This window comes from Dermochelys coriacea, chromosome 8 (assembly GCF_009764565.3).
Source record: "Dermochelys coriacea isolate rDerCor1 chromosome 8, rDerCor1.pri.v4, whole genome shotgun sequence".
Taxonomy (NCBI): domain Eukaryota; kingdom Metazoa; phylum Chordata; order Testudines; family Dermochelyidae; genus Dermochelys; species Dermochelys coriacea.
In genome coordinates, this window is record NC_050075.1 from 21,733,238 (window position 1) to 21,877,416 (window position 144,179).

General features: G+C 44.9%; 1 protein-coding gene across 2 annotated transcripts; it reads left to right on the top strand.

Annotated features, from left to right (window-relative positions):
- Positions 1 to 25,939: 25,939 nt before the first annotated feature.
- Positions 25,940 to 90,865, top strand: ADRB2 (adrenoceptor beta 2). Of its 2 annotated transcripts, XM_043490643.1 has the most exons (3): positions 26,030 to 26,266; positions 26,372 to 28,418; positions 87,134 to 90,865. In XM_043490643.1, exons 2-3 carry the CDS (start codon positions 27,233 to 27,235, stop codon positions 87,166 to 87,168), a joined length of 1,221 nt encoding a protein of 406 aa, XP_043346578.1. In that variant the 5' UTR covers positions 26,030 to 26,266; positions 26,372 to 27,232; the 3' UTR covers positions 87,169 to 90,865. The 2 variants fall into 2 exon arrangements, with proteins under 2 accessions (XP_043346577.1, XP_043346578.1); XM_043490642.1 differs by lacking the exon at positions 87,134 to 90,865 and having other exon boundaries at positions 25,940 to 26,266; positions 26,372 to 31,047.
- The last annotated feature ends 53,314 nt before the right edge of the window (positions 90,866 to 144,179 follow it).

Genomic DNA, 144,179 nt, shown 5'->3' on the forward strand with positions numbered 1-144,179 from the left:
ATGAAGTGAGCTGTAGCTCACGAAAGCTTATGCTCTAATAAATTTGTTAGTCTCTAAGGTGCCACAAGTACTCCTTTTCTTTTTGCGAATACAGACTAACACGGCTGCTACTCTGAAATCATGACCTAAGACACTTGCATAGATTTTTACCACAGTTACAGGAAGAGGTTTTTTTTATTTTAAATCCAACTGCATGATGTCCTGCTATTATAGTCCTAGGCCCCTTCCACCTCAGTCTTGACCTGCAACATTGCTGACTCTTCCAGTTCTGAGCCCACAGACACCTCTGCAAAGTAGCGCATTTCTCGCCTCCAAAACCCCCTTCGTGACCTGAGGCACTTCCAGAGACTCGTAGCCATGGTCAATATTGTGGTGTGGACAAATGTGACGCAGGTGGGAAGATAAAAGAACACACAACTCATTAGGCTGTAAGGTAGGATTTGAACCCACTTCCTAGAGCTGAAAGGCTGATGCCCTAACCTATGACATCACCCTAGTCATCCAAGTTTGTCAGGTGTCTAGCTGATTTTCATCTTCCTTCTTGCTCACTCCAAAAAAACAGCACTTGCTGCAAGTTCAGGGAAAGCAGAGGGCTCCCAAGGGAACCCCTTTCCAATAAGTCAGCTTGTGAAACTATAAAGATTTTACCTGTTCCTCTACTGCATAATTTATTACACTCATGACTTTCTACTTCACTCCTAATTTCTGCACCTGCTACATGGCTATTTTTATGTTTCAGCTGTTAGAATATCAGATAATATTTGCTTTGAAATCATCATCTCATGTCACACCAGTGGGAAGATGGGGATTAACTGAAAACATGTCTTGTAAAGGGGATAATCAGTTATGAGTTGTAAATCTGATCTGATGTCTCTGCAGTACAGCAGCAGAAGTCACTGCAGGCAAAGCCTAGAATTGCTGATGAGGCCTTTCCTCTGTTGTAACTGAAATGGTTCTCAGCACTGTTACCATACTTTCACTTTTCTGAGAATCCATGGCAAGGTCTTCTTAGAATAACTATGAAGAAATGGGGTGGTCTGGGTATGGAGGCTTATTACTGGGCCACAGATAAATTGGTGGATTTTGGCTTTCAACCTGTACCTGTGGAAACCTATGGTCCTTTCCCTCCCCCTCACCACCTATTGTGTATTCACTGCCTGAGTTATAAGGACTGTAAGGTTTCAGAGTAGCAGTCGTGTTAGTCTATATCCGCAAAAAGAAAAGGAGTATTTGTGGCACCTTAGAGACTAACAAATTTATTTGAGCATAAGCTTTTGTGAGCTACAGCTCACTTCATCGGATGTATTCCTGTCAAGGTTCCTTCCCCACTCTGAACTCTAGGGTACAGATGTGGGGACCTGCATGAAAGACCCCCTAAGCTTATTTTTACCAGCTTAGGTTAAAACTTCCCCAAGGTACAAACTTTTACCTTTTGTCCTTGGACCTTATGCTGCCACCACCAAAGTGTTACACAAAGAACAGGGAAAGAGCCCACTTGGAAACGTCTTTCCCCCCAAAATATCCCCCCAAGCCCTACACCCCCTTTCCTGGGGAAGGACTGTAAGGTTACTAGAGCTTGGTAGAGGTGGTATCAGAAGCAGAGTTAGTTCTACGGGCCTCCAGATACCACCCCTGCATGCTCTGATCTGGTATGAAAAGTCCTATATTCTTCTTAGCCTCTCCTCTCTGCAGCAAGCCCTGCAGTGTGCTCAGACTATCCTGCGGAGACAGGAGAACAGTTCCCTTTGCACACACGTGACTTGGCAACCAGCAGTGATGGGAGCGGAAGAGCAGATCAAACGGTGATAGCTGGAGGTGAGGGGGGTTAAGGATTTGGTAAAATCATCTGTATTTTAATATGGTCCTGAGTCTGAAAGTCATGGTAAAGCCAGGGTCCACTCCATGGAAAGGATTAAGGGCCAGTCCTGCAAGAGGCCAAGCACCTTCAACTCCCATTGAAGTCAATCCTACTCCCATTGAAACCAATAGGACATTTGCCATTGGCTTCAAAGGAAGCAGGATCAGACCCAAAAGGAAATGAGAGTGCACCACCCATTGCCTACTTACTGGACCAAGTATGAATCCCTCAAACACTGCAGACTTCCCTAGAGATTCCCACATGTAGAACTTTGTTTGAATCCTGACCACCCGCATCACCTCATTTTCCAGTCCGTGGCTCCTCCACACAAGCTCTGTCAACTCACCTCAGTCCTTCCCAGTACACTGACATTCCCGTCCTGCACACCTGACTGCTTCATCAACACACCTCAGTATTACCTTGCAGAATCCTGTCTCACAGCCCCATACAGCTTTGTTAATACACGTGCTATGACCTGTCCCAACCCCAGTTATTTAAGTCCTGTGACACACACAGTTCTTTCAGTGTATCTCATGGAGTCATAGAATCATAGAATCATAGAATATCAGGGTTGGAAGGGACCTCAGGAGATCATCTAGTCCAACCCCCTGCTCAAAGCAGTACCAATCCCCAATTTTTGCCCCAGATCCCTAAATGGCCCCCTCAAGGATTGAAGTCACAACCCCGGGTTTAGCAGGCCAATGCTCAAACCACTGAGCTATCCCTCCCCCAATCATTTTGATGTTGCATTCCTTCTTGAGTTTTCTTCATTTAAGGTCATTCAGAATACCTTTTCCATCAATCCTCTATGTGACGGTCATCAGTCAACACCATATCAGTTTCATCTTTGATTAACCTCACTTCCTCCATATCTTTGGAACTTCTGTCCCATGGTTTCACCACTGTGTATACTTCTTTTCCCCATTCTTTTTGTTCAAAGTCTTAAGTAAAGTTCTTTGAAGATCTTTGGCTTTCATTTTTGCATCTATATTCTTGGCCAATTTCTTGTATCCCTCCAGGACTCATTTGCTTCAGTACCTAGCACCTATTTACTTCCCATCATTCAATTTATGGTTTTGAGTGGTGATCTTTTCAGTTTTTTAATAAGCTTGTGTGAATGACTGTTCACTTCATGGAAGGAGTGAGTTCTGAAAGATGAGCAGGGTATATTCCTCAGCAAGGTGCCTGCAGGCCTCCCTAAATGCTGCTAGGGATTTGAACTTGTGGTTCTAGAATGCAGCAGATCCTTGTCTGTTGCATGTTTTGCTGAACTGTGACCTTACTTTGGGGGGCAACACCTGAATTAATGGTTCAGGGAAGATCACCTCAGAGCCAGGGGATCCAGTATAGGGAGGGGTACATTAGCCCTACCCACTTCTTGCTGTCAGCACAGAGGTAAGTGTGGTCAGAATGCAAATCTGGTACACCAGCCCAAAGACTGGTGGCTATTGGAGGCTGACCTAATTTAGGTCATATGATTTTAAGACCAGTATGATGACCTAGTCTGACCACCTGCAGAACATAGGCCATTCAGTAATTTCTGCAGCAAGGCCCAGATCCTCAAAGATATTTAGGTGCAAAATTCCCACTGATTTCAATTGGACTTTGAACCAAAATACTTTTTCAGGATCTGGCCCCAAGCCCGTAACTTCTGTTTGAGCTATAGACTTAATCTTTTAGAAAGATTTAAAGAAGACTTAAAGACTTCAGGTGCTGGTGCACCTACTATTATTCAGAGGTAAATTGTTCCAGTGGTTTATTACCTTCATTTAATGCAGCCCTCAGGCCAGTATACTGTAGAGTGGTGGCAGAAGTCATGCACATGAGTGCAGTGCAAATGGGAGTCTTATGCCCAACTTTGCACAGCATGGAATTTTTGGCTTATCCCAGGATGTGGCCCCATCTACCTCATGCTTAGCTCATTAACCATTTCCCTGTGGTTAGCAGCTGGCCCCAAGCTCCTGCCAAATATTCCATTTTTGGGTCCCTAGCCAGCTTTGACAATATACTTCATTTTTGACCTGCAGCACCCTTGGCCTTTCCAGTTCAGTGACTAGCTTTGGCTGCACCTGCAAATTTTGCAATGAGCTGCAAAAATGTATACTATAATAAAATCCACCAGCCTTTTTTCACTTCCAATCTAAGCAGCATTTTGTACTCATGTCTCCCACAATAAAAAAAAAAATAGTGCAAAAAGTCACTGCACCACCCTCTCCCCAGTGATCAGCACTACAACCACCCTTTAGTCTCCTGATTTTAATATAGCACTGAACTAATGTACCAATCTTCTTGTAATGTGCACAATAGGCACCAACTTCCTCGTTACCTGGGGGGTGCTCAACCTCCCTCGGCCCCTGACCCCACCCTCACTCCACCCCTCCCCCAAAGCCCTACCCCATCTCTTCCTGTCCCACTCCACCTCTTTCCACCCCCTCCCCTGAGCGTGCCCCGTCCCAGATCTTTCCCCTCCCTCCCAGCGCCTCCTGCATGCCATGGAACAACTGTTCCGCGGTGTGCAGGAGGCACTGGGAGGAAGGGGGAGGAGTTGATCAGCGGGGCCACCGACGGGGGGGAGGCGTTGCTGGGAGGTCGGGAGGAAGAGGAGCTTGGTTGCCAGTGGGTGCTAAGTACCTGCTAACTTTTTTATTAGAGTCGGCGCATCCAACCCCCATTTTATCAACCCATGTTGATGTACATGGGCCAATCTGTTCTTTGGAGGGTTGAGATATTTAATTTCGAAAAACTATTTACATAATAAATAACCAAGCATCCAGCATGATTTTGGCTTTGACATGTAGAAATGAGGCCAAACCTAAACACTTGATGTGTATTTTTTATTCTGTTGGGTAAGTATTTCCATAGTAAGTAAGTCAGTGAAATGAGGATTTAGAATACAGAAGACATTTCCTACAGGGCTACAATTCTTTGAAGGTGCTGTGGCTCAAACGTTGGAGTTACACTACTTGAATGACAAATTCTAAGGACATTGGTATAAAGCACAACTTGAAACAATGCTGGCTAAGAAAATCAAATCTCACTAGAGGGTACTATCATGATATTGATCATGAACAATGTGTTTTAGTTCAATTTAATGACAAATGGAAAAGTGAGAAAGGTAGATGGTACAGGCTGGAAAGAGACACAGATAGTAGACTCAGTTTTCAAACTTGATCCCCCAACCTCATGATTGGGCTTTTACATGGCCCTTTAATGCCTTAAATATGAGGCACCTAAGTTCTAACCACAGCCCACTAATGCAGCATTTTGTGCACATAGCTTCACAGCCAGCTTTGAGAGGTGGCTTCCCAGATTCAGGGGAACAATAAAGCTTTATTTAAAAATCCTTGAAAAAGAATAAGATATCTAAGTTCTAATCATTAGACAGCTAACCTAACCAGCCAAATTCTACAATGGCGACAAAGACATTATTCAGGTAAAACTCTCATTGATGTCACTGGCAGTTCTGCCTGCAGATCCTGCCTGCCTGCAGGATCTGGCCATGATGTTTTGGGGACCACCTAGACCAGTCAGGGGTTCAGTCACCACCTGTCATTTAGCTTCTGGGTCTCTTGGTGCCGTGTGGCTATGGTTCAGATCCCTGACACCAGTACCACCCCACAAATATAAGGCCTCACCCTGGCTCTCACCAGCCTTGTTACTCTTTGACACCAATAACCCCTCCAGTCCTGAGTCTCCCCAAATCCATTCTTCCCAAGTTCTTAAGTACCAGACACTTGGACCATTCCCCTCTGGTTTGTCATCCCCTGATGACATGGAACCAGCTCCCCAGTTATCAGTTAATTTTGGCACACACTGCACCCAGTTTGCACACCAGAGACCTGATTGGGGTAAAAATAAACAAAAAGTTTATTTAATAGAAAAACCACAGATTCAAAGACGAAGTAGTGAGGGAAAGCAAACATAGACAAGTTACACAGAAAACAAACCTCAAGAGCAACTGTAGGCTTTACACTCTCATACTAGATAAACCCTGGTTTTTAATACAAGTTGCCTATTGCCTTTGCACAGATTCCCGGAGTACCACCTCGCCAAAGAGGAGATCCAGCTATTCCTAGACAGCTTGCCACCTACAGACTGCCTCTCAGTTTCTGGATGGTCGTCAGTTCAAACCTCTTCAATTTTAAAAGGGTTTGCAGGTTTTTTTTCCCCTTCAGTCACTAGATACTCAAAGTGGGGGAAACTCCCTAATTTCTTGTTTTCTGAAGACTGGGATTTGCTTTTCAGTTTCAAGTTGTTTCAATGATTTCCCATTAATTCTGATTGTCTTCCTTTGTCTTTACCAGGGCTGGACAATGGATACTTGTAGGTGGTTTCATGTAAACAACTTGGGTAAGTCACCATCTAACCCTTCTTTTTGCCCATTTGTTTGTGAGGATTAATTAGTTAACTTGTGTAAATTGCATTAGTATTTATTATTATCAGGTCATCAGCTTTTGTGGGAGAAACAAAGAACCCTGATTCATTAGGGTGTCAAAGTAAGTGCAGAAGAAAGTATATTTGAGTCCAGCCCTGCAAGATACTGAGTGCTCTCAACTCCCACTGTTGTTAATGTGAGTAGCCAGAGGAAGGTGTTTGGCAGCGTTCAAGAGGTGCTCACCATCTCACAAGACTGGCCCTCTATTTTCTATTTTGAGTGCTCTCAAAGCTGATGACCTGATAATAATAAATACTAATGCAATTTACACAAGTTGACTAATTAATCCTCAGAAACTCTTGCTTATGGACAAAAAGAAGGGTTAGATGGTGACTTACCAAAATAAATCAACAGCTGAGCCAGAACGACAATTCAGGACTTCCTAGGATCATGCTCAGTTCAGTGAACAATGCTGCCTCCCTTGCCATAATAAGCACTAGAAGCCACTTTCTGTATTCTTTGGGCTGCTTTAGCTTCTTGGATAAACCATCCTAATCAACCCATGCTGGGGAAGCATAGACCTCTGAACTCAGGTCCTGGCAGATAAATGATAGAAGTGCTGATTTTTTAAAGGTGGTTGAATCATTTTATAATGCCAAATTTGTCATGCTGTTTATTTTGGATCTTATGATTTTAATTTAAAAAAAACCCACACACTAAAGCTTTGTTGTTCTCCCTTAACTAATGCAATAAGAATGAGCTATGGATTTGCAAGGAAAGGGAATAAATACCTTCCTAAAAATTGTGTATCTCCTACTAGCGTTTATAGACCAGGAAAAGCCTTATGTCTAAATGTGGAAAGGAACAAGGTTCATTTTTTTTTTTTAACATATAGCAATGGTGGGGAACTGTGTCTTCTATATGCTTCACAATACAGTTTTAGATAGTGTCTGTAATAGCAGACATAACTAAATAACTGATCTTCTCCACATCTCTGTCTTGCCTATGAAATTATCTAGGATATTTTAAGTTTAGACAGCCTAGTAGGAAAAAAGAAAAGGAGTACTTGTGGCACCTTAGCGACTAACAAATTTATTTGAGCATAAGCTTTCATGAGCTACAGCTCACTTCATTGGGTGCATTTGGTGGAAAATACAGAGGGGAGATTGATATACACACACAGAGAACATGAAACAATGGGTTTTATCATACACACTGTAAGGAGAGTGATCACTTAAGATAAGCCATCACCAGCAGCGGGGGTGGGGGAAAGGAGGAAAACCTTTCATGGTGACTTTCATGGTGACAAGTAAGGTAGGCTATTTCCAGCAGTTAACAAGAATATCTGATAGGTTTCAGAGTAGCAGCCGTGTTAGTCTGTATTCGCAAAAAGAAAAGGAGTACTTGTGGCACCTTAGAGACTAACAAATTTATTAGAGCATAAGCTTTCGTGAGCTACAGCTCACTTCATCGGATGCATCGATGCATCGGTGGCGTTCTGTTATTCACCTCCTGAAGTGAAGAAACAGATTGACAAAGCCGGAAGAGTACCCAGAAGTCACCTACTACAGGACAGGCCCAACAAAGAAAATAACAGAACGCCACTAGCCATCACCTTCAGCCTCCAACTAAAACCTTTCCAACACATCATCAAGGATCTACAACCTATCCTGAAGGACGACCCATCACTCTCACAGATCTTGGGAGACAGGACAGTCCTTGCTTACAGACAGCCCCTGAATCTGAAGCAAATACTCACCAGCAACCACACACCACACAACAGAACCACTAACCCAGGAACCTATCCTTGCAACAAAGCCCGTTGCCAACTCTGTCCACATATCTATTCAGGGGACACCATCATAGGGCCTAATCACATCAGCCACACTATCAGAGGCTCGTTCACCTGCGCATCTACCAATGTGATATATGCCATCATGTGCCAGCAATGCCCCTCTGCCATGTACATTGGTCAAACTGGACAGTCTCTATGTAAAAGAATAAATGGACACAAATCAGACATCAAGAATTATAACATTCAAAAAACAGTTGGAGAACACTTCAGTCTCTCCGGTCACTCGATTACAGACCTGAGGGTGGCTATCCTTCAACAAAAAAACTTCAAAAACAGACTCCAACGAGAGACTGCTGAATTGGAATTAATTTGCAAACTGGATACAATTAACTTAGGCTTGAATAGAGACTGGGAATGGATGAGTCATTACACAAAGTAAAACTATTTCCCCATGTTATGTCTCCCCCCCACCCCACCCCCCACTGTTCCTCAGATATTCTTGTTAACTGCTGGAAATAGACTACCTTGCTTGTCACCATGAAAGGTTTTCCTCCTTTCCCCCCCTGCTGCTGGTGATGGCTTATCTTAAGTGATCACCCTCCTTACAGTGTGTATGATAAACCCATTGTTTCATGTTCTCTGTGTGTGTATATCAGTCTCCCCTCTGTATTTTCCACCAAATGCATCGGATGAAGTGAGCTGTAGCTCACGAAAGCTTATGCTCAAATAAATTTGTTAGTCTCTAAGGTGCCACAAGTACTCCTTTTCTTTTTGTGAATACAGACTAACAAGGCTGCTACTCTGAAACCTAGTAGGAAATATATCCAAGTAGCCATGATGATGCTAAAAAGATTGAGTTGCATTTGATAGGTGACAAGTCCTTCACCTAAATCACTGATCATGCCCATATAGTAGGAAAACGCCACATGTCAAACTAAGTATCAGAGCGATAGCTGTGTTAGCCTGTCTCCATGAAAATGAGGTGTCCAGTGGCACCTTAAAGACTAACAGATGTATTTGGGCATAAGCTTTCGTGGGTTAAAAACCTACTTCTTCAGATATAGCCATCCTTCAACAAAAAAACTTCAAAAACAGACTTAAAAGAGAAACTGCAGAGCTACAATTCATTTGCAAACTTGGCACCATTAATTTGGACTTGAATAGGGACTGAGAGTAGCTGGCTCTCTACAAAAGCAATTTTCCCTCTCTTGGTATTGACACCTCCTCATCAATTACTGGGAGTGAACTACATCCTCCCTGACTGAACTGGCCTTGTCAACACTGGTTCTCCACTTGTAAGGTAACTCCCTTCTGTTCATGTGCTAGTCTATGTATGCTTGTATCTGTAATTTTCACTCCATGCATCAGAAGAAGTGGGTTTTTTACCCACAAAAGCTTATGCCCAAATAAATCTGTTAGTCTTTAAAGTGCCACTGGACTCCTCATTGTTTACATCAAACTAAGTTACATGTGGACCTAACGTATGAAAAAGCCACCAGGGCTGAGAATTTCAAAGCCATCTAGGAGATCTGGACAATTCTGATGGGAATTGGGTGTTCAAGTCCCTTAGACAGCTTTGAAAGCATCACCCATTCCTTTTAGCTATACGAAATAGTGTGGTATGAATGTAACACTCATGAAACTGAGGATCTGTATAGTAGTTCTGGCCAGCATTAAGCACTATTACTGAAATTAAATACCCGTTGCTGGCCCATGTCAGCTGATTCAGGCTCGCAGGGCTCAGGCTATGGGGCTGTTTAATTGTTGTGTAGATGTTCAAGCTCGGTTGGAGCCCGAGCTCTGGGACCCCACCAGAGAGAAGGGTCTCAGAGCCCATACTCCAGCACAAGCCTGAATATCTACATCCCAATCAAACAGCCCCGTAACCCAAACCCCACGAGCCTGAGTTAGCTGACATGGGCCAGCCCCTGGTGTTTAATTGCAGTGTAGACATACCATATGTGGGCAGGAACTGTGCAAAATTAATATCATGCATGACTTAATGCAATACACCTTAATTCTGATCAGCCGCATTCCTTGTGTGAGCAGTTTCAGAACCCTGGCACAGTTCTGCCAGTCTTGACAAGCAACAACCCCTGCCATGCCAGTCATAGGACACCCGCCCTTTCACACGTGCCTAGATACAAATACACAGTGCTGTGGTTACCCACATCAACCCTGACCTGCTACATTTCTTGCTAATGCTGGGCTGAGAATGGCAGTCATTGGAAACATATATAATGTGTGCACATGTATCTATGGTGTTCATATTACAGCCAGCAGGTCATTTGTGGTTACATTATGAATGAGGTAATGATGACTATTAACTCACAAATGGCACCAGGGCACTGGAAGGGGGGTATGTGTGTGTGAAGATTATATGTGAGTCATGAAGATAAAAAATGTAGCTGCCCTTCAAACCTACACAAAAACATATTTATTCCTCTCCCTATAAGACTCTCCAAATGGTGGGGATGGGAACAGGACAGCAAATGAAGGTGAGATTGTAGCACAGGTAAGCATACCTGATCTAGCTTTAATCTAGTTAACTTGGGTAGCAATCATAGTGAAGACATGCTAACCTGGACTTCAGCGCATGCTAGCAACCTGACTACAACACCTCCAGGGATCCTGGGTACATAAGCAGGTTGCTAGCCCCTGTGCTGCCACATCTCTTACCTGCACTATCTCAATTAAAGCTAGCCTGGATATGCCCACCTGTGCTACAGTCACACCTTCATTTGCTGAGTAGACATGCCCACAGTATGGGCTGATGTATTCACTCTCACCTGGAAATGCTCTGCACAGAAGAACCAATGCTGAGAGCCCTCTGGCTGCTTAGTCCTAGAGATGGTTTTAGCTGAATTGTGTACTTGATTCCTTTGATGTAAGCCATGTTTGTAGTTTCCCATCAAAGTTTATGTGAGAATTTTATGCTTGTGACACTGTATACATGGCCCCTCTTTATCCAGGGAATTGGCACTGCATACAGTTCAGCCTTCCAACAGTGGTGATTTTCTTCCTCATCCATCTGCGTCAAATCCAGATTCAACTGGAAGCAGCGTGAGAGGTGAGACAGGAACTCAATCTCCACCACCCGTTCAGTCTTTGGCCTCTCCACTCAGACTGCATAAAAAAGGGCTGTTTATGGGGACTGGCTATAAAACAGCACCATACTAGGGTGGTATTGTGCTGAGCCATCCAATCTCCCAGTTTCTTACCACTCCTAGCCCTCGTAGGTGACATATTCTCAGGATTTCTCTTGGCTGTTTTGGAAATGTGGGATCACTCTCACTGCTTCACCTGTCTCTCCAGGTTCCCACTCTCTGCCTTTCACTCCTGTTAAGTGGCTACATCAACTATTTTGAAACCAAGTGACTTTGACCTTTGAAGTGGGAAGTGAAGGGCTGAGGCGGGATCAATTCACTGTGGTATTATTTACAAGCATTCAAGTGTCATTGTATTTCTTTATTGAACTTGTTGGGGCATGGCAAGGAGCCAGCCCATGATATGCCCAATTCATATGTTAAACTTTGCTGTGCCTCCCAGTTTACGGCCCATAGCCCTTACTCCTGCTCCCAATAATACCCCAGCAGTCTTGCTGAACTGGATGTAACTGAAAGAAGAATTTGGCCCCATGTATCTAATATAGGAAACCTGTGTGAAGAAACTTACTGTGGTAGGAGCCCAGTGACTGAAGGGATCCCATAAAGACTCAGTGCAACTGCATGACTGGGTCCCAGGGAAAGAGGCAGAGGACCCTGCAGAGAAATGCTGCATTTTGTGCAAGTTACCATGGCAGGATCTCACTTACGGTTTATCTCCACTGCTGAGTTAGCCTAGGTGACTGGCACCTGGTCTGAGTGCCCAGGTTAGCCTGGCCTAGGTGTGAACAGCCACACTACAAAGTATAAAGCCCTACCTGAGTTACTGCGTCCTCACTGTGCGTATGTCCCCAGGACGTACAACACCCTCTGGTTCTTTGTGCTACAGTAAGCTGAGTTGCTGCATGATTCTTTCCCAGTGAATTGTGGGAGAACTTGTCTGTCCTGTGCATATGGAGGGAATTGTGGGAAGGCACTGGAGGACTAATACTCAGATGATTTAGCTTGTGTCCTAACTGAAGAGCAGGCGAGTTCCCAGACAGTGAGAACAGAACCAAAGTTCTGGCCCGCAACCCCAACCAGACCAGCTAGCCTGGGTTGAAAGCACACCCAAATTCAGGTTAGAGGCCTGTGGACAGAAGTCATTTGGGTCTACATCTGAGTAAGAGTCCAGGTTTCTCTGTAGTGAAGATACACCTTTACATTAGTTCCCTTCCCTGAGGAACAGGAGCTATAAAACCATCAGTTAGAGAGAAAAATCAATCCATTACCACACAATAGGATATAAAAACACCAGCCAGAGATTTAATTGCATGGGCTATTAACATACAATAACAGCACAAAACACCACTTATTGATACCATCACACAAATGAATGCCACACACAATAGTAAATCTAAAAGCAATTACATGCATTGTTTAAGAAATTACACACAACATTTGTTTTGACTTGACACCAGAGGCCTGGGTGGATAAGGGGATTAGGTGGTCATGGGATACGATGCCTTTCGCTTGCAGGCGACTAGCTTGAATTTGGCTCTGGTTGTTAATAAGCAGAAAAAGCTGATAGTATCCGACAGGTGGATGGCCTGTGCAAGGTGAATTGTGGATAGGGAGAGATCTGAGTCCTGTTCTTAGTGAACAGATACCACATCACCAAACACACCACCACAGTTGGCCTTAACAAACTCCAGAGAAAGATCCAGGATGAATGAGCTGTGGAGGTTGAATTATTCTACTTAGATACCATGGCAATAGGCACAGTCTGAGAAGAACCTATTAACCTAATGTCCTTCTCACATCTAAAGGTTATCCCAGATCAGAGTTGAGGCCCATTGGCCACAGATGGTGAGTTAGGAGTTATGTTGTCTCTGCCCATGTTGTACCTGTTCTAGAGACTTTAGTCTCCAGGGCTGTCAGTCAGACACCTTCCACCAGCCTTACATTCACTTGTAAAGACTGCCTCCCACAAAACTATCGACATAAAGAGTGCTTGTGCCCTCATGCAACAGGGATAGATGTGTTGCTAAAAAAGAAAATGCTCCATCACCCAACCAGCCTGTGAATGTCTAACAGAACTGGCATAAACTGACCATGTGCCCCTACTTGGACTCTTACAACCAGATTCCATTTTTAACAACAAACACGTAACTGGAAGAGTGGCTTGTAGATCATGCTTTATGGAGTGCAAAGAATATAAGCTGCATGGACAATTATCAATGAGATGATTGCTCTTGGTTTGAGAGTCATTATTATTTGTTTGATCATAGTGTCTAGGAGCCACAGGCAGCCATAGACCAGGACCCCATTCTGCTAAGTACTGTATATGCATGGAACAAAAAGATGCTCCCTGCCCCCAAAGAGCTTACAATAGAAATATAAAAGAAGAGATAACAGATGGATCCAAACAGACAGTCAGGGAAATCAGGACACAGCGAGACAGTGTCATAGTCGTGAGCTTAGAATACTTTATTCTTACCCTAGCCAACTCCCTCCCTTTCTGTGAAAGAACCAACCAGGAGAGCAGACAGAGACGGACAGGAAAAAGGCAGGTCCATATCTGAGACAACCAGACTAGGAGCCAAGAGAACAACCTTCTTCCAGAATGATGCTGTGGATTGTACAGCAGGGAACGATTAACCACCAGTCACTGTCTATGTAGCTCTTGCCAATGAACACCTCACAAACACTAATGAATGTGTCCTCCAGACACTTCTGAGAGGTAAAGAAGTGTTATTCCCACTTTACAGAGTGGCAGCCGAGGCACTCAAAGATCAAGAATAACATTTTCAAAAGCACCTGAGTGATATAGGAGTCTAAATCCCATTGATCACAGCCCTTCTTTATAACTTTCAATGGGAATTTAGATTTCTAAGTCACTTAGGTCACTTTTGAAAATGTTAGCCTAGGTGACTTGCTCAAGGTCACACAAGACACCTGTGGCAGAGGCGGGAACTGAACACAGCTCTCCTGAGAGCCAATCTAGTGCTTTAACCACAAAACTACCCTTCTTCACTTTTCATCCTTTCCTTACACTTTCCTTTTTTCACACTTTGTCAGTGGTTGGATTGTGTTCCCTCATTAGGTTCTGACTGTATCAGCCAGTGAGGAGATTGGATTCTCACTATCTTGAGTGAGAAACTGAAAGTAGTTCTTCCCCTCCTCCACAGCTGATCCTCTTGTTCAGGAGAGAACACTTGCTGGCCCTTCCCTATGGAGAGAAACTGGAGGAAGGAGAGATATGACAGTGTTTTTTATATCAGGAACAGAGGGGCAATACTTCACTTCCACTTCTTCATACCCTGTTGCTCTTTCACCCCCATGACTCTTCTTGGCTCTATCTTCCTTCCATCAACCCTTGGAATGATCCCATAGAACTGAAAGAAAAATCTCTCTGACCAGCAGCCACACAAGTTATTTTGGGTTTGATATGCAGCAGATTTGATAAGAAAGCTTTCAGGAAAAAACTAATTTCCTCTTGGACTAAATAGAGCTGGGCACATACTGCAGCACATAGAGTTCCCTTTCCTATAATCTCATTAAGTAGCCTTTCTAAAATTGGACCCATAGAAGTCAATGACAAAACTCCTATTGACTTAAGTGGGGCCAGGATTTCACTCTCAGCCCATTTCTATTCCACATCCGTGGCCCTATGCATTCTTTATGCTTTCTACCATGTTGCTCCTTCTTGTTGTTCAAATCCCCACAGGTTTAGTAGCATCAATTGTCTGACATTAGAAATCTGTAAACTCTCTATGGTTCGAGTCCTGTCTAGTGATAATAATGATACACAGCATTTTTATTTGGCTTTTCCTCTGAGGATCTGAGAGTGGATTACAAAGGTGATTAAGTATAATTATCATCATTTTACAGATGGGGAAACTGACGCACATGCAGGGGAAGTGATTTCCAACAGCCACAGCATGATTCAGTAGCAGAGTCATGAACAGAACCTAGAGCTCCTGACTCCCAACTCTAGTGCTACCCATCAGACTACACAGCCCATGTGGGAGACTTGGCTTTCTTGACGCCTTGGTGACCACCTCTAAAAGGGCTGGAATCAGCTGAGGTGCCCATGCTGACACTGCCTTATTTAAAAGTCTTGTGTCCTGACACCGCCATATGTAAAAGTCTTAGGTCAGGATGTTTTATCTGAAGGATCCTTGACTTGGGAGACCATTCCTCAAGCTTTTCCATCAGAGCCTGAATTTGAGGGCACGCTACAAGGCCCAAGATACCAGCTTTTGCCTGAGCAGAATATGGGGGAGGATTACGGTTCAATTATTTTTATGCATGTACTCTCCAAATGCAGGAACATAGGCAGTGGGCTCTTTATTAGTATTTACCATTTCTCTTTATCAGAGCTGACTTTCATGTAGTAAACCTGATGTAGTTACTTCCTGTGGTACAAATTCGTCCTTGGTGTGTAACTCCATTCACAGGGGATGATTTGGGGCCATTGTGTCTGAGAGGAGAGGGCTTGCTCTAGACAGGAACATTACAAATAACATTATGTGTTACCAGCAACTGAAAAACCATGGAATGACAATTAAGAAAAGATTGAACTTTTTACTGCTGGACACTTGGGTATCTACCCTTAGCTGTGCATATATAATCCAAGTTGATTTCAGCGAGAGTCTTGTCCATATATGAGAATTTGGCTCAGAATTAGGTTACAAGTGAAAACTAGTTATAGGGCTTTCAATCCAGTCTTCAAAACATCATAAAATCCCTGCACTATTCATCATAACAGTCAGTCTCTGCTCCAGAGAGGCCCAGGGACAGTAAGGGGTTTGCAGCTCAGGACATGAGGTGCCATCCCAGAGCTTTGGGGAGGACAGGGAAGCAATAGAAGGGGATGTTTGCAGGACAGGATCGAAGTCCATTGCCAGAGCTCTGGGGGGGAGGCACAGCCAGCATTATGCTTGGTGATAGCTCATGCTATCTGTCACCTACATTTATGAGCACAAAATTCACCCACCATCCCTAATAATAATAGAAGCTTCTTCAAAAACACATTTATCTTTAACTATTATTTTGGAGCTTTCTTTATTTCCTCTTTTGCCTTCACATTGTGTCATTTTATAACCTCTATTCAGCATTGTTATTGATTTATACCGGAACAATTTAGCACTTGTTCTGAAGACTATAAATTCCCAGTGTTCAGCTGTTGTATCCAATATCATATTTCATATTAAGCAGATCAAATATACTGGGGTGATTACTCATCTTTACCAGCTTCCTGTTCCCTTGGTCCTGTATGAAAGGCAGTTCTGATTATCCTAATCTCCAGCACACTCCACAGAAGGCAGAAAGGAGATCAGAGGCTGTTGTTTAGCCTGCTGTAAAATAAAATACCCCTGGCGCAATGCTCCTGTGGACCGCCCACACCGTCCCCACATAGGGCCTGTTCATGTAAGGAGTTGAGAGCACATTCAACGTCTGTTGACTAGGCTGGGCAGTGGAAATACTTCCCTCCTGACCTGGAAAAAAATCTCTGCAACTCATTCAGCTCTTGACTATCAAGTGCCCTAAATTCAGACAGTGCCACTGTGACGTAGAGACCTGTCCACTGGAATGAGACCCACCAGGCTGATTTCACACCGCTGGTAATTATGGAAGATTGGGCAGATTTCTGAGTCACACCATGAACTGGTTTTGTGTTGTCTGCTTCCGTTTGGAGTGTGATCTTCTTCTGGTCTCTTTGCACCCTCGTTTGTGAATTACAGTTTCAACCTTTTTTCATTTGCGGTCCTCTAAAAATTTTGTATGGAGGTGCAGACCCCTTTGGAAATTCAACCTGTGGTCCGTGGACAGCTGCCATAGAAGCCTTAAGACTGAAAACTGACTGAACAGAGTTCAACTACAAATGTTGCATGTGCTCGGCACAGCATTTGACACAGTGTGAGAAAGGGCGCTAAACCATGGGCTTCTAGGGTAACGACAACGCTTCTGGGTTTCGACCTGTGGGCAGAGATATTCATATACTTTTGATTGATCAGAAAAATGGACTGCCTTTTCTGGGATCTGAAACTTTATTCTCATGGTCACCTTTCGCAGACCCCTTAGACATAGTTTGCAGAGCCCCAGGTGTCCACAAACCACAGGGTGAAAACTACTGTATTAGAGCATCCATTTTGTAATGGGGACTTGACACTTCAGGGGAAGGCTATGTCTGAGAAGCTGTGAGAGGCCACCAACATTAAATGACTCTCCTGTACTGGAACAATGGGTGTTCTACTGGTAGGGCCATTGCCTTTGCATGTCTGTCTGCGCAGAAACATCCGATGAAGTGAGCTGTAGCTCACGAAAGTTTATGCTCTAATAAATTTGTTAGTCTCTAAGGTGCCACAAGTACTGCTTTTCTTTTTGCGGAGAAACAGAAAGGGGAATTGAAATATGGAAGTCTCTTGGCTGAAGCACATGGGGAAATAGGAGAGACTGTCTTAGAAGAAGGGTGCTTTTCTAAGCAAGAGGTCAGAGCTCCACCACAGGCAAGAACACCAGACTAAGGAGAAAGAAACCGGAAGCTGACAAACCCCAGAACTCGCAGGAGGGGTGAGATCAGACTATGTGGTGTATGTTCAGGATTTTGTTGGCTATAACTCTCTAGTGTGCTTTATTAAGAATAAAGTATCTTTGGTTAAGAAATTCCTCTGCTAAGCCTGTGTTCCCTGCTTTCCTGCCACATTGTCCCAGCAGAGCTTATCTAGAAACTACAGCTCCCACAGTCAAGTGCACTCTGGGGAAATACGTCTAAGCAACTGTTGGCTTGGGAAGGCTGCAGCACTGGTTTCAGGAGATAAGGCAGCTGGATTCCTGGGTCCTAGTGCCCAAGAAGGGTGTCAGACAAAGGGTCTGCACCTGGGAGTGTGTCTGAAAGACCCAGAGCTAGGAACTGTTATCAGTCACTACCCAGACTGGTGGGGTTTGGAAGTATGTCGGGCCCAGGACTTGGGTCCAGGAGAGAAAACTGGGCAGGTTGTAACAGCAACGCCTTCCAATCACTACTGACCTGGATTTGGATTGGTGACTTAGAGATGAAAGAAACAGTAGCCCACGGCCAATATGCCGAGCCATCCAGTAGCCCAACGTCACTCCTTAAACAAGAGGAAGGATCATCACTGAATGAAGCAAGAAGTTTTTCTTTGTCATCTGCCACCTAAGGTGTCCTTCCATTACCTACAGCTCCCGCCAGCCTGATGACTGAGCCCCGGCCATTAGCCTAGATCTAACGTAAATGTCTTCTCATTATATAGGGGAGCTTATTTTCCTGGAACTCAGAGGAGGCACATTCTCCTGCTGTGGGAAAGGAAAAGAAAGGGAGCGCTGCATCTTTATCCCATGGTAAACCAAGCCCTCTGGCAGAAGTGTTGACAGATTCTGAAGGGAGATCCCATCTAGTTCCTTTTTGGTAGTAGGAATGGCAGCTTCAGAGTGGGGCCTCACAAGTGAGGGTATAAAAGGTAGGAAGGGGGGTCCTCAGGACTTTCATAGGGAAATGGAGGAAACCCTTAGAGGAAAAACTCAGGTTCATGTTTCAGAGTAGCAGCCGTGTTAGTCTGTATTCGCAAAAAGAAAAGGAGTACTTGTGGCACCTTAAAGACTAACAAATTTATTTGAGCATAAGCTTTTGTGAGCTACAGCTCACTTCATCGGATGCATTCAGTGCATTCATGTGTCACTTCAGTGTTAATTTCAAATCAGACTAAGGCAACCAGGCTGTGGCTCAAAACAAATATAAACACGTTCCTTCTCTACTGATTCATGGTGCCAGGTTAATCTCAAGTTGCCCCACCTTACAATTTAAAAAGAGAAAAAAAAGAGAAATAAAGAACCACCAGGCCAGATTATTTTGTTACCACAACAATCCCCTCATAAAAGCTACATGCCTCCTGCCAGGCTCTTTTGTTTGAAGTTTGGACAAATCCCGCATCAGCTGTGAACCCACCCATTGAAGTTTCCCTTTCTCTGTTTTTTTAATTCTCCATCACAACAGTCATACCTGCCACAGATGTTGCTGTGGGGACTGCATTTGATCTCTGCTGCTGGACTCCAGAGCAGCAGCCACACAGCAATGGTCTGAGTGCATATAGCCTTTCCAGAGTGTTAGAGTCAAACTGAGGCCAGGTCTACACTGGAAAATTAGATTGTTTTAACTATGTTGGCTAAGGGTGTAAAAAATCCACACTCCCGAGCAGCATAGTTAAGATGATCTAAGTCCCAGTGTAGACAGTGCTAGGTCAACAAAAGAGCTACTGCCTGGTGGATACCTACACAGATGGGAGAATCCCTTCTATCAGTTTAGGCAGTGTCTACACTGAAGTGCTGCAGTGGTGTAGTTGTACTGTGTTAAGTGTAGACAAGCCCCAGGAGAGACAAGGTGGGTGAGGTAATATCTTTTATTGGGCCAACTTCTGTTGATGAGAGACACAAGTTTTCAAGCTTACACAGAACTCTTCTTCAGGTCTGAGAAATGTACTCAGAGGCTCACAGCCTCTGGTGGAACCGATTGTTTAGCATAAGTAGTTAACTCATATTTCAAGGGACCACTGAAGGTTAAGTGGCCCGTTAACACTTCTTCATATGTTGTGAATGATAGGCATATGTAGGACCCTTGGATCTTGAAAGATGTGTTGTGAGGGGTGTTGATCATTGTAGCAGTGGAGGTATGGCTACAAGTTTTGCATCTGTTGTTCTGGCAGGATCTGGTTCTGCTTTGAGTTTGTGTGTCCTGGCCTGTGGGGGAACTTGCTTGGTGAGGTTCTGGCCTTGTTTGAAGGCCAGAAGAGTGGGTTCAGAAAAGAGTTATTTCAGGATGGGGTCCCCTTTGAGTAGGGATTGTAATTGTTTGATGATACCCTTATGGATTCCAGTATGGGATGGCAGGTGACAAGTAGAGGTGTGAGGTTGGAGAAGGTTTTCTTTCTTTCCTGAATCAGATTCTCTCAGGGTATTCATGGAACAATCAATTATATACATACAAAATGGGAAAAGACTGCCTAGGAAGGAGTGCTGTGGAAAGGGATCTGGGGGTCATAGTAGATCACAAGTTAAATATGAGTCAATAGTGTAACACTGTTGCAAAAAAAGATCCTCCTCCTCCTGGAATGTATTAGCAGGAGTGTTGTTAGCAAGACACAAGAAATAATTCTTCTGCTCTACTCCTCCCTGATATGGCCTCAGCTGGAGAATTGTGTCCAGTTTTGGGCATCAGGAAAGGTGTGGACAAATTAGAAAAAGTCCAGAGGAGAGCAACAAAAATGATTAAAGATCTAGAAAACATGACCTATGAGAAAAGATTGAAAATATTGGGTTTGTTTAGTTTGGAGAAGAGAAGAGTGGGGTGGGGGAGGTGGGGGGACATGGTAACAGTTTTAAAGTACATAAAAGGTTGTTACAAGGAGGGAGAAAAATTGTTCTTGTTAACCTCTGAGAATAGGGCAATCTTACTTCTGCCCCTTGTAGCTATGCCCAGAGCAGATCAAAAATCTACACTATTTGTCCATCCATAACAAAGTCTGGTTTTATTCAGTGACCATAAAAACTAGAATGGGTCGATGTTATTTGAATAGTGGTATTACGGCTTTGCAATCTTCTTTACACAGAAAGGGTTGCAGAAACATGTCCCAGAGTTTGCAGCATCCATTATGATGTGCATGTGGTATCTTGTGAATGTTTTAGAATGTTACTAGAGCTCCAATTTTACAGTTTAAAGCCCCAGAGACCTCTGAAGGCTTCACTCTGACAAGATGTCAGTGGTGCAATCCTGGTACCATTGAAGTCAATAGGAATTTGGCAATTGGCTTCACCAGAGCCAGCATTTCACACAGAGTATTTTCCCATACCCCCATGATTCTTCACTATATCTGATTCAGAGCTGCCTGGCCTTGGTGCAAGTTAGAGTAGGAGAGATCCTGCTCTAACTCATGCCACTGGCACTGCTGGCATAAGGGTCCTTCAACCAGCAGAGGATTGGTGAAGTGGACCTCAGCCCCATCACCTACTCAACATGTCTCCTCCTCCCCATCACATCTAGGTAGGGAGAATTCTCTACTGGTAATCTTTGGCTGGTATAATGGCCTTAGTGGACCAAAGAACCTGCCCCCTTACTTCTTAACAATACAATCAACTCTTGAAAACATTGTGTTGGAGATAACAAACGGAGATCTTCATTTTCAGAGCAGCAGAACAGAATATATTGAGTTAATAAAGTGGACAAGGTCCAGACAAATCAGTCAATGGACCATCTTCATACAAAAACTCAATGGAATGTCTGTAAAGAGACAAGTCTCACCATTTGGCCAACAGGTGCCTGAGTCAGTGGAAACCTTCCTTCCCCGACTTCCCCACCATACCCTGCTAACCAGGCAGTGGTTCATGGAGTCTGTAAATCAGCAAAGAATTAAAGTGGGCTGAGTGGCTCTCTCCACCCAAAATGATAGAGAGCTCTAGAGTTCTGAGACCAGTTGTGACGGGAGCAAATGGGCCAGTTGCTAGAGGTAGATAGGGGTGTGTGGGTGTAAGAGAGAGAGAGTGAGAACAGCAAGGCCTCATGCAGCACTTTTGGACTTGCAAACAGATAATTCAGCATTTTCTATCCCCCAGGTATTTTCAGTAAGTTTCCTCCTCTTTTCAAGATATGATGCTTTTTTGAAATGATGCAAACAGGCATATACTGTTTATGTGTGTATAAGGAATGTTTAGGGATATGGAGATTTTATGCATTGCAGGTTAGAAATAAATGTCATGAGATTGTCATATGCTTTTTGAACTCTTGGAGCAGATGTTTAAATACAATCAATAAATAATATCATATGCCACAAAGTACAGCGAAGTGAACTTCCTACTTTATTCACAAAAACATTTGTTGATCATTTTCTGATTTATTTGATCAGCTCTTAAGACAGGACAAAAAGCCAGTGGGTTTGGTGTTGTGACAAACCCAGACCCACAAAGGTAGTTAGGTGCCTAAAGTCCCAAGTGCATCCTACCTTCCCTTCTCTACTCTGTTTGCCCATTATCTTCTCTCAGATATTGCTCTCCTAATACCCCACATGCTCTCCCAATTATTTTCTTCAGTGTACCCACTGCAAAGCATGTACCACTAGCGTTGGTGCAGAGCTGGGTTGAATGCATGTGCCAAAGAGAAAGCTATTAAATGGTCTCAAAGCAAGTGGGACTACATTAAACAATTATGGACTAGATCTTCAGCTGCTATCAACTGGTTGTAATTCAATTTAACTCAATGGAGCTAGGCTGATTTATACCTGTTGGGGATCTGGCCCTATAACTAAGGATAGAGATGTATTTAGAGTATAACCCCGTTTACACAATCTCCAGTTAACTGAAACTCCTGTTTTATCAAAGGTCATTTATGTTCCCTAGTGTAATATTCTGCATGCTTTGTTTATCCAAAGCTTATTCTTTCCAGAGGCTTTGGATATTTCCAGTGGAAACAGGTGGAGTATAGACAATCAGTTTTATTTTTTAAATACTGTCCATTTTAGTCATGTTAAAGGCCCTGTGTGCAAGGGTGGCTTTTAACTACGAAATGTGGGGGTAGGGTCAGAAAATGCTTGCAGTACTGTGGCTGATACTTCTTAAGAGAAACTTCTGCAACACATAGCAAAAACCTCACAGCTTATTTCTTGCATCTAGCACCTCACTAACCCTTCTTTTATAAAACCGCAAAACATTATATAAACTTCCTATATACAATGTAGCGCTCTAACAATAGCAGCTCTGGGATGAAAAAATACATCCCCTAAGAGCAGCATTTGCATGACATGGGACATCTAGTAGTGGCTTTGAAGCAGTAGGTTCTGAGCAGTTTCCTCATACCACAAGGCATGAGAAGTGATGGGTGCAATGAGAGAAGCAGAGAAACTGTAGGCAGGTTTACTCAGCAGAACTTAACATCTAGGGTTTTATTACTTTTATATTTAATTTTATATTAGCAATAGAAAAATGAAGCAGAATCCTGAAACCCTATGCATGTTTAATGTCTTAATAACTTTAAAGTGTGATTCAACATTACTAATCCTTCAGAAATCAGAAGATTAATTTGCCTCTACTTCAAACCCATTCAATTAAGAATAGTATTTGCATTTGAATAGTACCTTTCATCCCAAAGAACTTTGCAAACTGTGGGCCACGTTCTCCAAACACTTGCATACATAAGCAGCATGGTAGCTCTGCTGAAATCAATGGGATTACTCTTGTGAGTAAGGCCTGCTTCTGTGAATAAGGGTGTGTGTGTATATATATCACCACTGAAATGCAGAAATACAGCTATCTCTTGTGGGGAGGGCAGCAGTTACCAGGTGCACAGCACACTGCACAACAATGGATGGAGGTGTATTTTTAGCCAAAGACACCACTGCAATCCTTAATCTTAAATGCTAGGAGATCTTTAAGTCCATGCAAATCACAGCCCACAGGACCTCAGGTTTTAAAGTCATGTCCAAAAGACTTCACACACTGCATGGAATGCAATTTATCTTGGAAACAAGAAGGGCTGAGTCAATATGGTTTAATTATAATAAACAAGCAGATATTAAACATAAAAGGCAAAATTATCTTCATTTAGATGAAAAGGAGCTTGTGGTAGCCTTTATTCCCTAACATAGCAAACTGTTTGCTTTTGGGGAAAATGCTTTTACACTCAGACCACCAGGTTAACCATATCTGGCTTCAACATCACCAAGTGGAATGCACTGAAGTTACATGGTCAGCTCAGGCATATTTCTAAGAGTATTTCTCAAATGTTTGGGAAATAACTGAGTACATTTGTTCAGAACCATGGTTTTACTGGAGATGGGTCACAGCTGTGATTACAAGCAGATAGAAAAGGAGTACTTGTGGCACCTTAGAGACTAACAAATTTATTTGAGCATAAGCTTTCGTGAGCTACATCAGAATGCATCTGATGAAGTGAGCTGTAGCTCACGAAAGCTTATGCTCAAATAAATTTGTTAGTCTCTAAGGTGCCACAAGTACTCCTTTTCTTTTTGCCAATACAGACTAACACGGCTGCTACTCTGAAACCTGTCATACAAGCAGATGTGCATTAAGGAGAAACCTTTAGAGCTGTTGAGAGAAAGGGCACTCACTCACCCCATGCATGTGCCACAAATAATTTCAATTAAAAGTTATTAACCTTTAATTTGAAAAGATTATCTTTTGAGTGTACAGCCAGATAAAATAGGTACAATCTGTAATAACAATTCCAATGTAAGGTAGAGGGGGAAAAAACTAAGACAAAGCTATTATGTAAGAAAAGCACATAAAAAATTCCTTCTTCTCCTTGTATATTGCTTTTCTCCAGTCAAAAGATATCTCTCTACTTACCAAGAAATCAGGAAACTGTAAATTGCAGCACAATCCAAGGAAGAATAAGGTCTTTCTATTAGTGTTAAGGACCTCAGGATGAGCTAAACTGACTATAAAAAAGACTATATTGGTCTTTAATTGTATATGGCCTCAGAGAGCACAGATGTAGCTCAAACAATGTGTCTGAGATTGGGGCCTAGACTCTTCCAGATTTCTTGAACTCCACTTCCCCTGCCATCTTCCAACTCAGTCCAAGACACATGGTCTCCCTCCATCCTCTTTTTTTCTCTTGGATTATCCAATTGATAGCTCCCGGGCAGAGAGATAGACAGATAGTATCTGGATGGAAACTAACAATGAGAAATCTGTACTGTTGTATCCTCAACACCTCTCATTAGGATCAGACCTGGGGAAGCTTCCCTCCGTTCCAGTTTTGCGCAGTCCGTTGTTTACATGACTTCCCCACGCAATGGCATACTGTGCCTGCTTTTTAAAACAAACATTGAAAAATAGTAAAGAGCCCAATTCTGCCACCCTTACTCCTGTTGAGTCCTATTTTGCTGTGCGAGTGGTCTCGCTGAATGGGTCTAGCTCTAGCACGAATAATTGGAGGGGGAGGCAGATTCGGATCCTGTCTCAAAGTGACTGTATCTAGTCAATAAAAAGAAAAGGAGTACTTGTGGCACCTTAAAGACTAACAAATTTATTAGCGCATAAGCTTTCGTGAGCTACAGCTCACTTCATCGGATGCATTTGGTGGAAATGCATTTGATGCATTCTTTTTGCGAATACAGACTAACACGGCTGCTACTCTGAAACCTATCTAGTCAATGGATCACTGTTCTTTTGGTTTCTAACTCTTTGCTTTCTCCAGATTAAATGATGCGTTGTATTTTCTTCTACCCCTCCATAACCAGGAAGGCAGTTTTCTTTACACTGATTAAATGACTTGGTTTCAGAGATCAAGTGCTAAGTTTAGACATGCGTTTAAAAGAAGGATGTTGCAAGATAAATACTGTAATTAGAGAAACGAAGTCTATTTCGAAGCCTAATTCAGCAAACAAAGCAGTTGCACTTACTGCTCAAAAACTTTAATTTCGATCATATCTACACATACCGATCTATATCCGATGTAAATTGACTAAACGTTTAAAGTAGTTAGATAGATGGGTAGCTATCTCAGTGATTCTAACGAACTGCATGTCAGGATACTGGCGGTTTGGCAGGGAGACTAGAAAATGTACCATTCCCAGCGCAACGAGGTGATTTTAATTAAAGCTGAAGAAGAGAAACTTCAGTTCTAAGAAAAGAAAAGGAGTACGTGTGGCACCTTAGAGACTGCCACAAGTACTCCCTTTCTTTTTGAGAATACAGACTAACACGGCTGCTACTCTGAAATTCAGTTCTAAGTAGTAACAGGCTGTTGGCAAACTGCCTTTGGGAGCTATACAGCGGCAGGTCCCCAGGGGATTAGGTGGCGAGGTATGCAGAGAAAGTATTCCTCTTTTACAGTGAGCATCTGTAACTTTTCACTGTACCGCTCCACAGGTGGTTTCCGGGCCAATCCACTTCCACAGGACGCTGCGGCAGTTGTGCGTCTGAAAACACACAAGGATCTAGCACGCACTTACTAGCGAGAGGAAGTTACCTTGCTGGCGCACGCAAACCAACCTCGCTGGCAATGCGCAAGTGAGGCGGGAGGGTGAATGCAGACAGCTGTGCAAAATGCCCCACGGTCGCAGAATCGAAACCTTCGCTGCAAAAGGGCCGAAGTGTCAGCAGTGAAACCAAAGCGCCAGGTGCATCCGAAGAAGTGAGCTGTAGCTCACGAAAGCTTATGCGCAAATAAATGTGTTAGTCTCTAAGGTGCCACAAGTCCTCCTGTTCTTTTTGCAAAGCGCCAGAGAAGGCGCGTCGGCCTCTGTCAGCAAAAGCGCCTGGAGCCAGGGCTCAACCTGTGGGCTGTGTGCCCAGGGAGCGTCCTGCTTCGAGAGGCAGACGCGACCGGGGCAAGCAGCGATGCGGGCTGACTGCGAGCTCTGCCAGAAGCACCCGTGGCCGCGGCTGGGGAGTGAGGAGAGAGGGACGTCAGCAGGCTGCCGCGGATCAAAGTGGAGGCTCCCCAGTCAACTAGGGCACCGGGAGAGACCGGGACTGGGGCTGCGAGAACCACTCTAGGGGACAGACCGCAAGCAGCACCGGCTCCATTGTCAGCCGTGTGTGTGTGTGTGTGTGTGTCCTGCTAGCAGCCCATTGGCTGGGGGCTGCCTGATGTCACGGCTGGGTGTTCCTATAAGCTCCCCAACACATAACGGGCTCAGGACACTCGTAGACAGGACTCCCGGCAGGGCCGGAGCTGCCCAGGCTGTAGCTGCAGAAGGGGAGGGAGCAGGCTAAAAGGGGAACAAACAAATGCAAATCCCAAGCCACCAAACAATCTGTCAACAAGTCTGACTGCAAGAGGCCCCCAGCCCGGCCAAGCCACCGCCGGCATTTCTCGGGGGGCCAGCTTGGATCTCCTATAGCGCGCGTGTGACTGCTCCAGGGCACCGGCCAGGCGCACCCGCCACCGAGCGCAGGAGACAGCGGGCGCGTAAAGAGCGCGAACGGAGCGCCGGCGCTGCGCCGTGAGCTTCGGACTGAGCCAGCCTTGCCTGCGAAGAGCCCCGGCGCCGTGCGGCGGGGGATCGGACGCGGGGCCGCCCGAGGCGTGCATGTCAACAGGGAGCAGAGCGCAGAAGTTGCGCTGCTGCGGGTAGGAAGCCATGGGATCGGTGAGTCCCCCCAGCCCGGGGCTTGCTGCGGTCAATGTGAGCAGCAGCGAGGACACGGGCAGTTCCAGCCTGTCGCAAGACGTCTGGATGGTGGGCATGGGCATCCTGATGTCTGTGATCGTGCTGGCCATCGTCTTCGGCAACATCCTGGTGATCACCGCCATCGCCAAGTTCCAGCGGCTGCAGACCGTCACCAACTACTTCATCACTTCCCTGGCGTGCGCCGACCTGGTGATGGGGTTGGCCGTGGTCCCTTTCGGAGCCAGCCACATCATGCTGAAGCAGTGGAAGTTTGGGAACTTCTGGTGCGAGTTCTGGACCTCCTTAGACGTGCTGTGTGTCACGGCCAGCATCGAGACCCTCTGCGTCATTGCCGTGGACAGGTATTTCGCCATCACCTCCCCCTTCAAGTATCAGAGCCTGCTGACCAAGAGCAAAGCCAGGATTGTCATCCTCTTGGTCTGGGTGGTGTCGGTTTTGACCTCTTTCTTGCCTATCCAGATGCACTGGTACAGAGCAGAGGGCCCGGAAGCCGAAAAGTGTTACAAAGATGAGAATTGCTGTGACTTCTTCACCAACCAAGCCTATGCCATCGCTTCTTCCATCATCTCCTTCTACTTGCCTTTGGTGGTCATGGTCTTCGTCTATGCCAGGGTCTTCCAGGTAGCCAAGAAGCAGTTGAAGAAGATAGACAAATGTGAAAGGAGGTTTCATAACCAGAACAGCCACCAGCAGGAGCAGAACGGGAGAGCAAATCACAGGAGAACCTCCAAGTTTTGTTTGAAGGAGCACAAAGCCCTGAAAACCTTGGGGATCATCATGGGCACCTTCACTTTGTGCTGGCTTCCCTTCTTCATAGTCAACATCGTGCACGTGATACAGGACAACATTATCCCCACTTACCTGTACATCCTCCTGAACTGGTTGGGATACGTCAACTCCGGCTTCAACCCCCTTATTTACTGCAGAAGCCCGGACTTCAGGTATGCTTTCCAGGAGCTCCTGTGCCTCCGGCGATCTGCCCTGAAGATGCACGCCAATGGATATTCCAACAGCAACGGGAAAAGTGACTTCAACGAGGAGGACGATGGATATCAGTTGGGACAAGACAAAACGTGTGAATTGCTGTGTGATGGAGCGGGGCCACCTGCCAGTGAGGACTTATTGCACTGTAAAGGTACTGTGCTGAACGGTTGCGTTGAGTCCCAGAGCATCAATCATAGCACACACGATTGCATATTGTAGAGAGATGAGCCTTTACCAAAAACAAAACAAAAAACAAAACCACACCCCAGTCCAGTGAAAAAGGCACCTGTAATGTAGTAGCTGCAAGAGAACTAAAACTAGCAACCTTTATACAAGTATGTGGGAGTGCCCCCTTTCGGGGCGGGAGGGGGTTGTTAATTTGCAGGATGTACAAAATCCTCTGGCAAGTACATATTTATATGCACCGAGGGTTATTTTAAAACTGTGGATGAGGTTCATCCCATGAAGACTTGATGACTACTGTGGTGTTTGTGTTTATCTACCTCAGAGATCTAGTAATAATAAGCACGTAACTGCTGGCCTCAAGTCTAGCGGGACTCCTGTCTCTTTGGTGAATGGGCTGTCTCCCATCAGAGGGGAAGATGATAGGCCCGTCTGTGGAGCCTTTACTTCAGGGACGAGTCAGGGTTCCATTTGCCAGCGTTTCGGGGGATCGAGTCTGAAGTTTACTTCTTTGTGCAGTGAATACTGGTGTAAGGATGACCTCACTGCACCTGTTTGTCCAAATTCCTGTCCACTGTATAAAAGTATGGTGACAACTTTAAACGACGCTCTAATGACTTCATACTCAGTTCTGCTAGGAATGGCTCATCTCCCCCGCACCAAATCCCCATTAATCCCAGTTCAGCTGGTCAGTCTTCGTGTTAGTACAGTAAACATACCTTTCCACTGCCCTTCCTTTGAGATCTGAGCTTCCCTTCCACCCACACAAATATGATGGTCACATTTTCATTACTGCGCATTATTTAAACCCCAGAGATTTGGCTGTGAAACTAAAGGGCAATGTCCGCATGTGCTAAAGGAACCAGCCCCTTTCCCCATTACTAGAGGCTTCCTACGCTAATAGTGTTCTTCACTTGGGATCTTTGTTCCCTCTTGGCATCTGGAGAGATCTGAGCCTAAATGCCAGCGGAATTCGTGAAGATTAAGCCCATAATTATAAAGTTGTTAGCACTAGGGTTCTGCAGTTGACATCATCCAAAAGCAGGGAGCGGGGGCGGCTGGGAAGCTCAGCGAGGGCTTTAACACGATAACTAGCACTTCCCTTCTGGCCACACTGAACCTGATTCCGCGGCCACCAACCCGTGGCTGAGCCTGCTCTGCTCTGGAGGCGAGCAAGCACTGATTGGAAAGGTGGACAGGTTGGTCAGAGCAGTGCTCGGCAGGTCCCAACAGGTTTCAGCTCTGGGAGTAGCCCGTGAGCAGTTCCCATTGACAGCTCGTTCCGTTTACAGGGGGACTCTAAAGACATTTCAACGCCACTTCAGTGGCAGTCTTCGCAATAGAGGCGCTTTTCCCCTATTTTGGTCTCAATGGCCTCAGAGGTCCGAGTGTGGAGTAGGCTAGGACACGCAGCGGGGGCTCTTAGGCAATGACCTGCTGAATAAAGGGTGGTTTGATCCGGGTCATTATGTTCTGTATTATTTGTTAAGCACTCAGTGTGCTCAGAGCTGTATCCCTCCGGTCTGAGCGAGCTTAAGCTCTAAATCATGGGCTTTGGGGGGTCACTGAGCGAATTCATCTGGGCTGTATTTTCCCCCTCCTGAAATTTCCCGTTCGTCTTCCCATCTTTCAACGGTGGTTACACCCCCGCTGGAGTCCCAGCGCTAAGGAGATCATGGGGCTCGCAGTCTGCCCTTTATAGTGCTCTTATAAAGCATTTTGTGTAATCTCTGACTAAGTGTCCCCCATCTCATGCGGGCCAGGAACACCGTATCATGAGCCAGGCCACCCCAGGCTGTTGTACAGTGAAATCCCCCCTCCACATCCAATAAACTAGCTCTTGAACATGATTTCTCATATACAAAACAAAACAATGAAATGAAACACGCGGTCAAAACATGAATCAATTTTAGCCTCAGATGGAGGGTCTGGGACAAATCCCTGTTTATGGAAAAGTCCTCTGGAATTGTACAAGGGTGAAGCCAACAGAGTTCTGTCGGGTGCTTTTAAAATTACCATCAAACCTCTAGATTTTTAAAGGAAACCAGATAATTTCTGTAGGGATTTAGAATCGCTCTGTAGAATTCTATACAAGAGAGATACTTCTGTTAAATTTGGAAGGATGATTTAAAGAAACAAATAAAATAATGTTCTCTATTAAATTCTATAGGACTTTTTCATTTAAAAAAAAGAAACAGGCTTGGGGAATTTGGGAGAATGTAGAAGACTATGATTGTAAATTTCCCTGAGAAGGTAGCTGGAAAGTTGGCCTGTGTGCTACTAAAAGTCACAGAAAATTCCTCTAGATAAAGGTTTTCCCAATCATTAAAATAAAATAAAGGTGTATTTAATTCAGAGAGTGTTTGGTCTCAGGAGACAGTGGATATGGAAGGCTAGATCAGTCTCAGTTTTTCTAGCCCCGTTTTATTTATTAGCTTTCCCTCTTGGCAGGTTTTACATTTTGTTCCTGGTTTGCAAACCTTGCTTCATGCTGGCTGTAAGCTCCCCGGGGCTGTCAGATGGGAAGCTAATACTCAGACACAAGTGGACAGGTGCTGGTGGGGAGGAGTACAGAGACCTGTGGGGGAGCGAGAGGAGACTGGTTTCAGAGTAGCAGCCGTGTTAGTCTGTATTCGCAAAAAGAAAAGGAGTACTTAGCTCACGAAAGCTTATGCTCTAATAAATTTGCTAGTCTCTAAGGTGCCACAAGTACTCCTTTTCTTTTTGCGAGAGGAGACTGTTACCCTTCAGCAGAGCAGCCTCTCGATGCAGGAAGGAGTGATCAGAAAACGGGACTCTTCCTTTAGGCTTATGTAGACATTTTTTTAAAGGGTGCAGCATGGCTGCAAAGAGAATGTGAAAGAGAAGGGTCCTTTCAAAATACATGAAAAAGAGTGATGTGGGGGAAGATCACACACTGGGTCTCTTACAAAGCAGGGACATGTTTCCATTCCAATCTGTTCTATGTATTTGTATGCCAGATCCCTCAACACAGTATCTGAATGCTTAATATCTTGGTATGTTTCTGTTTTGCTGCTTTGTTATTGCACTCTGTTAATACAGGTGTGCTGTCTTAGGGAACTACTTTGAGCTTTGACTAATTTGTTTGAAATAGCTTTTGGTCAATCTTGGAGTCATGCATGGGTTGGTTAGGCAACCAAGACTGTTTTGACCTGTGCCCTAGGATTCCAAAAAGGAGTTTCCTGGAATAGTATCTTAATGGGAAGAAATATCAGAGAAAACAAAACAAAAAAACAAATGCAAGGAGTCGTGGTGTTTTCAAATGTTGAGCTGCTCCCAACCTCATCATTTATTCCACCGCACACCCATGCCTTTGCCCTGAAAAAATTCTCCACCAAGAATATCATCACTGACTGTAATTGATATTTCCAATGAATTTCTGAGTGAGCCTTTGCAAATCATTTGTGATAACTCCTGGAAAGCTGTCCATGTAAACCATAGATTGGCTTCGTCTTGTGTTCTTTCTGTATTGAAAATACTTTTGGCACATGGTTGGGGAAGTTTCCCGTGGTTCCTGGGAGCTGCTGAGCAGTCAGGAAGCTTGATCTCCTAAGCATTATCCTTTCAAGTGAGGCCTGCTACAGAGATTGTCAAGTGAGTGTTGAGGATTTGCCTACTGATTTCTTACAAGCTAAAGTCTCTGCATCTTGATCAGAAATCTGTAGTTTGCTCTCTGTCAGGTTAGATCTTTTGTTGTGTCTGTTAACTGCAGATGTCAGAGGGATGTAACTAAGTAGCGGAGCCCCCCCCCACCCCTCAAACTGGTAAAAGGTATGCTGAGTTGTTCTTTGCAGAATGTACAGTGTTTCTTCCTGTTGCCAACTCACTCACCTACCCTCCAAGTGGAGAAAGCACTTTGTTTAGCAGCTAGTAAGCATATGTAGCCTGAACCACCTTCATAAACCTTCCAATTTTGTGCATAGTCATGTTTGGGATTAGTGTTTACACCATGCAAGGTGGTTATTAAGACAGTAAAAAGCCTGCCTTTAGGTTCAAGAGAGGTGACTGGGAGGGACATGCTGCAGCAGAGTTTGGAGCAAAACGCATGGTGCGGGAGGTGTCTTTCTGACAGCCCTTCCTGCAGCTTGGGGCCAATTGTGAAGTGTGATCAACGGAGAGACTCACTGCATCTGTGAAATTAGAAGAATGCTAAGGCAAATCTCCACAAAAACAATGCTGCATTATCTTTTGCACCTTTAACAGTTGTCCTTAAAGGAGAAGGCCAAATTAAAGACAAAGCCAGACACCATGCAACACAATGAAGTGGGACTATTTATAGCGGAGACCTTGCAGTCACAGTATACGCACTTGCACTATTGTGCTACTTTGCAAAGGAGTATCTGCAAGTTAAATGGGGGCCACCATGTTGTGGCTTTTCCGCCAAGGTGATGTGAGCTCAGAGACTACAAAAGTGTGTGTGTGTAGGAAAAATGAAGGAATTTGCGGGGGGAGGGGGGATGATTCAAATCACCTCTAAAAATGTGGAATGTGAAATAAAAAATAATGGCAACAAAATTTAAAAGAAAAATACCAGGCATTCTTTAAACATGCGAGCATTCAACCCTGCGGAAGTCTGTGGAAGGATTGTAGAGATAACTGTGTATTGCCCACATTCCCTTTAGGGTCCAATTCACCATTGACCTGCACCTTGTGTAGTCATTTGCCCCATTGTGAAGTAAGTTCAAAGCAGGTGTAAACGATGCCATTCTGCTTTGTTTTCACACTCACTTTGCATTAGTAGAAATGGTGATACAAGATGCTACGGTGAATTCAGCTCTGAAACATTTTGAACCATGTACACACAGCACACGTAGATGTGAAGCCTTGTCCCAACTATTGGCATTTTATAGGGAAGAGGAGTTGAAATTGCTGCTCCTTCCTCTCCACAGCAAAGCGGGCCTGGTCCTCTGGGAAGAGTGGCTAAAAGAGCCTGATCCTTGAATCCTCCTTCAGAGGATGGCAGGTGTGGTTGCCATTACAAAGAGTTTTGCCTGGGTCAGGACTGCAGGGCTGAGCCCAAAGTATATACAGAGAAAGAGAATGTGGCCTGAGAAAGCTTCTTCCTCTTTCACTAGCTGTCTACCTCCTATGGGAGATGAATTCCAAGATATCCCTGCTTGTCTACCATTGACTGCCCCCTAGCACTAAGCAGAGAACAGGGTTTGTTTTAAGGAGGTTGCCTGGTGCATCGCTCCCTGCTGTTGATGTCAGGCTGTAAGCAGATCCTGTGCACAGTTCAATTCCCATATTAAGCCTTTAAAATACAGCCAGTCTCATTGAAGCAAACACATAGTGATGACGTTACAGGGTACATGCAATTGCTGTTAGGGGAAGTCACCGGGTCTACAAAAACAATCTCTTTCCAGATAAACATTCACATGCTGTCCTAGCAGAATGAAACCTGACACAGTGCAAGATTTAGGAACTCAGAAAATCAGGTACCATATGTCAATGAAGCTTGTTTTGTATAGTATAAGGATTTAGATACAGAATGCTGTTGTACAGTACAGTAGGTGCATGTAAACACACATATTCATTATCTACATGTTGCATATGCTGCATCAGTGTGTGTGTATATTAATTATTATTATATAGCAGTCCAGAGTAAGTAAAAAATTAGTTACAAGTTGTGGTTCTCAATTTCCTCTCCTGTGTTTTTTAGTCTGAACAACCAGCAACCAACAATCACTTTCAGTGTTTGTAATATGAATATGAATATACCCTCATGAATGGAATTACATGCACATGTGACATGGAGGATACACACCAGGATAGGGTAGCTTATAAGATTGATTGGGCCAAATAGGGGGAAATGGCAACCCCTCACAAGTGGCAGGGTGACATTCTTTTTAGCAAGGGCCCAGTTCTGCTGTCATTGACATTACTGCCAAACTTCCATTGACTTCAGTGGGAATAGGAGTGGGCACTGAGTGCAAACAAATGCCACACCCCCATTGCAAGTTCTGTCCATATTTTGTCAATGACCACATTTGTTGGCTATTTGGTATTAAAACTTCAAATGCTGTTGCTGTGTGTATCTGAAGAAGGGGCGTGAACAGGGACATGGCTTATCTCAGAACCACAGTGCTGTTCCAAGCACTGGAAGATGGAAGGATCAGGAAGCATTAGGTTATTCACTGTGAGGCAAGGCTAGGAACATGACGGGGATATGGTGGCACTGATCAACACAGACAGGATGCGTAAAGGAGGCATCATTAGTCCTGAGATTTGCGTGTAGATCACCTGACAGTTGCTTCCGATTTTACTTTTCTCTCTGACGTCAACACAGGTGGGGTGTGAGCTGTGGAGGTCTCAAGCCACCTGAAGTTGAAGGAAAGGATCAGCAACTTCTTTGGAAATCCACCAAACAATAGGTCAAATTCTCAGGTGCTTGCTTAGTCATGTGTTACTCAGTCTTACTCAGCCCAAACTCTCATTGGACTTGGCTCAGTGAAAGCTGTTGATTTTCCATAGAAACATGACAGTTTAGAGAATGAAACTGTAATGGAACCAATCAGTTACAATATAACACACACAATAAATGGGCCCTATAGAAATTGCCATGTGGAGATTAAAAAATGGAGAAAGGAAAACTTCTTGCCTGATAATTTATTTTGTAATGAAGAAAATATCCTAGAAAACAGCACAAACAGGTATATATAGATAAAGTATCTGGGCCAGATCCCCAGCTGGTATAAAGTGACTTAAGTGCAGGTTTGTCTGTTTATACTAGCTGAGGATCTGGCTCAGAGCATATAATACGCATTGTGCTGCTTTCATTCGTGGAAAAAAAAATCCTAGAAAATTCCACTGTTACTGAAATGAAATACCATGTCCAGACCTAAAACAATGTGCTCCACTGAAAACATACAGGCCTACATTCTGTGCTGCTGGTTTGTACCTCCCACAAACCCTGCAGTGTCACTGAGATTGCACCAGAGGCAAGTAGAATATTTTGTACCCTTTGTGTATGTATATGTATAGTCCCTGTGCATATATTTTATAGTGGGGGATAAGTGCCCTTCCCATCTATTACTTATTGCACTTTGGATGAATAGAGTTTTGCATAAGATCCATGCTCAGTTGTGTAATTCTTTGAATTCTTGTAAGTCTTGGTATTATAATTCCTGCTTTAACATTGTTGCAAAATAATGGTGTAGCTGCAAACCCCCGAGTCTTTTTTTACTCTGGTAGCTGCATTTTCCACCTCAGGAGCTGTCTTCGCTCCATCCTCCAGAGCAGACATAGTATGTAGAGTCCCTCCACTGTGTCAGTCTTTTGCCTCATTGGAGACATTCTCGGAGAGCTTTTGCTTTGTGAGATGCCTAGGCCTCAGAAGATGAATTGTCAATATCAGAGAATTATTGAGGTGTGTACTGTTAACCTATGAGAAGTATGCTGATCCAGAGCCCCACTTATGGGGAATTCTCACAGCTCAAACCTCTTTCTGTAATGGGCCAATTCTAAACACCCCAAGATCTGGAGAAGTCCAGGTTTACACCTAGATTTCACTCCCGCAAGTTCAGGACCCTGTGCTTTGATTCTGCCTATGGTGAATTTTGAAAGCAGGGTTTTGCTCTGTGTCCATCTCTAGTTACTATGGAATCTCTCTCTCTCTCAGCTGTGCTTTCCTTAGTTCAGGCATATGCTGTAGAACCTAGCTAATTCATATCCGCAAAGTCAGAAAACAGCTGATTGCTATAGAAAGTTAGTGATGAAAGGCACTGCAGGTCAATGCATATTATACTGTAGCATGATATCAAAAGGGCATGTATGGATGGATGTATATAGAGGAGCCAACGTTGTGAGCTGAAGGATCAAGTGCAAACAGTTGAGGTTCCATGGACTGTACATGTAAATCTACCCCCATTCCTGTCCCATGCATTCTGGGCCAGGTGTTTAGCTCCTAAATGGCTGAAGTCTAATGTGCTGGGCACATTAAAGGTGAGAGCAAGAGCTGTGTTGAGACACTGAGCGGAGGCAGGGAAAGGGATGAGGAGAGCTAGTTACCAAATATCCAGAAATATTAGCAGCTTGAAATTTAAAGAAGTTAAGAAACAAGAAAGAGCCTCTGCCTCTCTGGAGAGGTAACAAAAGGGTGAGCGAGTACATACCATGCTCTCCAGCTTGGCAATATCACAAGGCTCTATATTTTTCAAGCCCTTTATTTATTTACTTACTTATTATAAAAGACCTATTTTAGCCAGTGCACAAGGTCTCCAATTTTGATGATGCTGAGAAAGAGCTAACAGAATGCTGAGATCCTCCCACTGAATCTCCCTGCCTTCTTGTGTTAAAACAACCCTGTCTCCAGGAGTTAGAAACACTGAGGCTGGCAAACAGGAAAGATTTGCTTTCTCTCGCCTTTCTCTTCCACTTGTTCTGCTTGCTTCTTTTCACCAGCCTGGCAAATCTGTTTCCCAATGAGATCAACTTATGGAATGGGTCATTTCCCCAGGCTGCAGGCTCCCTCCATTGTTTACTTTCCCTTTGCTAGGTTCACTTTCTGCTGTCTGGGATCTCTGAGCCCCACCTGTGTAATGGAAACTGTCCTCCCCTATAAAGTAGGATGGAACAAGGTTCCTGCATGACCTTGTTATCAGTAACTGACACATACTGAGCAAAAAGAACGAGCAGTACTTGTGGCACCTTAAAGACTAGCAAATTTATTTGAGCATAAGCTTTCATGGGCGAAAACCCACTTCATCGGAGGCATGCAGTGAAAAATACAGTAGGAAGATATATATATATATATATATATATAGATAGATATATATAGATATATATATATACACACACAGAGAACATGAAAAAATGGGTGTTGCCATCCACACTATCACAAGAGTGCTGATAGTAGCTCTCCTGAATTGATCACTTAATTGATCACTGAATTGATAGTGTGGATGGCAACACCCATTTTTTCATGTTCTCTGTGTGTGTATATATCTTCCTATTGTATTTTCCACTGCTTTCCTCGGATGAAGTGGGTTTTAGCCCACGAAAGCTTATGCTCAAATAAATTTGTTAGTCTCCAAGGTGCCACAAGTACTCCTCGTTCTTTTTGCTGATACAGACTAACACGGTACCACTCTGATACTGAGCAAAATGTCCCATGTCCCAGCCCATCTCCCTTGCTAAAATTAATAAGTGATGTTTCAATGCACACACTTGGGCCAGATTTTCAGAAGTCCTCAGTATCTACAGTTTTTATTTAGGTGCCTAAATATGAGTTGTTGGGTGCTGAGCTCTTTTGAAAATCTAGCCCTTGGATCATGATCCTACTAGAAGCAGATTTAAATTACTATGCGTTCATTTAAAACTTGCTTGGAATTTAGGATTTTACAAGACTTGTTTTTCATTTCTAGTTGATTTCTCTGCTTGACATGCAGGACTGTGTAGCAAAGGCTCTTTCTATGTGAAGATCTTTGCAATTCATGATACTGCACCCACCGGCACTGGTATTTTCATTTGTTATTTTTTTTATTGGTGGTGGTCTGAAAATGGGCATTAGCCCTAACCTTCTTTCCCACCTCAGATAGAACACCTCACAGCAGGTGCATCACTCTTGCTGCAAAACAAAGTCATGTTTCAAAGGGGTTTGCTGTACCCTATTCTCACAACATCTATCTCTCAGGAGTAAGGAGACTGATCATAATGGGTATGTCTACATTGCAATTAAAAACCTCTGGCTGGCCCATGCCAGCTGACTTGGGCTAAGGGGCTGTTTAATTGTGTTTGACATTCAGACCTGGGTTGGAGCCCAGGCTCTAAGATCCTGCAAGGTGAGAAGATCCCAGAGTTCCAGCTTCAGCCGAATATCTACACCACATTTAAACAGCCCCTTAGCCCAAGTGCTGTAAGCCCAAATCAGCAGGTGTGGGCAAGCTGCAGGTTTTTAATTGCAGTGTAGACATACCCAGTGGGTACTGGAGGGAGTGCACAGGACCAGCCACTTCTTGTGATACTACAAGTGGGGAATTCAACCTTTGCCCAACACTGCAGCATGCCAGGAGCCCTATGACTGCACTTTAAGGCCCTGATGCTGCAGCTGATCACACAGGGCAGACTGTTTCACGCACGGGGTGCCGCACTGAAGCTACAACAGGCTCTGCTTGGGCACATCAGTCCACGTATGTATCAGCTGTAGGATCAGGGCCCATGTTTGCATAATATGGAGCAGACTATGAACTAGCCTAATCTTTAACATAGAAGTACCCCAGCAGGTCTCAGTAATGCAGCCTGGATCAAGACAGAGCATGGTGGGAGCTGTAGTTTCTATCTGTACTAAATATGAAGGCAGCTACAGGCTGCACTGTAGAATTCCTTGGGCCAGCTTGCCTGTAAAGTGCTGCCAGGGGCTATTGATAAGATCGTGCCAAAATAACCACGATGCACCATTCTGACGCCAGTTTTACACAGGAATCATAGTGTAATGGAGTGAAGAATCAGGCCCAATATTTTGCAAGGTATCAGACCTCAGATATTGTTGAATCACAAAAATGGGCTTGCAGGTCCTCCATTAACATGATGACAGCTTTCTTCCCATCATGTCATCTTCCTAGTGGCAGGAAAGGATATCTGAATTCCTGTGCAATATTGCTGGTGCCAGTGAGAGTGCAGGGGAAATAGTTTTTTGTTTACTGTCCTTCGTAAGGTCATTTTTGCACAATTGTTTATATAAAAATATGGAGTAAAGAAATGTAAATATATTTTTGTTCTTACAGCTAGCTAGAGAGAGATATATATGACAATATGTATGTACAAAGTTTGAGTATTTATTACAGGCCCTACTGTTTGACATGTGTTTAAATAAAGAGTATTTATGGTACTGCTTGTGCCATTGTTTTGCTGTCATTTTGGCTGGTTGTATGTCTCACACTTTCCCCCAAACACTGCTGATAAATCCTCCCAAGATTTGGAAACAAAAAAAGCCACCAACCATGCATTAGCAGGCAGGATGCAAAACCTTCTTGAGTTTGCATAACCTTTTCTGCATAAGGTTTTCCTCTCTTGGGGCCTGATCCTATGAGGAACTGAGCACCTTCGTCTCCTGAATCCAGCAGGAATTGAGAGTGTTTAGCACTTCCCAGGATAGGGCTCTCTCTCTGTTTCATCTCACCATCGAGGGCTATAATTCTAATGGTTTTTAAACAAATCTGTCTGCTCTTTGTCTGATCACATTGCAAACAACATATCACTGTCTTGAATGAATACTGCTTACAGCATCGTTGTAGCCATCTTGGTCTCAGAATATTAGAGAGATCAAGTGGGTGAGGTAATATATTTTATTGGACCAACTCAGGGCTTAAATTCTCATAGATTATTTCCTGGATATGCTATATAATGGACATGTCGTTCCCGCCCCCTGCTATAAAAATTCCAGGACCAAGTGAGGAGAGGGGAAGCAGGAGACCTCAGGGTTCCAGGCTTCAGCATCTGGGCTGGGGTGGGGGGGAGGATGAGTGGAGCTCAGGGCTTCTGCCCTGCAGGCTGGTGAGGCTAGGGCTTCTGCCCTGTGCGGTGTGGGGCTCGGGGCTTCAGCCTCCTTGGCGTGGGTGCACTGGGGCTTGGGGCTTCAGCTCCTTGGGGAGGCACACTGGGACTTGGAAATGTTTACCAGAGCTCTGCTCTGGAGCAGCTCCGGCTGAATTTAAGCTCAACTTAATCTGAATCTGGCCCAACTTCTACTGGTGAAAGAGGCAAGCTTTTAAGCTACACAGAGACCAGACCTGAAGAACTCTGTTTAGCTTGAAATCTTGTCTCTTTCACCAACAGAAGTTGGGCCAATGAAAGATATTACCTCACACCCCCCTTCTTGTATCCTGAATGAATAATGTTCTTTTGCCACAGAACAGGCCTGCTTAGGAGGTGCTGTCATGCACTTATTTACAGCTTTGTTAAACCGTTTGGTTGCTGGTCTCCAGTGCCAGTGTTCTAGCAGGACTTCAGAGAAACAGATGTAAAATACTGAGAGCATTCCCCTGCTAGATTAGATCATTTAAAATGAAACAGGACAGAGCACTAGAAAATGTATCCTGAAGACCAATCCTACATTGGCAGGGAATAGCAATAGCATACCTTGGTAGGTCCTTTCCATTTGTACCTTCTACAACTCATTGAAGGTAGATCCAGGTCAGGGTTGGAGCAACTAGGTAGGGTGTTTGAAAAGTATGATAGTTTTATGGCTCGTTACACCATGCAGATAAAGATTTCTGGTGAAGAACATAAGAACACTGGACTGTAACGGATCTCCTGGATCATCCAGTCCCTTGCTATCACAGGCAACCCCACATTAATACATTTATCAAGCTCCATCCTAAATCTAGTTAGGTTTCTTGCCCCCGTTACTCCTAGTGGAAGGCTGTTCCAGAACCTCATTCCTCTGGTTGCTCCAGGGGACCCATCACTGCAGGTGTCCAAGATGAAACAAAATGGTTAATTTCAGCCAGAAACACAGCCCAGAGTGTTGCAATGAAAAGTATTTTGTATTCTTCATGCTACATAGGGCTGTGATAAGGGCTTCTGTAGTGAAAGGCCTGTGTATGCCCTGCGTAGTTCAGCATTCCCCCTTCCCAAAAAATAATAGCAGGGCTTTGCAGAGGCACGGCACAGCTTGGGCAGGGAAATGGTTAAATCCAGTCATTGCCAAAGCCACCACAACTATCCAGAATCTAATCATTTTCTTCATTGATAAGTATTAATTTTAAAAAGGACTGAGAACACTAGAGAGATCCAAGCCTTTCCTGGCAGGGTGGGCCCTGAGTTGGTGCCAGACCTTCAATAGACTTTGAGGGCACTCAACACCGCACAGGATCAGCCCTACACTTTCAAGTGGGACCTCAACTTGGAGTAAATTTCCAGCCACATCACACTACATAGAAAGGCATTTTACCCTTGTGAGCCATGACCACCAATTCTCCCATCCCTTTGTGTTTGAACCGGGGCTTCCCTCCTTCCCCAACCTACCTCCTCCTCAGGTTTGATCCTGCAGTGATGTCACTGTAGCGAGGACAATGTGAAATCACAGTGGTTACTATGAAAATTACCTGCAGTCTCACAAACACCTGACTTCATGGCAGGCTCAAGCAGCAGGGAAACCTGGTCTGGAAGGCAGGGATCCTTACTATAGACCGTCCCAACCCACAGTTCCAAACACCCCCTTCCTGGGCTCCAGGTGTTCAAATTCCAGAGCTGAATTCTGCAGCTTCAACCCGGTCCTGTGAAATGTATAGACAGCAAAAGGAGCCTCAGGGAAATCCCTTTCAAGTCCTTTCTCCTTAGATAAATATTTCCTTCTCTCAAATGCATGCTAGTGCAAGAGTCTCCTTGATTTTTAGGTCCACAAAGAGGAGGAAACCCTTCAGGCAACCTTGGGCATGGAGGGAAGGGCTCTCTCTCACCCAGAGGCTTCAGTCCTTATTCTCATCAGAGCCACCCAGCTGAAAGCATTACTCACCCTTTCTGAATCTCACCACTGCAACCTGAACACTTGCTTCTCAAACCCCTGGGTGTAACTGTGCTCATAATGTTACATGATCCAGAACCAAATCCTGAAAGCATTTACTCAGCCTTTACTCATAGATTTTACTAGCAGTTTTGCCTGAGTAAGCACTGAATAAAACCTGAGTAAATAGCTCACAATCCAGCTCATTAAGATAGCTTTTCTAGGTCACATGTTTTTAAAAGGAGATATTGCTTCATGGGACATAGCTCCCAGAGAGTTACAGTGCCTGCAGAGGTAGGGGAAGGAGGGAGAGAATGATTAATTATTTGTTAATTCATTTATTAATATATTAATATTGGACCCCAGTTCTGGACCATTCACTATCCAAGTGTTTTCTCATTCCTGGCTCAGGAACCCCCACCCTTTTTGGTCCCGCCTGATTTATTTGTTCTGAAACTAGATGGCAGGTAGCCGTGTATGTTAAATATAGGTTGTCATTCCATATCTAATAAGCTCCTGCTTGAAACAAGGCCCCATCAGCCAAGTCTCTGTTACACTAGTATAAATGAACCTGGCATTCCTTGCTTTCAATCAGCAGACTCTTTGGGGAAGGGAGACTGTCTCCCACAGTGTGTTTGTACTGTGCCTAGCCCAATGGAGCCTTGATCCTGACTGGAGTCCCTGCATACTTCTGTAATATGAATCAATCATCATAATATTGAAGATTTACACTAGTGCAGCTGAATTGAAAACCTTTTCTTTCCGTGCACGTTCTAGGTTTAAAATATCCCTTTTGTTCTAGGTGTAGAAGTCTCCTGGGTATAAGATTTGTGTGATCAGCCTAGCAACCAAGAGAATAAAAAGCAAAAGAAATCCCTTCTCTTTGTAACAGGAAACAAAGGTAATTAGAGGGAGAAACATCACAGTGACCACTGCCTTGGTCTGGGGTTGCTAAGTTAATGCTGAATCTCAGAGGATAGGTTCTAGGTTGTGCTCACTAGAAGATTTGATCCTCCCCATCACACTTTGTTATATGTAGGTCCCCATTTTACCATTCCCATGTCTCTTCCCTCATTGATCCCACCCTCTGTACATGTGCTGTCAATTAGTCAGGACTCAGAAGCAAAGGGCCTGTGTGACTCATCCTTATTAAACCCAAAAATCTTCAGCTCTTGTAATTCCCCAGTAGGTTTGGCTGTGTTGTGACCTGCGGGGGCACTGATTTTAATTGCCTATTATTCAGCCTGTTTGTCCTTTCACTGTCAGATTTGCTCTCTGTCACACTGGTGAAAATCTGCAGTTCACTCCACTGACATCAAATTCAACAACTGATATTAAACTCTGAAAAAGCATAATCTGTGAAGCACGGCTGCTAGCATGGTTGTGAAATGACTGCGGAGAGGGCGGCTTTCACAACTGTGCTGGTGGAACAAATATTACTCAATGTGGCAAATTTCCCTAGTGTAGACAAGGTATCAGTGTCTTCAGTTTGTATTTTGCTCAGGGCTTGATTGTGAGACATTAGTCACCGCCCTGAACTAGGGGATGTCATGCAAAACGCACTGCACCAGGCATAGCCTGAGGGGGGCATTGTGCCTCAGCGATATCCCTTGGAGGTACAGTTCCTTCCCTGCTTCCCTCCTGCTCCAGGGGAGCAGTAATTTGCTGTTCTATACTAGCACCAAGTTATGACACCCACTGCACTGGCAGTGCTGTGCCGGCTGGTGGGTTGGGGCACAGTGCCAAGGCTTCCTGCCTGCTTTGGCCAGTGCCGGGGGAAGAAAGAGGCATGCAGTGCCCATTCACACCTTTGTGGTCCTGGTTGCCTATGCAGGAGCATAAGACAGGGGATTACTCCTCCCAGTGCCAGACATGCCAAATCCGCGAAAAAAAACACAGAAATTGGGCTAATTTTTGGCTTGTAGCTTGTTGCTTCTTTTTTTTTTTTTGATCGGCTCCTGGCAAGCAGAGGCAAGGGGCAAGCAGGGACAAGGCAGGAGAGAGTCAAGGGTGCACAGCAGGCCCACCACAGTCCCGGACTGCACGTCGTGGGGATCTAGTCACCTAGAGTGTTGGGGTTCTCAGGGATTGGCTTGTTTTGGCCTTGTTTTGAAACGGGATTAGCTTGATTTTTGTATTATTGTGAAAGTCGGGTGCTTATTTACTGTGTGAAAGTTGGCAACTGTGCCCAGCGCCCATGTACAAGCCTGTAGTCCAAGTCAGAATTGAGTTGGTAGTTTCCTCTCTCCTGGGGGTATAAATCAAGAATACCTCCATTAAAGTCAATAGTTACAGCAGTGCAAAACCAGGGTGAGGTCAGAACCAGACCTCTATTGCCTCTCCCACCCTGACACTCACCGACACCTTTCCTTCCTCTGTCACTCTTCACCTAAAACATTATCTCCACTCCAAGGCAACAGCCAGTTTAAAAAAGAAAATGAACAGCAGCCTGTAATTGGGGTAATTATAGCAGCCTGCTTCTTGAGGGAGCAAACCTGACATATAATAGTCCCCACGGAGCCAGCACAGTTCCTTGCTCAGGAGGCTGAGATCCAAATACATCCAGCCATGCCAGGCTGAGCCTCCTTCCTAAGTTCTGCTCTTACCCCAACTGGCTGGGGATGCTGTCTTTTTGTGAGGACTATCATCTTAGCTGACATAGCAGGGATTGAATCAGGGACCTTCAGAGATAAACATATGAGGGGCTACAGCTTCAACTAAAGCATCACTGCTCTATATCAGAGTCAGAGCCTCTGTGGCCCAGCACAGAGGGGCTCTTGTAGCACACACTCACCACAGGGTAACATTTTCAAATGATAAAGAAGATCTGGGAAGATCATGGTATCCCAGGCAATTGCAGAGTGGGGACGCTGGTGGTTGTAAGACCATGAGAGCCCCCACCCCAAGTACAGGGGAATGGAAGGGACTCAGCAGCTGGCAGGATCAGAGACAATTTGAACTAATTAATATGTGCTCAGTGCAATTAGAGAATGAAAGAGGGAGAGGGAACCTGGGGGAAGGGCCAGGAGAGGGGTGTGTGTGTGTGTGAACAAAATCATGGCAAAGACATTATATGACTTAAAAAAGGACAGCACCCACTAAATGTGCCATTCGGCTTATTCAGTTCATTGTGAAAAACTGGCAGGCTGTCTAAGCCCCTGCATGGGGATCAGCAGAGGAGATAATCCCCTCTCCAAGGGATTCCTGGAAATATTTATTTCCAGTCCGGAACCCTGCAAAGAGGTATCACTGAACTGTCCATTCCTGAATGAACATCTTTCAGTCTCCCACAAGGAGAGTAATGTACACCCTGTTCCTTCTGTGCTTCCCCTCCCCACCCCCCAATTCCCTAATGCAGCCTGTGGGCTGACGTTTTCTAGCAGACTAAGTGACAGTTGTGGTCATTTCTCACTAGCAATAAAAGGTGATGACATACTGTACGTCGCCAGCAGTGGGCAGGGATGGGGGAGGATGGGGGTGTGTGTGTGACTTATCCAGCTGCACTGTACCTAACAGCATGAGGAGCACAAGAGTCAAGTGATCCGTGGCAAAGGGCCCAGGCCGTTCCGGGCAAGGAAAGGTCAGGAGCACAGCATGCAAATGAAGTGTCACCAGGCTCAGAACCAAAGGCAGTGGCAGCAGCAGGCAGGACAGGGCAGATAAGGGTGTTGTTTTTAGGTGTGACTCGTTTACTTTGGCCTGTGGGAATAAAAACAAAGTATGGGGAAGAAAAAAACAAATCACAAAGCCTCAACTTCTTTGGCTTTCGTAGCTGCCCGCTGGCGAACATTCTGCTCTGCTGATCTCGATCACACACGCACGCACGTTCGGATGTCCCTCCAGCTCCAGGCTCAGGGAGGTCGAGAGACGTGACATCATCTTCCTATCTCCCTTCTGGACGCAGGCATTTATCAGGCTCATTCTGCCCTCTGACCAGGGGCAAACATCACAACGTGTTTCCCCTTGTAGGACAGCGTGTTCTGTGGGAATGGACCAAAACACTAGCATTTGTGCTACGAAAAAAGAAAAGGAGTACTTGTGGCACCTTAGAGACTAACAAATTTATTAGAGCATAAGCTTTCGTGAGCTACAGCTCACTTCATCGGAGCATGAAATTTGTGCTACGGTGATACTGCAAAGCTCTTGGGGCTTTTCCATACATTGGAGTATTTTTCTTATATCATGTTATCCTCTATGCCAGAGGTGAACATCAAACCCCATGTGCTTTAATGAATATCTTTCTGCTGCATAAGAGTTTCCTCTAAAGCTGAAAATGTTGGAAGAACAACAATAGCACTAAACTCTTTGAGGCAGGGGCATCATTTTGTTATGTACAGTGCTAGCAAATAGGGTCCTGGGCTCATAGCTGGGCCTGCTAGGAAATACAAATAATAATTAACAATAATAATAACTAATGGCAGTATTGCCAACCCCAAGGATTCAAAATCCATGAGCTAGGCCTCCCCAAATCATGAGATTAACATAAAAATCCGGAGGGTTTTTTTTAAGAATACATTTTGGATTCTGTTTATTTTCCTTCTGGGTTTTGATGATTTAGGGTTCACATGTTCAAGCTTTTCTTTCCAGCCAGGAAGGTTAGAAACTTAAAAAGAAGAAAAAGAAAAAAAGCTGCAATGTTTATATAATATATATACTCTTTATATAATAATAAAAATACCAAAAAACCACAAGACTCCTGTTAAAAATTACAAGAGTTGGCCACAATGTATGTGCCAAATTCATCCCTGGAGCAGGCAAAAGGGGCTGTGGCATTGGCCAGCATTTAATCCTAGGAGGAAATTCCTACTCTTTGTGTTCACTGGTAACCATGAGGCAGGATTTGAACTCACATCTCCAGAGCTGAAAGGCAAGGGCACTAATCTGCTGTGTCACTTATGCCCTCCTATTGTTTCTTTGGGGTGTGTCTACACTGCAATTAAAAATCTGCAGAGGGCCCGGGCCAGCTGATTTAGGCCAGCAGGGCTCAAGCTAAGGGACTGTTTAACCATGGTGTAGATGTTTGGGCTGGGGCTGGAGTCCGGGAGGGTCCAAGCCCAAGCCCAAATGTCTACCTTGCAATAAAACAGTCCCTTAGCCCAGGCTCTGTGAGCCTGAGTCAGTTGGCACAGGCCAGCCACAGGTGTCTAATTATAGTGTAGAGAGACCCTTAGTTTCCTAGGTCATAAACTGCAGAAAAAGAATATATGAGATCCAAGATTCAAACACATCTTTACTTTTAAGACTCTACATTGCAGTTTAACATCATGGGTGAAATTCAGCCCTCGTGTATCCCCAGTAGAGTAAATGGAGTTAAAATAGGGATGAGAATGGCCACGTCTCTCCAGTTACACAGCTGTCCACCATGGAATTCCACAGGTTTCCAGTGGAGGTCTTGAATGAAGCCATGAAAATGGAAAAGCTCCTGGCTCCAGTGGGCTATGAGTGTTCTGAACAAACCCCAGATGCTGTGCAGTCAGTAGGGGCACAGTCAATAACCGGGAGGTGTAATTCCAGCTCTGGTGGATGTATACATACTAAGTGTGCTCAAGCTAGCACCAAGGCTTCGGTGGCATGGGTGGTGTTTTGGGCTAGTCACCCGAGTACCATCCTGCCTGACCCCCTGGGTACAAACTCTGGCAGCTAGGTTGACAGGTTTGACTTAGTGTAGTGTTAGGAATGGTCATGATCCCATGTCTGATAGGACTCTGAACTGAAACCAGAACATAAACAAGGTCACGGAAACATTTGGTGAGTCTGGACCACATGCAGCATCTTCATGCAGGGTCCTCCACTTTCCAGGCCTAGCTACAAAGTATTAAAAATAGCAGAAAGAGGTCCACCTTGGAGCTAACTTGTTACCATTCACCCACTGGTGATGTGGAAGTGTCTGACTTCTGGGTCACAGCTCGAGTTTCTTGCAGGAATCAACTTGAACACACCTGTGCTCTGTGTTTTTTGTTACTTTGTACACAATTTAGGGCCTTTATTTGGAAAACGTTCTTCATGAGGAATATGCATAGGCAGGTTGGGTCCTGGGGCTTTCCAACTCTTTAAACGGGTGTTTGTTTCAAGAGTGAATTGAGTGGCAGTCTGGGGAACTCCATTTCGACTGTGTTGCCACCCCTTCCCGCCTGTTCAAGTAACGATTCAAAGCCAACCATTGGCACAGGGTACCTTAGAGCTAGGCTGGTATTGCCTTCCCCCCTCCTGAGCATTAGAGACATGTGCTGCTCTAGTGAGGATACAAGTAGAGAGGAGCCAGCTGGAGACTCCAGCTGGTAGGAGCAGAAGCAGACAAAGAAGTGACTGCTGCACTTGGGAGGAGGAGGTAAAAAGGGGCCCAGTTGTGGCCACCCCTCTCCCCAGGACCCTAAAAAGTGCAGGGAGCCTCCCCCTCACCTTTGGGGTCCCTGGGATGCAGGTGGTTCCCCCTCTTATGTGACCTTGGGGGGAAATTGCTGAGAGGATCCAGCCAGAGACTGCAGCCGGTTGAAACAGAAGCATTTGCCCAAGGAGGAACATCTAAACATTCGGAGAACTTCCTACAGTTTTGACCAGACTTTCTGTGCCCTGCCCTGACTGGCTGTTTACTCCAATCCTCTCCTTCCCTTGGCCCCTCCTTCACTGTCTCTTCCTCTCAGCTTCACTCTCCACTAGCTGCTTCTTATCCTGGTCTTGCTGTCCCCCAGAATAGGCTTCACACCACGGGAACACTCCCATTGGCATACGCGTGAGGCCATGCCATGTGGCAAAAGTGCAGGAACACTTTTCTGGCCTGTGCATTTAGCTGATGCCCTCCTTATTAAATCCCCCCTTCCCTCCCCTCCCATTTGGAACTAACACAATGTTTGTTGCCATCACATTGCTCACTCTGCTTGTGTGTTCTGTCCCTTCCCCCACCCTACATCTGGCTTGCCTACTTAGATTGTAAATTCTTCAGGTCAAGGGCCATCTATGACTGTTTGTACAGTGCCTAGCACAATGTAGCTCCATTCCCTCCATTGGTGGGTTCTTAATCTCTACCCTAATAAACATGATTAATAATAATAATAATAAAATGCATGGCTGCTTTTGGGAACCAATGCACTTTGTAATGTTAGGTTCAACCACTGGGATTTCAGGAGAGTTAAGAAAGAAAGAAAGAAAGAAAGAAAGAAAGAAAGAAAGGCATACTGCCATCCCCCATTAGGCAAAATAGTCATGCAGACATCAGCAATGTGCCTAGGACTTCAATATATCTATGTGTGAATACACCTGTGATGAAGATAATGCAGATCACCAGCGAGGGTGTATTATTGCAGTTTTTAAATCTCTTGAAACCCTGTGACATGAAATTGACTAGCCCAGTCAAAAAATCTATTTTCCTGTCCTTTGCACTAATGCGAATGATGGTGGCAATGGAAAAACTGAATGACATTTTACTCGCCTATCAAAAGGCATTACTGGCGCCAGGGAGAGTAGAAAGAAAAGGAGTACTTGTGGCACCTTAGAGACTAACAAATTTATTTGAGCATAACCTTTCGTGAGCTACAGCTCATTTCATCGGATGCATTTGGTGGAAAATACAGTGGGGAGATTTATATACACACACAGAGAACATGAAACAATGGGTTTTATCATACACACTGTAAGGAGAGTGATCACTTAAGATGAGCCATCACCAGCAGCAGGGCGGGGAAAGGAGGAAAACCTTTCATGGTGACAATCAAGTAGGCCATTTCCAGCAGTTAACAAGAACATCTGAAGAACAAAAAGAAAAGGAGTATTTGTGGCACCTTAGAGACTAACAAATTTATTAGAGCATAAGCTTTCGTGAGCTACAGCTCACTTCAAGTGAGCTGTAGCTCACGAAAGCTTATGCTCTAATAAATTTGTTAGTCTCTAAGGTGCCACAAGTACTCCTTTTCTTTTTGCGAATACAAACTAACACGGCTGCTATTCTGAAATCTGAGGAACAGTGGGGGTGGGGTGGGGGGGAGAAATAACATGGGGAAATAGTTTTACTTTGTGTAATGACCATCCATTCCCAGTCTCTATTCAAGCCTAAGTTAATTGTATCCAGTTTGCAAATTAATTCCAATTCAGCAGTCTCTCGCTGGAGTCTGTTTTTGAAGTTTTTTTGTTGAAGGATAGCCACCCTCAGGTCTGTAACCGAGCGACTGGAGAGATTGAAGTGTTCTCCGACTGGTTTTTTAATGTTATAATTCTTGACGTCTGATTTGTGTCCATTTATTCTTTTACGTAGAGACTGTCCAGTTTGACCAATGTACATGGCAGAGGGGCATTGCTGGCACTGATGGCATATATCACATTGGTAGATGTGCTGGTGAACGAGCCTCTGATAGTGTGGCTAATGTGATTAGGCCCTATGATGGTGTCCCCTGAATAGATATGTGGACAGAGTTGGCAACGAGCTGGACCAATCCACACAAGAGATCCACTTCCTGGACACTACGGTGCTAATACATGATGGTCACATAAACACCACCCTATATCGGAAACCTACTGACCGCTATTCCTACCTACATGCCTCTAGCTTTCATCCAGATCATACCACACGATCCATTGTCTACAGCCAAGCTCTACGATATAACCGCATTTGCTCCAACCCCTCAGACAGAGACAAACACCTACAAGATCTCTATCATGCATTCCTACAACTACAATACCCACCTGCTGAAGTGAGGAAACAGATTGACAGAGCCAGAAGGGTACTCAGAAGTCACCTACTACAGGACAGGCCCGACAAAGAAAGTAACAGAACGCCACTAGCCATCACCTTCAGCCCCCAACTAAAACCTCTCCAACGCATCATCAAGGATCTACAACCTATCCTGAAGGACGACCCATCTCTCTCACAGATCTTGGGAGACAGGCCAGTCCTTGCTTACAGACAGCCCCCGAACCTGAAGCAAATACTCACCAGCAACCACACACCACACAACAGAACCACTAACCCAGGGACCTATCCTTACAACAAAGCCCGTTGCCAACTGTGTCCACATATCTATTCAGGGGACACCATCATAGGGTCTATCACATCAGCCACACTATCAGAGGCTCGTTCACCTGCGCATCTACCAATGTGATATATGCCATCATGTGTCAGCAATGCCCCTCTGCCATGTACATTGGTCAAACTGAACAGTCTCTATGTAAAAGAATAAATGGACACAAATCAGACATCAAGAATTATAACATTCAAAACCAGTCAGAGAACACTTCAATCTCTCCGGTCACTCGATTACAGACCTGAGGGTGGCTATCCTTCAACAAAAAAACTTCAAAAACAGACTTCAACGAGAGACTGCTGAATTGGAATTAATTTGCAAACTGGATACAATTAACTTAGGCTTGAATAGAGACTGGGAAAGGATGAGTCATTACACAAAGTAAAACTATTTCCCCATGTTATTTCTCCCCCCCACCCCACTCCCCACTCCCCACTGTTCCTCAGATGTTCTTGTTAACTGCTGGAAATGGCCTACTTGATTGTCACCATGAAAGGTTTTCCTCCTCCCCCCCCCCCCCGCTGCTGGTGATGGCTCATCTTAAGTGATCACTCTCCTTACAGTGTGTATGATAAAAACCCATTGTTTCATGTTCTCTGTGTGTGTATATAAATCTCCCCACTGTATTTTCCACCAAATGCATCCGATGAAGTGAGCTGTAGCTCACGAAAGCTTATGCTCAAATAAATTTGTTAGTCTCTAAGGTGCCACAAGTACTCCTTTTCTTTTTGCGAATACAGACTAACACGGCTGCTATTCTGAAACCTGTCATTATTCAAGGGATAGTAGAGTTTGCAAGGCTACTTAGCTAATTCATGGCGGTTGTGCCTGAGGACTGTGTGTGGACAGCCCCATCACCTGCCCTGATAGTTGCAGCTTGACTTGCACGCTGTACCCTTGTTTGAATCCTCTCTGCCCCCTCAGCATTCTTTGCACCTGGCCCCTCAGCTGCATCCTGCATGGCCACCTCTTCCCTGTTCTCTCACCTATACCTGCCCCATCATCTGATGTACAGGGAAGAACGTTCTTCCAACTTGTAGCAGGCTAGAGTCGTCTTTCCCCTCCCCACCATCCTGTAGTCTCAGCTGCCAGCACCACAGAAACCGTTTCAGAACATTCCTTCCTTCCACTCGGCGGCTGTGACACGCCTCGCTGATATGTTAATCCTGCGAGAGCTGCCACTAGCTGGGAGCATTGTCAAGTGGGGCCTTCCCTTGCTTTGGTTCTGGGAATGTCAATGAACAGAAGCCTTGTTCGGCATTGACTCTCTTCCAACCTGAGTTCCCTGTGGCATTTCCACATGAGCCCCAAGCCTCATTTCACACTCATTTCACATAAACACTGAAGTTTGCATTTTGTCAAGGGTTTTTACTGGAAGTTGGGAGCCAACAGTCCAGCAGCTGTTGGTCCAAACAGTGACCTCATAGAGAAATCTTGGCAAAAGGTGCCTTGTTTTTCAATGGGCTGCATACATGGGACCCTATGTGACTGAGGTACATGTATAGATTAGCTCTTCTGCATAACCCAGCGTGACCTGAGCACCCTCACTCAGCCAAGGCTGCGATTACAGAGCAAGGGTCCTCACAACACTACCCCAGCCAAGAGCATTCATTAAATCCTTCTCAGAGACCTGCAAGCCTCATTGAAGAGGTTTCCTCCAGCAAGAGCCCTCCTGTGGTCTATGCAGCGTTTCTCGAATGCAGCCACCAGGGGGTTTTCTTGCAGCCACCAGTGGGTTTTCTTACAGCCACAATCTCCTGGGCTTGTGATGTGGAGGGAAGGCAAAGTAGTGGCCCCTCCCCCACCCTGTTGCTCCAGGATGCACGGCCTTGGTGTCAGTACCGGATTTACCATGGTGCTGGGCCCACGCTCCAAAGGGGCCCTGGCCCAGCCCGCTCTTCTCCGTCCCCCACTCCCTTCTGTGGGGACAGCAGGCAGAACCTTGGTCCTGCCGGCTCCTGCTGCTGCAGCAGGGCCAGCTCGGCCGGCAGCCAGGCTCCACACTTCCTCGCCTCTTCCCCTGTGCATGCCATGTTTCTGCCCCTCCCCCTCCCAGCGCTTTCCCCGCCACCGAACAGCTGTTTGCTGGCATGAGGGAGGGGGAGGAGCGGGGCCGCAGCGCACTGGCCGCTCAGGGGAGGAGGCTGGGGCTTGGGGAAGGGGGTGGAATCAGAGCATACCCCCTCCAACCCCCTGCTGTGAGCTGTAGGGGGCTGGGAGCACCCCGCGACCCCAGCTTACACCCCCAGCCCTCTGCCCTGACTCCTGCACCCCCCACATACCCAGCCCCCAGTCCTGACTCCTGCACCCCCCACATCCCCACCCCCTACCCTGAGCACCAAACGGGAGCTCCTGAACCCCCCCGCACATTCCCACTTGCACCCCTTGCACCAAATGGGAGCTGCTCCAGGTAAGCGCTCCACACCCCAACTTCCTGCCCCAACCCAGAGCCCCCTCCCTCACCCTAGCTCCTGGCCAGACCCTGCACCCCAACTCTGCTCCTGCACCCTAAATCCCTCCCAGACCCTGCATCCTCAGCCCTGTGCTCAGTGCACCCCCACCGTCAGCTCAGTGCAGAGAGAGACGAAGAGAATGGGCTAGAACCAGGGAGAAGGTAGGTACCCACTCTATGTGGGCAGGGGCAGGGGGAGATCCTGTTTACCCCTTCCCCTGCCCTGCTGCAATTGCAGTTTACCCCTGGCCCCTCCCTTGCTCTAGAGACCAACCCTAGCTCCTGCCACGCTGTGCTTTTGCCCTTGGCCCCTGCCTTGCTCCAGTCAGCAGGGACTAATCCTCCCCACATGCCCCACTGTGCTCATCTTGCCCCGGCCCCTGCCTCACTCCAGCTGGGGAATCCACCCTGCCCGCTGCGCTCTTGCCCCTGACCCTTTCATTCCCCAGGGGGGCCCACAAATATGTTTGGCACTGGGCCCACAAAAAGTTAATCCGGCCCTGCAGGCATCAGGCTATCTGTGGCAATACAGTTCTTTCATTGTGTCCCTTCTCAAGCTTGGCCTGATTGTTGGAGTTTTGTTTTTTGATGTGTCCCTTTAAGATTAATAGCAAGCCAGCTTCCTTCTCCAAGGCTGCTCTAATTACCTGAGGCCCATTTTTACAATGGGTGTGGAGCAGGTGTGTGGCTGTTATTCTGAATCATTATCCCTTTTCAGTGAGTGTATCCGACAGGTACAGAGATGAATCTGCATGGTCTTTTCTCTCTCCCCGGGACTGGGCTGGCTTTTAAGCATGGCCACCAGTTGAAAGCCAGTAAATGTGTGAATAATGTGGCATTTTCCCTGCAGCAATCAAAGTTGTTTACCTCTCTCCATAGAAAGAAGCATAGAAAGTGTGGAAAGAAAGGAGTTCAAATATGGGCTTTTCACTGACTGGGATTCTGTTTTGTGTTCAGGATTCCTCTGCCCTATTGTCCATCTCTTCTTGTTCCCCCATCTTAGTTTACATTTTTAATTCATATTAGTCAGTTTGCAGTGGTTCACAATGGTCCCTGTCTGGGTCACAGCCCCATAGTGCTAGGTGCAACGAACACAGGAAGAGCCAGTCACTGCCCTGAAGAGTTTACAGTCAAAGACCTCAGTCTTGCCAGCACTTAAACATATGCTCTACTTTAAGCATATATATAACCTATTGACTGCCCTAGGGTCAACCAGCCAGAGTGAAGTAGAAGATGTTTGCTGGTGTCTACACTAGAGAAAAAGTTATGGTTAATAAGAGATTAGCTAAGATGTTAGCTAACCTCTTGGCTAAATCTACACTATGAGTGAAGGGTGTGATTCCCAGCTCATTTACACATACTCACTCTAGCTCTCATAGCTAAGCTGTCCTAAGTATAAACCCACCTGAAACTGGTGGGTATATATGCAGCATGGCTCAGTCATGCCCCCACTGCTACTGCAGCTACGCTACTATTCATACTGTCACTAACTTGGTGGGAACTAGCATGAGTATGACAGGTGGGAATCCTACCCCTAGCTCATAGTGTAGACGTGGCCTTTGACTAATGTAGACATACTCCTAATCTCACATCTGCAGTCTCCACTGATGAGCAGTCACAATTGTCAGGGTTAATGGGTGGTGATTGCATCTTTATTGGTACTAAAACACATGCGAGTCTGTAGCGTACGCCTCTGCAAGCTTAATTGTTCAGGTTCTGCACAAAGGCTCCTCAATACCTGGGGCTCATTTGAGGACTGACTCCATTCTCTGAGAGAATGGGGAGGTTGTGAGTGGCAGGCATGAGAAGCAGGATCTGTTGGGGTGGGAAAAAATCACCCCATGCTCTGGAAACAATAGTCTATGGTTAAGGCACAGAACTGGGAGTCAGGAAAATCTGTTTTGTTCCCACCTGTGGTCAAGTCATTTCACTTCTCCATGCCTCAGTTTTTTCATCAGTAAGATCGAGCTAGAATCATAAAACTGTAGGGTTGGAGGGGGACCATTGATGGGTCATAGAATCCAGTCCCCTGTGCAGAGTCAAGACTAGACCGTCCCTGACAGGTGTTTGTCTAATCTGTTCTTTAAAACCTCCAGTGTTGGAGATTCCACAACCTCCCCAGGTAATATATTCCAGTGCTTAACCACTCTGACAGCTAGGAATTTTTTCCTAATGTCCAACCTAAACCACCCTTGGTGCAATTTTAGCTCATCACTTCTTGTACCTGTCCTCAATGGGTAAGGAGAACAATTGATCACCTCCCTCTTTATAACAACCTTGCACATACTTGAAGATTGTTATGTCCCTCTCAGTCTTCTCTTCTCCATACTAAACAAACCCCATTTTTTCAATCTACCCTCATAGGTCATGTTTTCTAGACCTTTAATCATTTTTATTACTCTTCTCTGGACTTTCTCCAATTTGTCCACATCTTTCCTGAAGTGTGGTGCCAAGAACTGGACCCGGTACTCCAGTTGAGGCCTTATCAGTGCTGAGTGGAAGAATTACTTCTCCTGTCTGGCTTACAACACTCCTGCTAATACAGCCCAGAATGATGTTCACCTAATATTATTCACCTATCTCAGATGCTGGCTGAGAGAGTAAATTCATTCATCTTTGCAAGGGGGTTGAGAACCTTTATAACTGCCAGAAATTATCATTACTTGGCATCCTCCAGGAAAGCTGAACCTCAGCCTGATCCGGTTACCAATAGAGATTCAGCAAGACTTTGCTAGCTGTTAATCAACACATTTTGTTATATTGCCAGCTCTTACCTAGACTATTATGAGATTGTCTGTAAAACAGCCAGTGAGAAAACCCAGGGATTTCATTTTTAAAGCCCAGGACATAATTACTTGAGCTAACTGAGTAATAACTCTTATCTAGTAGCTGTAGAAGGCCCTGGCCCTCTATGCGTTATACTTGTCAGCTAGTTCTGTATAATCCTGTCTAATTTAAAAACAACGGTCCCCTGCACAAAAACCTATCTTTTCTTTCACACTAAGAGCTTATTAACTTTTTCTGTATTTCCTTCTCTCTGCTGACTGGAGATGTGCAAAATCCTGAGCACAAAGTGGTTTGACTTTATGTGAAATGTTACAATCTTGCAAATATCTGGCCTTTCTTCAATTGTTCATTATATCCAAAGTGGCATTGCGTATTCTTTGGCTGTGTCACCAGCAGGGATAAAACCATCCCAGCACACTGTGCTCTCAAAGTTTGCATCAATGTGCAAAGGGCTGCATGCCCTGGTGCCACCCACAGGATCATCCCAGAGAACTGGGGAATTGCAGGATTGAGCCTGATCTGGGAACTTCACTACACGATGCCTGGTGTGACACCATCAACCGTGGTCACTCTGGCTGGTGCAACAGTCTTTAGTAGACTATGCATGTTTGATGGTGATTGCCAAGAGGGTTTTTGTTTACACAGGACTTTCTTCTTTATACCGACCCTGTGGTGTGATTCATTCAGGGATGCTACGTTCTGCTGTTTGTGAAATAACAACCCAGCATCAAGGAAGCAATTGTATGACAAACACCAGAGCAAAATCACTGAGTGAATCAGGCCAGGAGAACAAGAGGGTTCTACTGGGTAAGTTTCTGTACACACACTAATTATAGAATCACAGGGCTAGATCCTATCTTGGCTTTTTCTGAGGGAGCCCCTAGGGATTTCAGCCACGATTTCCACATGCTGGTTGTTACAAACAGATGACAAATAGAATTAGACCTATTAGGTCATCTTGTCCATTGCCCATAGCTCAGTGCCGGGTTGTTCTTGCACTGCAGTGTACACAGTTATATCTGTGTTGTGACTAGACGTCACTGGGTAAATAATTGCAAAGTTATTAAAATAAATATTGAGTGCTTTACCCAGTTAAAATAATGGGGCTTCCCCCATTTCCCTTGGGAGATCTGTCCAATATACCTTAGTGCCTTGTATTTTCTGTTATCCTGCCTACATTTGATGTTTGCTCAATTTCATCCCATTGCTACTAGTTATTTCCGCTTGAACCACGCTAAACAATTATTATTATCAGAATGTGTTTTTTTGGTACTGACAGTGTGAGACATGCTATACAAGACACAAAGGAAATCTTGGTTCTTACTCCCACGAGTTTGCAATCTTCATAATTATTTTCCTTCCTTGGTATCTACATGCTTAAAATATTTATTGTTTTATTGTGTTGTTATAGCCGGGTTGGTTCCAAGATATGAGACAGACAAGGTGGGTGAGGTATATCTTTTATTGGATCAACTTTGGTTGGTGGAGGAGACAAACCCTTCCAGACATGCAGAAGAGTTCTGTGAAGCTCAAAAGTTTGTCCCATCCACTCACAAAAGTTGGTCCCATAAAATATATTATCTCACCCACCTTGTCTCTCTCAAACATTTATAATCAATTATGTTCCACCAGTCCTTTTATGCTGTCATTTGGCCAAGTTATGCATGTTCTATGCTTTTAAATATCTCCTCATGATCTCAGTATTTCCTTTCATGTTCTTTCATTTGCTGGATTTACCAAGATATATGGGTTCATCATAGAGTATTAGATGATAAAGCCAGAGGAAACCAGTGTGATCATCTAGTCTGACCTCCTGTATACCAAGGCCATAGAACTTCCCTGAATTTTTTCATGTTTGAACTTGTGCAGATCTTTTAGAAAAATCTCCAATCTTGATTTAAAAATTGCCAGTGAGGGTGAATCCACTGCAATCCTTGTTAAGTTATTCTCATTTTTAAAAGTCCTTTGGATACTTTCCTTAGGGCTTGGCTACACTTGCGAGTTACAGCGCATGAAAAGAGCCCCGGGCACACTAGCTCACTACTTGTCCACACTGGCAAGCCACGTAGAGCGCTCTGACTCCGCGGCTACAGCGCTCCTGGTAGACCACCTTGGCGAGTGGAATAATGTTTTGTGCGCCCCCTCTGGAGCGCCGCGGCGCCAGTGTGGACGCCCTGGTCTGTTAGTGCGCTCTGATCGGCCTCCAGAAGTGTCCCACAATGCCTGTTCTAGCCACTCTGGTCATCAATTTGAACTCTACTGCCCTGTCCTCAGGTGACCAACCATCAGACCTGCCCTTTAAATTCTCTGGGAATTTTGAAAATCCCCTTCCTGTTTGCTCAGCCAGGCGTGGAGTGCTCTCAGTGAATCTTTCCAGGTGACCAAGCCTCCACATGCCAGGCGATCCCCAGTATGAAGCAATGGCAAGGTGCTGGAGCTCATCAGTGTTTGCGGGGAGGAAGCTGTCCAGTCCCAGCTGTGCTCCAGCCATAGAAATTACGATACCTTCGGGCAGATATCAAGGGACATGATGGAAAGGGGCCATGACCGGGAAACACTGCAGTGCAGGGTTAAAGAGAAGGAGCTGCGGAATGCCTACCGCAAAGCCCGCAAGGCAAACAGCCGCTCTGGTGCTGCCCCCGCGACCTGCCGTTTCTACAAAGAGCTGGACGCAATACTTGGGGCCCACCCCACCTCCACTCCAAGTACCATCACGGGCCCAGTTCATCAAGGCAGCAGGAGGAGGAGAAGCAGCAAAGCAGGAGCAAGGGTGATGAGGCCGAGGAAGACCCCGGCATCCCTAGATGCATGCAGCCAGGAGCTGTTCTCAAGCCAGGAGGAAGGTAGCTATTTGTGGCAGCTGGTGCTTAGGGAAGGACAAACACCAAAGAAGGTTTCCGGTAAGCGGCTTTTATTTTGGGAAGGAAGTCATTCGGTGCAGGCCCTTGGGGTGAGGAGGGACAGGGCTGCATGCATGCCTAGATGCGGAATAGGACATTGATATGCTCTCTCACATCGTGGTAATTGGCCTCAGTGATCTCTTCAAAGGTCTCATCCAGAACTTGGGCAATGCGCTTGCGCAGGTTTCTTGGGAGAGCCACTGTGTTCCTTGTCTCAGTAAGGCTAACATCCTCGCCACTGTGCCGTGAAGGGCGGGAGGACCATTGCTGCACACAGGCAAGCTGCATATGGGCCAGGGCAGAATCCGCATTGCAGTAGAATACCCTCCCTTGCTTCCCAGTTCACCCTCAGCAGTGAGATATCTTCTAGGACGAACTCCTGTGGCAAATGTGGGGACAGTGTTCAGTATAGGGATCCCCTGCCGCTGTTGGCCCTCCCCAAGGCACAGAAACCCAGAGAACAGTACAGCCATGAAACAATCAGTCATGCTTGACCCTGTGCTTACTCACCATTTTGGGGCTCCTGTGGGTTATGTGCGCTTGCTTTGGGTTGGGCAAATTATGCTATTTTGTAGACTGTTCTTGCCCTTAAGTATGAGGGAATCATTGCTCTGTCTGGTGTGAACAATGCTGCCTCTGTTAAGTGTTGCATTTTGCCTCTACAGATGCAACTTTGAGATCTCAGCCATCTGTGTTATCACCGGCCGAAAGACTCCAAAGAATCAGAAAGAGGCCACGTAGAAGCAAGGAAGACATGTTGCATGAAGTAATGCAGCATTCAAGTAATGAAAATCAAAAAGTGCAGGAGTGACGGGACAGTGAAAGAAGGATCCACCAGCAGAATGGGGAGCAGCGGCACAAAAGCGCGGAGCTCCGGCAGCAAAGCACGGATCGGCTGATAAGCATAATGGAGCGTCAAGCGGACTTGATCCAGGCACTTGTAGCCATGCAGGCGGAGCACTACCGTGCCTGACCCCCCCCCCGCCCTTGTCCCAAAACTCTTTCCCTTGTGCCCCCATGTCACCTCCAACCCACTTTCCCCAACATCTGGGTTCTTACCGCCACCAGCTGCCTCCAACACCTGTAGCTTCACCACCCAGCCCTGAAAACTACAACCCTTACCCACTGTACTCAACCCCCATCACCATGCAGTATAGCCATCCTGAAGTGCAGCACTCATTGCACAGCACTCCAGACAGGAAGGCTGAGTATGATAACAGGACATACACAAATCTGTGATCGTACCATTCCCCACCCGTCCTTTCTGTTTCCCAAGCAGTTGTGTTTCCTTTCAATAAATGAATTTTCTTTTCAATAAATGGATTTTTTGGCTTTGAAAACATTCTTTATTATTGCATAAAGTAAAAGATACCTTAGCCCAGGAAAGAAACAGGCACTGCAAGTCAGCATAGCAAACACAGATTCCTACTAACATTGGAACCACTGCACTTCACTCCCGTTCAGGGCACCAGACATTGCTGGTGGCTTTCAGCCTCAAATTGCTTGCTCAAGGCATCCCTAGTCCTTGCAGCCCCGCGCTGGGCTCCTCTAATAGCCCTGCCCTCTGGCTGTTCAAATTCAGCCTCCAGGTGTTGAACTTCCGAGTTTCATGCCTGAGTGAATCGTTCACCCTTCCCTTCACAAATGTTATGGAGGGTATAGCACGTGGATATAACCGCAGGGATGCTGTCATTGGCCAGGTCCAGCTTCCCATGCAGAGAGTGCCAGCGGCCCTTTAAACAGCCAAAAGCACACTCCACAGTCATTCTGCACCGGCTTAGCCTGTTGTTGAACCGTTCCTTGCTGCTGTCAAGGCTCCCTGTGTAGGGTTTTAAGGGTAAGCGGAGTCTCCAAGGGTCACAATGGGCATTTCGACTTCCCCTACAGTGATCTTCTTGTCTGGGAAAAAAGTCCTGGCTTGCAGTTTCCTGAACAGGCCAGTGTTCTGAAAGATGTGTGCATCATGCACCCTTTCTGGGCCAGCCTGCATTAATGTCAATGAAATGCCCGCAGTGATCCACAAGTGCCTGGAGAACCATAGAGAAATACCCCTTACGATTAACTTACTTGGAGGGTAGGTGGGTTGGTGCAAGAATTGGAATATGTGTGCCATCTATAACCCTTCCGCAGTTAGGGAAACCCATTTGTGCAAAGCCATCCACAATGTCATGCACGTTACCCAGAGTCACGGTTCTTCTGAGCAGGATGCGATTAATGGCCCTTCAACCTTGCATCAACACGATTCCAACGGTCAATTTTCCCACTCCAAACTGGTTAGTGACTGATCAGTAGCTGTCTGAAGTTATCAACTACCAGATTGCAATAACCACCCGCTTCTCCGCCGTCAGGGCAGCTCTCAGTGTCGTGTCTTTGTGCCACAGGGTGGGGGCGAGCTCCGCACAGTCCTATGAAAGTGGCTTTTCTCATCCGAAAGTTCTGCAGCCACTGCTCGTCATCCCAGACTTGCATAACGATGTGATCCCACTGCTCAGTGCCTGTTTCCTGACCCCAAAAGCAGCATTCCAAGGTGGTGAGCATGTCCGTGAATTCCACAAGCAAACTTGTGTCATATGCGTTACTCGAGTCAATATCATCGTCGGAGCCATCACTGTAACTTTGGATCCTAAGGAATAACTCAACTGCCAAACGTGACGTGCTGGCGAGAGTTGTCAGCATACTCCTCAGCAGTTCGGGCTCCATTCCCGCAGACCGAAAGGGAAGACAGAGCACACAGTATAAAAAACGTGGAAAGATGGCGCCAAATGCGGACGGAAGCACAGGGATTGCTGGGATGCGAACCAATGCATCACAGGGTGTTGGGACAGGACCCAGAATGCCCTGCACCCCCCACCCCCTTCCCACAAGTCACAGTGGCAGAATGAGAAGAGGTGCTCTGTGGGATAATGCCCATAATGCACCGCTCCCAATGCTGCTGCAAGTGCTGCAAATGTGGCCACGCCAGTGTGCTTGTTCCTATCAGCATAGACAGACTGCAGCGCTTTCCCTACTGCGCTCTCTGACGGTGGGTTTAACTCGAAGCACTTTACATCTGCAAGTGTAGCCATGCCCTCAGTTCTGAGCACTTCAATATATGAAAGGTATCAACAAAATGCAATCAACTGAGAATATAAACTCTTTGACACTGAGACCATCTTTTTATTCTGTGTTTGTACAGTGCCTAGTGTAACCTACACACTTCCTAGGTGTGGTGTTCTGTCCCATCTAGTGGCACTGAGACCACTTAGAGAGAGAGAGAGTTAAATGAGTCTGCTCTACAGCCTTAGCTAATAGCCCATTGGCTTGAGGCTCATGCACTAAGCTCCAGAGGTCCGAGGTTCAATTCCACCCGCTGATGACTGGGGTCTGTTGGTATTACACCTAGCACAATGGGGTCTTGGCCTACGACTGTGTCTCATCAGTGCTACTGCAATACACATAATAAATAAATTCTTCTTATTAATAACATATAATAGAAAATTCAGAGACAAGCAATCAAACCAACCGAAGGATTGGTTTATGAGGAGAGATTAATAGAATTAAGTATATATATAAATATTTTGAAATGAGACTGCTCAGGTGGATATTGGGTAAGATGAGAGCTGATAGGCTACACAGTAAAATGGTACGATCCATGATGCGGGTAGACCCCATCACAGAAAAGCCAAGGCAGTATCAGTTGAGATGGCTGATATGACAAAGCACATAATATGTTGGCCAGAGAATACAAAAAATAGTAGTCACAGAACAAAGGCCATAAGGAAGACCCAGGAAATAGTTCAAGATGCTGAAGAAAGACATGAAGAACATTGTTATCATCATGGAAGACACACAACACTGGAACTGTTGGAGATGAAGAATGAGAGCCACTGACCCTGATTGTCTGGACAAGGTGATGGCGAAGAAGAAGAATAAATGTAACTTGCCAGCACCTTCTTTTACCAGGATTGTTTTGGAAGATGTTAGCATGTGATGGCTGTTCAGTAGCTTATGTGAAATAAATTCTGATGCCCTCATTCTAAATCTCAGTGGATGGGTTTTTATGTCACTGAAACCAACACCACAAGTGATAGTAATCTGTACCTTTAATGGCAATCTCAGCAGAGAGGCCGATGGTCATGAAGACTGATTTCTCCTGGGTTCCCTCTGGGTCAGGATTAAGATATGTTGGAGGCCAGTGGTAGAGAAACTTCCACTACCACTGCCTGTGCTGTACCTCTCTTTTGGGTAAATCGAGGACTTCAGTCTCTAGGTCTGTCAGTGGCACATCTTTTGTCACTATGAAATTTACCTTTAAAAAAAAATCATGAATCCAGAGGACTTTCCCCAGGAGCTCATCACATAGCTCATAGTGACGAAGGTCCAGTTAGGCCTATGGTACAAAACTGTCACTGCCAAATATCATGGGACCATCCACATTTTAAATCTGGTACCATGTTACATTTTGCCTTCACAATATGAGGTGGAATTGTGCTGTAGAGTCATGATATTGTGATGTAAGGATTTGATGATCGTTAGGCCGCAGTGTCCCTTTAAAATCCTGCAACAGCTGTTTCCAAATCTTGATGGCGACGTTTAGATTTTATTTTCCCCTCTTGGAACTTTTCCAAGTCTTGTCTGATCTCTACGATCCCTTCTGGGGATAGGGAGGAAGTATCCTTACGTCGAGCTATACGTCAGGATGAGATTTGAGCTGGAGATCAGCGGGTTAGGAGTGCCTGGGTTTCCTGGCTGAAAGCACAGCCAAAAAAAAAAAAAATTGCTAACAAAGCAGGGAGCAAGCAGGATGTTGGAGTGGGTGCTCCAACCAAGCATGGAAGATCACCGTGACTGAAACCATGATATCATCAGCAAGCAGAGCTTTGCCTCACATGGAAATCTTTTTATATCCCCTGTGGCAGATGCCAACCTCTTGCTCATTTAAGATGGTGATTGCCAGAGATCTCTGCAGAAAAGCCGCCAAGGGCTGATATGGTGCAATCACCACACAAAGCCAGGGCCTGGAAAAACAGGCCCCATTGCTGGGATATTATTTATCTGGGTGTTACATGTGCTCCACCCATGAATTCCAGGTCATTACTTTTATTCTGTTTATATTTCAGAACTAGGTCACTCATCTCCTGTAGGGTTGCATCGTGTCATGTTACATTCTATCTGCTAGACCGTCAGTGGCCCAGCATTTCAGAGTTGCACCAGTTGCTTAGCTGGCTGTAATGCTGGTTTGATAGATTAGGCCAAACAGACAGTACTATAACTTGGTCACCTTTGGCCTTGACATCCTTTTCACAGACTCTTCTGCTCACCAGTGCAAAACTCAGGGACATTTATCCGCCCAAGCAGAAAATCTACTTGCTCCACCCTTCATGGTGCAGATTAGGGTAAAATCAATTTTGTTCCATTTATTGTCAAATAAAAATTACTCACCCTTGATGAGTGAACTATTGCCCAATTTTGAAAATGGAATTTAGACTCTTAAGTCACTTAGGTACATTTGAAACTTTTCCCCTAGATTTATCTTGCAGCAGAGAATTAAAAAACAAGTGATTTTTTTATCCCTATCCCATCCGTTCATCTAGCTACATAATTTTAGTATGACCATTACTGAAGTAACAAGGTCCAAGGATTTCCCATAAAGAATAACATTTTAGAACCCCAAATGGCACAGCCCAGGCTAGAAAAAGTGCCACAATGCCTGTTTTTAGCCAAGTTATCTGGGTGTAAATGCAGCATAACTGGCTTGAAGTGAATGGATTTACTCTCATTTACTTCAGTGTAACTGAGATGAGAATCTAGCCTGTTGAGTTTTTTCTGTTCAGGTTACATATCACTGAAAAAAGCAAGGAGCGAAGAGAACAATCAGGTGCCATACATTCAGGCAGGGAGACGCTACAGATGTATTGTGCAAGGAAACAGTCAGGGTAGGCTTTCCACTGGAGGAGCATCCAACAGGCATGAAGGGTGAAAGTCAGAAGTGCTGCTCACCGAGCAGTGCTTGGTCTCAAATCAGGAGAAGAATCCATACTAAGACCTTCCATGTCTACTTCCCTGGGAGCTAGCGACAGTGAGGGAACCCACCAGCCTATGATTTATTATAGAGCACAATGATTTGCCAACTAGTCTGCAGGTTTTGTATCTGTGCTCTACATTTCCATCCGAGAGCTCCACTTTCAGTTTCCATTCCTGGTCTCTCATTCGCCCTGGGCTAGCAGGCAAAGCCAGGGCTGTCTGCAACTGCCATGCAGGAGACTTGAGTTTGATTCCCATCCCCTGTTTCTCTGTGACAGGACAGCATCCTGCTCCTGCTTTCTGCTCCATCTACACAGACTCCGAAGCCATTAAACATCCAATGCATTGTTTGCATTGGCTCTTCCCAGCATGTTACTGACCCCTACGCTATAATGATTTGCAGTTTCTCCTCAGTTCTCTGCTGAGAAGAGGGAAGAGATCTTTCTACCCAGAAATTCTTCCTGGTTCTAGCTCTGCTACCCTGCCTCTCTCTCCCATGCCCGTGTTTCCTGTGTCTCATCCCTCCTGTGTTAATGGGCCAATTTGCTCATTAGCCTTCCCCTCACCCATTTCTAACCCACTAATTAGGTCCATCAGGTCCACCCTGAGGAGAATTAATTGGAGTTTAACTGACCAAAGTGCAGGTTTAGCTGTTGGTTCCTAGCTCTCTCCGTCATGCTTTCATTTGCCCTGGACAACCCAGACAAAAAAATACCACTGCAAAGGGAACATACCGACTACCCCAGTAAGGCAATGAGATGTCTTGTGCTGCTGCATAGTACCCTCCATTAAGGACCAATGCCGACCAGCCTTGAGGGGAACCCTGTCCAGTCCTCAGTGCCCTGATAGATGAAGACTGCCCAGTGAGACCTCCAGGATGAAAATGACAGCGTGAACAGGAGTCCAAATGAGAGGGATCCTTTGGTTTCTGGCCGAGGACTCTCTTCCCCACAATCGCCCCCAGCAAAGTAGGTGGGGGAAGGGGAAAGATGTGCAATCATAGGAAGAGGCTATTCTGAAATAGCATTTTGTTCTGCTCCCTTCTTTGGTTTGTTGGTGGCAATTAGTTTTTGTCAGGAGAGTAGGACACACAAGATCAATGAGCAGGGTCAGAGGGTAGTCACTGCCTGCAGGATGCTGGTCTTTGTTTGCTGGTTGGCCTCCTGATAAGGAAACATACTTAGAAGCCTGATGTCAGAGGCCATGGAGCTCTGTGTGGTTTCAGTTTCTGCAGCTGCTGCTAGAGATTTTCTGTGGCGTGGAGGAGCTAGACGCAGACCCAAGAGAGTGTTAATATTAAAAGAGTTTTGGACTTCTCTGCAACTATTGCAGCACCCGTCACTTTCACATAGACACGGGGTCCTGATGCAGGGCACCCAAAACTAACTGGAGCGCACTTACATTCTAAACTAGCAAACTCAATCGTAGGTCCCTGGGCTCTTTTCCCACAACTCAGCCCAGAACAGGAGTATTCATTAATACACAGGCATTGCTGCATTAGGGTGACGAGCATGTTATGGGCTTGGTCCTGCTGAAATGATTGGGAACTTTGCCACTGATTTCCAAGGGAGCAGGACTGGGTCCTTAGTGTATGTCAGCCTATAGCTAGTGGAAAGATGGTTACTTGGGTCAAATTATCTGCAAGGGAAAAAATAAAATGCTTTTAAAGCAGAAGGCTTTAGCAGCCACACAGACGTCATGGCAGGGAGATGAATCTTCATTATCAACAAGCACTTGTATCCCACCCTGCAGCATCCAGGTTGAATTGGGATTGTGCTACAGCAGAGACCCCACAATGTATTACGGCTTGGTGCCATTGCTGCCTGCCTTCAGATGTAAAGGGCAGGATGGCACTCCCTTTTGAGATCACCAGCATTATACTCAGATTGGCCAGAAGAATCACTCACACCTTCTTGTCAATGGTTTGAAATGGGCCATCCTGATTTCCACTACAAAAGTGATCTTCCCTCCTGCTGATAATAGCCCACTTCAATTGATTTGTCTCGTTAGAGTTGGTAAGGCAACCCCCATCTTTTCATGTTCTCTATCTATCTATCTATCTATCTATCTACTGTATTTTCCACTCCATGCATCTCATGAAGTGGGTTATAGCCCATGTTATGCCCAAATAAATTTGTTAGTCTCTAAGGTGCCACAAGTACTCCTAGTTCTTACTGCTGAGCAAGACACCTTGTTGGCAACCCTTACTAATTTAGGGAGCAAGAGAAAGGAAATTGAGCCTGAGTCTCCTGCTTGCTACACAGAGTGCTAAACACAGATCCTTTGGGCTGGCTGCAGTTCTTTGTGGTATTTATAAAGCTGGCTAGCATGGTTTTATTAAAACAAATGTCCTTATCTGTGTCACTAACAACATCTTCATTGCAGCTGAGAGAACTGTAAAGGATCCAATGTACGTGCAACACTTACACACTGCTAGTTTCATTTGCACACGCCACTCAGGGGGAGAGAGCAGAGCAAGGTTAGTCAGTGTTACTGCTGTTTCTAGTCCGTCTCAGTCGGGGTGCTCCTAGGCTAACACAAGGCTGCTGTGTTTCAGATTCCATCATTAGAGGGGAAATGAAGTTTCAAATAAAAAATAAACACACAAAAAAAGCAATCTCCTGCACATTTGTTTCTATGGAAATCACCCACACGTACTACAAACAATTCAGGTTAGGGTTTAATGTCAGGGGCAGGGAAACTATCTGGATCCTCGCAAACAAAGGTTAACTTCAGCCCAGCTTTCTCCCTTACCATGCACCAGTGTCAGAGAAGAGCTCTAAGAATGGCTACTGGGAGTGAGGTATATCTTGGGGAAATAATGCTGTACACCCAGGTTTTTCAAATTGGAATGATGCCCAACCTGTCTACATTCTGATTCTTACATTACTTTCTCATTGTAGACACTAATTCTTGAGGAAAGGTTTTGCTGACTGTGACTGGCTTCTGTCTGCCAAATCATTCCACCAGCTGTAATGTAACCCCTTCCCCAACAGTGCCCACTCGAAGCATGCAAAAATCATGTGTTTGGGTATTTTTAGAAAAGAACATTTGAGTCCTTTTTCTCTGTCTTCTGCTTAATGAGCTGTTAGGGTGAACACATGTCAAGTTTCTAAGATTTCCTCTGTAAACTCGAGGTCAAGGTACTCTTTTATTTTTTATTTTATAATGAAAGCTGAGATCCTCACTGAATCACTTGCCTCCGGGCACTGGACTTGAGAAAAACCACCAAATAGCACAAAATTCATGTTAAAATCATGAGAGTTGACAACACTGCCTGCCCCTGTTGGAGCTAAAATTCATTGATAATTCCCCTTTAGCTTTAGCTCTCCACCATAGCTCTACAAAAGGGATTGTGAGTCCTCGACCAGACAGCCACATTGTGCCCTGAACACTCATAGAAATCCCCAAGGATCCCTCTGAAACAAGATTAACTAACACATATCCCTCTGCACCCCGAAACTATACGCTGATACAGAGTCGTCAGATACTACAGCGATGAACTCAGTATAAGAAACTGAACAGAATAGAATGTGAAATCTTACAGGTACACCTCTGAAAAACAAAGCTGAAAGAATAAATCATCAAAATCATCTTCAGAACTCACTGTTTTTGTGCCGTGCCTTACATCATGGTGGTGAAGCACTGGAATGGGTTGCCTAGGGAGATGGTGGAATCTCCATCCTTAGAGGTTTTTAAGGCCCGGCTTGACAAAGCCTTGGCTGGGATGAATTAGTTGGTGTTGGTCCTGCTTTGAGCATGGGATTGGACTAGATGACCTCCTAAGGTCTCTTCCAACCCTAATAGTCTATGATTCTATGATCATTGACTTGACCCGTGACCCAGAGTTCTTTCTGGAGTGGACACTGTTCTCAAATATTTATATGCAAATATAATTAATTAATATTTGTAAAGCCCAGGAAGTAACAAGATGTGTACTATACAATAAAGCACATCTCAGGTCTTTCCTTTGTTCTCTTGTACACTTCCCCCTAACCTTAACCCTAACCCTAACCCTAACCCATCAACTATAGCTGGATCAGATCCAGTTTATAAGTCAAAAGAAATTAACTAAATAAGAAATAAATGTAGATCATAAACTCCTAAAGGAGGGCTCTAGTTGTTTATTTGCTGGTGAAGTGCCATGCACATCTGTGTTTTTGTATACATTATTATGAATAGTTCATAGTATGAGACAGCATGATAGTCCAGAGCAGTGACACTCAGAACTCAGTGGTTCAGGAGCCAAATTAGCGATCAGCATTACCCAAAAGAGCCACAGTGGTGTGAATTCATTGTTTCATTTACTATAGGACTGTATATTAATATTTAAACAGTATCACAGGGGAAATAGTTTTTATAGATATATATATTTTATTCTCACAGCAAAATGATTGATCGAGTATTATTTTATCAACTTACAATTGGTCAATAACGTAGGGAAAGCATCCTGATTGGCTAATAATGAAATCACACAGTGTTTGAATATCACGTGCTGTAAAGAGCCAGAGGAGACACATTACAGAGCCACTTGGTCACTGGTCCAGAGGACAGTGCACTGGACAGGAGACAAGGGTTTTATTATTGACTGATAGTGGCTTGCTGTGTAACCTTGGGCAAGTCACTTCACCTCTTTTTGCCTCAGTTTCACCCTATGGGAATGATGACACTTATATTCCTTGTAAAATGCTTGGAGAGCAACAGATGAAAGGTACTATCTGAGAGCGAGGTATTATTACATTAATAACAATGGACGGGATTCTGTCTTGCTTGTACACCCAAAACACCGGGGGTTTGGCTGGAAAAAAGTGTATAGGAACATACTTCGACTCATTGCATTATCTCAGGTTTCCGAGTAGCAGCCGTGTTAGTCTATATTCGCAAAAAGAAAAGGAGTACTTGCAGCCCTTAGAGACTAACAAATTTATTTGAGCATAAGCTTTCATGAGCTACATCCGATGAAGGGAGCTGTAGCTCACGAAAGCTTATGCTCAAATAAATTTGTTAGTCTCTAAGGTGCCACAAGTACTCCTTTTCTTATTGCATTATCTGTACCTCAGCCCACCATAAATTTCATACAGCAGCACTACGTTCCCTTTTCAGCAGGGTTAGGGGAGCCATCTCCTTTGTGCAGCCACATTCTGCTCTTAACAGTTCCTACTCTCAAGCAGAGTGGCTAGCTTTTGGGGAGTGTAAAGCTTTTGCATCTCATCCTGCAACCATTTGTGTGTCATCGAAGGAGGAAAGCAACACTAAGAAGACTGAAGCCATGTCTACACTACGAACACTAAAGCAGCATTGCTACAGTGCTGGAGCCATGCCTGCATCACTCTGCAGTGCAGACACAGACGACAGCGAAGGAAGGGTTTCTCTAACTCCGTCTCCCTGAGTGATGGCAGCTAGGTTGATGGAAGCATTCTTCCATCAGCATCGCTGCGCCTTTACCGGGGGTTAGGTCAGCAGAGCTGACAACACTCGGGGGGGGGGATTCTTCCTGAAGAATTAGCTGTGTCAATCTAAGTTTTAAGTGTAGACTAGGCCCGCGCGGAAGTGGGAAGACGATGTGGGGGGGGGGGGAAGAGTGCATTGGAAGTCGGGGAGAGAGCAAAGGAGCAAAAGGGAAGCAGTCTCTGTCACAGCAGCATGCACGACCAGCTCAGCTCTATTTAGCTTAATTGTTCCATTTCACCTGCAGAAAAGAAACGTAACAGTAATGAATTCCTGCAGTATAAAGCTGCCAGCTGTGGTGCAGCAGGGGGCACCGCGATTTGAAAGAGAGGGTAAAAGTGTTTAACTCCAACCCCTGCACACTGCATCTATTCCCCCCATGCACATGCTCGGTTAATAGGCTGCCTGAGGGTTTAGGGACTTGGCTGTAAATCATTTTCCACATTCAGCTCTGGTCTACTTCGGGTTACTGACCCTCCGCATGGTGGGCTCATGTGGGAACAATTTACGCCGGGGAAGCAGCCATAGAGCAGGAAACGCACATGACCAAGGGATGTAGAATTTCCTCCTCATCAGGCCTGTGAGGGGTATTTCTATTCAAGAAGCAACCTCAGTGGGATCACTGCAGGATCAGAGGATTTGCAAAAATGCCTCTAAAATACAGAGAGCAGGTTAAAATAGGGATGCTGTTGGAATTTTCTTATATATACACACGCATTGATATTCAGACACTGCAACCATTCCAGTAATAAGACTAATAGCAATTACATGGGGATTGAAAAAATGAAAACAAAAGAGGCTGGGAAGTAAGGTACCAGCTATTCAAAGTGATTCTTCTTGCAAGTAAACTTGTTCAGGTGGAGTTCATGGGGACACCATAATGAAGTCTTTTCAGTGTCTTTGGGTTGGACAGGCAGTGCAGGGCCAATCTTGTGTTTACTTTGTGACATTTCCTGCTGGCCCCACAAAGGGAGTTCATTTTTCCCCTCACTCCTAAGTGTAAATGTGGCGCTTAGAATGGCAATGTATTTCCTTAGCAATTTTGTTGCCTCCATTATATATAACCGGAAAATGCATTATTGTAGGGTTGCTCATAGCCACTTGGCTGCACATGGTAGGGTGTAAATGCAGGGTTACTTGTGGGTTTGGGGCTGGTTACATGAGTTATATGTGAGCTACTGATTGTTTTTTGTAGGGTTGCTGCCGTGGATGCTGTGTTGTTACTGCAGTGGTTTTTTTTCCGATTCTTGTAGGTTTCTAGACCCTGCCAGTTCACAAGAAGGAAATAGGAAGGGAGACTGCAATGACTGTGTTCACTGACAGGTCTCATGTTAAATCTATTAACCTTGATACTCAATTTAACTTTGAATTTCCCAGCCTTCGTCATTTCAAGTCAGACCCTCAACTGTGTTTCAGCATAGGGAGGATGGTTTTATTGGCATTTAAATGGGAGATGTCAACTTGATTAATCCCTCAACAGAGCTGAGAAGGGATTTTCTTTTGTAGTTGTCAACCTCCAGGTCCTTTTGCCATAAATGCACAGCACAACAAGAAATCATCCATCTGCTTGTTGATGGTAATAACTAAAGCTATCTTTGTGTGCTCCGAAAACAACCAGTGGACTCTACTTGTGTACACAGCTTTATCCATATCTTGGATGGTCACGAAGTTGGACTTTTTAAAGTAAGAATTATTATTGGTTTCCCCTCAATTATTTTGGATGGCACAGCCATAACGATGTACCACAATCAAACAAGCCACCAAAAATACACTCATGAAGTTTCCCAGGAATTGTTATAATAGCTCAGCAGTCAGGGGGGAATTGCAGTTCATACTCAAGTTTCACAAACGATTGTCTTACAGCTGGGGAAGTATTTCCATCCCTTGAAGCCAAGTGTCCACAACAGTTTCCTCCTTCAGACTCAGGACCAATTTTAAAGTGGTATATTTGAAAGTAATGTTTGTTTGGATCCTCAAAATGTGCCCATGCCAGTATTGATAGTAATAATAATAGTAATCCTACTATCCTGTGACTGTAGACCTGTCCTTCCTCAGCCCACGGCCCTTTTGTTCCTTATTCACTCACTGAGTTGCTTCTAACATTAGACAACGCATGGACCTTGGCTTAAACTGTCCAAAGTGACTTGGGGGTTTGGTTGTCTCCATTTTGGGCTGCCCAACTCGAGACACCATAAAGGAGCCTTATCCTCAGAAGGTGCTGAGCACCTGCCCTCTGAGTACTCCGAAACCAAGACACTGTCATCACTAGTCAGGGTTGAAAATCTCGGCCAAGCTTATCTTTGTTACTGGCTTGGTAACACATCTGGTAATAACAAGGATAGGCAGCTCCCAAAGCATGTATTTCCATTGGAAGCCATTTCCAGCTGACGGCTTTGGGGAGGCTGATGGGTCTCTGTCCCTTTCCTAGTGAGCAGGTAGCCACCTCATTAAAAACATCACCAGAACTGGCACTAAGGACCCCTACTGATGGCAAGCTTAGTAGAACGGCAAAGGACTGAATGAGCCATGGAGACTGAACTCCCATCCCATCCCCAGTGGGAATCTCACCCCATCCAGACTGAGGCACATAGACCTGGGGAGACAACAAGGGGAAGATTTACACTGGTGCTGTGCCTTTCCAGTGCATGGAGGGCTTCAGACTCTCGGGGTGTCAGGTTTGGTAGCTTTTGTTAAGGCTAGACACAGTTTTTTAAAATAACCCAAACTATATTATATTAATTATATCATTAATTAAAACATCAGTTGTTGGAAGGGGATTCAAAGGTTTAGAATCAAAGGAGCAACATTTAAAGAGGTCTGGTTTAGGGCTTAATCAAGTTGACAGGACCCCTCTGATTTCACATATATTATTCCTCTCCACTCAGAGACCAGAGGAGCACTTTAGTTAATGGCTCTTGCTGTTGGAATTTACCAATAGCAAAGGAACCCTTGACTGAGATTGCAGCCGGGACGCCTCTCCTTGTTCTAGTGCAGCAGCGATTGCACCCAACCCATCTCAAGAGCACTGCGATCAGGTAGCGAATGGAGCCTGCCACACGGAGTTTAATGTCCGACTGGGGAAGATAGAGAGAGTGAGGGTGTCTTATGTGACCCATGAGTAGGCAGTTTGCAGGAAAATTAAATGTAGCAATTGACACATGATGGCTGCCTGGGTAAGCCTGGTAGTAAGGGAGGGATGCTGCTATCCCCATGTATATGAGCCACAGCCATGTTGTGCAACCTTCTGAGACAGAATCAGTACGGATAGAAGGGATTAAACACAGCTGACATCTGCCTGTCAATTGCCACTCTGCTGAACTTTGTTTCTGTTGTCAGTAGAGGAGTGTGGGGAGACGGAAAGCTGTGTCTGGATCCACATTTTTAGGGAGAGCAACTGGAATCTGCAGTCATTAAATACTGTAAAAGGAAGCTCTCTTGTTCTCCATTTCTGCTTTGATTTGGGTGGAGGGGGAGTTAGAAGCCCGATGACCCATGCCTGCCAATAGTGTGTGGGGGGAGGAATGGGGGGACATTCTGTGTGAGCATGCTCATTACAAGCCAAGCGGGGGGCGGGGAGAGTCTGTGTGAGCATGCTCGGTATAAGCCAGGCAGCAAAAGCAGCAAATGGGGGGGGGGGGTTGCACATGACACTGCATGCCCCCCCCATGCATCCCCTGACATCTCTCCAGCACTCAGATACTACCATGATAGATGCCATATAAGAACACAAATAGATGGAGGAGCGGAGGTGAATTTAGACTGCTCCATTATCCCTACAGGCAAAGTGAGAATTTCTAGTCAATGTAACGTTGCTATTTATTTTTTCCAGGTGTAGCAGTTGAACATGTTGTTTTGATAATAGTACTTAAACCCAAGCCAGGTGTTGTTTTGATAATAGTACTTAAACCCAAACCCAGTCCTGTCCATACTACACTAAAACCATATCAGCAACAAGAAAGAATGTGCACTGGATAGACTAGGGTCCAGCCTACAGTATAACTACAGTGTCAGGGGACTCCGTCACAAACTCTTGTCTCTGACATAGTTAAAACCTGGGCTTTGGTCTTGCAGGACAGATAAGATTGAAGCATGTTTTAAGCATTCACAAACTCTGCTGCAGCTGCCCAAAGGTCAAGCTTGTAGTAGGCTCAAGTGGGCTCCATCTACACTGCAAGAGCAAACTGTGATATAAATGTCACCACACTGGTCATGTGCTCATCTGTAACCAGGCCTCATGATGTAGCTGTTACAGTGCTGTCAGGGCCTTGAATATAAGGAATGTGTACTCTAAGGCTGTGGTTTCTTTATCTTTGTTGTATGTTCCCTTGTGAATCCCACATAGAGAGGTAACCCAACAGTCTGGTTTCTGTAAAAACTCACTTCCTTTCCCCTCCTCCTTGACAATAACCAAATGTTTCCTGGGTGGAAATGAAACTACTGCCAATATTTCAGGGTGAGCCTGTTTGTTAGTTCCCCTTCTGATCCGGGGGTAAGAGGGAAAGGGGGGAATGGCTTCCATCTTCATAGGCCTTCCTCTCTCACCCTGTTCCCCTGGTAGTTCACATCACAGTAGCTCTGTTGGGTGGAGGAAACCAGTTTCACAGATTTGAGTGAGCACAAACTCAACACATGAAAATATTTTCGTGTGCATGCACTAACACACACGTAGCCTTTCGGTCACGGGAAATACAAGGGAGGAAAAAAAATATTGCTGGCAAAAACACCCCAAGCCCTCCTGACTCTCATATAATCAAAAACTCCTGCCAAAGTGGAGATTTTATAGATGGGTTTTACAGAGTTTCAAGGGACTTACAGCACTTCTGGGACCAAGGTCCAAATTGTTCAGGGACTTAAAAACAAAATCAGAAAAGCCGGGCCAGGCAAACAAGAAGGAGAAATAGGATAACACTGCCTTTCAACTCCTGCTGCCTTGCAGCTCTTCCACATTCTGACTAAACTCCAGAATTACTCAAATTACCCACTGCCAGGAAGAGAAAATGTCCCTGAAATAGTATTTAAATGTTATTTCTCACTCAAGTAAATGAGAACCCACTTTGGAACTTAGCAGCTGGACTGTCATGTACACCACTTTATGAGCCAATGATTTTCACTGGTATCCTGCTGGCATGGGGCCGCCCGTTGGCTCCACATTCTGCTCCTTTCCCCGCTGCGGTTCCCGGGAGAGCCCTGCAGTTCTCCCAGGACCCACAGAGCGGAAAGGAGCAGAACGTGGGGCCGCTGGGCAGCCCCACGCTGGCAGATGCTCTGGTGCAGCTGCTGTACTGCCCCAAGCTCACCCCATCCCTGTCCTCTGGTGGGGCTGCTGCTGTAGAGACGGAGGAGACCATGTGTGGAAGGGCTGGGGCAGTACAGCTGCACCGGAGGAGCTGCTGGTGTGGGGCTGCCCGGTGGCACCAGGTTCTGCTCCTTTCCCTGCTGTGGTTCCAAAGGCACAGCAGGAGGAGGACAGAGCCCCACCCTCCCCAGATACGGGGGGTGGATATAGGGAGGGGACAGGAAGAGCGTGGAGGCCCCATGCTGGTGGCAGGGTGGGGAGGAGTCATGTGGGGGGGTCACATGAGGAGGTCACGTGCCCCTCCGTGTCCTCCCCCCCATACCAGTAAGAAATGGATTCCATTTGCACCACTGTACACTGCAACATAAGTGCAGGGCTCAAAATCAGGTTCAAGCCTAACCTTCTGTCTACACACAAATTGTGCTAACCCAGAGCACAGACCCAATGTCCCAGGACCCCACAACGATGGAAGGTCTGAGACTGAGTCAAGCTGGGACTCAGAGTTTAAAGTCCTATTGCTTTGCAGTATAGATGCAGCTCCAATGGAATCAGGCTTTGGGAGTACACCTAAAGTATCTCACAGTCCCACAGACTGACTTTCTAGAGTGGTCATATTTTGGGAGTATACTAGGAAGTCTGGGATATCAGGTATTTGGACTTGAGCCCCCATAATGCACTGTAGATGCTTGAGCCCCAGGTTGGGTGCCAGAGTTCAACAGTTCTAACCTCGGGTTACAAATGAGTGTAGACACTCAAGCCCTAGGTTAACAAACCCACGGTCTCCTAACCTGAGTTCTACTAACTCAAGGCTTATATTGCAGAGTAGATATACTCCCTAAATCCCAGCCGATATGTAGCAGTTGTGGCATAGACTCCTGACTACACATTAGAGAGGGTATTGTGTTGTAGCCTTGCATCAGAATGAAAACATTTGGCATTGCCATGATGCAAAAGCAGAACATCATGAGTATGTGTACACTGCAATTAAACACTTGTGGTGGTGCACTTTAGCTGACTTGGGCTTGTAGGGCTCTGGCTACAGGGCTGTTTAACTGTGGCACAGACGTTCCTCTTCCTCCTTACAGGTCCCAGAGCCTGGGCTCCGAGCCCAAATGTCTATACTGTAATTAAAACAGCCCCATAGCCTGAGTCCAAGTCAACTGACAGGGGCCCCCATGGGTGTTTAACAGCAGGGAAGAGACATGCCTCTTATTGCAATCTGGCATTGTGATGTCCTGATGCACTGATTTCACCTGGCACGGGCAATCCAAATTTCAGCTGCTTTGACTTGCCCAGTGTGATGCAAGACAGACCACAAAACCTTGAAGGAACACTTCTGTGACAACCAGGATAGATGGCAATCCTAGCTCTCAGCCTCCTGAACATACTTATATATCTACTAGGACTGTCTGGAAAAAAGCAGATGACACTTTTTTCCTTTAAAAAATGCTGTTACATCCAAACAAGTGTTTCAGGGAAATATATCAACTTAGACGACATTTTTGTCAGGCAGGTCTCTCCGCTCCAGGATGGAATTTCTGGTCAAACCCAGAGAGACAGAGACAGACAGACAGACATCCCAGAACATCCAATAGATTTCAAAATACACATTTTTTTTTCTGCATTGGAATAAAAACAATCGGAAAACTTTCAAAAGGCCTTGCAAAGGCAGATTTGTGTTGAGATGTCTGTTTGCAGATTGGTTTCAGAGTAGCAGCCGTGTTAATCTGTATTCGCAAAAAGAAAATGCATCCGATGAAGTGAGCTGTAGCTCACGAAAGCTTATGCTCTAATAAATTTGTAGTCTCTAAGGTGCCACAAGTACTCCTTTTCTGTTTGCAGATTGAAACTCATGCTTTGCATTTTGGAAGGAGGTAGGTATATGCTAGTGGTCAGGATACTGACCTGGTATGTAGGAGACCTAGTTACAAACCACTGCTTTGCCTGACTCAGAGCAGAGCTTTTCATCTTGGATTACTCTGAATCTGGCAGAGCAGAGATTTGAAGCTGTGTCTCCTCCACCAGGCTACTGACTATTCTGATGTAGGACTTGGTCTCTCATGCATGGGTCTTTTCAGGAATTGTCTCTTTTCAAAAATGTATTTCAAAAGCTCAGCATTTTTCACAAAAAGGAATTGCTGTTTTCCGGCCAAACCTAATATCTTCCGGGCAGCTTCTGCCTAGCTCACATTTGATCAACAGGTCTGATGTTCAATCTTTCCTTTTCCTAAATAAAATCGGATTATAGAACACCACAGCTCCCAGGTGTCTATCATCATGCAACTGCCAGGCAGAGCTGACACACTAGAGGGGTCCTGCAGCCATTCTGTGGAAATACAACTAATCTTCTTTTTTCACATTGAGAATCAGGTTCCTTTGTACTTTTAATATGAGATGAAGAAGTAACTGATAGTAATTACTTTATAGTCAGTTGCTCTAGAGCCATTTTGTATTCTGCTTTGTGGGACAGAGTGGTAGCCGTTTAGCATGCACTCTTTGAGCCGTGTGGCCAGATGCAAACTACAGGTGGCAGGTGGTTGGGGCATGAGATATAACAAGAAGAGTTCCTAGTGAGTTCTCTTTTCATACGTGAGCAACTCAGGTGAGGCAAAAAGGGCAGTGAGGTGAAGATGTGGGAATCGGTGACTACAAAAACACAAAAAGAGACTTCTCTCGTCAGCACAGAGCCATTGCAATGCTTAGCTAATGGACTCTTCTGATTTGCTGAGTATGCTGGAGGGATTTAGGGTAAATCCTAACCCCAGTTTTGACCCAGCCACCACTTAACCCCAAATCCAGTGGACACCAAGCATCCAGGACATAGTGTGGTTCTACTACGCTGGGACAGCAGGATTTGGAGATTGCCTACAGGGTGTCTGTCCCTCCCTGCTATGCTGTGGTTCTCTTCTCCTCAAGGTGGGGAGTTGGGGATGAGCTGGATGAGGGGTGGGGCTGGCACTCTATGACTGTGCTGATCCTCCAAGCCCTCTCAGAGGGTATGCATGTTACAGGGGCTCCTACAGGGACACAGTAGAGGCCACTGAAGCATTCTGCTGTCAATCCATAGCCTGGAGATGATTTATCCCCCTCCAGCCCCCATTGAACCCCTCACCACAAATTACTCAGAGTGCCCTTTGACATCCAGTTAGAAATATGGATGGCTTGTGTGTGCAAGTGTCATTTTCATTTTCCTCACAAACAAATGAGTTTCCCTACAAAATGGCTGCCCTGAAGCTTGTGCTGGACCTATCACAATGGAACAGAAGCATTCTCCCCACTAGATTTTCACCTCTTTCATGAGCGTGTGACGTTTCACTCCATGTTCTTTATGGAGATATACTTATGATATGAATATGACAAATTGAGATATACTTTATGCAAGATAGGTGTTGTAAGGTATCATTGGAAAGGTTATGATTTACTGAAGTGATTATTCAATTTGTATGCATGTATCAATTACATACAACTGGGTATATATTGGGAAGACACCCAGAAGACAACAGGCCATCAAATTAGATGAGCCATCAGGAAGGAACAACAAAACCACCAAGATACTAATCCCTCTCCCTCCTAGGAGGCATCCAGGGACGTAACTGTGACACTATTAGGTCAGGTGGTCTTGTCACCTGATACTAAACATTACCTGGGACTTCTTGTAACTTTCCACTGGAAAGGAACGGGTGTGTGTGTCAAGTTTGGGAAACAAAGGATTTGCGCCTTATGTAAATCCTATTTAAGGGTGAGGAGGAAGGCAAACGGGACTCTTCCTCTCCATGGCCTGTCTGCCCAAGAAGAAAGACTGCTAAAGCCACCTGAAGGGAAGGTGCCGGGGAGTCCAGTCTGAAAAGAAGTATAACTGGAACTCTGAACCACAGAAACTTTGCAACCTGCCTAAAATAACATTTAGGGTGAGAATTTACATTTTGTAACCTGTTTCTTAAGTATATTGAGTTTAGCTTGCATATTTTGCTTTATTAGGACAGTAATCTGCTTTGTTCTGTCTGTTATCTCTTATATTTACTTAAAATTCACTTTTTCTAGTTAATAAACTTATTTCTTGTTTATAATATAACCCAGTTTATGTAATTTCTAACTGGGGACAGGGGCAAGAAGTTGTGCACATCTCCCTCCACATTGATGGAGGGAGCGAATTTCATAAAACCTTTGGGTTTGTACCCCTTAAAAGGAGTGGGCACCAGGGTGTTGAGGCAAGCTCCTCAGGCTGAATCTTTCCAGCATGGATCTCTGTCTCTCTGTTCAGCTGGGTGTGGCCCTGCCTGTGTGCTTGACTGCAAGAGGCTTGTGAGCCTAGCCCAGCAAAGGCCAGGTAAAGGGGACCCAGGCTGGCAGAATTGGCTGACTCAGTAGCACCCCAGCATATCAGGTGACACCCCAAAGGGCCCAAACCCATCACAGGGCATATTGATACAAAACCAGGAAATATGGTTAATGAGTTCTGACTGGCCTAGTAAGATACAATAAGTTAATAAGATACACACATATGCTGGCTGTAACATTCCTCCGTCTGGCACACAGCCCAGTCTCCTGGTCATGTCCATTGCACTCTGGTATGCAGGTGGTTCATCATACCATCATGTCTGTTCCTTTATGAAGTCTGGGCTTCTCATAGGCAAGCAGGAATTAGGAATTGTGAAGCAGGATTGGGAGATTTCTTCAGTTGGCTTCTGTTTTGAAACCCATGTTTTAGTTTGTGAACTCTCAGGAATTTAGTTCCCAGATCACAGGCGAGACCATGAGAGGTCAGGCAAGCTGCAGCTCCCGCTGGGTTATGCAGAGCAGCAGATAGCTCACATTCCAGAACAACATCTGATTTTTGCATTTATATGACAGATGTTTTGGAAAAACAACCTGAAGTTTATTTTAATTGTCATCTTCCTAGCCTCCTTCCTACATGCACATTCAGGGACCATAAATAATTCTTTAGGCGATGCAGTTCTTAGGACAGCTATCCCTGTCTTCCATCACTGCCTGTATATACCGTATGCTGCCAAACTGATATTCCTCTCATGCCAGTTTTACAACAGTGTAAATATGCTGGATCTGAGCCTCCACTCATTGTCACCGGTGTACATTGAAGTTTTTCCACTGACATCAAGAGAGTTACAGTGGTTTTACACTGGTGTAAATGAGAGGAAAATCAGCACAATTGACTGGGATGGTGCTACTCCTGATTTACCCCAGTGCCAGTGAGAGGAGAATTGGGCCCAAAATGTTCAGAAATAAGAAACTGGATGATCACTGGACATTCCCAACCAGGATAATATGAAATCAGGCCAGATTCTGATCTCAGTTACACTAATATAAATGTAGTGTAACTCCATTCGAGTTACTCCTGATTTACGATGGTGTAACAGAGATCAGAATCTGGCCTGTCATCATCCCAGTGTGAGGTCTTGAGAATCAGGGGCAAAGATTTTTTTCTTCAGCAAAGCATTAACCTATGCTCCTACATAAAGCTTGTTGGGCTAGGTTGATCCATGGGGTGATCCACCATCTTCAGTAGAGTTACACCAGGAATGAATCTGGACATCTAGTTTAATTCGCCAGCCATACTATGATAGAAGTGAGACTCTGCAGGGCGGGCGATACCTCCCAGTATCGCTACTACACCCGGCGCCTTTGCAAACACTTCTGCCTTATGCCTCCCAGGTTACACTCCCTAGGCAGTAGCATCAGTCTCTCCCTGTTGTGCCTTATTACTTACCTTCTTGAAACAGTAATTAATTAATTTGGAATGGCACCTACTGGACCCAAATGTAGATGTCCCACTGCATCTGCAGGTGCACCTGAAACTGCCTCTGGGGCAAAATGCAGTGGGATGCTTGCTTTGTGGTGCTGCTTGCAGGAAGCATGGGGCACCTGGTCTAGATATTCTGCACTGTCCTCTACTTCATTACTAGGTGTCATTCAGGGCATTGGCTTTGACCTCTACATTTCTGTGGGCCAGATTTCCCCCCCCCCCCTTACTCCCAATGGGGACGGTTCAAAGACTAAGGAAGTGAAAGTGGAAGACTCTGACCCTGTACCATTTGGTCCTGACTACCTCAGGGCTGCCTCTCTCCTTCTGTCACAGGTCAGCAGCTCGAGCTGTCATCAGCCCCTAGCTTTAAACAGAAGGGGAAGGTGGAAACAGATTTTTCAGGAAAGGGCCATTGGCTCAGGAACTCCGTTTCCTAGAGGGTTCGTGGGAGCCTGAGCTTGTCAACCTTCAGGGATTTAAAGAGGCCTTTGCTTGAGGAAGTATTGGCAAGTGTCTGGGGTTCTTATGACTCTCATGGCGGGAGAAGTGGAGGGCCAGACCTGCAGTAGGTGTAAATCACATGGCTCCATTAAAGTCAGTGGTGGAGCTATTCCTGTTTACCCCCACTGGCCTGGAGTCCTTTATTGGCTTCTGGCCAGTTTGTTAATTGTTTTTAGATGACTGGTTTTTTTTACTAGTGCGTGTGTGCTAAGAAAATAGTGTCATCAGCAGAGTTTATACAGTGAAGTGATTCCACACCTGCTGCAACTCCCGAGAAGTCACAGAGCATGAGGCACCAAAGGGGAGGAAGAGGGTCATGAATCTCCCCAGGAAAGAGAGAGAGAAAAAAAGGAGGATTCCTGGCAGGCTCAGTTGTGAGGGTATTTTAGAAGCTCCAAATCCCGTCACAGAACAGCAGTGGCCAGTGTTCCAGACAGAAGGAACATGACAAACTCAAGAAGAAAGGTAGTCCTCCCCTTAAGTTCTTATTGCCTGAGATACATGTGGCTGAAGGGGATTGGACAGGATGGATGTTTATGGTAGTGTGAGAATGAGACATCGCTCTTCATTTCACACTTATTGTCCCATCAAAGTGAAAAAAACTCCATAGAGGCAGCACTCCTGGATCTAACCATAAATGGAAGATGAAAATCACTGTTCAGTGTTACTGAAATGGGAATGAAAAGGAGTACTTGTGGCATCTTAGACTAACAAATTTGTTAGTCTCTAAGGTGCCACAAGTACTCCTTTTCTTTTTGTGAATACAGACTAACACGGCTGCTACTCTGAAACTTGAAATGGGAATGATTAGAGATGGGGAAATGCTGCACAACTTTTCCTGCCTCTTTTGTGTTTGCTGTCTGTGACTATGCTAGGAGAGGAGCTCACTGGCAGGAATCAGCACCCTTTAAGATAGTCACAAAAAGCAAATGAAATGATGATTGTTGGCACTGGAAATTTGAGTATAAACATTCATCTTGTCCAATCAGGAAGCAGAACTATGAAACGTAACCGATTTGTCCAATCAAAACTAACTGAATTTAGAATACCAAATAATCACAATAAATTCCTCATAAACTACCTACAGATAGAGTGACTTCTATGAGAGTTTGTCTGAGTAAGAACTGTGTAAGGACCTGAGGCCTAGACCTAAGAGTTCTAGGCAGTCAATACCTACAAGATTGAGTGTGTAGCAGAGCCAAAACATGGCTCTTCCAAAGTTAGAGAAGTGGGTAGTTATGTTGCCATTGCTATGTCCTATCAAACCCAATCCTGATCTGCTTTTTGGACTTCCTATTTCGGATTTCATACATATTATTTGCCCGGCATATTCTTTCCCTTATTTTAAAGTGAATCCCTTGTAAACATTAGGATCTTCTCTCAGAGGTTGCAGTGTGGCACTTCTGCAAACCCCAGATTTTAAGTTAGTTTCCTTGTCAATGTCAGCTCAAAAGCTCCACCTATGGGGGAACTGAAAAAGATCCCTTCAGGTTCCAACTTGGTAAGATAGGAGGAAAAGCGTTTTCCTGTTTCACTCAAGGGTGGTTTTCACATTTCATTGCTGAGACTGATTTGTTTCACTTTTGCAACGATACTTCAGACTTTACAATATTCTTATTTTTTGGTGCTAAACCTTTAGCTCCAGGTCCTTCACTGTACCTAACGTGGTGCCATTGTGCATTGAAACCAATGGAATCTTGATATCTACCGCACTGCACCTAGGAAACCTTAAGGAATTTCAAGTCAGCTGCTAGATTGCAAGTTTTTTGGAGCAGGGAACATGATTTCTTAGAAGTTTCAATAGTTTATGATACACTGTGGACAATGAGAGAAACAAATTAAACAAAATAATTTTTATTAATAAATAGAATCCAAGATTATTTACTGATCGATTTCCCACTAACTTAAGTGTATATCAGACCAATCCTTGGGGTATTTTAATAGCTGTGACAACAGAAATAATGTCAGTAGACCTTTTTAGAGGGGGAAATACCAAGGATTATGTTCTCTTCCTTTTTCTTTGTGTGGCTAATAGAAGCTTTCATCGTAATTAAAGTGTTTTTAAATGTTCTATTTTTGTCTTTAAGGTTTAGTTTTAAGTTTCCTTTAATTAGTATTTGTAACTACTATTGTTATTGGATAGCCACCCCACACACACAGCTGAAGTCACTACTGAGTTTGGAGATCTTTATCCGATCCACACAAAACCACTACACAATAGATCAGAGTCTCTTTTTATGAGAAGAGCTGGCATAAAAGAAGATGGTACACATCATAAGAATGGCCAGATTGGGTCAGATCAAAGGTCCATCTAGCCCAGTATCCTTTCTTCTGACAGAGGCAATGCCAGGTGCTTCAGAGGGAATGAACAGAACAAGTGATCCATCTCCTGTCTCCCATTCCCAGCTTCTGGCAAACAGAGGCTAGGGACACCATCACTGCCCATCCTGGCTAATAGCCATTGATGGACCTATCCGCCATGAACTCATGTAGTTCTTTTTTGATAGTGCCTTGGCAGAGCTGAGTGAGAGGAACTTGCACTGCTTCTTCCCATGCTATCCTGGATCTAGTCAGCACTAGCCATCCCCCTCACTTTCATGAGGAATAAAATTAAAATTTAATCCTATTTACATTGCCTCTCTCTTCCCCCAGATATTGCCAGCCATGACCCAGTGCTGCCAAAACAATGCCATTGGGCTGCTACATGAAGCATGCATGGAGATGGTTCTTTGGATAATTCTGAACCCTGGATACTAGGAGTCCTAATCTCAATAAAGGAAAGAAGAGTACTAACTGGCTTATTCATTCAGGCCAGAACCCTTGATGGCCTTTCCCCCAGCTGAGGAATCAATCTCTGTGTGAAAGTCACAGCAGAAAGTTTAAACCAATTCTTCTACTGTATTACTCACATCGGGGCCTGATCTAAACACCACTGAGGTCTATGGGAGACTTTTCATTGCCTTGGGTAGTCTATGGATCAGGCCCATAGTGAGTGTCTGGGAATACTTTACTGCAATTTTTTTCTCCAGCTGTTGGGTTGATTCCATGTCTCAGTGCTGCTATGGTTTCCCAGGGAAGCCCCATTTCTCTGTATCCATGCTGTGCAATTCTCTCCACAAAGACTCAAGAAAAATGTGGTTCTCACCTCAGTGAGTTTAGCCCATCCTCCCTCTGCTGATTTCAGTGTACAAAATAATCTTCAAGCCCTGCAGAAACTATCATCACAAGAGCCAGAAATCCTGTTAGAAGGAAGGAAGGGTGGAGGGGGGTCTGTATTTTACAGAGCAGAGACAACACTGGTGGCTTTGAAACCAAACAGAATTGGCAGCCAACACTATTGTAAATCATGTCTCATTATGGAAGTTTGACTTCCATTCACACCAGAAATTTTGCTTTATTTCAGCCTTCATAGAACTTGAAAGTCCTCCCCAGTCCTCCAAGATCCATAAAGCTAGGTCTTTGTGCCAAAATCATCAAGTCATTCATTAAAATAGCATTTAAAAATAAAAACAAAATCAGACCCAGGATATTCTCTCTCTTTCTGACACCCTTCCATTTTCAGGAAATTGAGAGCTCTTCTTTTCTTCTATCATTACAGTCACTGGGGTATAGGAGCACAAACTTAACCAAGAAAAGTAAAAATCCCTCTGACAGACTGCACTCTCCACCCTTTCCTAGATCTGAAGGCCAGAAGGGACCATTATGCTAGCTGAGTCTCCTGAAGGCTAAAATACTTGTGTCTAATCCTGATTACTGGGCTCAATACAGGGGTAACTGGGCAGAGTTTAATGGCCTGTGATGTGCAGGAGGTCAGGCTAGATGGTCCCTTCTGGTCTTAAGCTCTATGATCATCTGTAATACCCTAAGAGTGCTTATGAGGCATTCGTTATTTATTTCTATTATTTGCTGTCTGCAGGGAAGTGATACTGAGCCATTGGGGCGGGTGGGGGGAGGTGGGGAGGTTGCTGTTGGGGGGAAAGTATTGTTTAACAATTAAAATGGCTAGAATTGTGTGTGCTCTCTGCTGAGCCGCTTGTGAGATTGTTCAGAGAACCAGAATGGAGATCACAGGACTGTTGTGGAAATGTCTCTAGGGACAGTGACAGCGGAACCCCACCTACCTGCAGAAGGAGAAGCATCAGCTGCTCTGAAGTGTGCAAAGAGCATTCTCCAGACAAAGGGAGCATAGCACAGCTACCAGCAGCTGAGGATCACAATGAGGGGTACAGGTTCTTTGGTGCCCCATAGCTAGTGGTGTCCTGAGGGGCTGTCTGAAAGGGATGGGAGAGGGTCTTATAGGGGTTTGTGTCCCAAGAATGATTCTTCACCAATTTTACCATCTGGGAGGTTCCCTGAGCTAGAGGTAGGCCTGCTGCTTGCAGCTGAGGTAATTAGCTGTGGATGAGCCTAGTTAGGCTTAGAGGCTTGAAAGAGGGAGAAGCGCATTGACTGCAAGTCAGAACCTGGCTTCTCTCCCTGAAGGACACAAGCAGGTCCTGTTGAGTTGTATCCTGCTTGTACAGTCAGCAGCTCCGGGGAGTGCTGTCCTTTGTCTACTGTTTGTTATGGAGTTTAAAGCTGCATGAAGGGAATGCAGCCAGATATTTTATTTGCTTATGCTGCGGGGAGGAGACAGACCCTGTAAATACACTGGAAATGCCAGAGCAGGCTTCCCCTGGGATATGGTGCCTGGTGAGCTTCCATCTAAATTCATGGACGCCAGGCTTTGCTCACTGAGTCTCCCAGTTCGAGTCTTGTCTATGGTAATGTGTGCCTTGCATGCTCAGTGAGTAGAGCTGCCGGGTGAAGTCTCCATTAGCTGGTTAAATACACGTATAGGCCATGTGGAGCTAAGGAGACTTTTATTGCTGACACTAACAGGAGTAGGATTGGGTGCTTAAGTTACTGGGCTGTAATTGCTGGATACAGCCCACTAGCAGATAAATTGCAGTGGGGGAGGTGTAATCCCTTTCCCAGGACTCAGTATAAAGTCTTCATTTTTTCTAGGCCTGTAAAACTGTAATGTAAAAAGCTGATCATTTTTCTCTCTGCTCTACAGAGATCCCTGGGTGTCCTGGAATGGTGGAAAGTTGAATGGGCTGAAGTGTCTTCCTCACCACGCTGAGCTCACAAGAGCTCTGGAGAGAGAAAGCAGGAGCACAGCTGTGCTTCTCTGAGGCTGGTGAAACCGTGGGAAACTATTGCTTTGGCAACTGCCTTCATCTCAGCCCATCACCCATAGTGAGTCACCCGAAGGAGAAGCTGATGAAGGAGTGGCAGCGACTCAGGCGAGGATCCATCAGCGCATCAAGCATCTGAGGGGGATATAAGAGCCCTGAAAGAGCCACATCTCAGGAACCAGCCATATGAAATTGAATCCACTCTGGGAAGGTGATAGCATGGCCCAACAACACAGCACGGAATGAGTTGAGTTTCCATGCAGGAGGAAAAAGACATCCAGGGGTTTCCCTGTCATGTCAACCTCGGAAAGTATAGTTTCAAGAAAATCTCTAGGGCTGCCCTGTCCTCTCCATTGGTCAATTCATGGAAAAGAAGCCAAGCTCACGGCCTCCTAGCCAGGCCAAGGGATTGCTAGGAACATGGCCATAGGTTTTTGTCCACATGCTGGCAGTGGGGTTCAGATGAAACAGGAACCTTTTAAAGACTAAAAAGACAAGGAATACTGAAGTTTGCTTTTATTTACTCTGTGTTTATACAGAGGAAGAGACAGAGAAGATGCCATGGGTAGAAACTAATAAATTCCCAATACGCCACTCAGTCCAACTCAGATAGAAGAGGAACATTAACATGGGCCAAATCTGAGGTCTTCACTCAGACAACACTCTCACAGACCCCAAGACACTGACTTCAATGACTGTAAGGCACTAGGATTTGACCCCATGTTTTTGCACTTAGCAGGGGTGGGAAGAGATCTGCTTCACCTTTCACTTTTCAGCCCTGATGGTCAAACAGCACTCGCCACACCCTTGGAGCCCAGTTTTCAGACCTGAGCCCCAAATGCCATACAAGGCTCAAATCCCTCATTCAGGTATTGATATCAGTGCACGGGCAAGTCAATCTTTGTTGAAAACTGAGCTCTCTGGCTTATTAAATATACAAAAGGGTTCAAAATGAAAAGCCCTGATTTGGTTATTAAGGGCTTGATCTGGTGAGGTTCATAGGCTGCCTAGCATTGTCCACGAGACACTCAACCTCCACTGGCACCCAGGGGTGTTGGGTGACCAGCACCTCCCAGGAGCTCAGCATCTCAAAAGATCAGGAGGCCCTCATCTCTTTACCCATGTTGCAAAGAAAAAGGCAGAGAGCTAGAGGTCCACGCAGCGAACCATTGGAAAGACAAATTCAAACAGTAGGAAAGCTGTGATGTTCTTGCAATTTTGGATGGCAAAAAGATAGTCTTGTATGCCAAGCACCCGGCTCAGCTGAGTGAGTGCAGGATTCTGCTTATCAGCCTACTTAACAGCCCCCTGAGTTCTGAGCACCAGCAGCGATAATGGAAATTCTCAGCTTTGCATGCAGCCCTGTTTTGACATGAAGTGTGCAGACAGACCGCGCTTCCACCTGGAAAACCTCTCACTAACGTACAGTTGGGTTTCTTTATTTGCTGCTTGATGTAACACAAAAACGAGACTGCGGAGCGTTGTTGTAGAGCAGCTTCCGAACCTGTGTCTGCAAGTGGGAGCCACTGACAACTTGTGTAATGCTGTAAGGTGGCCTTCTGCTCTAGCAAAATAAAAGCAAGCCACTTCGCTGGGGTTGCCTGATGTTTAGAAAACAAGAGGCTGCAGTCTGACCTTCTTTATCTGCTGTGCAGGATGTGAAGGGTACAGAGCATGCGTGTGCGTGTGTGTGTGTGTAAGAAAATGCATGTTTGTACGCTAATTAGACTCTGGTACTTTATATTCTTAATATTGTTTTCTCAATGCTGCCATCTACAGCAGAATCAAATTTGTTTTATATACAGTTGCCTTGTAAGTACCTGGTGGCCAGGTTCTCAGCTGCTGCGAGTTGGCATATTTCCACTGAAGAGGAGCTACATCAGTTGGCAGCATCTGATGATCTGGCTCAGTATCTCCAACATGCCTTACACTACCATACAGTATAGTGCATCTGGTTAGATGTTGGCTGCGAAGTGACTCTGTAGGCAAATGGGGTAGGCATTCTCTTCTCCTCAACAGCTCACCCTCAGCCTAGGCCATTCAAACCGGTGTGACTGAATGAGGCCATGAACCTCACTTCTTTATCCCTTAGCACACTTTCCCGTGAATTCTTATGCTGGAGAGAAAACTGTAGGCCTGACTCTGTTAACGTTTGAGGACTGTCCTTTTATAGAACAAAGCCTAGGAGTCATTACAGTAACTGACTAGTCATGGAGTCTCTCTTAGAAATGGTACCATGAGTTTTCTCTTCAGGCCAAAGAGTAACACCGAATCCTTTCAGTTACTTTTCCTGCTAATACTCTCTTGTGTGGGCGTGGGAGCAGCTGACAGTAACTAAAATGGACACAGTCTCACTGGTAGCTCACAAACACGCTCCCAAAGTCATCTCTGATCTGTTTACCGCCAATTGCTTCCTCACAGAGTCATAGGAGATGGAAGAAATCTCTTAGACGCTATCCAGGTCATCTGCAGAGGCCCTACAGGTTTGTTCCCTATGTTACATTTGCTAGTGGCTTGCCAAATCTATTTTTAAATGCCTCAGCCAATGGGGCTTTCACCCCACTTCCCTTGGGACACCATTCCACAGCCAAGGTCAGGAACCTTCTACTAATATCACACCTACACCTGGTCATACCTTTCAAGTCCATGTCACTCATTAGCACGTTTAAGGGAAGATGTCCCTTTTCCAAGCTCTGCCCCTTTAACTCTTTTACTCTTTCCTCACAGATCAGTCTCTCCAGCTCCCTGATGGTTGCTATTCTCTGAACTCCTAATTTGACATACAAATAGGCTGATTCAATTTTGACTCCAGCTGCAAGAAGTTTGTGACAGATCCTTTTTCAAACTAGCTCTAGAAGCAATGCCTGAAGCACTAGCCGTACACGGATAGCTCCCCAGTAGCATGTGTGAGGTTGACCTTGCCCTCACCACCTGGGAAGATTGAACACAGGTTTCACAATGGGGGATCAGACAGCTATCATGTCATGGGACACAGGGGGAATTTGGAACAAGTTCAGTGACAAGTTCTAGTTTATCCAGGAGGGAACTAAATCCTGCTGAAGACAGGATAGGACCAAATCTCCATCCCAAAGTAAACCAGCTCCCACAAATTCAAACTGGGTAGTGGAGGCGTGCAGCACCATTTAGCAGCTCGTGTGACTGCATTGACCCGTGGCTCTTGGGAAGAGGGCTTTTCAAGACCAGTTGTGGGCATACAGGCACAGTTTATTCTGGTGCCACCTTGGCTGATGCCACAGTTCATGTTGAGAGCGCCATTGTACATTGCTCAACCCACAGAAGCACATGCACCTTGTAGGCATGCAGAATAAAGCTGCAAATAATCATAGTGAATGCACGTGGCAGGCTTGTAGAAGGAGTCTTTGTACGCTGCATTTATTGTGAGTGCTATTGTGAACCTGAAGTCCTCTGTTCTCTCCAGAGAACAAATTGTTCTAACATATAAAGTCAGAAATGCCCTGTTCCTTTGTCCTGAATTTTCACTGTACACCAAAAGTTGTGGTGGATCAGAGAAGGGGCTCTCGTCAGACTGAGGAGAGAAGAAAGTAGCACAATCACACTGGAGTTTGTGGCAGCATGATGGAGGAGAGGAGCGACCACTGAACACTACAGCTGCAATAAAGGCATGACACAGAGAATACAAGGGGCTGGTGTTTACTTCCTTGCCCAAGTCACCTGAGATGAGGGAGGGTCCGAGGACAGGGATCAATATCCACTGACTCCAGTCGCTGCTGTGGGGTTGTGTGCTTAATCTGGTAACAGCAATGCTGTCCGGGAGAGCGAGGATCCTTCATCTTAGGGAGAGCAGCCTGTGAGCTGGTGTAGACCAGGCAAAAACTGTATCAGTCTCATCTTTTTATCTGGAGCGAGGAGGAGAACAAGAACCAGATCAAAGTGGAAATAAATTGGGGCTCTCCAGGGTGTAAGAGTATCCTGATAGAAGATTTTGGAGGAGAGATGATCACCCTTTAACTCATCAAGGTCTGTAACTTGAAGGCTTCTTTGAATAACTTCAGCCCACAACATCGCATGTACCATAACTTCCTCTCTAATAGATTCCCCAGCTAGTGCCAGTATCGGCCACTAGTGAAGTCCTATGGTTGTGAGGTGGGTGGAGTGGATAGCGGGGCTAGCTCTACAGCTTTACCAAAAGCACCGGTCAGGGGAAGCATTCAATGCCTGCATCATTAGAGAATGTAAACGACACATTGTTGTAACCAGATTTCACTCTTACACCATGCCTTATAAAACATCATCTGGATCTTAAACATAAGAGAGAGCTTAGCCAGGGCCTTAATATTTCCCAATATCTGAGCCAGTCATTTAATGTTACTATGAGTGTGCCTTGCATTATACGCACAGTGAACCATCTGATTGACATTGGGATGGTATCTATAGTCTGGCCTTTTCACTCTCCACTGAGCCACAAACCTCCCCCATCAGGATGGCGTTATATTGTCCCAGACCTTCGTCTGCAACCCTCCCTTAGCAGCAATTTCCCTGTCCTCTCCCACTCAGAAGAGACAAACATCGAAAGGATGTCATGGCATGACGGCTGCTCAGGAGAGCCTGGCAAATCCTTTGAGGGAGAACCGTCCATGGGCCAGACAAGCCTGCATTCCAGCAGCAGCATGTCACTGGCTATTAACCAGTCCTGGTGTCCTCATTATTTTTGTTGGCCTATTCATCTCACTGGATCATTTTCCATCTACTTTCCTCTTGCCACGTGATTGGAGACCCTGGAAACAGATAATTGCTCTGTGGAGCTAACCCATTTCTCAGTCTCCAACACATGCACTGACACACTGATTCAAAAAAAGTAGGGCTTAGAAAACTGTAGGGCATATTCAGCTGTGCCATCAGTGGGCACAACTCAGCTGAAGGTACAGAAATGGCACTTTGTATGCCTATGGCACCTTGCACCAAAGGGTGTCAAAACGTAATTATGCTTCATGCATCTTTTTTCTGTCTAGTTCCAGATCCAAGCCTGCCAACCCACCTACTTTCAGTAGGGCTTACCTAATCCACCAACCATTTATCAACTCAACATTTCTTTATACTTCCCACATACTGAACATTGTGGATGTTTTAGCTTCTAGAATTGAGCGAGCGCTGAGGTTTGCCTTGGTTTTAGGGATGGGGCAAAGTGGTTAATTAAGCCATGCTTTCCAAAAGATTTTTTTTAAATACCCAGACATCCACAATTGATCTAAATATTTTTCTTACTTTCCAAAAAGTTTCATGCAGCCCAAAGCTTCTCCCCCATTCCAAAAAATAATTACAAGGAAATCATCCTAGGCATATGGCTGCAATAAAACAGCTTCATCCTTTCATGGTTAGATGCACAAACATGAATTATGGCAACTTAGATTGTCTTGATAGGAGAATGTAAAATTGCTTTATGTGGCTGTTGTTAATCTGACTGAACCAGCAGCACTCACAAACAGTGGTGTCCAAGTGGGAATATTTTATTAATCTGTTTAATCTCTCCAAAAGGCAAACAGCTCTTGCTTATACCTCGCAGCAAAAGGACTGCTTTTAATATCCGTTTGCTCATTCTACGGTCTAGATTTCTCTGGTACTGTGTCATTTTTGCAGCTGATCAGGTTTTGTAAATTGTAAATGGTTAATTTTAAAACCACGTGTCTTGATTTTGTTACTATTTTGCAAACAGTAGGAAGTGCAGAAAGCAGCAGATATTACAAATCTTTCACTCATCCAGTTTGCTTCTACAGCAAGGCAGCAGGAAAGACTTTATTGCTCCTGAACTAATTGCAACTTGTTTGTTACTGACACTTTCAGAATTATTTTATCTAGCCAAGTTGGCGAGCCCATTGTTAATGTTGAAGGAAGGTATCCACTGCAACTGATGTGAACTATGTGGTGTACAGCCCCTCTGAGCTGTGTCTGTGCTTCTTACAGATAAGCATTAGAGATGACATGTGTCATGTTATTCTGTACCAGATAGGGACTGTTCACAGACCTTGCTTATACACACCAGATGTTGTCATCATAAGATCCTTTAATGCTCTGCCGGATATGGTTGAGGTTCATTAGTAGGGCTGAACTATATAATACAGTTTAGCATTCAATTACATCTCCCCCTTTAAGTTCTACATTCCTACCATTTACAATATTTACACTATCACGCTGTCTTTGAAGTTCAGTACATATCAGTCTGTTGAGTGTCCCAGAATTGTACTGGTTTTCTAATTACATGGCCCAAATGCATAACAAATTGGTCATCAGGCTGTCCAGTAGGGCAATGACTGGCTGTGGTTGGTTTGGAATCCTTGAGTCTTCTTGTTCTGCATCTACCATCAATAGAGTTTGCTCTGTTGATTGTTCTTTCTGAGGAACAAACTGTAGATGTCGATGGTTTCCATTCAACTCTCCACTGTTGGTCTCAATCACATAGGATCTGGGCGCTGAATTCTTTTTCTTCACAACAGCAGGAGCTGTCCATCCTTTTTCTCCATCCAGTTGGACAGTAACACAGTCACCAGGTTCTAGACCGGGTAGTTCTCTAAATGAGTGACTTCTGTTGTAAAAGTGTTCACAAGCTCTTCTAGCCTTTTTATCAGATTTTGCTACTCTCTTTCTGTCTGGCCACTTTGGAGGTTGATAATGACTTTTAACATTTATGTGTCTGTTTCTAGCTTCAAAGCTAGTTTCAGGTTTTCAAGTTGCTCCTGCCTTTTGTTCTGTTGTTTGACTAATTCTGATTGTTTTGTTACCTGTATATCTGTGGTTAGGGTTAAATCTCTCTTCAAGTGTAGCTGCTGTGCAAGGCTTTTATCTGTTAACCCAATAACCAGCCTGTCTTTGATATTTTCGTGTTTTGCATTTCCCAAACCACAGCTTTCAGCCAGCATATGCAGAGCTCTTATAAAACATGCAACATTCTCCCCAGGTGCTGAATTTTCTGGTGAAAACATGTTCCTTCATAAACCACATCATAGGTGCCGTCTTTATGAGTTGCTGGGGAGTGCTCTATCCCGCCCCTGCCCTCACTTCACCCTTTTCCTCAAGTCCTCACCCCACCTCACCTGCCCTTGCTCCGCCCCCTCCCCCAAGCGCACCCCGCCCTCGCTACTCCCCCTCCCCCCCGCCAGTGCCTCCTACACTCCGCTAAACAGCTGATCCGTGGCAGGCAGGAGTCACTGGGAGGGAGAGGGAGGAGCTGATCTGCAGGGCCACCAGCGGGCGGGAGGTGCTAGGGGGAAGGGAGGGGCTGATCTGTGATGCTGTCGGTGCATGCTGAGCACCCACTATTTTTTTCCCGTGGGTGCTCCAGCCCTGGAGCACCGACGGAGTCGGTGCCTATGAACCACATTTCTCTGTGATATAAAAGTATATTTCAAATCTAGCCCGAACCCTTTCATAGTTACCTGTATGACTGTATTCAGTAAAGTCAAAGGATTCAAAGATATGCTCTGCCTGCTTCCCCATAGCATAAGTTAAAGACGATACCTGTATATCTCCAGTTTCTTTGTGGAATTTGTTTGAAATGCCAAGTCATGCAAAATATTGTTTCCAGTCTATCCACTCTGACAGTTTGTCAAAGCTGAAGTTCTTTGTGCATTGAAGAGTGATATGTTGAGTTCTTGCATCCTTTGTTTCTTTGTTCCTTTTTTCTGCAAACTTTGTTGCTGTTTTCCTTCTGTTTCTGTTCTTAGTTTATTCCGGACACCATGTCATGTTTTTTTGTTCCAAATATGGACTAGTCACAGAATTTATTTACACACACTGGATGTGTTCATCATAGAATCTTGAGGTTTCTTTTAAATAAGGTATTTTATACACAATGCCACCTAGTGGCTGAACAGTATAACACAGTTTAGCATTCCATAACACCATGGAAGAAAGTTTAAAAATGAGAGTGGGATACAAAGGACATGACTCAGAGTGAGGCTTAGAAGTGGAGTTATCATTATCATTATCTTAATTATCATTAAGATTACCCATTATCTTAGAAGAAGCCGTGCTGCCGAGGAGACAGAGTCCTGGACCAGGACACAGGAGACCTAGGTTCAATTCCTGCCTCTGCTGCTGGCCTGCTGGATGATCTTGGGCAAGTCACATCTCCCTGTGCCTCAGGGATAATAATGGGGATAATAATCCTGACCTCCCTGTGTAAAGTTCTTTGAGATCTCCAGATGAAAGGTGTTATATAAAAGCTAGGTATTATTAATTATAACAACATCTGGAGACAGTTGTGTGTGACCTGAACGAAGAGAATGAGAAATTTGAGCCTGGTGCTCCAAGTAGGAGGAAGGTCATGAAAGGATTCAAAGAGTGGCATGGCATAGTGACATCATGAGACCTCCATAATAGTTTGATCTTCTTTGAAACAGGGGGATGGAAGGGCCTAAAGAACATTATAGTCAGAGGTTAACGAATTCAGCCTCAGATCCTCTCAGCATCACCATCTCTAGCCTAGGAGGATGTGGGGCAGTTCAAAACTGGGATTGATTTCAGGATGGGGGGGGCAACTTTAGCACCCTTGAGCATGCCCCATGCCTTTAGATTTATCCACAGAGTTGCAGCATTAGCAGAGCTGGGGAATAACCATCAGCTTGGATTGTCTCCAGAGTTCCTCTACCCTGGATAGTCACAAGAAGCAGCAAATGGAAAAAGGACAGAGAGAGTCGTCCAGAAGAATGTTCATGGTACTCTTGCTCTTTCAGCCTGAGGAAGAAGGGAAGGAGCAGAGAATGGACTGGTCTCAAATATAAACTTTGTTTCCTGTTTGCATTATCCTTTGCTAATCTTTGGTGGTTCAAGGTGTTTAAATTCTCTGGCTCAGATCTCATTACTCAGCTTCTTTGGTCTGAAGAAATAGCAGCTTCCTCCTAGGCAGGGTCTACCATCGCCTGACTTCCAGCTCCCTGAGTCTCAGTTAATGGTGTGTCATTTTTACTTTACTTGCGCAGTGATTCAGTGTGCCATCACAGTAATGTTAGACAGGCAGCTACAATTCTGAACATGATGCCAGGCCTGCAGAAGGTCAGGCAAGATGTTTATAACTCCACACACGCACACACAGCTTCAATAGCATCTGTATTACCTTGGCCATAATTTCTTTTTCTGCATTGCAAACTCCTGCAGCCTTCTCTTGTTTACTTTCCACTCCAGTACTTATCTCAAGGCTGTATCAATTTAAGTTTCTGAGTGCTGAATCTGGATTCGTAGATAAGGCCAGAAGGGACCACTGTCATCTAGTCTGATCTCCTGAATAAAACAGGTCATAGAGCTTCCCTAAATTGATTCTGTTTGAATTAAAGCATATCCTTTAGCAAAATACCAGTCAATCTCAATTTTAACATTGCCAGTGGTGGAGACTTCACCACAATCCTTGGTAAGTTGCTCCAATAATGAATTACCCTCACTTGTGTGCCTTATTTCCAGTCTGAATTTGTCTAGCTTCAGCTTCCAGCCATTGAATCTTGTTATACCTCCTTCTGTTAGCCCATTATCAAATTGTAGTTTCCCAGGTAGGTACTTAGAAAATGTAATCAAGTCACCTCTTAACAGTCTCTTTCTTAAAATAAATAGGTTAAGCTCCTTGAATCTATCTCGTGTTTTCCAATCCTTTAATCATTCTTGTGGCTGTTCTCTGAACACCCTCCAATTTATCAACATCCTTCTTGAATTGCAGACACCAGAACTGGATATAAAAGCGTCATACCAGTGCCATATACCGAGATAATGTAACCTCTCTACAGCTGCTCGATATTCCCATTTTTATATCCAAGGATTGCATTAGCTGTTTTGGCCACAGCATCACACTGGGAGCTCACATTCAGCTGATTAGTGACCAGCACCCCCAAATCTCTTTCAGAGTCACCACTTACCATGATAGAATCCCGCATCCTGTAAGCATGGCCTGCATTCTTTGACCCTAGATGTACACATTTACATTGAACCATATTAAAATGCACATTGTTTGCTTGCATCCTGTTTGCTAAGCAATATAGATTGTGCTGTATCAGTGACCTCTTTGTTATTTACCACTTCCCCAATCTTTGTGTCGTCTGCAAACTTTATTAGTGAGGATTTTATGTTTTCTTCCAAGTCATTGATCAAATATTAAATAGCAAAGGGACAAGAACCGATCCCTGGGGGATTCCACTAAGAAATATACCTGCTCAGTGATGATTCCCTGCTTACAATTACATTTAAAGACCTGTCAGTTAGCTAGTTTTTAATCTACTTAATGGTGTGCCACATTGATTTTCAATCCTTCTGGTTTTTTAATCAAAATACCATGTGGTACCAAGTCAAACACCTTACAGAAGTCTTAAGTATATTTCATTAGCACTAGTACCTTTATCAAACAAGTCTGTAAGCTCATCAGCAAAAGATATAAAGTTATGTTGACAGGCTCTGTGTTCCATAAATCCATGTTGATTGGCATGAACTACTTTACTCTCCTTTAATTCTTTATTAATTGAGTCCTGTAGCAGCGGCTCCATTGTTTTGCCTGGAATCAAAGTCAGGCTGACAGGCCTAAACTAACTCAGGTCATCCCATTTATTCTTTTAAAATATAGGCATATTAGCTTTCTTCCAGTCTTTTTTGAAAAAAAAAATTCATTAATGTCTACCCAGCTCCTTGGGCAGCTCTTTTAAAATTCTTGGATTCACATTATCAGGATTTGCTGATTTTAAAATGTATAACTTAGTAGCTGTTGTTTAGCATCCTGTTTACCAGTGGCTTTAATGAAAGGACCAATGAGATTCTGTTTGTTTCATGAACAGAGGCATCATATCATGGAGACAAAAGGTGACAGAGACTCGGATATTGTGGCAATGGGTGCTTTTCTAAGATGATAATGAAAAGATGGCTGCACGATGATCTGCCAACAGCCACCATAGTTCTTGGCCTGTGATGTGACCCAAGTATGTCTTAATGATATTCAGCCAGTGTTCTCTTTGGTTTTGCATGAACTTCCCTCACAGGTTCTTCTTCTCCAGAGACTAGCAACATTCATGTTTTCTTGTTCTAGGGTCCTGAATTGTGATTGGGTGTACCAGGCATTTGCTGCCCCATGCTGGAGGCCCGTTGGCATGCCTGAAACAGATGTACTTTAGGAGAAAAAGAGCAGTGAAAGTTCAGACCTCCATGAGCTGCCAAGGGCCAATCAGAATCAGCAGTTGGCAGATCCAAAATGAATTGGTCCCCCAGTGTCTAGAAGAGCTGGGAGCAGGCAGAAGCCAGAAGATAGAAAAGGCTGGCTGCTTCTTCCAGGGGCCAGCGGACTATGGATTTCAAATATTTTAACCCACAAAACTTGGCCTGGTCAGAAGCCTAACTCTGACTACACCTTTTGGTTTAGACCAGCAAAAGATTGGTTTATGCTATGGAATTTAATGCCCAACTGGCCAGATTGAGTAAAATATCAATTTATTGCTGTAAAATGTAAGATACCCACTGACTCATGGGAGCCTACAACACCACTATTTCATGATCGTCAGCCTCTCAATCTTGCCCCAAGTCAGCCAGAGACAGAAGCATAAAGAGCCTCCATTTGCTCTCCCTGCCTTATCCTGCCATTCCTGATGCCTGCGTTCCCCCAGCAGGACTTCTCGGATCTGCTGCCACCACTAGTTCCCCACTGAAGAAGCACCAGTATTGCTTCCAATCCTGTTTTAATAGATTCTAACAATGCCAGACAGCTCTGCCCTGCCTGTCAGGCTGGGAAGAAGATTCATAGATTCATAGATACTAAGGTCAGAAGGGACCATTCTGATCATCTAGTCCGACCTCCTGCACAGCGCAGGCCACAGAATCTCACCCACCCACTCCTATGAAAAACCTCACCTATGTCTGAGCTATTGAAGTCCTTAAATCATGGTTTAAAGACTTCAAGGAGCAGAGAAGCCTCCCTCAAGTCAACCATGCCCCATGCTACAGAGGAAGGCAAAAAACCTCCAGGGCCTCTCCAATCTGCCCTGGAGGAAAATTCCTTCCCGACCCCAAATATGGCAATCAGCTAAACCCTGAGCATATGGGCAAGATTCACCAGCCAGATACTACAGAAAATTCTTTCCTGGGTAACTCAGATCCCATCCATCTAATATCCCATCTCAGGGGATTAGTCCTATTTACCCTGAATATTTAAAGATCAATTACTTACCAAAATCCCATTATCCCATCATACCATCTCCTCCATAAACTTATCAAGTAGAAACTTAAAACCAGATAGATCTTTTGCCCCCACTGCTTCCCTTGGAAGGCTATTCCAAAACTTCACTCCTCTGATGGTTAGAAACCTTCGTCTAATTTCAAGTCTAAACTTCCTGGTGGCCAGTTAATTCCCATTTGTTCTTGTGTCCACATTGACAGGTTTCAGAGTAGCAGCCGTGTTAGTCTGTATTCGCAAAAAGAAAAGGAGTACTTGTGGCACCTTAGAGACTAACAAATTTATTAGAGCATAAGCTTTCGTGAGCTACAGCTCACTTCATTAATGCATCCGATGAAGTGAGCTGTAGCTCACGAAAGCTTATGCTCTAATAAATTTGTTAGTCTCTAAGGTGCCACAAGTACTCCTTTTCTTTTTGTGTCCACATTGGTGCTGAGCTTAAATAATTCCTCTCCCTCTCCTGTATTTATCCCTCTGATATATTTATAGAGAGCAATCATATCTCCCCTCAACCTTCTTTTAGTTAGGCTAAATAAGCCAAGCTCCTTAAGTCTCCTTTCATAAGACAAATTTTCCATTCCTCAGATCATCCTAGTAGCCCTTCTCTGTACCTGCTCCAGTTTGAATTCATCCTTTTTGAACATGGGAGACCAGAACTGCACACAGTATTCTAGGTGAGGTCTCACCAGTGCCTTGTATAATGGTACTAAAACCTCCTTATCCCTACTGGAAATGCCTCTCCTGATGCTTCCCAAAACCGCATTAGCTTTTTTCACAGCCATATCACATTGGCAGCTCATAGCCATCCTATGATCAACCAATACTCCAAGGTCCTTCTCCTCTTCCGTTATTTCTAATTGATGCGTCCCCAACTTATAACTAAAATTCTTGTTATTAATCCCTAAATGCATAACCTTACAGTTCTCACTATTAAATTTCATCCTATTACTATTACTCCAGTTTACAAGGTCATCCAGATCCTCCTGTATAATATCCCGATCCTTCTCTGAATTGGCAATATCTCCCAGCTTTGTATCATCTGCAAACTTTATTAGCACACTCCCACTTTTTGTGCCAAGGTCAGTAATAAAAAGATTAAATAAGATTGGTTCCAAAATCGATCCCTGAGGAACTCCACTGGTAACCTCCCTCCAGCCTGACAGTTCGCCTTTCAGTAGGACCCGTTGCAGTCTCCCCTTTAACCAATTCCTTATCCACCTTTTGATGTTCATATTGATCCCCATCTTCTCCAATTTAACTAATAATTCCCCATGTGGCATGGTATCAAATGCCTTACTGAAATCTAGGTAAATTAGATCCACTGCATTTCCTTTATCTAAAAAATCTATTACTTTTTCAAAAAAGGAGATTAGGGTGGTTTGGCACGATCTACCTTTTGTAAAACCATGTTGTATTTTGTCCCATTTACCATTGACTTCAATGTCCTTAACTAATTTCTCCTTCAAAATTTTTTCCAGGACCTTGCATACTACAGATGTCAAACTAACTGGTCTGTAGTTACCCGGATCACTTTTTTTTCCTTTCTTAAAAATAGGAACTATATTAGCAATTCTCCAATCATTCGGTACTACTCCTGAGTTTACAGATTCATTAAAAATTCTTGCTAATGGGCTTGCAATTTCAGGTGCCAATTCCTTTAATATTCTTGGATGAAGATTATCTGGGCCCCCCGATTTAGTCCCATTAAACTGTTTCAATTTCGCTTCTACCTCAGATATGGTAATATCTGCCTCCATATCCTCATTCCCATTTGTCATGCTACCATTATCCCTAAGATCCTCTTTAGCCTTATTAAAGACTGAGGCAAAGTATTTGTTTAGATATTGGGCCATGCCTAGATTATCTTTAACCTCCACTCCATCCTCAGTGTTAAGCGGCCCCACTTCTTCTTTCTTAGTTTTCTTCTTATTTATATGGCTATAGAACCTTTTACTATTGGTTTTAATTCCCTTTGCAAGGTCCAACTCTACTCTACTTTTAGCCTGTCTCACTTTATCCCTACATGTTCTGACCTCAATTAGGTAGCTTTCCTTGCGGATCCCTCCCATCTTCCACTCCCTGTATGCTTTCTGCTGCTTCTTAATCACCTCTCTAAGATGCTTGCTCATCCAGCTTGGTCTACAACTCCTTCCTATGAATTTTTTCCCCTTTCTTGGGATACAGGCTTCCGATAGCTTCTGCAGCTTTGATTTAAAGTAATCCCAGGCCTCCTCTACATTTAGATCCATAAATTCTTCAGTCCAATCCACTTCCCTAACTAATTTCCTTAATTTTTGAAAGTCAGCCCTTTTGAAATCAAAAACCCTAGTTGCAGATTTATTTTTGTTAATCCTTCCATTTAGTTTGAACTGAATTAGCTCATGATCACTTGAGCCAAGATTGTCCCCTACAACCATTTCTTCTATGAGGTCCTCGCTACTCACCAAAATTAAATCTAAAATGGCATCCCCTCTAGTCGGTTCAGCAACTACTTGATGAAGGAATCTATCAGCTATCGCATCTAGGAAAATCTGAGCCCTATTATTATTACTAGCACTGCTCCTCCAGTCTATATCTGGGAAGTTAAAGTCTCCCATGATCACGCAGTTTCCATTAGTATTTACTTTATTAAAGACATTAAAAAGGGCTCTATTCATATCTAAATTAGATCCCGGAGGTCTATAGCACATCCCAAGCACTATCGTAGGAGAGGCTTTACTAGTTTTCTTCCCCAATGTAATTTTTGCCCACACGGACTCTGTCTTATCCATTGCATCGCTTCTTATTTCTTTACATTCTACCTCATCATTGATATACAATGCTACTCCACCACCTTTACCTTTGTTTCTGTCTTTCCTAAAGAGCACATACCCTTCAATACCTGTAGTCCAGTCATGACTACTATTCCACCATGTTTCTGTTATCCCTATAATATCTGGTTTCACTTCCTGCACCAGTAGCTCTAGTTCCTCCATTTTGTTACCTAGGCTCCTCGCATTGGTGTATAAACATCTTAATTTTTGCTGTTTGGCCTCGCTCACATTTTGTACCCTATTAGGCACAGTCATTCTACAGCCAGTATAACCTATTAGACTAGTATCCACACCGCCCTCGCTCCTTATATACATTCTCCTACCCACGGCTGTATCCTTTCTGACTTCATCTTCTTCCCTCTCAATGCTAAAATCTGGCGTGGAGATTTCCTGGACATCTCCCAACTATCTCCCCCTAATTCCTAGTTTAAAGCTCTCTTTATCAGTTGTGCCAGCCTTGATCCTAGAAGTCTATTTCCTTCCCTACTCAGATGAAGTCCATCCCGAGAGAACTGTCCTCTGTCCATGAATGCCTCCCAGTGGCCATACATCCCAAAGCCCTCCTTATAGCACCACTGCCTAAGCCATCTGTTGACAGTCATAATCTTGTCACACCTTTGTTGCCCTTCTCTAGGAACAGGAAGGATCCCGCTAAAGATCACCTGAGCATTAATTTCCTTAAGCGTCTTCCCCAGCCTAGCATAGTCTCCCTTAATACTTTCCAGCGAGAATCTAGCCGTATCATTTGTTCCCACATGAAGGATAATTAGGGGATTCTTTCCTGCTCCCTTTAGGATCCTTTTCAACCTCAGGTCTACATCCCGTATCTTAGCACCTGGAAGACAGCACACCTTCTATTCTCTGGATCAGCTCTAGTTACAGGCCTGTCTATTCTTCTCAATAAAGAGTCCCCGATCACATAGACCTGCCTTTTCCTGGTGATGGTGCTATTCTCCAGTCTCTCCCCTGTTCCCTCTGGCTGCAAGTTCTTTCCATTCCTATTTTCCCTTATAATCCTCTTCAACCCATCCTGTATCCTCCTGGGGCTCATATTTGGTGTAGTCTCCCTTGACTTTTCCTATAAGACTAGCCTCTCTTCTCTTCTTCCTTACCCTTCCACCTTCAACAAGTACCTGCTGAGCCCCTTCTTCATTTTCCAACTCTGCAAACCTGTTCCTAAGCTCTATTTCTCCTTCACTAGCCCGTCTTTTCCTCTGCCTGGTTCTTTTAGTCACATGCTTCCACTGACCACTTTCCTCACCCAGTCTCCCCTCAAAATTCCCCAGCCCTGCTTCCATCCATGAGTCTGAGCTTTTCCCTTCAGATACCTCATATCTTTGCTCCATCATCTGCTCAAACCCCTTCCTAAACTCAACGAGACTTTCCACCTGCATCTCCAAACCTCGGATCTTTTCCTCCATCAGCTCTATCAGACGGCATTTCATGCAGAAAAAACTCTTACCAGGTCCCCCCTCCAGGATCATGTACATACCACAGCTTCCACATCCAGTCATCCTCAATGTGTCTTTCACTACAGGAGTCACTCCCACAGCTGCCTCTGTATCTGTCATCGCCTTCCCACCTAAGTCCTGTTAATCTGGGAAACAGAAGTCACACCAAAACACCACCACCCACAGCAAAAGCAAACCCCAAACAAGCACCACAATACAAACTCCCCTTTCAAACTCCCCTGTTTAGAGCTCTGTTTGCTAGCTCCTGTGCCACTGCCTGACTGGCTGGCTACCTTTATAGGACCTCTAGTCAGAAGCCCCACCCCCTAATCAGGGCTCAGCTGCTCTCCCAGCACAAGCCCCTACACACACACACAAATACTAAAAATACTTTGCATCTCCCAATCACATCTACCTTCTAATCTATTAGACACAAACCACTTGTCAGTAAATGTGGGGTTAAATAACTGCATGCTAGTAATTTACCATAATTTTGATTATTATGAAAGAACTTTGAGACTCTGACACTCCACTTTGGTTTCCATGGAAATTGACAAAAGGGCCATCTTTAAATTGCATAATCCTGGCAGAGGATGCGCTGCTGGAAAGGATTTTGCCTCATCGGCTCATAGAGTGGTTTTTTTAATTTTTATTTATGTTTTTTTGCCCAAGAAATTCATAATGAAAATGTGGATCTGTGCAGACAAGGCCCTGATCTGACAACTGGAATGAAACCAGGGAAGAAAATGGTGTTACCAAAATGAAAAAATTGGTAATTAAATCCCAGAAAATAAAAGTAAAGAGTATCCATGCCTGGCCAAAAAAAAATAGACCTGTTTATTGATGCTGCTCCTCTCATCAGGACAAGACTTCTGACTTGAAATTGAAGGAGCAGAAGGGTACTTGATGCTTCAGAATGAACTGTTAATGCTGCTGTTCTCTGCTGCAACTTCTGTGGTGAGCTGGTTGTCTTTGAAGTGCCAATGAAATCACAATGAGCCTGATTGTGGACTATTCAGTTGGATGGAAAGACTCCCATTGACTTGAATGGCTTTGGATCAGTCCCAACACAGGTAATATAACTGGCAGATGGACCAGTGGTGGATACATTTTACCTCACCTGCCATTAGAGTGCAGCAAAGTGATAAATGCATTAGCCTCGCAGCTTGGGGGAACTAAAATTCCAGTCTGGTTTCCATCATCTAGTCCTGCTTGGTTTATGCAAAAGCACACAAAAGCCATAGCCACTGCAAAAACATACCACAACAAACATTGCAAAACTGGTCATCTCCACTTATCAGTCAAGATGAAGAATAGGTTAAATACAGAGTGGGTTAAAACAATGGAAGAACAATCTCACAAAAATGTTGGAATTTCAAAGTAGTTTCCATTTTGCAAGGATCAAAATGGAACAATTTGTCATTTTTGCAAAATGTTTCATGATTTTTTTTCTGAAAAACTATTTTTACCCCTCCTGCCGCCACCCCTTCCCATACTTCTCTCTTTTTGCCCGAGAGCGATAAAGTGAACAATGGCCAGGATTTTTCGTTGCTTTACTTTCCTTTTTTTCCTTCTATTTTTAATTTTGTTGGAGACGTTTTAAAGTATTACAGGTTGGAAGAAAAAATGGCGGGGAAAGTGTGAGGAAAACACCTACCATATCGTTCATTCTTTTGCGTTCAGAAAAACCAAAACAAACCAAGAAGTAGAAAGAGGGAAAACAAAAATTCAACATTTTGAAAACTGTTCTATCTTCAAAAACTGAAACCAAGTGAAAATTTCAGTTCATATTGAAATGAAAGGTTTGGCTGTGCTTCATAATTTTCCTATGAAAAGTTTAGTCATAAATGACATTTTCCCTTGAAAAAAATTCTTTTTTGATGAAATCCCATTTTTTGGTTAAAATTTTTTCACCAGCTCTACTGAAATAATAGCCAGTCATGTTTCAAGCTACCCATCCAGTAAGCATCTTATGTCTTAGGAGTATACAGACTCTGGTTAGCCATAGCATAGACATTCAGGAGCCACTCTTTGAAAGTAGACCTTGAGATGATTAAATTAGCTACTGAGTTGATTGAACACCCGCACCCTTCTACATTGGCAAAACCCTTGTGCTTGGCACTGTAACATGGGGATTCTAGGCATACTCAGTTGTATAGCCTGGTGTCTGCACAAATCCTGCCATTGAAATAAAGATGCCAGGCATGCCATGCAATAGTCACAGGTGCAGTAGCTGGTATTTGAAGTGCCTTTCTCTCCTGCAGCTGTTAATCTTTTGTAGTGAAAAGGAAGCTCATGCATCGTTTGATTCTGACTGTGTGCTTCCTGTCATTTTTAACCTGCATTGATATTTCAGAGGGTATAAACTCCATGTGCTGCATTAAAGAAACACCTGACATTTTACAGTATAGTTTGTGGATATTAAATCCCTATTGAGATTTTTTTTATTATAAATCTTTCTTCAGAAAGTATAAGCAACTTTATAAATGATTGCCATATGGACATCAAAAATGCAATATTCAGCACAAGCTTATTTAGGTTTCAGGATCAGGAAACAGATACTTCCTGGGGTCTCCTCCTCCTCATACTAGGGTCCTTTGAGTAAGTTTAGCTTAATGCTATTTCTGTCACTGAGTATTGAAGAAGAATGAGCTTTCATTAGTCTTACTGGAATACAAACCCATGCTGTACCAGCTATTTATGATAATCATATATAGATATCATTAGCATAAATAGCTCATCATATCTATGTATGATTTCCAGATACAGCTATCAGTGAAGCCCTGAACACCACTATGTCTCTATGTAAGCCTAAATTGCTCAACCATTAATAAAGATAAAATTTAACCTTTAAGATTTAGCCCTTATGGGGATACTTCATGCCAAGTGTCATTACATGTGATTGCCACTTCTAATAGAGCAGGTTAGAGAGTTGCCCACCAAGTGCAAATGCTTCAGGAAAAAGCAGTGCTACTGCCCCAAGAGGGAAAGGAGACCCTTTTCATAGCTATGTTGCCCTTTTAGAAATCCATTCTTCCCACTGGACCTCATCCAAAGACCAGTGGATTCAATGGAAAGACTCCCATGGACTCCTCACACTGCATGTCCACAGCTCTCATGGATGTTAGTGGGAATTGAGAGAAGATGGAGCCTATGGGTACTATTACACGTGTAGTGTGCACAGAGTCATGGCACTGTGTTTGGAAGGCACTCGAGAGCAGGTGGGATTATTGGGACCAAAATTCAAAGAGCCGTTTTTAGCAGAGTTTGAAGAGAAAGTAGCTCAGGACATGTACTACCCCGGCCATAGGAGCAACTGGAGGGGAAAACCCAGCCTGAGTTGACAGGCCTTTCTTTACTTGGTTTCAGTTCCAGATCAGAAGCTGATCTAAAGTGAGACCCCCTCTGACTCATGGCAAATTACTAAGCAGGCAACATTCAGATGCTGTTAAAAAATGCAGGGAAATAATGAATGTGGGGACAAAGCTGCTATCAGCCCGCTATCAGCCCAATGCAGTGTAACTTTGTTTAGCCAAGTGCATCTCATACAACTGTATCCCTCAAACTGTTACAGAGCTGGGTGATAGAATCACAGAGAAAAATAACCAGGGGATGTGGGAGGGGATGGGAAGGATGCGAGAGAACAGGGATGACTTTCATCAGATCTGAAATGAGATGGACAGCCAATCATCTGGAGAGACAGGGGAAGCCGTTCCAGATGGCAGGAGATATGGAGGAGGAGATTCTTGTCAACAGCAGCCAGATCATGTGGAAGGACCAAATGGAGCGCAGTGCTGGTGGATCAGGGAGGAGATGGGAGAGAAACTGGGGTGAGTCTCTGGAGGATTTTAAAAAACAAGGAAGGCAATTTTCATCTGCACCTGTACTGGGGAGCACATGGAGAGCTTTGAGGGTGGAATTAGCATGACTGTGCTTCCACCTCCGTGTGAGAAAACAAGCAACAGAAGGAGCTGGCTTCATGCAGTGTCAGGCTCTGCAGGTACTCAAGCTGGGAGAAAGCAAACCATATTTAGACACCTGCATGTCAGCTTACAGGAGATGACACCATTTTGTATTGCCTAAGGCTGTTCCTCACTGGCTGGGGACCCTGGCTCTGCCTGCTCCATTCCCCTCTTCATTTTAAATTGTGCATTGAGGAGTTTAGCCTTGCAGGTATTTGGGGGGGTTTGTTCAGGAGGTGAAGGCATAGCACTCATTATCCCAGACCATACCCCACCCTGTGTGCATGCCCACACCCAATGCCAGGGTAGGGTCAGAACACCTCCGAGGGGGTTGTTTTCAGAGTAAGTGCTGATTTCAAAATGTCACTTTTGCAGCTGAGCCTCAGTGGCAGCCAAACCTCATTTCTCCCCATGCAAAAGGGAGAGCACAGCCTTAGAAAAAGAGGGGATGAGGGAAGTGAACAAAGACAGAAAGAGAGAGAGAGAAAGAGAAAAGACAGTGAGACATACTGAGAAAAGAATACAAGGGAAGCAAGACAGACAGACAGGGGAAAGACACAGATCTCACAGTGCAAACAGGTGGGTACTGTTCCATTTGTCCAGTCCCACATTCCTAAAAGCAGTGGAGAAAGAGGAGGAAAGTAGGCAAAAGAAGTCAGCAGCTGTCGCTCCCTTGATCAGTTTTGGATTCTCCCAGGTGACCCCTTGCATGGTTGCAATGGCTCTGGAATGGTTTCCTACTATCAGACAGGAAGTCATGGCCTCTAAAATAATCAGGGAAGCATGACCCTGGAGTGTCGAAGAGAGGCTCAGCTGCCAATTGGTAGGAGTTACGAGATCACTGGATTTTGGCAACGTCTCTCAGCTCTGCCTAGAACATCACCTTCTGGCTACGCTACACTAATACCGCATGGAAAAAAAGTAATTGTTTCCAATAAACCCTGTCAAATAATGGCTTCATTGCTATTCATTCCTTTGGTGAAGACTTCCTGGCCCCAACATGAATCCTAATGAACTAATAGGGTATTAATGTGGGTTTCGTAGATATTCCCACAGGAATCTGTACTGATGCAAAGCATTAATATGCCATTCTTCTTTTTTTGTGCAAGATATTACATCTGGTACACATGGTCCATATCAGCATGGTTCAGCTGGGGAGCAGTGTGGCCTAGTAGATAGGCCATCAGTCTACAAGTCAGGAGACCTGGGACCTACTCTCAACTCATCCACTGACCTGCTGCATGTCCTGATCTCAGTTTGGGTCTCTAGGTGCTACCATAATACAAAGGATAAATAATTATTAAAAGATCAAATGTCTCTCTTGCTTGGTGTCCCTCCTCCTGTTGTGCTGGAAGAGAACAATGTTCCACCTAGTCTGACATCCTGCCTTTTAACACAACAGGATAATACGGCCTGTGGTAGCGCCGCTGGTGCCGGGGCCCCCGGCCCACCCTGCCAGCACCAGTGAACCCATCATCCTGGAGGACTGAGCCTGGCCCCTCTTCCCAAAGCCACACCTCCCGTCTCCAGAGCCTGTGTGCATGGCAGGCTGGGCTGCAGCGCCTGGTTCCACATGTGTCCCCCTTGGGATCAGCCCACGGGTATGGGGTGCAGGGGTGTGGCTTCCATTTTTTTAAAAATTTTTTTATTTCCACAAACTCCTCCTCCCTCTTCATGGCTGGGGTATTTGTATCAGGATCTTGTGGGGGGGGGGTTGAAGTGGGGAGCCAGGGGCTCCATCTGCCCCCTCTTCCCAACTGCAGTTACTTCTTGTCTTTCCTTGTTTCCCTGTGTTGGTTCTGCTGTCTCTGCTCATTTCCCACAAGGCACAACTCCGCATCCCCGCACCCAAGCCCGTTTCCCCAGCTGGGCCTGGCTCCCCCCGAGCCGGGCCTGGGTTTTGTACATGATCAGAGAGGAGAATCTGTCTGTTTTTTTAACTCAACCTGTAACCAGTTCTTATAGCAACCAGGAAATAAACCAATGGCTTTTCTTAAAAAAAAACACACCAGGATAATAGACCTTAGATCTATCTCCAAGAGCAGCCAGTGTTTTAGAGGAAAAAAGAAAAGCAGTACTTGTGGCACCTTAGAGACTAACAAATTTATTAGAGCATAAGCTCAAATGCATCCGATGAAGTGAGCTGTAGCTCACGAAAGCTTATGCTCTAATAAATTTGTTAGTCTCTAAGGTGCCACAAGTACTGCTTTTCTTTTTGCGAATACAGACTAACACGGCTGCTACTCTGAAACCTGTTTTAGAGGAAGGAATCAAAGAAAACTACCAGAATGCCTGTAATACTTCAGCACTCAGCATGGGGAGAGGGAGAGGTTGGAACAAAATGAGGACTCTTTCTGATTGCTTTGATGGTGATCAGTTTATGCCCTGAAACACAAGGCTTAATTCTCAAATTCTTAATTAACAAATCTGGCACACCGGGATTTCCTCTCACTGATCTGGGTGGGCAGTTTCAGTGAGGAAATTAGATGCTTTAATCAACACTAAGAAAGAGAAGAAGCATTATCATATAGCAAAAGAGCTGTGATAGGAGAGAAAAAGAAATAGAATCAAATTGTTTTGCTATATCTCCTCCTCTTGTCAATCTCAGGGCATTTGGAGAGCCAGGGGGATTAGAAGCAGGAGTTCAGAAGGTGCAGGGATTCATGCAGAGTCATATTCAGAGCGGAAAAGTTGGACTAAGTTTTATAACCATGATGGTTTCCACTGCCAATTGAAATGAAAATCCTTTTGCTCAAATATACATCTCACATCTGATTCATTCTGAGATGCTTTCTGACCTTTTGAATATTCAGCTAGTTAGGGATGAGCAAAACTGGGCACAGCTTTCTTTCAATAAGCCGAGTAATGAATCAGTTACCAGCTCCATCTCGAGAAGCAGGTTCCACACCGCATTTTGAGTCAGTATCTGAGTAATGAACCCACTCAATGTCTGAGTAATTAAATCTAACAAGAGCATGACCCTACAATGGGGGGAATAGCCTCACACAATCAGTAGCACCAGGAGCAGCAGTAGGCAAGGTCTGGACTGAGCAAACATTAGGTTACAATAATATAACTGTCAAGAAAAAATCAGACGAGTCCAAATCATCAGACAGGGTTTGGACTGACTGAAGCCAGCCGAAGGGGCAGAGAATGGCTGGGGTTACAAGACAAGTGAGAGCAGATGTGGATCACTAGCAGTGAGCACACAGGAAGATGGAAAGAAAATGAATATGAATGAACCCAGATCACATCCTGGTTTGTCCTGCTCCAAAGATGCAGTAAACTAGAAGAGGCCACATGTTAATGGTGACAGAGTGTTAGGGGATAGGCAGTGGGACACAGACTCCTTGCTCCCTGGTTTTAATCTAGCCCCGATCAACAAAGACCAGGTGTTGTTACCTACTGCAGCTCTGGGATGATGCTGGCCTACATGAAATGAGCTCATAGGGAAGGTGTGGGAGGGGTTCTAAACTATATTGTCCACAGCATAAACACAGTGCCTTAGGCAGCCTAAATACAGACAGCAGGTGCCAGTTCTGACTCCTACTCTGTCCCCTGTACACCGTTCCTGTTGAGTACAGCAAAAGTCTCAGTGTACCAAGGGAGACCTTGCCCAGGTGCAAGAGCAGGGTAGGGCTGACGTGTCCCTATGCTGCCCCCCTTGCAAGCTCTGGCACTGCAGGGTCAGAGCTGGAGGTGAGAGAGGTCATACCCCCACTGAGAGCTGTGTGCATTCTGGACTGTTGTACAAGCAACATACAGCTCTGGGGAGCCTGCCATTGGATAGAGAAGCCTGAATCTGGCTGCCCCTCTCAGGACCCACAGCCCAAATCTTGCCTCTTGGTACTAAATGGGCCAAGGATTTGGCCTGAGGAGGGGTTCCCTCTGGAGGTGCTTGGAAGGAGAAAGGCAGCCATTTCTAAATCCCTCTTCTTACTCTGGCACAGAGATAGCTGGCAGGGAGGGCTCAGCAGCAGGTCTGCAGGGAACGTGCTTTCTCATTCGGAGCGTTCCAGCTTCTTTCTGGCTCTATGGCAACAGGAGGCAACTCAATGAAGCTTTAATCTTTATTAATTGATCCATCATATATCCCCGAATACAGGAGGTTTATCCGTGAAACTTTGGCACAGCATCCCATGGGATGATATCCTTGGCGCATGACATAGCTTCTATCCTCCAGAGTGCAACAGTCCTATACCCTGTTAGGATCACATGTCAGGGTGGTGGTGGAGGGGGCATGAGTCTGTTCCCTTTTCATGCCTGTATTCCTGTCCCAGCCAAGGCTCAGGAGATGATAAATGCTTGTTTGCTATGTGTGTGCTGTTAATAAATCCGATTCATATTTGAGAGTCGCATGCAGGGTGTTTGGCGAGGGAGGTTGAGGTGAGGAGACAGTCTGGATTTGTTGAAAGGATTTATTTATATAGCACCAATCACTAATGTCTAGGCCAGTGGTTCCCAAACTTGTTCCACCGCTTGTGCAGGGAAAGCCCCTGGCGGGCCGGGCCGGTTTACCTGCCGCATCTGCAGGTTCAGCCGATTGCTGCTCCCAGTGGCTGCCGTTCGCTGCTCCACGCCAATGGGAGCTGCTGGAAGTGGCGCCCAGTACGTCCCTAGGCCCGCGCCACTTCCAGCAGCTCCCTTTGGCCTGGAGCAGCGAATGGCAGCCACTGGGAGCAGCAATCGGCCGAACCTGCGGACGCGGCAGGTAAACAAACCAGCCCGGCCCGCCAGGGGCTTTCCCTGCACAAGCGGTGGAACAAGTTTGGAAGCACTGCTCTAGGGGGTGCATTGCAGATGCTCTCTCACTAACAGCTCCCCACAGCATCCTCTCACTTGCTAGAGGAGCTGTTAGTTTCTATTCCAGGGGAGCCCACAGCTCCAAATCTTGGAGTACCCTAAAAGCTCTCAGGGGTGCTGTAGGGCTGAGTTGGGGGAGGGGAAGAGTGCCTCCATTGGGACTTTCATTCTCTTAGAAAGAGTCACCAGCTGATATCATTAATTAGAGGTCATCCCCGGCAGAGTCCCCTGCTGGAGTTTGCAGCCACCTGTATCTGCATCAACCACCCTGATTTCAGCCCAGGCTTACTGGGCCTGATTCCCTGTCAGTTATGCTGGAGTAAATCCAGGGTGACTCCAATGAAGACAGTGGAGCTACATCCCTGCATAACCGGTGTAACTGAGTAGAGGATTACTTGACCGCTGCCTCTCCTCTGGAGCCTCACCAGCTCAGATTCCCTCAGTGCTTGACTCCATGTGACCTAATGTAACCTAGGGCACAACTCACCCCCTGTAACACTTCTCCAGTCGGAGGTCACATGGTATTATTAGACGGAGGAAAAAGAACTTGGCTCACTGCATCCTCGCCTTGGCTGCACCTGTGTCTGAATTTCCCTCCAGACCCTTTACCAGGGAACGAAAGTTCATGACTGAGCTACTTTTCCATCCCCTTTTTGGCGTTAGTCTTTCCAGGGCCTTGTTTGCCTGTGGCGGCTCAGCCGCTCTGGCCTGCCCCATGCAGATGTCTGCCTGATGACAGAAGTCTTAAGACTGCCCTTAACATTCTTCTCCCAGCTACCCGGGCGCTGCTGGAGGGCTCCTCAGATGGCCTTGATGGACTAGTCTTTTTCCTCTCCATTTTTCCAGGCGTCTGTAGCCCACCCACCCAGGAATCCATTCACAAGCACTGCTGACCTTTCCCAGTGAAACTTGGCTGCGGGGCTGGGTGCTCAGCAGGCACTGCCCACTGTGTTCAGGCCACCCTCTGAGGCTCGGTAGGGACCAGCCCTGCTTTGCCCGGAAAATTCAAATAGGCAGAAGTCTAACCTCTCCAGTGGGGGTCTGCTTCCCGAAACTTCCACATCCCCTGTGCTGGGAGGTGAAAGGGTTAAATCTCTCCCCCTCCGAAAGTCTCCAGGACCCAGATCATTAAAGGTAGTTAGGTTCCTAACTTCCATTGTCTGCCCTCCCTGCAGGAAGATCCAGATCAAGAGATGAAAGAAGGTTGGTTTGAGGAAGGGAGAGTGTGTTGGGATTACTCTAAAAGGTGGAGAGAAGCCTGGGGAATTACCTGCTTTTTCCTTGCTCTGAGGGACTTTTATTATCCCCAAGGAATGGGACTAGCGTTTGTCTAACTGCTAAAGAGACTTTTTTAATCACAGGAGGCAGATCCGGTGCCTGGTGTGTCACCGAGCAAGCTAAGTTCTGATGCAGTGATGAATGCATATTCTCTGTTTGTAGCTCCCTCTGGAGTCCTTGCCCATCAGCCTAAACCAGGGAGACTTTACACAAGCAGAGCTCACCTCTGAGGCAGAGGAAGTTTGAGGATTGATCCTAAGGGATCCCAGTAACAGGTATCCTCCTTCTCATTGCCTCCTCAAGTGTGAACTCAAAGGCAACCTCCCACTGAACAAATAAAGTTATATTGAGGCAAGTAGGTCCAGAGAGTAGGGCATGGGAGTGGGATTAGACAGTGATGGGTTTTATTCCCTCCTCTGTCACTGAACTACTATGATACCTTGGGCAAATCACTTCCTGTCTCTGTGTCTCAGTTTCCCTGATAAAATGGGAATGACAATACCAACCTCTGTGAAGTACTTTGAGAGCAATGGAGTTAGACCTGCCAAATTCCCCCTCTAGTATTAAAGTCTTAGTAGAAGAAAGACAAAAGGCTTCATTGAGTGGGAAATTTCCTCTCATCCCTCTGTGCTCATCTGGGTGAGAAAGAGCTGTCTGCCCTGTTTAAACGCTGGGTTCAGTCTGTGCCAGATTTATTTCTCTGTCTTTTGCTGATCAGGGCATACTTTACAGTGGCAGAAAAATGCTTTAGCTGAAGGCTGTGTGCTTGTGATTCATAAATGAGATTATCATTTATTAAAATAGAAATTGCACCATAAACTAAGGAGATACAAGCAACCATTCACTTGGCAAGAATCCACAGGTGGCTGTTTCTCGAGAGCCTCTACCTCATGGGAGCTGGCTTGCAAATGCTCAACTACTCTAACATGTGGTCAAGAGCTTGGACTTCCTATCCAAGCAGACCCAGAGGGGATTAGCTTTAAAGGGGATACTGGCAGTACAGATACCATGGTGATGGCAGTGGCATATGACTCCAAGAGAATAGAAGAGCATCAAGCATCCTCTCCTCCATTACCTCAAAATAAACTGCCCTTCTGAGTCAGGAAGAGCTCCCACCAAACACAGGCTGCGATACTTAATCAGTATTGAATCTTTAAGTAGTTCCATCCTCCACAAACACCAAACTCAGGGTGGAGTACACTCCTTAACATCCGATGACCTCACATTGTTTGTCCACTGCATTACTGCAATCAAGGAGGGGGAAGCAACTGAAGTGTGCCTGCTGCCCACTTTCAGCAGGCCTCCTAGACTAGGCATCAAATGACAGTATAACCTGTCTATTGAGTTAATTTACATGACCTTCATTACTATAGTATCTGGGTGAGCCAGATCTAACTTTAGGCTACTCAGCTTTGGTGTCCCCCTAGATAACCCTCTAGGGAAACAGACTCATTAGCAGGCTATTATTAAAAGAAATGGATATATATATCATCAAGCTACACTGCCTAAAGAGGATACAGATAGATCCAATTCAAGATGTAAAACAAAGGTTTTTATGCTTGCTTAGCTCTTGAGCACAGTCCAAAACTATAATCCAGGTTACAGTTTAACTTTTCTGCACTCTGATCTGTTCCCTTCAAGTATCAAACAGAACTGACTTTAGAGTCCTGTCTCAGGCCTTTTGTACCTGTACCCTGTGCCCTTACTGCCTTATTTCCTGCTAACAGCTGGTCATCATGCAGGTGCTTCTGTAAATTTGCCTCAGCTGAGTTTAGCTAGTGACAATAGTTAGTAGCTGAGTGTTTCAGAGATCTAGTGTTTGGTAACTGAACTAGGGCAAGGAAGCTGTTTCCTCATCACCTAAAATAACTCCTAATTGTGTGTGTTAATGAAAATGGGGTGGAGCTAGGCTAAAGATTTTCTATTTCACAAAGAGATTCTAGTCCACAACTTAGCTGAGTTGTGTTCCTGCTGTATCACTCCATTATCTAAGGAGCTCTTCCATAGGAAAGGGGAGGTTTCAGCTCTGTATTAGGGAAAGGATGGAACATTGCAGACTTTTAAAGGAAAAGATAGCAAGAGAGAAGGATCATTCTTATACTGTGTATCGCCCATACTCATGCATGCCTGTTCCAGGGTGTTTAGAAGAGGGGATATAGAATGAGAATACCCAGGGCCTGAGCATCTGCAGCTCCCATTGACTTCAATTGGGAGTTGAGGGTTCCTCGGTATCACTAGAAGTCTAGGTTCTAGTGCCTTGTGGGGGTGAGCAATGGGATGTCTGCATTTCTCACCCCAGCAGGAGCGCTGCTCTCAGAGGATCTCTAAACAAAGAGCAAATAAGGGCATAGCAAGGAAACTAGAACCATCTTGGTCCTGGGACCCCAGCAGACTAAAGAGGTGGTGAGGGACCAGAGTGTTTACTGACAAGTGTAAGGCACTCTGGCTACAATTTGCATTAAGAGCTAGTGGTTTGGGGGGGAGGATGGGACTCAGTTTTGGGGTGTTCAGACTCAAATACTATAAAGCTGGCTGATTTTCAGAGGTAGGGAGTTTGGCACTTTCAGGAAACCAGGCTCTTCTAAGGTATCACCAGCTCAGCTGAGCAGAGAAAAGTAATTCTGTTTCCCAGAGGATTTTGATATTTTGGCATTTGGTTTCATTCTGATTACGAAGAACCCTCCCCTTTCCCCAGGTTCCAAAATTTGGAAATTCACCTCTAAAGGGTCTGGATCCTGCCTGGCTGGTTGCCCTAGTGCTGTGACACCTGGAAGCTCTGATGTCCCCATTTCAGGGGCAATCCACTTGGTGGGCTGCAGACCCTTGGGGGTGTGCTGCCCTGAAGCCACAGACCCTGTGAGCCCAGGCTGTCTAGCGGCTGGCTTGGCAGGCAGGATTCTGTTCAGAAAACTGAACTATCTCTGGAAAACATTTTGATTTTGTGGAACTGGAAAATTCTGATGAAAGGATGTTTTGTTGGAATTTTTCCAACTAGCTCTAGTCTCAGGTCGGGTGCCTAGAAGCACTGTTGAAAATCCTGGCCCGTCTTCTAGAGTGGCTCCTGGTTAGCACTCTGCCATGTCTTACCCTCTAGCTTTACTGTATTCTATTTCTAGGCATATCTGAGTTAAGAAGCTATTGTGTCATTCAGTTTATAATCACTGCTGTGAATGTACAGATTCGAACTGAAAGCAAAGAGAAGGTGATATTTCTCCCTCTAGCTTATGGCAGAGCTGTGGGAGTAACTGCTGCAGAAGGACATCAAGCTAAGTATCATGGCTGGCTCTGACAAAGGTCGAGATTACGACCATCATCCATAACATTTGCTGCTCTGCAGGCTCTGGACGGAATTGTAAAGGGATTGAAAGCTCAAGCTTCAGGGCCTCAGTTGATTGCCTGGGGTAAGGGAAAAGAAGAACAGAATTGCATACTTGGCTTTACAGGGTTGTTTTATCTTCTGATGTATCAGGTATTACTTTAGCTAGAGCTGGAGGCAAGACACTGGACTTGACAGTCCAATAGTCTAATCAAGTTTGACAAGTGTTCCTATGTGAAGAAACCAATGACAGTCCAATAGTCTAATCAAGTTTGTCAAGTGTTCCTACATGAAGGGTTAACTCAAGCAAAATTAGTTCCTCTGGTTTTGGATGAATTGTTCTACTTTCTTTTCCCAGCGGTTAAAAATTGTCCTTGCCTGATATACATTTGCATCTCTGACTCAATTTGTTGGGGTTTGAGTTTATGAATTTGTTGCCAGGGAAATTAAATGTGAGAGGCAATAACTTCCCCTTGTATTGAGAAGACAGTAATTCTAAAGAGAAAGTTCAGGTCTGACAAAGCCTTGGAAAAATAATGGAACAACAAAAGTAGCTCTGGCGTTAAGTTGAATTAATTGCAATATAATCGTGAAAAGTGTGTACTTGGCTGCTGAGAAATAGTACCCCTGTATTATCTTGTTTATGCTTCATTCTGCATGCAAATCACTGCAAGATCTGTCCTTGGTGGGGAGGATTCATCATCTGTTTGCATAAAGAACATTTGCTGTGTTTGTTTTACAGTTTGTGTCAGAATCCCTTGTTTTAGTTATGATACTTTTGTCCCTTAACAGCCAAAGTGCATAGTCTCTGCAGCACACCCAGCTGCTACCAAGCTACATGGCAGATGATGTAACTGGAAACCAAACCCAACTCTCCTGCATGGTTGTACTGCAAGCCATCAGGGCCAACCCAGCTTCCTCCACTTAGAAGCAGGAAACCTGTAGCCTGCTTAAAATAGTAAGGAGGGAGAGAGAGTCTATGCTGCAGAAAGTGACTCCAAGGCTAATGCTTACGAACAAAGCCCTGATTCCAGCCTACCCAGGGTATTGCCAACTTCACCAGTTACCTACAGGATTCAAAAGTGCAGGTTGGTATGACTGCCAGGGCCAGACATGACTGGGTCCCCTCCTGCTTGGAGCTTCTAGGCACGGCTACAGTGTTAGTGATAAGAATGACAGGTTTCAGAGTAGCAGCCGTGTTAGTCTGTATTCGCAAAAAGAAAAGGAGTACTTGTGGCACCTTAGAGACTAACAAATTTATTAGAGCATAAGCTTTCGTGAGCTACAGCTCACTTCATCGGATGCATTTGGTGGAAAAAAAAAAAAACCACCACCAAATGCATCCGATGAAGTGAGCTGTAGCTCACGAAAGCTTATGCTCTAATAAATTTGTTAGTCTCTAAGGTGCCACAAGTACTCCTTTTCTTTTAGTGATAAGAATAGTGGTGACTCAAAGGCTGATTCCTGGGAGTCTGCTGGGATTGGCCTGTGTCCCTTTATCAAATTCGCAATGTGTTGCATTACACTGAAAGGATTCTCAGTCGGCCTGTACAGTCCATGGGCCTGAGCCACAGTAGCTCTGTGGCCCATTTGCACTGATTGTGTTGGTACAAAGAGGGTGGAAACCAGCCACACCAAGCCCTCCTTAGAGCCATCCCTGTCGGATGTAGTGCCCCTGTTTGTCATTATGTGATCTCCAGCTGATCCCAGATCTAGGAAAGAGAACTTCCTCGCTATTGTCTCGTCAATGAATTTGGTCCATGACTGTGACTCCTGGGTGCTATAATAATACAAATTATTGATGGTGATTGATAATATGCCGGGTGCACAAGAGCATGGGCATGCTGCCCCTGAGCGGTGTATTCACATTGCCCTCTAGTATGTGGGAAAGCAGCCCTAAAATATCCCTATGGTTTGGTCTCCTACTTGTGCTGGTCTACAGTCCACACTGCAAATCTGGGCTGTTTTACTTCTTCCCAGTGCAACTGCCCTGGGATAAGAGTCCCTCCAGAGGGTTATTGAAGTGAAAGCTACACGCTGGCTGCAGGCAGAGGATGAGCTAAGCTAATGGATTTAGATTGGGTATTGCAGCTGTGAAATTCCAACTCGTTCCAAGACACCAGTGGGACATGCAGTCCCCTGGAAGGTCTAAACTTGAGCTGAACTCTTGCTTCTTTTGTAATAAACGGGGATTCAATCCAACCATTGTGCTTTTGAAACCAAACCTGAGATCCCAGGAATGGGCAAACCTCTAGGAGCAAAGTTGGTTCCAAATTACATCAGTGGGCTTCTTTGTAAGGTTCTTTGCAGCCACCAAAAACCTACAAAGTTATAACCTGAGCTGTGTGTTACAAGGGGACTTGGTAAACCAGTTCCGGACTGAACATTTCCATTAAGAACAAAGCTTTCCAGAGTAGCAGCCGTGTTAGTCTGTATCCACAAAAAGAACTTTCCATGACCCTTACTCCAGCAGACCTCACTTGACACAGTATGAGCTCAGTGTAAGGGGGAGGAGGGCTGAGTTAAGAGGTCTCCGTTTCCTAAATTAGTCCTGACAGGTGTCTCTGCTATCCTGGCTCCAATATTGTCCTGCTGAATGGGGGTCATTAGGATAGTGTGATCACATCTCATTGAGTCTAAACAGAGGCCTTTCCCTAGTGATGTGCAGGTGCTGTGTCCAAACACCTACACAGGAGCAGCAGGAAGCTCTTCTTCAGAAAGAAGGAGCTTAATCTTTGGAGTATCTGACAATGGCTGGGATTAGGGACTGCTAAAGGTGTTTTGTCTGCAGACTCCTGATGGAGGCAGGGTACTCTAGTGGCTAGAGCACTTAGGAGATCTGGGTTTTGTTCCTGGCTCTGCCCTGGGCCTGCTTGACCATCTTGGGCAAGTCCATTTTCCCCACTCTGTGCCTCAGTTTCCCCATCTGTAAAATGGGGACAATGATTTACCTCCTTTGTAAAGCACTTTGAGATCCACTGATGAAAAGCTGACCTAAGAGCTACGTATTGCAATTTTTATCATCCATTTCTGATAGAATTTAGCAAAGGAACATTAACTGGCTCTTGTAGAGGCAATTGTTGTCACTGGTTATTTAAAGAAAACCAAATCCTCAAGGTAGAAACTTTCAACTATGCAAAAATCAGGCAATGAAAGTGCTTCTAGATCCAATTCATAATATTAGGGTAGGCTAATTTTGCCTACAGTGAGTGATTATTTGGAAATTGGCCTCTTCAAGGCATTTGATGAGGACTGGATACTGGAAGTAATACGTGTGGAGTCATAACTTTAAGATTTTCTATTTCACCAGAAGACCTTTTTATGTCTACTTCACTTCCTCTGAGCTCTTCCTTGTTTTAGATCCATACGGGTGATTTGCTATGGCTTTAGGGGGGAAGTTGCCTCCCCCTCCCCAACTTCTCATAGTCTATATTAGTGGTCTCCAAACTTTTTAGATTGCGCACCCCCAGTGCCAGCTCTAGGGAAGCAAAACAAAAAAAGAGAATAGGTGCTGCTGAACATGGAGCGGGGAGAGCCGAGGTGCCGCCGAAGAATCAAAGGTCCGGGAGCACTGCTGCCACCGTGCCAGCGGCACTCCTTCGGCGGTGCTCCTCCTGCCGCGCACCCCAGGGATGGTCTTGCGCACCTCACTTTGGAGACCACTGGTCTATATCAGTAGTTCTCAAACTTTTGTACTGGTGAATGCTCTAAGTGCAACCCCCTTTTACAAATTAAAAACACTTTTTAATATATTTAACACCTTTATAAATGCTGGAGGCAAATCAGGGTTTGGGGAGGAGACTGACAGCTCGCAACCCCCCTTGTAATGACCTCCTGACCCCCAGTTTGAGAACCCCTGGTCTATATGCCCCATTAGGTCTTCCACTCCATACACCCCGACTTTGCAGAATATAAACTAATCCCATAGGATATCCTATATACTGACACAACTTTGCCCTGCCCCGGAAATTTTTCTGAAATGAGGGCCCCTGTGTAGATCCTGTCCTTGTTATGTTTTCCACACATAAGGAGTGACCATATAGTTTCAGTCTTAATTGCTTTTATTTTAGGCTCAACGAGATCAAAAGTAAAGTCTCCATAAGAGAATAGGTACAGCTTGTGCATGTTTTCTCTATAACAGGCTGAGTCTGACTGGCAGTTTTCCCCAGAACATCAAAGCCTTCTAGAACTTTAAAGGCACAGCGCTAATAAAACAAAACCATAATGCCCCCCTCGCTACATATACTGCAATACTCTTGGACAAAGCATGTGCTAAAATAATAACAAGAGGACAATCCACTGGTTTTGAAATAATATGGTTCCACCATCTTTGTCCAAATAAGGGGTGGGGGAAAATCATTTGACCTAAAAAAACAAGGGGGGGAACCACATTGAATCCATCCCCAACCCTAAGTGAGAAAACAAACTGATTCTAAATTCGGGATCCTCTAATTCACAGAGGATTATCCATGTAATAAAATTAGTGCACAAAGGAGAAAGTGTTAAAGGTCCAAAAAAGAAAATGTTCTGTACTGTACCCACCGGAACTGTTTGAATGGTCTCTCGGCTCATTTTAAAGGTCTGAAACTCTGACCAATAAGAACCAGCTTCATTTAAATATCAGCACTGGCTTCTGAAGGGGGTTACTCAGAGCACTTCTCTGCATGGCTCTAACACCTAGAGTGCTCTTGCTGTTCACAGGTATTTTACACCAGTGCAGACAACTGGGCTCTGGGAATGCACTGAGGGTTCTGGACATGCTTTGGGAAATGCACCGAGCTCACTGATAGCTGGGGAGAGTTTTCTTGTTATGATGGATGTGCTAGGTTTTCAGTTAAAATTTACCAGCCCGAGATGATAACTTACAATAGAAACTCACTGTGTTAGTCAGGTGCTGTGATGTGGGTAACAGGTGGGGAGCACTGACTTTTCAATAGTGTTCACTGTAGCCTGAAGTCACAAATTAGCCCTGGAACAACTCTTTAGGTCACCTTTCTATAGTTTACATCGAGTAGCAGTCACTTCCTTGTGGGGGCACGAGGGGGCTATGGGATACCAATCCCCGTACCTTGTCAGGCACACCGCTACCAGGCAACTGCTGTAGGTGCTTCAGCTACTGGATCACAATCAACATTCTGCCCGCTGCCTCCAGCCACCACACTCCTGTCAGGGGCCCTTGCCCTGCTGACTCCATAATCCACTGCTTCCCAACTGCCAAGGAACCTCCCTGCACCCGGTTCCCTGTCTTCCTTCTGATTCCCCCTTAGCAGATTCATCACACTGCTCTCTGCTGACCTATTACTGTTCAATAGGTTCATTACAATGAATAATAAAGACATACTGAAGTAGACCCACATCTTTCTGTCAGTCCATTTCTAAAATATCCATCACTATGGCAGCAGGGTGCTATAGTGTCTCGTCATTCGTCTTAAAATCATAAAATACATAACATGGGACACATGAAATGACCTAGATACATAATAGTCAAGCCTGAACCAGTGGGCTTTGTGACTAGTGCTCTGCATGGAGCCCTGTGTTCCACTTCCCGTCCCATTTCTCTGTCCCCATGAGCCAGGAGGGACTTGGAGGACTCTGGAATAGTGACATGGTTACCAAAACCTGGGCAAGCGGAGATGGGAGCAGCATCCAGGCCCTCCAAAAGAGGGAGGGGGAAAGGTATATGAAGATTTTTCATGTTGTCTCCACAGTCATCTTGATGTGTGACTCAGTCATGTTTTGTGCTATGCCTGACTCTCTGATCATGGGAACGCTGCATGCAAAATATTCTCTTATATGCTTGAAAATGCCTTTGTTTGTCATGTTCTTTGTTAGGCCCCTTAGCAGCCTATAGGGATGGAGCAAGTTCTTTACTGTTAAGCTTTAAGTAGAGCAAGATGGGGTAGGGAATAACATTTTTAGCCTTGGCTAATGGCTAAAGAAAGGGTTAATCCTTCACAGCCCTATAAGCATTGGGCTCTGGCAAAGGGAATATCCCCTATCTCTTGAGCAAAATCCATCTGGACAAAGAAGGAGCACCATGATGGACTCTGAGATGAATCCAGTCTATATCCAGTCCTTCTCAAGTGAAAAGAGAGTGTCCACAGCTGGGTGTGTTGTGCTGTGGCCTTGAAATGGAGGGTGAAGGGTGCTGTAGGCTCCGAAAGGAATGCTGAGGTTCCCGGAGTGATAATATGGAGGGCAGTGTGTGAATGAACACAAGTGGGGCAGCGTTTCCGAGCAGCTATTCCCCTTCCACCATTGGGGACATCAAAAAAGAAGCAAAGGGAAGGTGATATAAGTTGTTCTGAATAACCACATACCTAATTAGAGAGAAATTGGACAAGCCTTTTCGGTGGATGTACTGAATGTGCTCTCTGTTCAATTAGTTTTTTCTCTTTCTAATTCTCCCAGCTTGAGCCTAAGCTGCAGAGAAAGGAAATCATCTCCCTGTCATTTCAATTGGGGGCTGGTAGAAAAGGAAAGTCATGCTGAGCAGCACTAGCTGCACAGTTGGTGAGCAGTTTCCTAGCTACGGGCTTTGCAGAAATACAAGTTAACAGCAACAAAATGATCTGTGCCTGAAACACTCTCAAAGGTTTCACTTCCGCCTTCCAAACCTGCTGAGTGTGATGTGGTTATGAAGTTCACCTAGAACTCTGGCTGTAATGAAGGTGGGGCTGAATCTCATATGCATTCCCCACAGCTCCTCTTCTGCTGTAGCCTATGTCTATGGGAGACCCCTTTTCAGCAGGAAAAGAAAGATAGCATCTGCCAAGACTACAGTCAGCACCCCATCGTGGATTGATGACCCAACAGAAGCTCAAAATATTCCAAGTTAGCTCTACTAGGCCACATTTGCTGCATGCAACTCGGTTTTGCACCTTTGACAGCTCTGTCCTGTTTAACTAGTTCCACTTGTATCCTTTTGCATGTTTCTTTGCCTGTAGACAACTAAACTGCCTCCAGAACTTGTGCTTCTGATTATGTTTCTGTCTCACAGGCTGGAATCATTTCCTAAGGACTCTTAATTGACTTCATAAACAATCCATTCCACCCAATCCAGTTCCTGGCCAAAGGAGTTTCCTATTCTGATCATTTGGTAAGGACAAAATGCTCTGTTGGTTTTATATTATTATACACAGAAAAAGAATCCATCTGTGCAGACACCCCCCCCCCCCATCTTACAAGCTTGTCTGTGACTTGTTAACACTAAACCAGTCCTTCTCCTTTGATCCTCCGAACTTGATCGAATCACAGAAGGATTAGGTCTACATCTAAGATCAGGGCTAGAGCTAGGTGAACTGTATTAAACAGATTTTTGCCCTTTTGTCTCTGAACCGACTCATTCGCTTTTTACAGATGCTTCCATATGCAGTATTTAGCAAAAGGTTCATAGAAGCATAGCTCAGCCAATGGGCAGCTGCTTGAATGTTGTTGGCCGTGCCTACAGCTTCAGGTGTTCATTAGGCATAGTTTACTATTCCCACTTTGTGATTGACCATCTACATCACATTGGTATTATTTCTGCTCCCTGACTGGATGTCTCCTAACCCCACAAAGAGCTTTCAAACTAACCGGGCTGTAATGTATTCAAGAGTCCATTCCCTGTCTATGAAGTCCAAGACAGGATTTAGGGGACCCTTTGGTGACATTAAGCAACACAGTCTATATTGGTCAATCAGAATCTGCCTTTCCAGAGAAATCCACAGGCACTGTCTGTGTCCAGCAGCCTCAATGAAGAATCCCCATTGTATTTACTGAAGCAGAGGGACACAACATGTGCAAATCCTTCCAGCACCAATACTTGTGCAAATATACATTTACATATATCTTCAGGGCATACTGTCTTGTGAGGTTTCTCATATCAATATTGGCAGCGTGCAGACAAAAGGGGTCACAAATACCATTTCCCAGCTCCAGCCAGGACCCAGGGAGTCCAATTTCACTAGTCCTGGCTGCCATTAAAAAAGCAGCTTAGGTGATCCTCAAAGACAGTGAGTTTTGGATCTGTGCTCTGGTCTCAGGTGCTTTTGGAGTGTAATGTCTGGGGTATAAATAAAGCCCTTATTCCTCTGCAGAACTCATCTCTCAGATACTGTGAGAACCAGTTCATATGTGCAGAAGGATATCATTCTGAGGTAGGGTCATCCGAGCCAAAGGGATGGGTCACAAGTGTTTTGCCGGCACATGTTGACTGTGCATTCTCCCTGTGGGGGAGCGAGGGAAGAGCAGTCTCTCAGACATCTGATGTCCCTGGGTGAAGAGCAGGGGGAGAATTGATCAGACATTCTCAGACTAGAAAAGAGCTGGAAACTACAGACCACCTCAGTGTTCACACTGGAATGGAATGCAAGAGGCTTGCTTGATCCTGCTGGGACTGATGCTTACACTTTGGACACTTCAGAACAAGTTAAGCCTTCAGGTATAGAACCGCTAGGGAAAGACTGTTAGAAAGGATATATAATAAAAAGGCATGTCATTTTCACCGGTCCCATTGTTCTGGTTTCCAAGAAGGGCTTCATATTGGGAAATCAACCTCATACACTTCTCTAGCTCAAGTATAAGCATCTTGAGAGGGAGAGACGGGGCCAGCCCTAGGGAAAATGGTGCCCTGGGTGAACTTGTATTTTGGTGCCCCGGCCCCTGCTGCCTCCCCCACCCTGCATCCTCCCATTACTGCTGGCCTCCGCTGCCTCCCTGGACTCCCCACCCACACTATCATACCCAGGCTCTTCTGCCTCCCTTCCCCCCATTGCCCCACACTCCCTTCCACAGCCTTGCACCCTAGGCCTGCCCCACTTCTTGCCTCTTGACCTTGACGCTGCCCTGACCATGGTGCCCTGGGCGGATGTGTATGTCACCCACTCATAAGGCCGGCTGTGGGGAGAGATGGGAAGGAATAATCCATATGTCATAGGGCAAATTCCTGAGGCAGGAAATCCATGGGTCACAGATTGCATTTATCACAGAATCCATATCTGGCAGGAATCTCTACTACAAAGACTGAATTCTCTAGGAGAGTGTTTGAGGAAGGTGTCACACAATGATGACTGCTTACCTGATCCCAGATTTCTACATCATATAAGAACATAGGGGAGGAGAGTGTTGTTAGTCAGGGTTTCTGGTTCTTTTTTAGTTCTGCCCTTGGCCCTTGGGCAAGTCCCTTCATCTCTTTGTGTCCTGATTTTCCCCTGTGTAAAAGACGAGTAATAATACCTATCTTTCCCAGATGGATGGCTACAATTCTTCTGTATAGGTTCTTATTCATGTTAGCAAAGCGCTTGGAGATCCTTGAATGCAAAGGGCTATGCCAAAATTGTGTATGACTTATTAATTTACTGCATTTTCTATCACTTAACAGAAAAACAGTTCTATAATACCGTGTAAACACGGAGAGTTACAGCTAGCTGAAATATAGGAAACCTGCAGTAAGGAGTGCAGACAGCAATCCCATTCCCATTACCTAAGCAATATGTGGTGCCATCACCAGGCAGGTTTTCTCAGGCATGAATAAATATTTATGCTTTGTTTCATCTTTAATGGAGAAATTGGGTAATCGTTAAATGGCTTTTGCCTTCAATTGAGGCTTAATTTCATTTTAATTTGAAACTTGCTGAGCTGATAAATGGGAAAGGCCAATGAAAAAGCAAAGAACTGCTTCATTACCATCAGGAAGAACTAAGATGGAGAAAAGGTTAAGAGGAAGTATTTTCACCTTGCCTCCTATCTCCAGAACCCTTGGATTGAAGTGGGGTTGGGGGAATAACTAAAAGGACGTGATGATGGAGTTCAGGTAATTCTTATGACACAACCACTGCCATCAGACATAATGGGAAGCTGTGCACAGTGAGCCCATGATGAGCCAGTCCAGTGACCTAGCTAATAATGCTTTGCAATGCCATGTGAGTTAACCACTTCCAGCTAATAGTTCTGTCTCTTTTTGCCCTCAGGCCAGCAACGGATAAAAGTGGCCATGGAAGCAATGCAGGTTCTGTTCCTAGCCCAGCATTTCCATGCCCCAAATAGAGAGAACTGTAGATTGATTTTGCTCTGGCCTTTCTCACCCTACACCACCCTTCTCTTGGAGGTTTCTGCAAAGCCTTACCTGGGCCTAAGTGTTTCCCCTCTGCATGTTAACTTCTGGTTACTAAGCCTACGTGCTCCATCTTTCCCAAATTCTGTTGTTGCTTTGCTTTGCCTGGACTGATGGTGAAGTAGGGACCATATGCAGGATACAGCTGGTCTGCTTCAAGCAGCAGTTTCATGGTGACAATTTTTACCAGGCAAATGTCATCTGTCAGCTGCCATCTGCAAAGCAGGCCAGCAAAAGGTGTGATGCACTGTGCCTTGAATTTATTTTATCAAGGTAAATTGGCTTCTAGTTTACTGTACTCAGAACTAATTAGACACGACCATGATTCGGAAGTGTCTATCTGCTATTGTGATCTGAGATGCGTGCTAATGTTTCATGCAGCTTCACAGAAAGTCCATATCTATCTATTTTTTCTCAGTGTGGGTGGGTTTACTCTTCCATGGGGGTTTGTTAAGGGTCTTTTTTGCAGAGCCAACGTGGTGAAAACCTCGTAGGCAACATACCTCTGCCATGCTACTATGCTGCTTTACGTCAGCTCTAGTGAAGCTACTCTAACATGACAGTGCATGTTTGTTTTCACCATACTCCCCCTGCTTGTGTCCAGGGCTGCACAAGGTTGTTCAGGTTGCAATAATTTTGAAGACTCCAGACTTTGCAGGCATGGGACCAAGCCTGAGAAGTATGGTGGTGGGCTGGCAGAATGGGTAGGCATGGTGACTTTATGATGTTAGACTTGGATCTTCCCATGTCTAAGCAGGGTTTGACAGAGGACTGCAACTATCTGGTGAGTGACTCTGGGCTGGATACAGAATGTTAGGCAATATTGTTTTCTAATTTTTGTTATTTAAAAAATTCAGAGTGAATTTAGTACCCATGGAACTGAGGAATGGAAACAGCTGATTAGAGCCAGGCATAGTGTGTCAGGTGTGACAGAGGCTGGGATAGTGTGGAGAGGAATGATGGTTTAGTGGTGAGTGTGCTAGCATGGGGACTTGGGAAATCTAGGTTCATAGTCCCTGCTCTGCCACAGGGTGATCTTGGGCAAATTGCTTAGTCTCTCTGTGCCCCAGTTCCCCATCTGTAAAATGTGATAATGGTACCTCTCAAGGGTTTTGTGAAGATAAATACATTAGAGATTATGAGGCTCTCAGATACAATGGTAATAAGATAATGGCCATAAAAGTACTGTTAAGTGTTCTGCAAGTTTCTACCCTACACAGTCCTGTCAATAAGAAAAGGAGTACTTGTGGCACCTTAGAGACTAACAAATTTATTAGAGCATAAGCTTTCATGAGCTACAGCTCACTTCATCGGATGCATTTGGTGGAAAAAAACTGAGTCCTGTCAATACGTCTCTGCTGGGACCTATGGCACTTGCTACTATTCTAGTCCTTGATTGCCATGCATCTGTCCTAATGCACCTCTATCCTAGCCTCCTGCTGTTCACGTCACTGGCCCCACACAGCTCAGCCAGTGCACCCAAGTCCTGACTTTAGCACCCCCTGTTCCAGTCCTGATGCTCTCTCCCCACCTGCATGAGTATCAGACGGGGGACAAATCCCCACCTCCCTGCCCCATCTGGATTTTTACCTGCAATGTGGGCCCAGCCCTGCAAACCTCCAGGAGATGCTTTGCTTGAGATAGCTTTTGTTCATTAGGTTTTGGGTGACAGTGGGAATTATACTGTGCACAGTATGCTAATAGTATATTTAATTAACCAGTAGGATGCAAATTCTTCTGAGATGGAAATTTTTATTAAAAGACAATAGGGTGATTCTTCATTTACACCATGACAGCATGTTCCATGAGGCAGAAAATAGCAAATCCAATCAGGTTTTCCTGTTAAATGTTAGCTTTGAGGAACATTGTATTTAATCATTAACGGGTTGCTGAATCAATATGAATAATCTCAAGTGATTCCAAGCAGTAGGGGCAGGTTATGTTTACAAAGAGATGAATATTGATGTGGCCAACAGAAGTGCGAGTCAGCCTGCACAGCTAAGCCAGCTCCCTATACCACATCCATGTGGGGGGACTGATAAATAACAAGAGCCCCTAAGAATAAATAGCGTGGATAGGACACCACGTGAGAAATGCTGAATCAAGAGAACTGGACTGCAGAAAGCCATGTACATGCTCAACTCCTTTGCTGCTCTGTAAATAACCCACACAGGTGTTGTAATTATTTATTACTGCAGTGTCTAGGAGCTCCAGCCATGAACCAGGACCCTGCTGTGCTAGCTGCTTTACAAACATAGAACTAAAAGACAGATCCTGCCCCTTACAGTCTGAGACAAGAGAAAACACTGAGATGATATTGGTCAGCATGCTAGGCAGTTGTCTACACCCACCAGCACCACCGGTTATGAGGCCCTTGTGGTCACAAGCTATCAGGGCCATCCCTAGGAGGGTGCGGGGTCCAGAGCAGAAGTGACGAATCCGTCACTTCCAATCGCGCCGACCTGTGGGGCCCCACAAAGCACAGGGCCCAGAGTGGTTGCCCTGATTCGCCATATCCTAGGGACAGCTCTGCAAGCTATCCTACTTTGAATGCTACTGAATTTCCATGTGACACATTGCCATGGAAATCAATGTTTGCTCAGAGAATTCCACCAGTGGCTCCTAAGAGGTTTATTAAAAAGACTGGCTTCATTTCCAGCTTCCTTCTCTATCCTCCCACAGTTGGGCCTCCCACAGTTGGGGGTTGGCAGAGCTGTGGTGTGGGTGCCCCTTCAGCAAATAGATAGTTTTCTATTCCCTCCCCCCCCCACAAATGACAGCTAGTTCTTTCCAACCTTTAGGGCCAACTTATGCACCTGTGCAACCCCTGGGGAGACAGTCACATCTTTCCAAGCCCACTGAACACAATGTGATGGGACTCAGGCTGGGCTTTGGCCTGAAAAATCTTACTGGGGATGACCTGTGAGAGGGAAAGAACTCGGTTTGATTTTCAGCTACTGAGCTGCAAGAGCAGAGCTGACCATTGCCCATCCTTGCCAGCCCCTTCTTTGTACGGTACATTGAGAAACCATGGAATGACGCAGTGCCATTTTTATTGAGTCATTTTCTGAGCAGAGCTTTAGCATACACGGATGTGTGTGTGTAAATCAAGACCAATAAACCAGCAATATACTGTTGGAGAGGGCAGTTAAGATTGGTGGGATCGGAGTCCCTTGCCAACTCACATATGGACATGCTAGAGGAAGCCAGGGTATCTCCCCTGTAGGCTCACAGTATGGTGTACCTTCCCTGTTCCATGCCCCCAGATACATTTGTGGCATCCTCCAGGTGTATGCTTTGGTTGGCTTTGTTTTTCTTACAGCTGAGTTGTTTTTACAGAGGGTTTTTATTAGTGTTATTATTTGGGATTTTTCCAGAGACCTATTGCCTTTGGCTATGAGGTGCCTGCAGTTTAACAATGTAGTCTGGTAATTGCTTTTCCCGCACATGGAAATGAAGAAAAGCAGAGGAGGAGGGGAATGATTTTCCACTTTCTAAGCAGTCTTTACCAACAAGCAGGGTAATTAAAGTGACTGCATGCTTTTAACAATAGGTCTTGTCTGATTTCAGCCAATTCATTTTGAAGAAAATGAAACAGTTTGTAAAGCAGCCACTTGAGTCTCCTTCTCCATCGGCTTTTCTTCTTCTTTAAATGCCTCCCAGCTTCACTATCTAATTCTGAGGCCATCAGTAGTTGGGAGTGGAGAAGCTCTCCTATCCCCCAACTATTCTGCTGGAATAAATGGCTGCTGTTATCAATTCGCTCACAATGCTAAAGCCACATGTCCCCCTGCTCTTTGTTCTCCCATGGAATCCTTTGTTAAAGTTTCTTGATATGTAGGTAGGCAGACAAAGAGATGTCTTGACAAAGGGCACTTGATGGCTGCTGGTTATTACTGAGAACAAAAACCCACCCAGGTGCTACAGGGGAGAAAGCATGATTCAGCCCACTTTGACTGCCTCATCCCTGAGCCCATTTCCAGGTTTGTAGACCTGGAATAAATGCAATTTCCAATGTCCCTCAGTTCTGAGAAATGCTACTTTCCATGGAGAGGTGACTTTGTGCTTCCTGTCTCTTGGAACAAGCAGTGTTGTCTAGAGAAGAGAGTCTTAGGGAAAGATAGAGAAAGATCAACCATAATGTGTAACCAAAGAGAGAGAGCCTGGGAGCTTGGAGCCTTGAAAATACACAGATGAACATTTCCTTCTAGACTGTAGAAGGTTTCCCTTGTGGAACTGAATCCTAAAAAGAAAGTTCCCAGCTCCAATGCACCACAAAAAAATGTTCTCTTTAACCTCTGAGGATAGGACAAGAAGCAAGGGGCTTAAATTGCACCAAGGGTGGCTTAGGTTGGACATTAGGAAAAACTTGCTGCCAGGGTAGCTAAACCCTGAAATAAATTGCCTAAGAAGGTTGTGGAATTTGGAGCTTTTTAAGAGCAGGTTAAATAAACACCTGTCAGGGATGGTCTAGATAATACTTAGTCTTGCCTTGAGTGCAGGTCTCTTGAGGTCCCTTCCACTCCTACGATTCTATGTTTATCCCAAAAAGAAAAGGAGGACTTGTGGCACCTTAGAGACTAACAAATTTATTTGAGCATAAGCTTTCGTGAGCTACAGCTCACTTCATGAAAGCTTATGCTCAAATAAATTTGTTAGTCTCTAAGGTGCCACAAGTCCTCCTTTTCTTTTTGCGAATACAGACTAACACGGCTGCTACTCTGAAACCTATGTTTATCCCAGTCACCCTTGCATGTAAAGCAAATACCCAGATAAGAAAAGGATTTAACTCAATAGAATGGTAATCGATTCTCTGTTAATGCAACTTTGGTTTACAGCCAAAGGAAATTCCTTTAGTTTTCTGTTAATTTGTATTCATACACCTCTGTCAACAGGAAATGCTAAAATCCTTTTAAGGATACTTCAGAACCACAAGTGTTTGGGACAACAAAGTCATGTCATCTTCATACAGTGGGACTGACATTTGGTTTAGAATTTTAGGGGTAAAATATTGCTCCCCCTCTAATAGCACCACAATCTCCCTTTGAGGGAGCAGTATGTATAAATAAAATGTGAGAGCACAAAACAATTACCTTCATTGCAGGGCCAGTCCAAAAACTAGTGCATCTGCAAATGGGTTACAGCTCTAAGTCTGGTCTTCTAATCTGCCTAAGTATCTGGAGTAGATTTTAAAGATTACAGCTAAAAGTCTGACTTGGAGGTTAATTCCCAAGGATATTTCTTTCATCGTTTTGATAAAGAGGAACAATAATACTTGTAGATAAATCAGCTGGGACCCCTATATTTGTATTGGTAAATAATTTTGATGAAACAGGAACACCTCAATTAATATGATCCTCATAGACTTCTGTTGGAATAAAGTCTTCAGCAGGAAATTTATTATGATGTTGTTGATTTATTAAAGTTTTAACATTTCTAATGGAAACTGGTGGCCATTCTGCAAGAGTGGGATAGGTAAGGTCCATCAGAACAGACCATGCTGAAGGGGTAGTGGCTGGGTTATCATATAGCCCTTTACCATCAACTTTCAAAAGAAAAGTAATTTTTTTTGGTCAGCAGCAGTGAGTTCGAATTCCTTCCAAACTTTTTATTTAATTTTTTTTTATGTTCCCTAATGGATTCTGGTGAACTTCTACTTCTAACTTCCCTTGCTATAATCTGAAGCTGTTTCTTATAACCAAAGTAATCTGTACCATACCAGATTCTTTTATCTTTTATGTGATGAAAATATCATTTCTTGGTAGCTAAATCACCCTGTAGTATTTTTAACAATATCAATAAATACTATACAGACTAGCAGTGTATCCCTTAAGGGCCAAAAGTTGGTTCTTCAAAATGATCAGGTTGTTAAACACAAATTTCTCTTTGATTTTAAGTTTAACTAAGGCACTCCATTTAATTTGCCTCAGATTTACAACTTCAAATTCAGGGATGGAACACATTCTGCCTGAGCTAATATCCCCCCATTCAGAGGTGGCAAGTGAACAAAAATTCACCTGAAGGGGTTGATTATCACTGTCCAGTTTAGAAGCCCTCAGCTCCTGAAGTATGCGCCAGGGAGTACGAGGTCGGGACAGCCCCATGCACTGAGCAAGCATCAGGGAATCCAGCCAGTCTCCCCAGACGTAGTCCAGGAGGTCTCTGACTCTGGTGACTTCTGCCAGGACCAACCTCTGGCGCACCGAGGGGGACTTTGTCCCCTACACACGGAGCTGAGGGGAGGAGAGATATTTAAGCCCCAGGATGATGAGAACCTTATTCCTTCTAGAGGGAAGAGAGGTTTCTATAGATTAATTAGAGCACCTGAAGCCAGTCACCTGATAAAACACCCCTGCTTCAATCAGACAGTTGGAGGAGTTGAAGCAGAGTGGGCTGGTGCTGGAGCAGAGAGCAGTTTGAAGGAGAGCAGTTTGGAGGGAAGCAGAGGAGAGTTTGGAGAAGTGCTGTGGTGGACGAGAATACCACGACCCTAGGTAAAGGAAAACCCGGCTTGTGCAGAGCAGAGGAACTCCACAGACACAAGTGGTTGGGAGAAACCTGGCCCAAGCAGAGAGAAGGCAGGAAGCCCCACAAGCTGAAGGGTTCTGGACAGGGAAGTAGGACAGGGGAAGGAATCTCTAGTTCAAGTGGTTTGTTGCTATTCCTAGGGCCCCTGGGCTGTGACCCAGAGTAGAGGGCAGGCCTGGGGTCCCTCCCTCTCCACTTCCCTTCTCTGGGATACAAGTGGGACAGTTAATACCCCAGATAAGGGCCGAGAAATGGCACCCTGAAACACCCTCCTCCCCCTCGGAAGAGAAAGCGTGGGACCCATCATAGTAGTGCCCGCAATTTGCCACAAGGCCAACAATATTCCATGAGACAATCCTGATTAAAGTTTTTACAAAGTCTGGATGAGGCCCATGTAGTCATTCTACCTCCTTTTTTTGAGCTGCTGTTGAAAGATTGTTCTAGTGAACAGCCCCCTGGGCTTTATAATTAGATCTATTTCTTCCAGAATTATCATCTTTAACCCTATGGATTAACTCATGGGTCTTAAGCAATAAGCCTAAATCTGGGCCATTTGATTTCACTTAAGTAACAGGTTATATGCCAAACAGGATTTACTTGAATAACTTGGCTGTTCATTTTGTTCTTATGTGGAGCAGAAAATCATTCTGACTGAACATATTTAGACTGTTTCTTCTTAACTTTTTCTATTAGGCAGCCTCTACAGTAAAGGAGAGCAGTCATACTCCAGTATTTTTTAACAGCCCACCAGTCCTTACCTTCCATGTCCATGCTCTTGAAATCCTATCTTTGATTTCTGTAAAGAGAATAATACACCGCTCACTGTAACATGTTACCGTGCTATAAGCAGGCCTGTGACTCATCTAGAAACATTATTAAAAACCAAGGCCACAGGCCAATGAAGCTTAGGGTAATCTTAAATTTGAAATACATTAATTTAAACAAGATGGGGCAGGGTGGGGCGGGGCGGGAAGAGGGGTATTAACTTGTAAGGAAATATGAGATGGCTCTTTGACCTCAGGGCATTGGAGGGAATAGCAGGAATGGGTCGAGTATTGTCATGCACTTCTGGAATCTACAAAGAACTTTATTATTAGGGTCTGTCTCTGGTAGGGACTGGTATCCAATAACACCACTGAAAGGTTCTGGCTATATTCAATCAAAAGGAATCCCAAACACTCTGTTTGGGTTGGAGATACCAAGGCTGGCTCACAACATTTTGATACCTGAGGCGGGGAACTCAAATGATGCCCCCATTCCACCTCACTTGGGCCAAAACTTCGAAACGTCTCAATTCTGCATTCTTCCTGTTCTACTCCTCTCATTGTACCGCTCTGCTACCTACTCCAGTAAAGGAGAACTATGTCACTGTGGAGCGTAGATGTGTTTTTATTAACTTCAGCTTGGAGAAGCTGCGTTCTCCACTGGTAACAGTTACAGGAAGTGTTAGAAGTATGCGCAGAGCAACAAAAGCATTTGGAAAGAGGGTGGTCATCTTATTTGTGCACATATATTCCAGAACAGCCTTTGGAGTTGATCCTGCTGAAATGTATCTTGAAAGGGCTTTCAGTTCATCACCTAAATCACTCGCATCAATATTGTGCATGTCATCATGTGTCAACACTGTCTCTAGTGCCCTGCATTGCTGGTGTAGGTCTTCTTCAGGTATAGTGAGGAATATCATACAACATCCCAAATATACTGCTGTGTTCCTTGAGCTGCATGAAACATTCTTCAACTGACTGTATTGCACAATCAAGCACCTGGTTAAAGAATTCAATTTTAAGGAAGTTTCCATTGTTTGGCACATACAGCTGATCTGAAGTGCCATGCACTGCTAGGTTTTGGGTAGCAAGCATTCTCACAATGGCAATGAGCCTTTTCAGAACATTTTGCCAGTAAAGAGACTCTGATGCAATCTTCTCTTGATGCTGATCATCTATGGTGGCCTTTAACCTCCACCTCATCTCAAGCTCTTTCCACCTAATGGAATGCTCTCTGGTGATTTGCTGCCTTCTCATGGCATGCCAGATTTCTAGCCAGATTTTTCCAGTCCTTTATTCCTGTAGAACTCAATGTGGCTGGAACATTAGACTGGAAGAGTTTGTAACAAAAACAGCATGCAGCATTCTGGGTTTTTGAGTACATAAGCCATGGCCTCTCCACTTTGTCACCATTGGGGATTTCATACCAGTGATGTGTTGGATGGAAACTTCTATTTTTATTGTCTTTGGGGAACATGAAGTTTTTCACTTGCTGTGGCCCATGCAGTACAAGGAAGTCCCTCTGGTTACTGCTCAAGTGGGTCCATAATCATGGATCATCTAGACTTAAGGAACTAAACTCAGCAGCAGCTGTTTCTTGCGTCTCCACCAAACTCTTCTCTGATCTACACTTTTCTTCAGGAATGTGCATGGTTACATCCATTTGAGATGGAGATATGGATGCTGCAGTAGCTGCCAGGTCACCTGCACTCTGACTAACTGGAAGATCAGGCATCTCCTCACCACGCACATCCTCACTGGGGCTGGAAGGCTCACCATGAATATTTGTGTCTATGTATCTCAGGAGAGCTCCTTCCTGCTTAGATAGAAAGTTTCCTTTGCTTTCTTTCTTTTTCTGAATGTAAGACCACCCTCACCGAGGGTATGTGGGATTATGATGACTGTAATGTTGGTTTGATAAGTGGTGAAGCTGGAAGAACATATAGCTTGTTCCCAATCAGTATCCAGGGGAACCACACCATTAGACATTTGGATTTGATAACAGGTAATCACCATCCCTGCTGAGGTTAATGTTATTGGAGACCAGTCCCTACCAGAGACAGACCTGCTCAATCTGGGCTGGATATGAATCCCCAGTGGTGTCAGTCTTACTGGAAACAGATCCAAACTGTGATTGGCTAGGCTTTGGCCTTCCTCCTTCTCCTGCTCCCATGTCAAATCCACACAGTTGGTCACTCACTGCTAGCTCTCCTTAGCTAGGGCAACTCTTCTGCTGCCCATTTCCAAGCTGGGCCCACTGGACATTGCTCTCCCTAAACCCCCACTGATGGTTGCTCCCTCCCCCCCAGCTGCTTCCCCTTCGCTCTCATTCTTAGGGGAAGGAGTCCGATCAAATGTAAGTGCAATCAGATAGCTTTGTGATGCTGGCCAGGCCAGACGCCAGTTCTTGCCTAGGCTGCAGGCGTTAGCTAAGAACTGACAAACTCATAGCTGGAGACCAGACCAGTTCACCTGTATGTTAGTTTTGCTGAGGATAGGTATTAGTCTAATAGGATGTAGTTAGTGTTTAGACTATGAAATGCTTGTAAGCGACTGCATGCATTAATCTCACTTGTAATGGCTGTATTCCAGGCTGTAAGAACATATGTAAGTTTTGCTCTATAACTTTGAAAATGTTTGCTGTGAACTTGTGAACCCAGGCATGGGAATCAACCCATCTGTCACACATTAGTCACATTGTTAGAACCTTGCTTCTCATTTATTTAAGGGTTATCTGAGCCAATTCCTATCCCGCCAGTCGCTGTTAAATGTTGGCACCTTTCTCAGGAACGACCAGTGGGATAATAGAGAACTGAAGAATCCCACCACTGTCCACACAAGCCTAGCCAGTCAGTGGAAATCCCAATCTCCAAAGCCTGGTTTTTTTAGGTCCTAGAGGACGCACAGCTCCTACCCCTCCTCAGCCCACCTAAAAACCAGGCAATATAATCTACTACCACATGTCACTGGCCTAGTGCTGATCTCTTGTAAGTACTTATGTCTGTCATATTAAAAACATCAAAAACATTAAAAACAGACCATCTCACTCTGTACGTAGCAAGTCAACATAACCACACGCTATCCTTGTCTTCCCTCCTCAGTCCTCAATGATTGTTTATTACATCCACTTATTGCATCTTAAATGCTTCAGCATTTCTTGATATGTGTTTATATAGCATTTTGCATGAGGAAAGGCTGCAAGAACAGGGCCATTTTTATTAAACTGATGAACTGAACATCAAATGAATGTTGTAATAGACAGGGAAATTATCAAACTCTGTGTGTCCTCCCCAGCCTAACTGTAGAATTCTGCAGAATATTAAATTACCCCAAAAAGGTAATTTACCCCCTTAGAAAGGCTCCATCTATACACACACTCACACACATTATTTGCAGATATTGGCCAGATGTGTAAGGAAATTATAAAGGTCTGGAAAACTGGCCTTACAGTGAGAGATGAAAGAAGCTCCATCTATTTAGCTTAACAAAGAGATGGTTGAGGAGTGACTTGATCACAATCTGTATGTTCCAACACAGGAAGAAGATTTCTGTTAATACAGGGCTCATCATTCTAGCTGACGAAAGTATAACAAAGTCCAGTGGCTAACAGGAGATAAATTCAGATTAGAAATAATGCACTATTTTAATGGTGATGGTAATTAATCATGAGAAAAAATTACCTAGAGGTGTGGTTGGTTCTTCAGCACTCGGAGTCTTTAAATCAAGATTGAATATCTTTCTAAAAGACATGCTATATATAGGTTAACCAGAAGATATGGACTTGAGGCAGGAATGACTGGTGAGTGGCCCTGTGTCATGCAAGAAATCCGATGACATGATCCTAATGACCCCGTTCACTGACCTTAAAAATCTATGAAATAAGGTGTTTGAATCCCACTGGAATTCAATGGGAGTCGAGTGCCTAGCTAACTCAACTTCCTCAGAAACCCAGCGTGAAATATGTGAGTGCCATTGATCTGTGGTGACTATGTAATATACTGTTCATTGTGTGTTATGCATCCCCGCTGTGCCCAGTCCTCAGAGGGTGTGAGCCTGCTATAGCTCCTACATACAGGCTTAGTTCTTTTGCTCAAGCTGTAGCAACTCATGCTTTTAGTTCTGGAGATCCCTAGCAGGGCTGGCCAAAAAAGCGAGCATTCTGTTTCACAAAATATGTAGAGGTTTCAAAATTTGATTTTGTTCCACGTTGGAACAAAAATGAGATCTCTCAAAAATGTTCACCGAAAAACATGAGCGCAAGACCTATCCAAGAATAGACTATAGCTTGATTCAGAGCGGGGACTTAAACCTGCATCTCCTATAGGCCAGGTGAGCACTTGAACCACTGGGCTGTTGGCACACATACCCACAGCCCACAGCCCCCACCCCCCACTCCTCAGGGTTTAATGAAAACTGAGATGCTTCCACAAAAAGTTTCAATTAATGAATTGGCATTTTCAGACCAAAAAAAAAGCTTCACTGAAAAATTCCCAACCAGCTGTAACCCTCAATTCAATCCCCAGTGGCCGCTGTTGCAACAATAACTGTCAGATCCATAACGAATGCAATGTCACGCCTATGCCAACATTAGCTGAAATATATACAGCCCGTGGAAATGCTTTCACTGCACAGAACAAGAGCCTTGAATGATACTGAGCCCCCTCGGCTCCCTTTAAAATCAATGGGAATTGGTCCTCTGTCCCTCAGAGGATCAGGCCCTGGAGAGGCAGGCTGCTGCAGCACTGGAAAGTATTTTACTCTAAATTTTGTGGTTGGTTCATTTTGATCCAGGATTTGGCCTCTATTGGTGCTGCCAATCTGTGTCAGCTGTGGTGATGCTTCTTGTGAGGCTGGTGCCTGTCATCTTTTAGCAGCTAAAGACCGACTATTGGCAGCACGGCTAAAGATGAGCAATTCTTCAAGGGGAATAAAGAATCCAAATGGATGGTTTATTGGCTCTTTGGAAACTTAAGAGATTTCCAAACAGTCCCTGAATAGTCTCTTGAAACCGAGGAGGATAATTTAAGTGTTTACACAAGCTCGGAGTCCTTCAGAATCTGATAACAATTATCACCCTCTAACTAAATGAGAAGAATTATTTACTATGTGTAAACATTTACCCGCAGGATGTCTTCACTTAGATGTCCCCAGGCCTGCTGCAGCTAAATCTAGCTTAATTAAAGCTTCTAAAAAAAAGAGAGAGAGATTAATGCATAGACTGTGTGCCAAGTGCCCAAATGAGTTAAATATTAGCTCATCTCTCTATTTATAGGCTAATCTGCAGAGAACTGTGTGTGTTGCTTTTATACATATATATATATAAAAATACATGCTACAGAGACAGTTTAATGAGCCAAGTGCTGGGGAGGTGCTCAAAGACCCATGACAAAAGCAATTTATCACATGGCCCTGCAGTTGGTCACACAAATATCATGACAGCAGCCTGGGGGCATATGTCTACGTGCACACCTCTCATTCTGAATACAGGAACATATACACAGGCAATTTAAGGAGCTCATGTAAGGCCTTTTGGAAACAGCTTGTAATGTATCGCCCACCTAGAATCCAGATCTAGAACCTGGACCTGGAGGTGAGAGTGTGTCCAGTGACCAGATGGTTACAGTTAAGGGCTACTGCACCTGTATTCCCCCACCGTGGTCCAGCATGGGCACTTACTTTTAGGCTCCAGGCTCCTCAGTCGCCACCTCTCTTGGGCAGAGAGAGACCCATATCTCTCTCCCTCCTGATCAGGGTATTTCCTGGATGCACAGTTCCCTGCCTTCACTGTGACTTCCCCCACAAGTCAGACTGTTTAATCCGGCCTGCTTTACTTTTCTCCTCAGAGGCTGTAAGCAGCGTAATAGCCCCCAGTTATAAGGTGCCACACAGCTTTTCTGAAGCAAGCACATTTATTCTTAAGGTGGAAGCATTACAGAAAAAACATATTTAAAAAATAAAGGAACCTACACGTATGCTAATAAGGTACCAGAGATCACCACAACTCCAACAAGGGCTCTAGTAGGAGTCAGTTCTTCAAACCCCACTCAGGCATTCTCAGTGGTTACAGGGTCATAGCACCTTTTGCTCAGAACAAGAACACAAATACATAGGTTAGCCTTTCCCTGGTACAGCCTGGATCTTTGAGCTGCAGAGACTATGAACAGGTAAACAGCCCATCAAATGGTTGTCTCCTCAGGGTGCAACTTCAAAAGATTTACATTCCCCTCCCCTCCAGATGTTTCCTATGAAATCCACTTAACTTTGTTCATCCCAAAAGTGTTTTCTAATCTGGCACATTGTTTAAAATATTCCTTTGAAGTTCCCAACACTTCCCAGGATTCACACTGGCCACGACTCCCCTCAAGAAAAGTTACACACAATCCCACGATACATAAATTTTGCATTCATAATACAATGGACTCCCAAGTTATTTAAACTTAAGTCACTAAGATCTCCCAGAGGTATTGCAGGAAATTGCCACCTCTGTCACGCAGATGAGGGACCCGTCACTGTCTCACTCACTCCAGACAAGGGCTCCAATCAAGCCTTCCAGCTGTCCTCTGTGAAGATTTCTTCATTCCAGATACCTTCAGCCATTTCCTTTGGGATCTGCTCCTTCCCCACCTGTTCAGTTAAAAGCGGTCATATCTTTTTATTAACTTGGTTCTCAGCCCCAGAAGAACCCTGGGATATGGGTGTCTTGGCAAGAACAGGAAGAGCCGACACGCCCAGGCAAAAAATTGGAGATTAACCCTAAAACAGGCAATTAATCCTTTCCTTTGTGGGGGCCTCTCCTGAGTCACAGCTCTAGTGCTGTAGCCATCAAGGTGGTATTGTCTCTGAGCACCTTGGGCATGAGACGCCCACAGGTGGATTGGTATTATGCTTCCCCTATTACAGAAAAGGTAAGCGGACCTGGTTGCAGTCACTCAGTGTGTCTTCTTGGTCAAAAAGAAAAGGAGTACTTGTGGCACCTTAGAGACTAACAAATTTATTTAAGCATAAGCTTTCGTGAACTACAGCTCACTTCATCGGATGCATTTGGTGGAAAATACAGTGGGGAGATTTATATACACACACAGAGAACATGAAACAATAGTGTATATGATAAAACCCATTGTTTCATGTTCTCTGTGTGTGTATATAAATCTCCCCACTGTATTTTCCACCAAATGCATCCGATGAAGTGAGCTGTAGCTCACGAAAGCTTATGCTCAAATAAATTTGTTAGTCTCTAAGGTGCCACAAGTACTCCTTTTCTTTTTGCAAATACAGACTAACACGGCTGCTACTCTGAAACCTGTCTTCTTGGTCACTGAGCCTTCACCTTCCTCTGAGGTGGGAACACTAGCCTGCATGGAGTTAGCCCAGAATGGAGAAAGCCCCACAAGGCTGCAGGTAACATCAATAGTGATCGAGACACGTTTTCTTTTGCTCAACTATTTGTGTGCCCACACTGATTGCTGTGTAATGGAGAGCGTGTGTGTGTGTGTGTGTGTGTGTGTGTGTGTGTGTGCGAGAGAGAGAAATATCGCCCCAGTGGCTAGTCCACAGAAATGATAAAAGAACGTCTACCAATGCAGTGGTTCCCAAACTAGGGCCGCCGCTTGTGCAGGGAAAGCCCCTGGCGGGCCGGGCCGGTTTGTTTACCTGCCGCATCCGCAGGTTCGGCTGATCACAGCTCCCAGTGGCCACGGTTTGCCGTTCTCAGCCAATGGGGGCTGTGAGAAGTGGCGCAGGCTGAGGGACGTGCTGCCCGCCCTTCCCGCAGCCCCCATTAGCCTGGAGCGGGGAACCGTGGCCAGTGGGAGCCGCGATCGGCCGAACCTGTGGACATGGCAGGTAAACAAACCGCCCAGCCTGGCCCGGCCCGGCCCGGCCCGGCAGGAGCTTTCCCTGAACAAGCGGCGCCCCTAGTTTGGAAACCACTGTACTAGTGCCAATTTAGGGTATCCTCCTTCCACTTTAGGGTCTAATACAATCCTGAGTTTGTGGCACTGACAGGCCACGCGTCTAGTCTCTATTTCTACACCCTAGCTCCCTACACTCAAGGGAACTCAGGTTAATATGCCTTTACTTGATTTTCATACTAGCACCTCCATCTTGTTCACGAGAGGCTATTTCTTCCTGTGCTAAACACCCTGCTGCTTAGAAAGTGAAGGGAGGAGGAGGAGAGAGGGATCTGCTCCATTTCCATTGCAAACTAACTATAACCCCTCTGTTATGTCTCCAGGGGACCTCATGTCCACCTGGGAGGGTCACCATCCCATTGATATGGATACACATGTACTGACTTTCCAAGGAAGGGAGGGAGCTGGGGTAAATTCCCTTTCGTTGCTGATTTAGAATGGCAGCAGGTGAGTGAAATCAAGCACCACCACCCTTGCTCTGAATCTCCAGAACACTAGACATGAAACAAGTAGCTAGTTCTTCCACCTCCCCGATACTCCTTCCCCTGCTCTCCTCCCCAGCCCCACCTTCTCCCTCTCCCATTTCCTTTGAGGTGCTTGCTAGGATTTGCACATCTCTCTGGTCCAGGGCACATATTTCTCTGAAAAGTGCACCAAAACCAACCAAGTCTTCATGCTAAGCCAAACCCTGAGACAGCAGCCCTGCTGTCAGGGGCAGGAGGGGAACCACCAGGAATGTTCAGGGCCTGGGGAGGGGAAGGAAAGACACTGTTTACAACAGTATCTGGCTCTGGGACTCGCCTTTGTCCTGATCGTGGTTTACATTTATTTTCATACCACCCAAGGCCTCTCACCCCTATTGAAGGCGGGGGAAGGAAAGAGCTCGTTTCCCCCAATCACACAGAAACGGCAGCTGCGGTTTGGCAGAGGGAGCACTTCAGGATGCCTGCGAGAGCCGGAGCTGTGTCTGTGGCCGCCCAACATGACAGACGCTAGCCTGTGTGTCAGGAAATACTAACGAGCTGCTAATCATTCCTGAGATTCTCACGCATGCACTTGGGGGCTGCTGTCAGGGACTGGGACATCAGAAATGGCACCTTTCTCTTTGTCTGTCTTACCATAAGGGCCTCTGGGGAATGGAGACAATGGCAAACAGACACCCTCCATCTAGATGACTCACACTTCATTGTCTTAAAGGCAATAGCAGGACCCCTCTGAATGACACAGGGTCTTGCAGCATGGTAGAGAAAGGTGGGTGGGTTTTTTTTAAATAATTTTATTATCTGTTTTGAACACTCGATGTCAACAAAGGAAATGCTGAGGGTGGAACAGCGCTGCCCGGGCAGAGTCAGAGAACCAAAACAGCTAGCGCTGAGCAGCTTGCATAGGAGACAACATCTGACTTCTTAGAAAGAGCCAGGGAAGTCAATCTAAAACTGAATAATAAGATGAAATTGTGATTGCCTGCAAATGTGTGCTAATGAGGTGGCTATGGGCCAAAGATTGCAGCTATGGACATGGTTACTTCAAAATGATGCAGCCTTTGTATCAAAAGTTGATGACCAACTATCCCATCCTGAAATACAACAGTGTGAAAGAAGAGGCAACCATCCAATGTGATACCAGGGAGATAGGGCTTTGGTCATCACTCCTGCAAAAGGGACAGCCAGAGCTTTTGTAACAAAGTCACTATCAACAACAGAACAAAAATAGAACCAAATTGAAGAGGATGTATTGCAAAAATGTCTACATGTGAAAAGTTGGACGGGTATGTTCAAGGATGGGAATCCAGTTGAGTTAAAAAGCCAGTGCTCATGGCCCCAAAATGCCTTTAGTGCATG

Excerpts from the sequence above, each read along its gene's own strand:
- ADRB2 (XM_043490642.1), top strand. The coding sequence starts at position 27,233 with ATGGGATCGGTGAGTCCCCCCAGCCCGGGGCTTGCTGCGGTCAATGTG.